Consider the following 144,179-nt stretch of genomic DNA (forward strand, 5'->3'; position numbering starts at 1 on the left):
TATATTTTGATGGCCAATGTGTTATGTATATTTCAATAAAGTTTATTTTATATTGTCATGGTACATGACTTGTGCTATGTGTGTTTCATTTTCTGGATATACTAGTAGTCTTTACAGTCTGGTATAGGTATTGATATTTGCTTTATGATTTGTGTGGAAGCATTATTGTTTGGCGCATGCCAATGGTCTATACTCGTATAGGTATTCATCATGAAGTGGATCTGGCCCTGGTTTAAAAATCCACGACAGGTCCCTGCGTCTCCATCATAGCGGTCAGGAATTGGCAGAGAAATACGAGGATCAACACTACCAGGAGGTGTAGTCTGAAGATCAGTACGGCCAGGAGGTGTAGTTGGATTAACAGCAGCTTGTGCCTCCTGCCGACGTGTGAGAATGTTCAAGGCCTGGAGGAGTTGGTCCTGTCGAGACCGGAGGTCCAGCATATGCGTCCTCATCTCTTGTGACGTCATCTTGGTCTTGGATCGACCAGCCGTGTCCATGGCTTGAGCGTGCGGTCACGTAGGGTTCGTGGACCCACTGGGCCATACCGCCTTGGCGGTATGGCAGCTGGCCAACAGGGCGCAGGTCACAGTCTATAGTTTGTATAGGGTACCTGTGGCAGCTCGGACAGTAACAAGGCAGGCTCGGCTGGGACTAGGCAGCGGGTAGACGTCAGGCATGGAGTAGCAGGACAGGCGTGGAATACAGCACAGCATGACTACAGCACAGCACGGCACTTGACCAGGATAGCACAGGATACAGGATACAGGAACAGGGAACACTGGGAACTGGAAAACACTAGGAGACCATTTGCTTAGACAAACTAGGATACAACAAACCACGCTCAGGCATCGAAGCAAGGAGCTGGGCCCTTCTTATAGTCCAGGGCACTCATGGGTTGATTACACATTAAAGTCCGGTGCGCCCTCTGCCCCTTTAAGAGCGGGTACGAGCGTGCGTGCGCACCCTACGGGACCTGGCCGAGGTGAGTGGAAGTGAGCCCTGCGTCTCCTGAGGAGGAGACTGAGGCCAGTGCTCGCAGACCCATGGCTGCGGCCGTGAGGAGGTGAGTGAACCTGATGGCCCGCAGCCACGGACATGACAAATGTTAATACCTTTACACACCCAACTTCTGGCAAGGTATACAAGATTCAACATATCAGATTTTGTTATTTATGTTCTAATGTGTCCATGTAAACTCCTGTATGTAGGGGAAATGACTACGGAGTGTATAGTTAGACTTAATACCCACAAATCCACGATTTATACTAAGAAAATTGAATTACCGATACCCAGACACTTTTGGGAAGCACAACATAGGGTTAATCAGCTTAGTTTTTGGATTATAGACCATATAACACCTCTTAGAAGATGTGGTGATAGGGAAAAATTACTTAGGCCTTATTTACATGAGCATAGTTCACATCCGTGATTGTCACGCGCGTCGCACGGACCTATGTAAGTCAATGGGGCCGTTCAGACATTCCTTGTTTTTCACGGAGCTGTGTCCGCTGCGTAAAACTGACGAGATGTGCAGCAACTGAAACTACGGATACTGGAAGCCTGTGCTAGCATTTCTTCTGCGGTGTTGCTATCAGTGTGTGAAGAGTGGGAGAAGAGGGTTGCATTGACAATCCAACACAATGGGCAGCACTTTGAACACATTTTATAAGTGGTCAGAAACTTGTAAATAACTCATGAAAGAATAAAGTAACGTTAAAACCAAGCACACCATTGTTTTTCTTGTGAAATTCTCGATAAGTTTGATGTGTCACATGACCCTCTTCCCATTGAAAAAACTAAAGTTGGATACAAAATGTCCGACTTCAAAATGGCCGCCATGGTCAACACCCAGCTTGAAAAGTTTCCCCCCTCCCATATACTAATGTGCCACAAACAGGAAGTTAATAACACCAACCATTCCCATTTTATTTAGGTGTATCCATATAAATGGCCCACCCTGTACAATAAAAAGTCATCAAAAAGTCGCATGTATGCCAAAATGGTACCAATACAAACTACATCCTGTCCCGCAAAAAACAAACCCTTACACAGCTTTTTTGACTGAAAAATGAAAAAGTTATGGCTCTCAGAATATGGTGACACAAAAAATTGTTTATTTTATTAAGAAGTTCTTTTATTGCGCAAACGCTGCAAAATGTAAAAATAACGATATACATATGGTATCGCCGTAATCGTACCGACCTGTAGAATAAAGTATAATGGTCATTTATAGCCCAGGGTGAAAGCCGTAAAAAATAAATAAAAAACATTGTCAGAATTGAATGTTTTTGGTCACCTTGCTTGACGAAAAATGGAATAAAAAGTGATGAAAAAAAAAATCGCATGTACCCCAAAATGGTACCAAAGAAAACTACAGATTGTCCTGCAAAGAATAAGCCCTCACACGGCTCCGGAGGTGAAAAAATAAAAAAAGTTCTGGCTTCCAGAATATAGCGATGCAAAATGTGCAGTGTTCCAAAAGCGGATAAGATCGGGCGCCATTTATTAGTGCGACACTGGCCACATATCTGCAGATTTTTTGTTTATTTACCCCATTATTATACCCTCTTATTATGCCCCTAATGTACTCTACCCAGCCTACATGTACCCTATACATTATAAACTGAAATACCAGCAAAACGCCACAGCTACTACCAAGCTAAATCTGTGCTCCAAAAGCCAAATGGCGCTCCCTCCCTTCTGAGCCCTACAGCATGCCCAAACGGCCGTTTACGTCCACTGATATGGCATCGCCATACCCGGGAGAACCCTGTTAATATTTTATTTGTGGTATTTGTGACACAAACTGGGCACAACATATAGTGCACTAAACTGGCACATCAGTCGAAAATTTTAATTTTCATTTTGCACCATCCGCTGCACATGAAACCTTTCACACACCATGACTTAATAGCATGTCGTGGTGTGGGGGGTGATGTATGGAGCGTCTCACTCACTGAGTCCGTGCCATACGCTGCGGGTGTCAGCTGTGTATTACAGCTGACACACGGGACTAACGGACAGAAACAGCGATCGCGCTGTTACAGGAGCATGTAAAAATTACAATATACTGCAATACATTAGTATTGCAGTGTATTCTACCAGTGATCTAATGATCCCTGGTTCAAGTCTCCTATGGGGACTAATAAAATTTGTAAAAACAAAAGTAAATAGTTATTATTAGTGGAAAAAATTAAATAAATGTTTAAAGTCCAAAAAAACAACCTTTTCACATTTTTCTCTAAAGTAATGTAAAAAAATACACAAAATTGATATCGCTGCGTCCATAAAAGTCCAAACTATTACAATATACCATTATTTAACTCGCACGGTGAACGCAGTGAAAAATATAGAATTTAAAACGGCAAATCCGCTGTTTTTTGGTCACCTTGGCTCTACCAAAAAATTTGATAAAAAGTGCTAAAAAAGTTGTATGTACCAAATAATGGTACGAGTAAAAACTACAGCTCGTCCCGCAAAAAATAAGCCCTCACACCGATCTATTGACAGAAAAATAAAAAAGTTATGGCTCTCGGAAAGCGGAGAGGGAAAAATGTAAAAAGAAAAAGCAAAACATGGATCAGTCCGGAAAGGGTTAATTACTTTCTAATGAAAAAGCATTTGTGACCACATGTGAGGTATAGCCATACTCGGGAGAAATTGCAAATTCTGCAAAAGACGTGTGGGGTCTAAATGCTCACTATACCCCTAGATAGATTCCTTAAAGGAACAGTGTCACCACAATTTTTTTTTTAATATGTTAACCCCTTCCCGACATTTGACGTACATGTACGTCATGGAAAGTACTGACTTCCCGCATCTTGCCGTACATGTACGTCAAACGTTTGGCACCGGCTCAGAAGCTGAGCCGGTCCCATCATCACCGGATCTCAGCTGTATCTTACAGCTGACATCCGACTGTAACGGCGGGGACCGAAATTAGCTTCGATCCCCGCCATTAACCCCTTAAGTGCAGCGCTCAAACGCGATCGCTGCACTTAAGGTGTTTGCAGCTCATCGGAACCCCAGTAATGAAATTGCCGGGGTTCCGGTGGCTGCAATGGCAACCGGAGGCCTAATACTGGCCTCCCGGTCTGCCTAGCACCGAAGCCGGTCAAGATCCGCCCGGCGGCGGAGCCTGATCGGCCTCCGTAGCTGCCGGCAAGATGGCGCCGGGTCAGGAGCTGATCCGGCGTCATCAGCGGTGGAAGTCAGCTGTACTGTACAGCTGACATCCACCTGTAACGGCAGGAACAGGAGCTAGCTCCGATCCCTGCCATTAACCCCTTCGATGCAGCAATCGAAAGCGATTGCTGCATCGTAGCGGTTACAAGCAGATCGCCAGCCCTGACAGGCAATCGGGACTGGCGACTGCTGTTATGGCAACAGGAGACACAATGGTCTCCTGCTCTGCCATTACGGAAGCCGATTTAGGCCCCGCCGGGAGGCGAAGCCCAAACGGCTTGCTGTCAGTGAATGACTGACAGATCTAATACATTGCACTACATAGGTAGTGCAATGTATTAGAAAAAAAAAAATCTGACCGTTGGACCTTCAAGTCCCCTAGTGGGACTTGAGAAAAAGTGTAAAAAAAGTATAAAAAAGTGTAAAAAAAAGTGCAAAAAATAAAAGTTTGAAAACAATAAAAGTTTCAAGTAATCAAATAACACACAATCCCCCTTTTACTCTTATCAAGTCCTTTATTATTGAAAAATAATAATAAACCATATGTATTTGGTATCGCCACGACCGTAACGACCGGAGGTATCAAAATATTATATTATTTATTGCACGCGGTGAACAGCGTAAAAAAAACCCGTAAAAAACGTTACCAGAGTTTCTGTTTTTTAGTCACTTTGCCCTACAAATATTACAATAAAAAGTGATCAAAAAGTCGCACGTATCCAAAAATGGTACCTATAAAAACTATAGCTCGTCCCGCAAAAAACAAGCCCTCATACAACTCCGTCGACAAAAAAATTAAAACGTTATGGTTCTCACAACTTGGCGACAGAAAAAATACATTCTTTTTACAAAAGTAATTTTATTGTGCAAAAAGTTGTAAAACATAAAAAAGTTCTATAAATGAGGTATCGCCGGAATCGTACTGACCCGCAGAATAAAGGTAACATGTAGTTTATAATGCGTGGTGAACTCTGTATAAAAAAAAACCAAAAAAAGCTGTGCCAGAATTGCGTTTTTTGGTTTACCTGGCATCCCAAAAAATAGGATAAAAGGTGATCAAAAAGTCACATGTACCCCAAAATGGTACCAATAATAACTACAGCTCGTCCCGCAACAAACCAGCCCTCATACCGCTACGTCTATGAAAAATAAAATTAGTTATGGCTCCAATAAGTCAGGAAATAAAAAAATATGCAGTTGTGCCCGAGGAGAACATTTCTTCTGTTTCAAGAGGCGATTTATCAAGGACCTAAAATTAGGGAACCAGGAAGGGAGGGCCCAATCATATCCGATGGAAGCGACGGTGCCCGTATTATACCAGGATAATACTTTCCCAGCAAAATTCCCCAAACTACAAAGGCGCGGAGTGTGGACCAAAAGGGGGATAAGAAATGACACCATTTATCAGTGCGACACCGGCCTGTGCAGAAAGGATTGCTTCACAGCGTAACACACATCTATGGATTATTTTTATTTTTTTATACCACCTGACTATGCCCCTTATATACTCCGCCCCGCTTACATGTACCCCCACATTATAAAACACCAGCAATACTCAAACAAATATAGTACCAAGCAAAATCCGCTCTCCAAAAGCCAAATGGTGCTCCCTCGGCCCTGAACCCTACAGCGTGCCCAAACAGCAGTTTCCTTCAACATATATGGCACCGTCATACCCGTGAGAACCCTTTTAACAATTTTTGTGGTGTGTGTCTCCAGCGTCATAAGCTGGGCATGACATATTTGCCACTGAATGGCATATCTAGGGAAAAATATAAATTTTTAATTTGCACCATCCGCAGCGCATTCATTTATGGAAAAGACCTGTGGGGTGAAAATGCTCACTACACCCCTTAATAAATGCCTTGAGGGGTGCAGTTCCATAATGGGGTCACTTATCAGGGGTTTCTTTTTATTATTTCACATCTGAGCCTCTGCAGTTGTGAACCAATACTTTGTAAATCGCCAAATTAGGCCTCCACTCCGCATGGTACTCTTCACTTCTGAGCCCTGTCATATGTCCAGACAAAAGATTAGGGCCACATGTAGGGTGTTTCTAAAACCGGGAAACACCGCATAATAATTAGAGAGCTGTCTTGTTATGGTGGCACAAGCCGGGCACCACATATTGGCATATCTATGGAAAAAAATCCCATTTTCACTCTGCAACATTGAGCGCACACTAATTTCTACAAAACACCTGCAGGGTTAAAATGCTTACTACACCCCTTGGTAAATGCATTGAGGGGTGTAGTTTACAAAATGGGGTCACTTCTGGGGGGTTTCCACTGTTTTGGGCCCACAGGTGCCCAGAAACCAATCCAGCAACATCTGCACTCCAAATGGCGGTCCTTCCCTTCTGAGCCCTGCCGTTTGCCCAAACAGCAGTTTATGACCACATATGGGGTATTGCCGTACTCGGGAGAAATAGCTTTACAAATGTTGGGTTCTTTTTTTCCTTTATTTGTTGAGAAAATGAAAAAATTTGCGCTAAAGCTACGTCTTATTGAAGAAAAAGGACTGTTTTTATTTTCACTGCCTAATTCTAATAAATTCTATGAAACATCTGTGGGGTCAAAATGCTCACTACACCCCTAGATGCATTCTTCAAGAGGTGTAGTTTCCTAAATGGAGTCCCTTTTTGGGCGTTTTCATTGTTTTGTCCCCTCAGGGGCTTTGCAAATGTGACCTGGCCTCCGCAAATCATTCCTGCTAAATGTGATCTCAAAAAGTCAAATAGTGCTCTTTCCCTTCTAAGCCCTGCCGTGTGTCCAAACAGCCGTTTATTACCACATGTGGGGTATTGTTTTACTCGGGAGAAATTGCTTTACAAATTTTGTGGTGCTTTTTCTCCTTTAGTCCTTCTGGAAATGAGAAAAAATTAGCTAAACCTACATTTTCTTTGAAAAAATGTAGATTATTATTTTCAGGGCCTACTTCCAATAATTTCTGCAAAAAAACTGTGGTGTCAAATCGCTCACTATACCCCTAGATAATTTCCTCAATGGGTGTTGTTTCCAAAATGGGGTCACTTGTGGGGGGTTTCCACTGTTTTGTCCCCTCAGGGGCTTTGTAAATGTAACATGGCCTCCGCAAACCATTCCTGCTAAATTTGAGTTCCAAAAGCCAAATGGCGCTCTTTCCCTTCTCAGCCTCGCCGTGTGTCCAAACAGCCGTTTATTACCACATGTGGGGTATTGTTTTACTCGGGAGAAATTTCTTTACAAATTTTATGGTGATTTTTCTCCTTTAGTCCTTGTGGAAATGAAAAAAAATTAGCTAAACCTACATTTTATTTGAAAAAATGTAGATTTTCATTTTCACAGCCTACTTGCAAAAATTTCTGCAAAAAACCTGTGGGGTCAAAATGCTCACTATACCCCTAGATAATTTCCTCAAGGGGTATAGTTTCCAAAATGGGGTCACTTGTTTGGGGTTTTCACTGTTTTGTCCCCTCAGGGGCTTTGTAAATGTGACATGGCCTCCGCAAACCATTCCTGCTAAATGTGAACTCCAAAAGCCAAATGGCGCTCTTTCCCTTCTCAGCCACGCCGTGTCTCCAAACAACCGTTTATTACCACATGTGAGGTATTGTTTTACTCGGGAGAAATTGCTTTACAAATTTTGCGGTGCTTTTTCTCCTTTAGTCCTTGTGGAAATGAGAAAAAAAATCGCTAAACCTACATTTTCTTTGAAGAAATGTTGATTTTAATTTTCACGGCCTACTTCCAATAATTTCTGTAAAAAACCTGTGCGGTGAAAATGCTCACTACACCCCTAGATAATTTCCTTGAGGTGTCTAGTTTCCCAGATGGGGTCACTTTTGGGGGATTTTGACTGTTTTGGCACCGCAAGAGCCCTTCAAACCTGACATGGTGCCTAAAATATATTCTAACAAAAATAAGGCCCCAAAATCCACTAGGTGCTCCTTTGCTTCTGAGGCCGGTGTTTCAGTCCAGTAGCACGCTACGGCCACATGTGGGATATTTCCTAAAACTGCAAAAACTGGGCAACAAATATTGAGTTGCATTTCTCTGGTAAAACCTTCTGTGTTATAAAAAAAATTGTATTAAAAATGTATTTCTGCAGAAAAATATGAAATTTGTAAATTTCACCTCTACTTTGCTTTAATTCCTGTGAAATGTTTAAAGGGTTAAGACATTTTCTAAATGCTGTTTTGAATACTTTGAGGGGTGAAGTTTTTAAAATGGGGTGACTTTTTTGGGGTTTCTAATATATAAGGCCCTCAAAACCACTTCACAACTGAACTGGCCCCTGTAAAAATAGCCTTTTGAAATTTTCTTGAAAATGTGAGAAATTGCTGCTAAAGTTCTAAGCCTTGTGAGGTCATAGAAAAATAAAAGGATGTTCAAAAAACGATGCCAATCTAAAGTAGACATATGGGGGATGTTAATTAGCAACAATTTTGTGTATTATAACTGCCTGTCTTACAAGCAGATACATTTAAATTGAGAAAAATGCTAATTTTTGCAATTTTTCGCTAAATTTTGGTGTTTTTCACAATTAAATACTGAACATATCGAGCAAATTTTGCCAGTAACATAAAGTCCAATGTGTCACGAGAAAACAATCTCAGAATCGCTTGGATAGGTGAAAGCATTCCGGAGTTATTACCACATAAAGTGACACATGTCAGATTTGAAAAATGAGGCTCTGTCAGGAAGGTTAAAAGTGGCTAAAGAGGGAAGGGGTTAAAGATGTTAGTGCTTTATTAAAAACTTTGTATTTATTTGTGTGTTTGTGTGTTACTTTTTCTTATTTTTACACTTTTTCTTCCCTATGGGGGCTGCCATTTTTTTTTCCATTTCTGTATGTGTCGATTAACGACACATACAGAAATGGAATACGGCAGCTCCAGTCCCATAGGGACTGCGAACAGGGCCCGTTCCATCCACTTCAATGTACGCCGTCTGTGTGGGAACGGCGCATGCGCCGCTCCCACACAGTCCAATTTGAAATGCGCGCCGTCCGGCGCCATTTTCCTGTGGACCGGAAGTCGCGGCCGGACAGTAAGATTACTACTTCCGGTCGCGGCTTCCGGACTTGTGCACTTGGACCAGCGGCAGCAGACGGAGCGGACGGGCCGGAGGGAGCCGCGGCGGCAGGAGCAGGTAAGAGATTTCTATGTATGTTCGTGTTTCAGTGTGTTTACTACTGTATGTAAACCTTCTACACTGTGTGTTAGCTCAAAAAATGGCGACACACAGTGTAGGAGGTTAGACCGTTCAATCCCCTCGTTTATCCCGGCACTAGCCAGGATAAAGGAGGGGGGATTCTGAGAGCTCACTAGAGCGAGGGCTTTTTACCCAATTTTGCAGCATAAAGCAATGTGGTTGCTTTACCACATGCAATGCTGCAATTTTGGGAATGGCTCCATCTAGTGACCAGTGCTGGGAAATATTATAAATTAGAATCCAATCTATAATATTTCCTGACTCGTGGAAAAAAAAAAAAAAATCAGAACAATGTTTAATCACCTACACACTAATTGTTTAACAAAAAAAAAAAAAATCATGTTTTGCTGGCAACACATTCCCTTTAAGTGGTGTAGTTTTCCAAATGGGGTTACTTTTCAGGGGGCATCCAATGTTTTGGTCCCTCGGGGGCTTTACAAATTCGACATGACACCCAAAAACTATTTCAACTAAATTTGAGCTCCAAAAGCCAAATAGCGCTCCTTGCCTTCTAAGCCCTGCTGTGGGTCCAAACAGCACTTTATTACCACATATGGCGTATTTACATAATCGGGAGAAATTGTTTTACAAATGTTGGGGTGCTTTTTCTCCTTTATTCCTTGTAAAAATTAAAAATGTCTACGTTTTTTCAGGAAAAAAGTCGATTTTTACCTTTACAGACTAATTCCAATGAATTCAGCAAAACAACTGTTTCCACTATTTTGGTTCCTCCAGTACATTGTAAACACGACACGGCACTGAAAACTATTCCAGCAAAATCAGAAATCCAAAATCCAAATGGCGCCCCTTCCCTTCTGAGCCCTGCTGTGGGTCCAAAACAGCAGTTTATTACCACATATGGGGTATTGCTATAATCGGAAGAAATTGCTTTACATATGTTGGGGTGTTTTTTCTACTTTATTCCTTGTAAAAATTAAAAATGTCTTTCTTTTTTCAGAAAAAAAGTAGATTTTCATCTTCACATACTAATTCAAATAAATTTAGCAAAAAAACTGTGGGTTCAAAATGCTAACTATACCCATAGATAAATTCCTTGAGGGGTGTAGTTTCCAAAATGGGGTCACTTTTGGCTGGTCTTTACTGTTTTGGCACCACAAGACCTATTCAAACCTAACATGGTGCCTAAAATATATTCTAAAAAAAGGAGGCCCCAAAATCCACTAGGTGCTCCTTTGCTTCTGAGGCCTGTGTTTCAGTCCATTACCGCACTAGGGCCACATGTGGGATATTTCTAAAAACTGCAGAATCTGGGCAATAAATATTGAGTTGCATTTCTAGGGTAAAACCGTCTGTGGTACAGAAAAAATGTATTACAAATCAATTTTCAAAAAAAATAAAATATATAATTTGTAAATTTCACCTCTACTTTGCTTTAATTCCTGTAAAACGCCTAAAGAGTTAAAACACTTTCTGAATGCTGTTTTGAATACTTTGAGGGGTGCAGTTTTCAAAATGGGGTGATTTATGGGGACTTTCTAATATATAAGGCCCTCAAAGCCACTTCAGAACTGAACTGGTCCCTGAAAAAATAGGCTTTTGAAATTTTCTTGAAAATATGAGAAATTGCTGCTAAAGTTCTAAGCCTTGTAACGTTCTAGAAAAATAAAAGAATGTTCAAAAAACGATGCAAACATAAAGTAGACATATGGGAAATGTAAACTGGTAAGTATTTTGTGTGGTATTACTATCTGTTTTACAAGTAGATACATTAATATTTCGAAAAATGCTAATTTTTGTTAATTTTCTCTAAATCTTGATGTTTTTTACAAATAAATATTGAATTTATCGACTAAATTTTTTCCCTAACATAAAGAACAATATGTCATGAGAAAACAGTCTCAGAATCACTTGGATAGGTAAAAGCATTCCGGAGTTATTACCACATAAAGTGACACATGTCAGATTTGAAAAATCGGCTTCGTCCTGAAGGCCAAAACAGGCCCAGTCCTGAAGGGGTTAAAGGTGTTTATATGAGATGTATTGTCTTGTGGGGGGGGGGGGGGGGGTGTATGGATTTGTGATCTTCCTTTTCTGTTATCCCTCTTTTTATCCTGTCATTTGAGAATCCGCAGAGTAGTAAGGTGATTTAAGAACATTTGGGTCTTTTTACATGCACTTATTGCACTTTGGTTCTTTACTGATACCTATGCATTGAAGTTTATTAAGGTGGTAATTTTTGTTTTTGCTTTTAATCTCAGAGATCCGTGTATATTACTATACATCCTTGATGTGAAGCTGGATACTCACCCAATCTGAAGAGCATAATAATTGTTTTTTCTATCTTCAAAACATGCGATTAAAATGGGCTACAGTAATTTTTTCAACATTTTGTAACAGTTATTTTTTATGTTTGACTTCACGATCACTATACTTTTGTTTAGGTGAGGTGTATTGGTGGAGTAGGTTTTATGATGCATTGTCCTATTTTAAGTTTTTTTTTTACTGGTGGGCCCCATTAATGTGGCTAGTGTTTGTTGACCCATTAGGGTTAACTGAGCCCTGTGGGATGGCACCATTATAACCACAGGGTGGTATATACATGCTGTGGTCTTTGTGTGTACATCTGGAACATCAATAATCTGCACTGAGTGTGGATTTACTGTTGCCGAGACATTTAAAACCTGGAGTCCTCTCACTATGAGGCCGTTCTATAATATTTTGATATCTCCAGTATTTTGCTCATATGTCTCCTCCATTTAGTGAACTGTTGAAATCCTATAGGGCATTTTTTGGTCATTTCCCTTTTTCTATTCCCTTTATCCACCGTTTAGTGAGCGGCTCTATCTAGTGTACACACTGGTGTTATGAGCATGAATGCGCGGAGGTCCGTGTTCTACTCTACTGCTTTCCCCCTCACTGGTTGTAACCATGGACGCTTGATCGTAGCCCCATGTTTTGACAGGTAGTCGTGAACAATTTTAGTCACATCATTCTTTAGACATGCATAATAACGGACATCAGACGCCGATTATCGACAAAGTATACAACGCAAGTTCGCATGATTGGCTGAGCTCTTCTATTTTTTGGGTGAGTGGCAGCAATTTTACATATATGGGCTGTTTGATTTAAATAATTGATTAACCCTGCTGTGATCTATACTTGAGATTATGTGTTTAACACTCTTTGCTATCTACATTGTATCGCTCTATAATAATTGTTTATTTATAATCACTGTGCTATTGATATCATGATCATATTATGTATTTACACTTAATCGAATTAATGTTTTTGGATATGCTAATGCTGAATTTTTGTCCCTCCCGCTGTGGACTGTATAAAAGGATTAATACACTGTGTATTATTGCTTGACCAAGGCTGCATTGAGCAGCTGAAACGTTGCTTCCCTTGCACATATGGGTGACTAAAAACCAGTTTTTTTGACATATTCTATTTGGAGTTCCTCGATTTGTCTACATTTGAGGGATTCACAAGTCCGATCCCTGGAGGCTGGCAACCAATTGACCTTTGTGAGGTCCAGTTCTGCTGTGCTGCTCTTATCTTCACGTGTGGTCTAAATAAGATTGCTATCAAAAACGAGTACCCCTTGCCGCTTATCTCTGAGCTCTTCGACTGTATTAGTGGAGCCAAGATTTTCACTAAGCTGGATGTCCATGGGGCTTATAACTTGATCCTTATCCGCAAGGGTGAAGAGTGGAAATCCGCATTTAACACCCAAGACGGCCACTATGAATATATTGCGATGCCCTTTGGCTTGTGTAATGCTCCAGCTGTGTTCCAGGAATTATTCCGGGATCTGTTGTATGTCTGTGTGGTGGTTTATCTGGACGACATCGTGATCTACTCACCTGATCTGACAACACACCGGAAGCATGTTCGCCAAGTACTGCCGCTAAATTGGAGAAATACATCTTTAAAAAAAATTCCTTGCCCTTCCTCGGCTGTACTGTCTCTAATCATGGACTCAAAAAGTATATGGAGAAAGTAAAGTCTGTTCTAGATTCAAGTCGCCCTCAAGGTCTTCAAGCTATACAGAGGTTTCTGGGTTTTGCGAACTTCTACTGACAATTTATCCATAACTTTTCCTTGCTTACCGCTCCCATCTCTGCCATCAAGAGAAAGGGAGCAAATGCAAGGAAGTGGCCCCCTTAAGCTGAAACTGCATTTTCAGAGCTTAAAAGGTCCTTCACTTCTGCCTTCGCTCTACACCATCCAGATGTCAGTTCTCGTTGGAGGTTGACGCCCCTTTCATTGGTGCTGGAGCATTCCTCTTCCAAAGAAACTCTTAGGGTATGTGCACACGATGAGAGGCTTTTACGTCTGAAAAGACAGACTGTTTTCAGGAGAAAACAGCTGCCTCGTTTCAGCCGTAATTCCTCCTCCTCGCATTTTGCGAGGCTTCTCTGACAGCCGTAAATTTTGACCTGTGCTTCATTGAGTTCAATGAAGAACGGCTCAAATTACGTCTGAAAGAAGTGTCCTGCACTTCTTTTGACGAGGCTGTATTTTTACGCATCGTCGTTTGACAGCTGTCAAACGACGACGCGTAAATGACAGGTCGTCTGCACAGTACGTCGGCAAACCCATTCAAATGAATGGGCAGATGTTTGCCGACGTATTGTAGCCGAATTTTCAGACGTAAAACGAGGCATAATACGGCTCCAATACATTTGCCCATTCATTTCAATGAGTTTGCCGACGTACTGTGCCGACGAACTGTCATTTACGCGTCGCTGTCAAACGACGACGCGTAAAAAAGACGGCTCGTCAAAAGAAGTGCAGGACACTTCTTGAGACGTAATTTGAGCCGTTTTTCATTGATTCCAAAGAAGAACAGCTCCAAATTACGGCTGTAATTGACGCATCGCAAAAGGCAAGTACGAGCAATTACGTCTGAAATGCAGGAGCTGTTTTCTCCTGAAAACAGCTCCGTAATTTCAGACGTAAATGCAGTTAGCGTGTGCACATACCCTAAAGGAAAAGCTGTCTCCTGTGGCTTTTTCTCTAAACTCTTCTCGGCAGCGGAGAAGAATTATTCTATTGGAGATCCTAAGCTTCTAGCCGTCAAGTTGACCCTAGAAGAGTGGAGGCATCTGTTGGGAAGTTTGGCACACCCAGTTGTCATTTACACAGATCACCAGAACCTTACCTACTTACAGTCGGCACAACGATTAATTAAAATTTCTCTCCTGGGATCACAACTCAAAGTTTGCAGGTCATTCTGGCATTCAGGGATTTCATCACCCGCCACTATTGGTGGCCCATGCTACCCAACAATGTCCAGGACTTTGTCTCCATCTGTACTAAGTGTGCCCAAAACAAAGTTGCTCATTCCAAGCCTGCGGGTCTACTCCAACCTCTGCCGGTTACAGATAGTCCCTGGCAGCATGTTGCAATGGATTTTATTACAGAACTTCCTCCCTCTGCTGGATGCACAACTGTCTGCGTCGTTATAGATCGTTTCTCCAAGATGGCACATTTCATCCCTCTGTCTGGTCTTCATTCAGCTCCTCTGCTGGCAAATCTCTTCATTCAGCATGTCTTTCGTCTGGACGGATTGCCTCTCCACATTGTCTAGTGGCGTACAGTTCACATCCAAATTCTGGAGAGCGCTGTGCAAACGTCTGGACGTAAAACTGGTCTTTTCTTTTGCGTACCACCCACAATCCAATGGCAAAGTCGAACAAATTAATCAAGTGCTCGAGAACTATCTCCGCCATTTTGTTTCAGCTCAACATGACAACTGGGTACAACTCCGTCAATGGGCTGAGTTCGCATATAATAATCATACAAGCGAATCCACTGCTACTTCTCTATTTTTCATAGTTTACAGCCAACATCCTCGTGTGCCTCTTCCTGCGCCTGTTACCTCCGAAGTTCCTGCAGCCAATATTTTCTTTCCTTTCCTTTTTCCAGATCTGGCAACAAACCAAGTCAGCAATCTTGCAGGTGGTGGCGGTGATGAAGAAATACGCTGATAAGAAGAGAAGGCCACCTCCTCAATTTTCCCCTGGAATGAAGGTCTGGTTGTTCTCTAAGAATATCAGCTTAAAGGTTCCTTCCTACACGTTTGCTCCTAGATTTCTTGGCCCTTTTGAAGTCTTACAACAGATCAATCCTGTGTCCTACAAACTATGTCTGCCTGCTACCCTCGATTCCCAACTCCTTCCACGTGTCTCTCCTGAGACATGTAGTTCTCAACCGGTACAGTAAGTCCTCCGACTCCAGCTACCAGCGGTTCTTCAGATGTCTTCGAGGTCAAGGAGATTCTTGACTACAAGAAAGTAGGAGGGAAGACTTTTATTTTGTGGACTGGAAAGGTTTTGGTCCCGAGGAAGGATCCTGAGAACCTGAAGAGAACATTGATGCCCCTGCGCTTATCAAAAAATTCCTTTTATGCTCTGGACCTGAAGAGGGCGTAAGGGGAAGGAAGAAATGTAGTGATGGCGGCCGCGGGTCTCACTGTAGTGGCCGCCAGCTTACTTATCCACATCGCCAGCAACTCCTCGCCCAGGGACGCCGGCGCGCTCTGCTCTCTCCTCCTCCCTCGGCCTATGCCCGTAGGGGGCACGTCCCTGCTTTTATAGGGCCAGCACCCCCACCAGGAATATTGCCCCCAGCCTATCCCAGCATACCTTGGCCAGCAGCTACTCCATTACGGCGGAGTAGCCCAGTGGGTCCATATACCCAGTGGACGTTACATGTAGTACTGGTATGTGACCAATATATGGGAACTGTATGATGATACTATTGGTTGTATTGGTCTTCATGGTAGATTAATATGGTTTTGATATGGAGATATTATTTGGCCCTACTATATTGGTATTATTTGGTAAGTGCATGACATGGTATATTGGGGTATGGTCTGGAGTCTTTTTTTTTGACTGGTCTGATAATTAAATTCACTGAAAGTCTTAACTTTTACAGCTGGGTAAATATCCTTGCTTGAGGGGGGGGGGGGGGTGCTCATTCAAAAATTTGGCACATGTATACTGTCAATTTGGAACATATAAATTGGGGATGAAATACTGGCAACAGTTGTTTTTTTTTTAGTAATGTGAAACAAAATATATATATATATATATATATATATATATATATACGGGACCCCTTTGCTATGTGTGTGTATGTATGTATGTATGTATGTATGTATGTATGTATATATATATATATATATGTACACACATATATACAATATATATATGTCTTAAATAAGTTTTGCTCTGTCTTGTGTGTGTGCTATAGAACAGGTTTCCTTGAACCAATCCACCTTTATTGCTGCTGCTAGGACTGCCCAGGGAAGGATACTATCAGCTTACAGCCTGGGAACGGTGCCAGCAATAATGAAAACCAGGAAATGACTACAACTCTAACCTCTCCCCGACTGCATGACCCATAAAAAGAGAGCAGCTGTTACCTGGAGGATGATGGTTAGAGAAGGAGTAACCCCTCTTATAGCTGAGGGAAGTGTTACATTTGGATTCTTGGTGCAGATGTACAGTTTGTGAACTTTGTGTTTTACAGGCTGGCATTTTTAGCATGACGGCCCATCTGTCACTGGGCGTAAGTTTATAATTAACACTAACTCTAATGAGAATTTCATAGCTCTGCTATTCATCACTGAAATTAAGGTTGAAGGGTTTAACCAGAAATGTTATAGTCTGGGGTAGTTAAAGTGTATAAAATATCCAAGACTAAGGGTATGTTGTCACGCAAACGCAAAATACGTCTGAAATTACGGAGCTGTTTTCAGGCGAAAACAGCTCCTGAATTGTAGACGTTTTTGCAAGTACTCGTGTTTTTTGTGGCGTCTTTTACGGACGTAATTGGAACAGTTTTTCATTGGTGTCAATGAAAAACGGCTCCAAAAACGTCCCAAGAAGTGACATGCACTTCTTTGATGCGGGCGTATTTTTACGCGCCGTCTTTTGACAGCAACGCATAAAATTACACCTCGTCTGAACAGAACATCGTAAAACCCATTGCAAGCAATGGGCAGATGTTTGCAGACGTAATGGAGCCGTCTTTTCAGGCGTAATTCGAGGCGTAAAACGCCTGAATTACGTCTGAAAATTGGCCGTGTGGACATAACATTACTGGTTTCTCAGGATTGGGACATTTCTACAAAGTATATTATGCCAAAATCACGTACATATGCGTTCTGAATTCAATATTTCTGTTTCGTCATAGAAGAAAAAAAACATAATTCAAGACGAGATTGATTCGTCAAACGCCAGACAGCAATTGTGCCCGATGGACCTCATTGACTTATAATTAGTTCTGTTGGGCTCCCTTGTGTGTCCCAGGTTTTGACGGGACACACAATAGCATTGTGCAGCCTAAACTGTTGAGCACCTCATTATGGAAATTCCAATAGTACAGAAAAATACAAAAGAATCCAACATAACAAAATATAGGATCCAGTCGCCCAGCAACCAATGGCCAATTGGCAAGTCAGTGAAATGACAAATCTAATGTCTATTGATTGGGCAACTTAGGTCCCATGCACACGACCATAATTTTCAACCGTAATTACGGAATCCGTAATTACGGAGGAAATTGCGGACCCATTCATTTCTATTGGCCACGGACACCTTTCTGTATATTTACGAACATGTGTCCGGGCAGTAGAAATAAACAGCAAATTATAGCACATGTCCTATTCTTGTCCACAATTGCGGCACGGACTCGCACATAGACGTCTATGGATGCTTCCGCAATTTCAGTCGGATACGGATGTGTATCCGTAGCCGTTGGATCCGTATTTGTGGACAGTTAAAACGCTTACGGTCGTGTGCATGAAGTTTTTGTTATTGCCCAAGCAGGAATAATCTCTGTCATTATCTAAGACAATACCATTGTGCCCATTGGCCACAGCAGTGAGAGTTGTTAGGACAAGTAGGAAAGATAGGATGAAGTGCCGTTACATGGGTGACTCCTCTAATGTCAGCCGACTATTAGCCAAAACCAGGGTTGGCTTAACCCCTTACCGCACCAGGACTCACCGGTATGTCCTAGTGCAGGGGAGAAGTATGGAGCATGCTGCGGGTGTCGGCTGTGTTTTACAGTCACGCTGTTCCTGGCTGTTTAAACCCTCAAATGCTGCGGTCAATCGCAACCGCAGCATCTGAGGCGTTGAAAAGTGGGGGCGGCCCCCTCTGGCAACTTTAAAAAAAAAAACTTTTTCCATTTTTCCATGTAAAAAAAAAAAAGTAAACAAAATTGGTATTGCTGCTTCTGCAAAAGTCTGAACTATTCCAATATAGCGTTATTTAATGTGCACGGTGAACGCCGTAAAAAAATAAAAATGTAAAACGCCAAATTCGCTGTTTTTTGGTCACCTTAGCTCCCAAAAAATATTTAATAAAAAGTGATCAAAACTCATATGTACCAGAAAATGGTACCAACAAAAACTACAGCTCATCCCGCAAAAAGAAGCCCTCACTCCGCTCAATGCACCAAAATATTTTTCTTTTTTTAAAGTAGTAAAATTTTTAAAAAATCTATATAAATTTTATATTGCCGTAATTGTATTGAGCCACAGAATAAAGTCAAGTTGCTGTTTTTACCACACGGTGAAAGACGTAAAATTGGAATCCCAAAAATTTCAGCCCGCAAATATATTTTTTTTCGGCTTCCTAGTACATTATATGGTACTTTAAATGCTACCAATAGAAACTACAACTCCTCCCACAAATAATAAGCTCTCACACCACTCTATTGACGGAAAAATACAAACGTTATGGCTCTTGGAAGGCGGGAAGTGAAAAACGGAAATGAAAAATCAAAAAATGGCTGTGTCTTTAAGGGTTAAAAAAAAATAGAAGCCCTTCCTTTATCCTTTTTTTCCTGTTTATGAATCCACAGGTTTTTATAAAGAAAAAACATAAAAACTACAACAAAACGTAACTGTGTGGAATGTAATGGAAGTAATACGGGTGCTGTATATTTTTTGTAAAAAACAAGTTGATGTAGCTACTTACCTGCTGATGCTGCTGCAGAATCAACTGAAGCCTCTGGTGCCGATGTGTCCTCGCTCGTCTGACACGATGCAGGACCTGTGAGTGACGTCACAGCGTGATCTGGCAGAAGCTGGGCGTTCTGAAGAGAAGTGGATGATACTTCTCGTCAGAACGCCCAGCTAGTAAAAGAAGTAAAAACGCCCCGATGTACGCACATAATACACGCCCACTTGGACTTTTACTTTTAAACACACCCACTTGGACTTTTGCAAGCCTCATTTGCATAACTACAAAAATGGTCATAACTTGGCCAAAAATGCTCGTTTTAAAAAAAAGAAAAACGTTACTGTAATCTACATTGCAGCGCCTAACTGCTGCAATAGCAGATAGGGGTTGCAAAATATGGTGACAGAGCCTCTTTAAGCTTGGCCTCTTTTTAGTACCATTGCCCTATGCCTCACAGTTTTCCTACTTCAAGTCACATTGCTCTCAGTAAGCCTTAGAGTGCCCCCTCTGTCAGGCAGTATCTCAAGCCACAGTGCCGTAGTAAAAAACAGTGGGCCCAGTAAGACACAGTGCTCGCCGTGCAGGTGAAACTGTCCCCATTACCAGCCATATTTCTTTCCCCCAGCATGGACTCCTGCACATCTGCAACAAGAAAAAGTTATAGACAGGGGCGTAGCTATAGGTAGTGCAGAGGTAGCAGTTGCAGCCGAGCCTTGGGGGCCTGAGGGTCCAAAGCCCCATCCGCCACATAAGTATTTTAAATGGCACATGGTAGGTGGGGGGCTCTGTTATAGATTTTGCATTGGGGCACAGGAGCTTCAAGTAACGCCTCTGGGGTTGGGTGCTTTTCCCACATCGCTTAAGGGATCGGTGGGGGTCTCAGTAACCAGTCCCCCACCGATCAAAACTTCTGATATGTCTCTAAGACATATTACATTTTTCTGAAAGTACAGTTAGGCCCCATGCACACAACCGTAATTTTGGTCTGTAATTACAGACAGTAATTGCGGATCAAAATACAGTTCCATTCATTACAGTTCCCGTATATTCATGTGAAGGTGTCGGGGCCGTAGAAAGCATCCGTAAAAAATAGGACATATACTTTATAATGGAAGAACGGCCCACAAATGCGGATGACTGTCCGCGGCTGTCTGTGCCCGTAATCACGGACCGTGATTATGGGCACGGTCGTGCGCATGGGGCCTTAGGGTATGTGCACACGCTAGCTTCCTTTTACGTCTGAAAAGACAGACTGTTTTCAGGAGAAAACAGCTGCGTCATTTCAGACGTAAAAGCTCCTCCTCGCATTATGCGAGGCGTCTTTGACGCCTGTAATCTTGAGCTGTTCTTCATTGACTTCAATGAAAAATGGCTCAAATTACGTTTCAAAGAAGTGCCCTGCACTTCTTTGACGAGGCAGTCATTTGACAGCTGTCAAACGACGACGCGTAAATTACTGGTTGTAGGCACAGTACGTCGGCAAACCCATTCAAATGAATGGGCAGATGTTTGCCGACGTATTGTAGCCGTATTTTCAGGCGTAAATCGAGGCATAATACGCCTCGTTTACGCCTGAAAATAGGTTGTGTGAACCCAGCCTTACTCTTCAAAGCTTCTAATTGACTTCAATGGGAATAAGCACTGCCAGTGCATACAGCGTTTTCTTTTTTTTTACGTGGACGCAATTAAATTCCACATCACATAAAAAAAAAGCCTCATGTCAATTCTTGCTGCGCTTCTTGCTCCGAAAATGTGAGAAATTTCCCCTCTGAAGCCAATGGGAGGCTTTGAAATGCTGCCAAAAATGATTGCTCTTTTGAGTGTATTTACTTGTGTAAACACGCGCAAAATCGGGGGCACAAATTCTTAGGTCAGTACATCTTATAACATAGCCCACAGGTATTTAGATACAGTATTTAAAAATCAGCATAAAAAAGCAGCAAAAAAACATGTCAAAATACGCATGTACAATAAAAACTGGGTAAGAAAAACGTATGCACATTTTACGCGGATCACGCACAAGATTTTTCTTTTCACGCATCACGCATCTCTCCATAGACTATCATCTATGGGGGATGCGTGACATCGCGTCCCGCAGCGCTGAGCACGGATGCACCTCGGACGTGAAAAACTACCGCAGCGCTGGTGTGAATCAGGCCTTACAGAGTTAAAAAGTTGTTGTGAAGTCCTCTAAGAAAACTTATCACGTTTGGATTAAAGGGATTTCCCAGGATTTAGATGCTAAGTGAAATTAATATCATTATACTTCATATGCTGGATGTGTGTTTTATATTTTATTATAGCATTGGCACTGACCAGCATCTGTACACACTTCCTGTGTTCACCTCATCTAGAATCTGGGTGTGGTCCTTCTACACATGCTTCCAGTGACATCATGATATAATTCTAACATTATGACATCATCAGGTCTATAAGTACGTCTCACACCTTGACAAATGTGTCAGTCTTAGTATCGATCTCACTTATTATTAGTATCGATCTCACTTATCTATTAGTATAGATCTCACCAGTTTAACCCCTCAGATGCGGTGCTGAATAGCGTGCACCGCATCTGAGTGGTTTTGGAGAGAGGGAGGGAGCTCCCTCTCATCCCACTGACACCCGGCAATAAGATCACCGAGTGTCTGTGTCTCCGATGGCAGCCGGGGGCCTAATAAAGGCCCCCAGCTCTGCCTGTCGTGAATGCCTGCTAGATCATGCCTCTGGCATGACCTAGCAGATGCCTGTCCGTCTTACACGGACAGCAGTGGCGGATTAAGTAGACTATGGGCCCTGGAATGTTACCCAAACTTGGGCCCCCCTTCTCCCCCGCCGAGCCGTAACAATACCTTTTTGTGCAAGCATTAACAAATGGGTGTTACGATTCCCCTTGTCAAAGGGCTGTTTCCCTACATACTGACAGTCTACAACCATCGCTGACAGTATCACACTGTGCAGGGACACATCCTCCTAACAAGGGGAATGGTAACACACATTTGTCTATCAGTCCTGGACTGCACAAAGACTTTTAGTGAAACACAAGGATTTCCTATAATAAACATGTCAGGAGAGGTGACAGATTCTCTACAAATCTAGTGACTCACATGTGACGACTCCTCAGATTCTGGTAACTTTTTTCCTCTTTTCTTCTCCATCCGGTCCAGACTTCATGACGACTTCTCCCGGCCATGACCCATTTCTGCAGAATTTGCTACTTAGATGTCTTCTGTTGCTCACTTTTCCAACATTTCTACACCTATAAACGAAAATAAAATGATCATGGTGCCACAGACTGTGTCTCTACCTATAATAGCACCAAACACTGCACCCCTGAATATAATTGTGTCTAACACTGTATAGTAAAGCACCACGTGCACAAAGGCCCCTGTATATAGCGTCACACACATCCCCCTGTATATAGCGTCACACACATCCCCCTGTATATAGCGTCACACACATCCCCCTGTATATAGCGTCACACACATCCCCCTGTATATAGCGTCACACACATCCCCCTGTATATAGCGTCACACACATCCCCCTGTATATAGCATCACGCACACACATCCCCCTGTATATAGCGTCACACACATCCCCCTGTATATAGCGTCACACACATCCCCCTGTATATAGCATCACACACATCCCCCTGTATATAGCGTCACACACATCCCCCTGTATATAGCGTCACACACATCCCCCTGTATATAGCGTCACACACATCCCCCTGTATATAGCATCACACACACATCCCCCTGTATATAGCATCACACACACATCCCCCTGTATATAGCATCACACACACATCCCCCTGTATATAGCGTTACACACACATCCCCCTGTATATAGCATCACACACACATCCCCCTGTATATAGCATCACACACACATCCCCCTGTATATAGCATCACACACACACACACACACACACACACAGCCCCTGTATATAGCATCACACACACATCCCCCTGTATATAGCATCACACACACACACACACACAGCCCCTGTATATAGCATCACACACACATCCCCCTGTATATAGCATCACACACACACAGCCCCTGTAGATAGCATCACACACAGCAGTGATGAAGGGAGGGAGTGAGTTATGGAAGAATGAAGGGAGGGATGAACAGATGGAGGGAGTGAATGATGAAGGGATGGGGGTTTGGAAAAGCACTCACCAGCCTGGAGCGTTTTGTAAAAACTTGACTGGTGGGCGGGCCTTCTTCCCTGCAGATATTCTGCTCCTTCACTGTGATAGACGGACCTGATTGGTGGGCGGGGGTCACATGGGCACAACGTCATCAAAGGTCCTTTAGCCTTCAATTCGGAGCACATTTATGTAGAGGTAACGTTCACTATGCCGGCTAAGCCCGCCCCGAATTGTTCTGCCTGCACCTTCTCTCTGCAGTGACAGTTAGCGCTGCATAGTTTTTACGATTATGTGCAGTTCGGGCAGCAATGGGCCCCCTGAGTGCCTCGGGCCCCGGGCGACCGCCCGAAACGCCCATATGATGATCCGCCATTGACGGACAGGCATAATACACTGCAATACAGAAGTATTTCAGTGTATTATAAATGCGATTGGATAATCGCATAGTGAAGTCCCCTATTGGGACTAGTAAAAAAGTGGAAAAAAAAGTTTAATAAAAAGTGAAAAAAAAAGTGAAAAAAAAAATGAAAAACCCACTTTTACCCCTTACAAACTGCTTTATTGTTAACAAACAAAATATATGTATATGGACTACCTCTGCCAGACCCAGTTATAGCCGTGACCAAGCCGCTGAGGCTCCAAGTGGGAGCCCTTCACTCCGAACTTCTGTCGTTCTATGTCCTTCCCAAAGCTGTTAACCCTGTGTTGCTGGGCCTGCCTTGGCTCCGACTGCATGCCCCAGTTCTGGACTGGAATTCTGGAGAGGTTATCCAGTGGGGCCCTGAGTGTCAAGGTCGATGCCTGGTGCGGATTCGTTCGGCTCAGGCTTCTCTGCCTCGAACATTGGCAGGATTGCCGGGTCATTATGCTGCCTTTTCGGACGTCTTCAGCAAGAGGGAGGCGGAGACATTGCCCCCACATCGGGCGTATGACTGCCCTATTGAACTGAACCCTGGTGCATCCCTTCCCCGTGGTAGGGTGCATCCTCTCTCCTTGCCAGAGACTCTGTCCATGTCCTCCTATGTGAAACAGAACTTAGAAAGGGGCTTCATACGAAACTCTTCCTCCCCGGCAGGAGCCGGGTTCTTCCTCGTCAAAAAGAAAGATGTCTCTCTTCGTCCTTGCATCGACTACCGTGGTCTCAACCAGATCACGGCGAAGAATAAATATCCGTTGCCACTGATCTCCGAACTGTTTGATTGTATACGTGGTGCAAATTGTTTTTCTAAACTAGACCTGCGTGGGGCTTACAACCTAGGGATTCGCCGGGGTGACGAATGGAAGACTGCATTTAACACCCGTGATGGACACTATGAGTATCTAGTAATGGCCTTCGGCCTGTTTAATGCCCCCGCGGTCTTCCAGGAGTTTGTGAATGACATTTTCCGTGACCTCCTCTATGTTTGTGTTGTAGTCTACCTTGATGACATCTTGATTTTCTCCCCAGATCCTATGACGCACCAGAGACATATCCGTCAGGTTCTGCTATGGTTAAGGGAGAATCTTCTGTCAAGTTGGAGAAGTGCGTATTTGACAAGGATGCTCTACCCTTCCTGGGCTACATCGTCTCGAATCGTGGTCTCGAGATGGACCCTGAAAAGGTAAAGTCTGTCCTTGAGTGGCCACACCCTCAAGGCTTGAGGGCCATACAGCGCATTTTGGGATTTGCTAATTTTTACAGGCAGTTTATTCTGAACTTCTCCTCACTGACTTCTCCCATCTCTAAACTTACTAAGAAGGGTATGAACGCCAGGGTGTGGACTCCCGAGGCAGAGTCCGCATTCAATAGCCTGAAGAGTGCCTTCACGTCAGCCTCTATCCTCCATCATCATGTCTCTCTGCAGTTCTCGTTGGAGGTGGACGCATCCTCTGTCGGTGCTGGTGCACTCCTGTTCCAGAGAGATCCCAAGGGCAAGTCAAGGGTATGAGGATACTTTTCCAAGCTCTTCTCTTCCGCAGGACGCAACTACTCGATTGGGGATCGGGAGTTACAGGCCATCAAATTGGCTCTGCAGGAGTGGAGACATCTACTAGAGGCCGTAGTTCATCCGATTTTGATTTTTACGGACCACAAGAATCTGACCTACCTCCATACGGCCCAACGGCTGAAGCATCCTCAGGCCAGGTGGTCACTGTTCTTTGCAAGGTTCCAGTTTGAGCTTCATTATCGCCCGGCCGACAAGAATGTGAGGGCCGATGCCTTGTCCAGGTCTTTAGAGACAGAAGACACCATTGAGAGTCCACATAACATTATCGATCCATCTTGCATTGTCTCGGTCAAGCCCCTGCAAATTGGGGACATTCCTCCAGGGAGGACTTTTGTGCGCCTGGCTGATCGTGGAAGAATCCTCCGCTGGGGTCACTCCTCTAGACAGGCAGGTCACGCGGGTTACGTAAGACCTGGGATTTGATTGCTCGTCATTTCTGGTGGCCCTCTCTGCCCAAGGATATTGTGGACTTCGTTTCTTCCTATGCTGTATGTGCAGCCAACAAGGCCACCCACTCCAAAACTGCTGGTCTGCTCCAGCCATTGCCTGTGCCCAATGCTCCCTGGCAGCATATAGCGATGGATTTTATCACGGATCTGTCTCTCTCTGCTGGATGTAGTGCTGTCTGGGTGGTGGTGGACCGATTTTCGAAGATGGCCCACTTCGTTCCTCTCACCGGTCTTCCTTCTGCTCCTCAGTGTGCCAAGTTATTTATCCAACACATCTTCCGCCTGCACGGCTTGCCGCAGCATATTGTGTCTGATTGGGGGGTTCAGTTTACCTCGAGGTTCTGGAGAGCCCTCTGCGGACTTCTTGGCGTGAAGTTGGACTTTTCTTCTGCCTACCATCCTCAGTCTAATGGTCAGGTCGAGAGGATCAACCAGATTTTGGAGAACTACCTACGCCACTTCATCTCCAAGCAGCATGATGACTGGGTGCAGCTGCTCCCATGGGCGGAGTTCTCCTACAATAATCACACCAGCAAGTCTACTAGTAATACACCGTTCTGCATTGTCTACGGCCAGCACCCACAAATTCCTCTCCAGGTGCCTGACACTTCCGAGGTACCTGCAGCTGACTCCACGTTTAGAGACTTTTTGAAGATCTGGCAGCAGACTCGATCCTCCATCCTAATGGCAATGAACCGCATGAAACGGAAGGCTGACACAAGGAGAAGAGAGCTTCCTCGGTTTCTTCCTGGCACTAAGGTCTGGCTGTCATCCAGGAATATCCGACTGAGGGTTCCGTCATGTAAATTTGCCCCCAGGTTCCTTGGACCATTCGAGGTTCTGCAGCAGATCAACCCTGTCGCCTACAAGCTTCGGCTGCCTCCTACCCTCAGGATTCCCAACTCCTTCCATGTCTCCCTCCTGAAACCTGTGATCCTGAACCGCTATTCCAAGACTCCCAGCCCTGCGGTTTCCTCCAGCGGCCCCTGGGACATCTTTGAGGTCAAGGAGATCTTGGACACCAAGAGAGTGAGAGGAAAGACTTTTTATTTGGTGGATTGAAGGGAGTTTGGTCCTGAAGAGAGGTCCTGGGAGCCAGAGGAGAACCTCAATGCCCATACTCTTCTGAAGAAGTTTCTCTCTCGCTCTGGTCCCAAGAAGAGGGGGCGTAAGAGGGGGGATACTGTAATCTCCGTAGCTGCAGGCTGTCAGTTCCAACCTCCCCCTGACAGCCGCAGCCACGAATCGGCAAGCGCTGGCCCCACCCTCCTCCTCAGGAGACGCCAGCGCTCGTGTCCACTCAACTCTGCTGGATCCCGTAGGGTGCGCACGCACGCTCGTGTCCGCTCTTAAAGGGGCAGCGCGCACACCGGACCTCATGGACGAACTTTGACCCGTGAGTACCCTGGACTATAAGAGGGGTCCAGCCCCCTAGTTCTATGCCTGAGCGTGGTTGTGTTCCCTATAGTTTGTCTATGTGATGGCCTCCTAGTGTGTTTCCTGTTCCAGTCTCTGTTCCAGTCCCTGTCCCTGTACCTATATTTGTTTCCAGTTCCTGTTCCTAGCAATCCATACCTTCCTGGTCTAGCACGGAGCTGTGCCAAAGTCGTGCCGTGCTGCATCCACGTCTGACCTGCTTCACCTCGCCTGACGTCCGCCTGCTACCTAAGTCCCAGCCGAGCCTGCCCTGCTGCTTTCTGAGCTGCCACAGGTACCTATAGAACTATAGACAATCACCTGCTCCCTGTTGGCCAGCTGCCTTATCGCCAAGGCGGTACGGCCCAGTGGGTCCACATACCCTCCGTGACAACCATCTATAATAACATCTTCAATAACACCATCTATAATAACATAATCTATAACACCATCTATAATAACATCATCTATAACACTATCTATAATAACATCATCTATAACACCATCATTTATAACCCCATCTATAATACCATCACCTATAATACCATCTATAATAGCATCTTCAAAAACACCATCTATAATAACATAATCTATAGCACCATCTATCATAACATCATCTATAACACCGTCTATAATAACATCATCTATAACACCATTTATAATACCATATTCTATAACACCATGTATAATAACATAATCTATAACATCATCTATAATAACATCATCTATAACACCATCTATAATACCATCATCTATAACACCATCTATAATACCATCACCTATAATACCATCTATAATACCATCATCTATAACACCATCTATAATAACATCTTTGTAATACCCATGGCCGCGGGCCGTCAGGTTTACTCACCCCCTGACGGCCGCAGCCATGGATCAGTGAGCGCTGGCTCGCATCTCCTCCTCAGGAGACGCCAGCGCACACTTCCGCTTCACTCTTCTGTGTCCCGTAGGGTGCGCGCGCACGCTGGTGCCTGGTCTTAAAGAGCCAGCACGCACCTGAATCTGTTATTAAATTAGCCAATGATCCTGGACTATAAGAGGGGCCCTGCCCCTTCCTGCCTTGCCTGAGCTTTGTTGCCATTACCTATGTTCGTCTCTGCAAATGGTTCCTTAAGTGTTTTCCAGTTCCCAGTGTTCCCTTTCCTGCTACCTGTATCCTGGTCCAAGTGCCATATAGAGTTGGAGTCGTGCTGCGCTGAGTACTACGCCTGTCCTGTTACACCACGCCTGGTGTCTGCTTCCTGCCAAAGTCCCATCTGAGCCTGTCTTGCTGCTGTCTGAAGTTACCACAGGTACACCTATTTGAACTATAGACTTTGAGCTGTGTCCTGTTGGCCAGCTGCCATACCGTTAAGGTGGTATGGTCCAGTGGGTCCACGCACCCAACGCGCATCTTCTATAACACCATCTATAATAACATCATCTATAATATCATCGATAATAACAATGTATAACACCATCTATAATAACATCTTCTATAACACCATCTATAATAACATCTTCTATAACACCATCTATAATAACATGTTCTATAACACCATCTATAAAAACATAATCTATAACACCATCTATAATACCATTATCTATAACACCATCTATAACATCTTCTATAATACCATCATCTATAATAACACCACCTATAATAGCATAATCTATAACACCATCTATAATACCATTATCTATAACACCATCTATAACATCTTCTATAATACCATCATCTATAATAATACCATCTATAATAACATCATCTATAACACCATCTATAATACCATAATCTATAACACCATCTATAATAACATCTATAATAACATGTTCTATAATATTATCTATAATAACATAATCTATAACACCATCTATAATAACATATATAATAGAAATTGGAGAAAGTTAATAAATGTAATTGTCATGTCCATGGCCGCGGGCCGTCAGGCTCACTCACCTCCCGACGGCCTCAGCCATGGGTCTGCGAGTGCTGGCCCCAGTTTCCTCCTCAGGAGACGCCAGCGCTCACTTCCGCTTACCTTGGCCAGGTCCCGTGGGTGCGCGCTCTTAAAGGGCCAGCGCGCGCACCAAAGTTTAATGTCTAAATTAGCCCATGAGTACCCTGGACTATAAGAACGGCCCAGCCCCTTCCTCTCATGCCTGAGTGTTGTTGTCATACCCTAAGTTTGTCTAAGCAAATGGTCTCCTAGTGTTTCCCAGTTCCCAGTGTTCCCCGTTCCTGTATCCTGTGCTACCTGGTCAAGTACCGTGCTGGGCTGTAGTCGTCCCGTGCTGTATTCCACGCCTCTCCTGCTACACCATGCCTGACGTCTGCCTACTGCCTAAGTCCCAGCCGAGCCTGCCATTGCTACTGTTCGAGCTGCCACAGGTACACTATACGAACCATAGACTGTGACCTGCTCCCTGTTGGCCACCTGCCATACCGTCAAGGAGGTACGGGCCAGAAGGTCCACGTACCCAACGTGACAGTAATATTTTCATGGTCTGGGTAAGACTCTTCTTTGTGTGGGGGTCACAGTCTGGTCTCTATGGGGTATTTATGTATTTGTCTTTTTTTTTGTGTTTTTGCCTTTTTTAGATGGCCTTTATCTCTTCCATTTTGTTCTACGTTTTTTACTTATTTAAAATGTTACATTCTTTAATAGGATCTGACTATTATAGTGCCTAAAGACCTGAAAATTTAGAAATATTAGAAAACATTTCAGCTTATCTTATTCAAGGTTGCAGTCATGGCTATTTCCATCGCACCAATAGAGTTTGAATAGAGTGGCACTGTGCATGTGATCCCATACCCATCCCTTTAAAACTTGCCTTTTTTAGGCTAGCAGTGAGTTGTTCATCTTTGTTAAAAAAAAAACTTAAACAGCTAGTACTGTATTTTTCAGAATATAAGACACAGTTTTTAGCAAGAATAAATCTTGCTAAAAAGTCCCTGCGTCTTATAGTCGGCAGTCAGGGGACCCGGCAGTCCCGGGCCCCCTGACCACTCCTTAGTTAACCCCTTCCCGACCCGTGATGTGCCGGCACATCATGGAGCGGGGAGGGGATGATGCTGAGCCCGCTCCATACACTGCAGTTGTCCGCTTCTGACACGCTGCACTAACGGCACTACTATGGGAGTTACGGAAACAGCATAGCTCAGCGAGTTTCCGTAACTCATCCATGTATTGCAGTGTATTGTACCAGTGATCTAATGATCGCTGGTTCATGTCCCCTAGGGGAATTAATAAAATGTGTAAAAAAAGTTACATACATTTTCAGGAGTGTAAAAAAAAAATGTGACCATTTTTCCCCAAGCACAATGTAAAAATAAGAAAATAGTAAAACAAATTGGTATCGCTGCATCCTTAAAAGTCCGAAACTATTACAATATAGCATTATTTGACTCAGTGAACAGTGTAAAAAAATAAATAAATTTAAATCTTTTGGTCACCATAGCGCTAAAAAGAATGAAATAAAAAGTGATAAAAAAATGGTGCTAATGAAAACTACAGCTTGTCCCGCAAAAAATAAGCCCTCACACTGCTTAAATAATGGAAAAATATAAGTTATGGCTCTCAGAATGTGGTGAAACTGAACAAGTTATTTTTTTTAACCAATAGTTTTGAAATTGTTTCCTATTTTCTGTTGTCTAAAACCTGGGTGCGTCCTATAGTCAGGTGCGTCTTATAGTCTGAAAAATACGGTAATTGCTTTCTTAAAAATCTTTATATTTTTAGTGAGAAATAATAATAAAAAATATATATATCAAATTCACACCAAAAATTGTTTTTGTCTACTGTTATGTAGTATCTTGCAAGCTCTCATAAGGGTCATTGTGCCGGGGGTAGTTCTCTGGAATTGCTTGCATGGGTGTGCTGAGGATTGTTATTGTTTTTTTTCATTATTATTAGGGTTTATTACCATAGCCATGGCAGTTGTTACAAACAAGGCTGTACTCGGTCTACATATGTGCAGTTTGCCCATGTGTCCTGGCTCCCAACTCGCCATACATCTAGAAATCAGTAAGGCAGAAACAGTAAATTTCCTCTTTTGCCTTCCTTTACGGGTGTCTGACTGTCTCTGACTGCTGAGCACCTATGTCGCTGAACACAAGGAGAGACACAGTGGTAAATGCTCTCCCCGTGTCCAGAGCCGTTGTATGCTGTGGCGCTGAACACAGGGAGAGACACAGGGGGAAACACGCAGTCCCCGTGTCCAGACCTCTTGTATGCTGCGGCGCAGAATGCAGGCAGACACACAAGGGAAAACAGGGAGAGAGCAGGGAGGGCGGGGAGACAGGGGCAGAGCGACGCTTTCTTAAGACGGCAGAGTGGGTCCTCAGTTTGCTGATAGAATGAAGCACCGCTCTGCCTTGCTGGTTGTGTTTCTCAGCACTGAACACTGCAGCCGTTCCCCCTTCCCACAAGCTGGTGTTTAGAAGCCGCTCTCTCCTGTGAGCAGCCCCCCACAAGTTGGTGTTCAGTAGCTGCTCTCTCCAGTGAGCAGCCCCCCACAAGTTGGGGTTTAGTAACCACTCTCTCCTGTGAGTAGCCCCCCACAAGTTGGTGTTTAGTAGCCGCTCTCTTGTGAGCAGCCCCACAGAAGATGGCGTTTAGTAGCCAATGTCTCCTGTAAGCAGACCCCCACAAGTTGGTGTTTAGAAGCCGCTCTCTCCTATAAGCAGCCCCCCCCAAGTTGAGGTTTAGTAGCGCTCTCCTGTGAGCAGCCCCCCCACAAGTTGGTTTTTAGTAGATGCTCTCTCGTGAGCAGCCCCACAGCAGCTGGTGTTTAGTAGCCGCTCTCTACTGGGAGCAACCCCTCAGAAGTTGATATTTAATAGCCGCTCTCACCTGTGAGCAGCTCCACACAAGCTGGTGTTTAGTAGCTCCTCTCTCCTGTGAGCACCCCTCTACAAGCTGGTGTTTAGTAGCTCCTCTCTCCTGTGAGCACCCCTCTACAAGCTGGTGTTTAGTATCCGCTCCTCACCTGTGAGCAGCCCACCAGAAGCTGGTGTTTAGTAGTTGCTCTCTCCTGTGAGCACCCTCCCACAAGCTGATGTTTAGTAGCTGCTCTTTCCTGTGAGCAACCCCCCCCTCCCACAAGTTGGTATTTAGTAGCCACTCTCTCCTGTGAGCTGCTCCCCACAAGCTGGTGTTTAGTAGCTCTTCTGTCCTGTGAGCACCCCCCTACAAGCTGATGTTTAGTATCCGCTCTTCTCCTGTGAGCACCCCCCTACAAGCTGGTGTTTAATAGCCGCTGCTCTCCTGTGAGCAGGGCCGGCGTTGGGTGGGGCAAACTGGGCAATTGCCCAGGGCCCCCATTCTCTTAGGGCCCCCTGGCCACTATAGCTGCCATAGTGGCTGCTACAGGGCCCAAGGCATGAGGGGGCCTGTGCCACCCGGCCTATAACAATTATGGGCCGGGTGGCATGGTCCCCTTCATGGCGGGTGGCGTCGATAGCAATGGAGGGGGGGCCTGGTGCTAGCGACAGCCACATTAAATTGTATCTGCGTCCGTCGCAGGAACGGGGCAAGGTAAGTACAAATTTTTCTTTTTTTGGGAGGCTGTGCGGCACTATATATAAGGGAGGGGAACTGTGTAGCACTACATACAAGGGGAGGGGGAGCTGTGTGGCACTATGTACAAGGAGGGCTGTGTGGCACTATATACAAATGGAGGTGGGAGCTGTGTGGCACTATATACATGGGGGGACTGTGTGGCACTATATACAAGGGGGGACTGTGTGGCACTATATACAAGGGAGGGGGCTGTGTGGCACTATATACAAGGGAGGAGGGGCTGTGTGGCACTTTATACAAGGGGAGCTGTGTGGCACTATATAGAAGGGGGGCTGTGTGGCACTATATACAAGGGGGGCTATATGGCGCTTTATACAAGGAGGGCTGTGTGGCACTATAAACAAGAGGGTGGCTTTGTGGTACCTTCTACTAAAGGGGGGCTGTGTGGCTCTATCTACTAAAGGGGGGTTGTGTGCCACTATCTACTAAGGGGGGCTGTGTGTTGCACTATCTACTAAGGGGGGCTGTATTGCACTACCTACAAGGGGAAGGGCTGTGTGGCGCTATCTACAAGGAGCTGTGTGTGGCACTTTCTACAGACGATGCTGTGGTGCTATATACAGGGGGCACAAAGGGGGCATTATTACTGTGGGGGCACAAAGGGGGCACGGTTACGGTGGGGGCACTTTTAATGTGTCGAGAACTGAGGGATCATTATTACCATCTGGGGCACTGTGGATTACGAGTTTGTTTAGAGGATGGGGTATAAGTGAGGAGGGTTCTGGAAAAGCAAGAAACCAATATGTCTGTGTGTCAAATTCTGCAGAGACGGGTCATGGCTGGAATAATTTGCCACAGTGGTCTGGGCCGGATGGAGAAAAAAAGGGAAAGTGAACGACTAATCAGAGAAGACATTACCTGTGAATTACTGGATATAAATGTGCTGTAATCACTTATATAGTCTGCAGATCTCCTGTATATAACTGGCATCTACCACTATATGGTCACTATATGTTGGTAATATTGGTCTTTGTATAGTTGTTTTTATTCAGTAACAGTATGGGGGTATTATTCAGTCACTATGTGGTTATGGTGTGGAGGTATTATTCAGTAACAGTATGGGGTATTATTCAGTCACTATGTGGTTATGGTGTGGTGGTATTATTTAGTAACGGTATGGGGGTATTATTCAGTCACTATGTAGTTAGGTTGTGGCGGTATTATTCAGTAACAGTATGGGGGTATTATTCAGTCTCTATGTGCTTATGGTGTGGTGGTATTATTCAGTAACAGTATGGGCGTATTATTCAGTCTATGTGTATATGGTGTGGTGGTATTATTCAGTAACAGTATGATGGTATTATTCAGTCACTATATTGTTATAGTGTGACTGTATTATTCAATAACAGTATGGGGGTATTATTCAGTCACTATGTGGTTATGGTTTGGCGGTAATAATCAGTAACAGTATGGCGGTATTATTCAGTCACTATGTGGTTATGGTGTGGAGGTATTATTTGGACCTTATATTGTGTTATTATTGGTAATATTGGTCTCATAATAGTGAGTTGTGTTCAGTAACAGTATGCGGTAATATTTCATCTGGTATAGTGGTATGATTTAATAATTGTATATGTATATAGATAATATTTTTGTGTGAGAGGGGGACATATTCTTTGGGGCTAGCAACACTCCTGGACGCGCTAGAAATCAGTGATGCAGTTCTCTGCACACCGCCTTCTGAATTGACTGCATTATTGATACAGTAATTCAGCATTTTGGGCCCCACTTTTAACTTTGCCCAGGGCCACACTTTATATAAAACCAGCCCTACCTGTGAGCACCCCCCTACAAGCTGGTGTTTAGTAGCCCCTCCTCTACTGTTAACAGCCCCCCACAAGCTGGTGTTTAGTAGCCACTCTCTTCTGTGAGCAGCCCCCCACAAGCCTGTGTTTAGTAGCCGCTTTCTTCTGTGAGCAGCCCCCCCCCACGAGCTGGTATTTAGTAGCCGCTCTCTTCTGTGAGCAGCCCCCCACAAGCTGGTGTTTAGTAGCTGCTCTCTACTGTTAGCAGCCCCCCACAGGCTGGTATTTAGTAGTCACTCTCTTCTGTGAGTAGCTCCCCACAAGCTGGTGTTTAGTACCCGCTCTCTTCTGTGAGCAGCCCCCCACAAGCTGGTGTTTAGTAGCCGCTCTCTACTGTTAGCAGCCCCCCACAGGCTGGTATTTAGTAGCCGCTCTCTTCTGTGAGCACTTGTCAGTTTTTGATGGATGGGCATTGATGATTTTGAAATATAATTGATTGACTTCCAGAGCTCATCTCTATGAACAATGTGTGTGACAATGTTCTGTGAGCTGAGCACATCACTTGAAACCTCCAAAGAAAATGCACAGTCCCTTTTCATGTGTTGAATATCCCTTCCAGAGAATTTTCACTGTTTAACCTCTTCCTTGCAGCAGCCACTTTGACCTTCCTGACAGAGACTCATTTTTCAAATCTAACATGTGTCACTTTAAGTGGTAATAACTTTGGAATGCTGTTACCTATCCAAGCGATTCTGACAGTGTTTTCTCGTGACACATTGGCCTTTATGTTACTGGTAAAATTTGGTCGATACATTTAGTATTTAATTGTGAAAAACAGCAAAATTTAGTGAAAAATTGCAAAAATTAGCATTTTTCAAAATTTAAATGTATCTGCTTGTAAGACAGATAGTTATACCACACAGAATAGTTACTAATTAACATTTCCCATATGTCTACTTTGGATTGGCATCGTTTTTTTGAACATTCTTTTATTTTTCTAGGACATTACAAGGCTTAAAACTTTAGCAGAAATTTCTCACATTTTCAAGAAAATTTCAAAAGGTTATTTTTACAGGGACCAGTTCAGTTGTGAAGTGGCTTTGAAGGGCCCATACAATACAAACCCTCATAAATCCCCCTATATTAAGAACTGCAACCCTCAAAGTATACACAACAGCATTTAGAAAGTTTCTTAACCCTTTAGGAGTTTAACAAGAATTAAAGCAAAGAAGGGGTGAAATTTTCAAATTAAAGTTTTTTTTTTTGCAGAAATTCATTTTTAATCTTTTTTTTTCTGTAAAATAAGTTTTTATCAGAAAAACGCAACTCAATATTTATTGCCCAGATTCTGCAGTTTTTAGAAATATCTCACATGTGGCCCTAGCGTGCTAACGGACTGAAACACAGACCTCTGAAGCAAAGGAGCACTTAGTGGATTTTGGGGCCTTCTTTTTAATAGACTATATTTTAGCCACCATGTCAGGTTTTGAAGAGGTCTTGTGATGCCAAAACAAAGGAAACACGCCAATAAAGACCCTATTTTGTAAACTATACCCCACAAGGAATTAATCTTGGGTTGTAGTGAACATTTTGATCCCACAGGTGTTTCATAGTTTTTATTAGAATTGGGCAGTGAAAATATTTTTTATTTTTTAAAAAAGACATAGATTTAGCTCAAAATGTTTCATTTTGTCAACAAATAAAGGAAAAAAAGAACCACAACATTTGTAAAGCATCTTATCCAGAGTACAGAAATACCCCATATGTGGGCATAAATTGCTGTTTGGGCACATGGCAGGACTCAGAAGGGCCATTTGTCTTTTGCAGCGTAGATTTTGCTGGATTGGTTTCTCGGCACTATGTCGTATTTGCAAAGCCCCTAAGGTGCCAGTACAGTGGAAACTCCCCAAAAGTGACTTCATTTAGGAAACTTCACCCCTTGATGAATTCATCTAGGTGTGTAGTAAGCATTTTGACACCACAGGTGTTCCATAGTTTTTATTAGAATTGGGCAGTGAAAATAAACATTTTTTTTTTTAAAAAGACATAGTTTTAGCACAAAATTTTTACTTTTGTCAACAAATACAGGAGAAAAAGAACCACAACATTTGTAAATCAACTTCTCCAGAGTACGGAAATACCTCATATGTTGTCATAAACTGCTGTTTAGGCACACGGCAGGGCTCAGAAGGGAAGGTGTGCCATTTGGCTTTTGGAGCACAGATGGATTGGTTTCTTGGCACCTTGTCGCTTTTCCAAAGCCTCTGTTGGGACCAAAACAGTCGAAACTCCACAAAAGTGACACCATTTGGAATTTATCTAGAGGTGTAGTCAGCATTTTTACCACACAGGTGTTTAATAGATTTTATTAGAATTGGGCAGTGAAAAGAAAAATGTCATTTTTTTCCAAATAAGACGCAACTTTAGCGCAACATTTTTCATTTTCTCAACGAATAAAGGAGAAAAAGCACCCCAACATTTAAAAAGCAGTTTCTCCTAAGGTGTTTTACAGAAATTAGAGTACACTCGGTGTTGCAGAGTGAAAATGGCAAGTTTTCCATAGATATGTCAATATGTGGTGCCCAGCTTGTGCCACCATGAAAACACAGCTCTCTAATTATTATGCGGTGTTTCCCGGTTTTAGAATCACCCTACATGTGGCCCTAATCTTTTGCCTGGACATTTGACAGGGCTCAGGAGTGAGAGAGTACCATTCGAAATTGAGGCCTAATTTGGCGATTTACAAAGTATTGGTTCACAATTGCAGAGACTCTGATGCGAAATAATAAAAGATACCCCTGAGAAGTCACCCCATTTTGGAAACTACACCCCTCAAGACATTTATTAAGGGGTGTAGGGAGCATTTTCACCCCATAGGTCTTTTCCATAAATGAATGCGCTGCGGATGGTGCAAATTAAAAATTGCAATTTGCAATATATGCCATTTCAGTGGCAAATAAAATAAATGTCATGCCCAGCTTATGCCACTGGAGATACACACTCCAAAAATTGTTAAAAGGGTTCTCCGCGGGTATCGCGATGCCATATATGTGGAAGTAAACTGCTGTTTGGGCACAGTGAAGGGCTCAGAAGGGAGGCAGTGCCATTTGGCTTTTGGAGAGCGGATTTTGCATCATAGTAGTTTTGTTTGGAGTATTACTGGTATTTTAGTTTATAATGTGGGGGTACATGTAAGCTGGACAGAGTACATCAGGGCAAAATTAGATATTATAATAATGGGGTAAAAAAAACAATAAATAATCCATAGATGTGTGTTACGCTGTGAAGCAATCCTTTCTGCACAGGCCGGTGTCGCACTGATAAATGTCCTTTCTTATCCCTGCTTGGTCCACACTCCTCACCTTTGCAGTTTGGGGAATTTTGCTGGGAAAGTGTTGTCCTGGTATAATACGGGTGCCCTCGCTTCCAGCAGATATGTTTGGGCCCTCCCCTTCCTGGTTCCCTAATTTTAGGGCCTTGATAAATCACCTCTTAAAACAGAAGAAATGTTCCCCTCGGGCCGGCACAGCTGCATATTTTTCTTTCCTGACTTATTGGAGCCTTAACTTATTTTATTTTTTCATAGACGTAGTGGTATGAGGGTTGTTTTTTTGCGGGATGAGCTGTAGTTTTATTGTGCCATTTTGGGGTACATGCGACTTTTTTATAATTTTTTATCCTATTTTTTTGAGAGGCAAGGTGATTAAAAAACAGCAATTCTGGCATCGTTTTTTCATTTCTTTTATACAGCGTTCACCATGCTTTATAAATTACATGTTAACTTTATTCTGCGGGTCAGTCTGATTCTGGCGATACCAAATTTATACCACTTTTTTATGTTTTACAACTTTTTGTACAATAAAACTTTTGTTCTGAGAGCCATAACGTTTTCATCGACAGAGCTGTATGAGGGCTTGTTTTTTTGCGATACAAGCTACAGTTTTTATAGGTAAAATCTTTGGATCAGTTTTATTCCAATTTTTAGAAGGCAAGTTAAAAAACAGCATTTCTGGTATTGTTGTGTTTTTTTTACGGCATTCACTGCACGGGATAAATAACTTAATATTTTTATAGTTCAGGCCGGTACGGACGCGGCGATACCAAATATGTATGGTTTATTTTTTTTTAAATATTAAGCGACTTGCTTAAAAAAAATTTTTAGTCCAACTATGGGACTTGAAGGTCTGTCTGATTTATGTTCTACCACATTATACTACCTATGTAGTACAATGTATTAGAACTGTTAGTCGTTCACTGACAGCAGGCCGATTAGGCTCCACCTCGAGGCGGGGCCTAACCGGCTTCCATAATGGCAGACCAGGAGGTCATTGTTAGGCCTCTTGTTGCTATAGCATCCGTTGGCACCCCTGCGATCGCACCGCAGGGCTGAAGATTTGGCTACAAACCAGTAAGGTTCAGCGATCGCTTTTGATCGATTCCGGCATCTTATGTGTTAATGGCAGGGATCGGAGCTGGCTCCAGTCCCTGCCGTTACAGCTGACATCCGCCGCTGATGACGCAGGCTCAGCTTCAAAGCCTGCACCATCTTCCCGTCGGTACCAGAAGCCTTTTAGGCCCCACCTCCAGGCGGGGCCTAGGAGGCTTTCGTACTAGGCAGACTGAGAGGCCAGTGTAAAGCACTAGCTTTCCATTACGTATCCATGTCGGAAAGGGGTTAAGGAAGATTACATTGGCAATGTGTGAGCAGATTTTCTGACACATGAATTCCATCCTCAGCCCCTCCAGCAGGTCTACTGTCGACCACTCTGAGGCCTGTGTTCAGCTCAAAGTCTCCTTGTATGCACCACATATGTTCACACGCTTTAAAAAAAACGTCTGAAAATACGTTTTTTTAAGCAACTTGCGTTCTTTGCGGCGTTTTTTATGGCCATTTTTGGAGCTGTTTTTCTATTGAGTCAATGAAAAACGGCTCCAAAAACGCCTCAAGAAGTGACATGCACTTCTTTTTACAAGGCGTTTTCTACGCACCCGTTTTTAAAAACGGCCACGTAATAAATGCCCCGTGGGAACGGAACACCGTTTTTCCCATTGAAATGGGCAAAAACGGCTGAAAATAGCCCGTGTGAACATACATTGTTTTTTGCATGACACACTGAATACTTCATCTTGGATTTTGTTCTTTTTATCGGCACACCATACATAAAAGGTTGCCTACCCCTGTTCTAGAGCATAGTAAATGGCCAAAATAAAAAGGTGTATGATTCATGGGTTTTTGACCGCATCTGTAATTGTCCAATGAATGGAGTTCTAAACTTGTTCTAAATAAAGCTGTTCAGTAGAAAATACAAAGAATAAATAAAGCTAACGCACAAAATATCTATTCTTTACACTGATGCGGGTTTGCGCTGTTTGGTTTTGCGGTGTAGAACCTTTATATGCAGGCCAGTGGTGGGAGCTGTTTTCTTACCATAGACGCACAGATTATTATTCCTGTCAGTTGGCAGAATTATGTATGGCCACCTCTATAGGGGGGTTACTATTGCGGGGGCATAGGTTGCAGTCTCACCGAGGCTCTGGTAATTGAGGGGGTTTAATGGCAGTTCTGCCATATCAGTGGACAGCAAATGACGTGAATGTGGGGGCCCTGGTATTGATGTTGCACTTGAGCCCAGGAGCTTATGCCTCTGACATCTACTATGGCAAGGTAGGTCAGTGTAGTCACAGACATTTGCACATTACTCTATCTATCTATCTATCTATCTATCTATCTATCTATCTATCTATCTATCTATCTATCTATCTATCTATCTATCTATCTATCTATCTATCATCTATCTATCTATCTATCTATCTCTATCATCTATCTCTATCATCTATCGTGACATACATTTGCAGTCACTTTTGCTCATTACTGTCTATAATTATGAGATGAATGTTAGAGACACATGATTTCTGAGTTTTAGAAGCATACAGTAGTTTGTAAAAGTCAGTGAGAACGTTGAGGGCTGGGAGCCGGCTGGATGCCTTGCTGAAACATGGCACCGTGTGCCTGTTTTGGGCAGTGTTGGGCAGGGCTATTGAAAGTGACAGGGGAGGGGCATGTCGCCGGGGTAGAAGTTGCTCAGCAGGTCACCTCCCTATCTGTTCCTATCTATCCACGGGCTGTATGTCACAAGCAGAGACGCTGCTGGACTGTGGAAGCCTCTGCCTGCCGGGCGCTGACCCCCCATGTGCGAGGCCGGCTACATTGATGGACGTCCCGGTGCTGCTGGCGCTTGTGCTCGGTAAGAAGGGAAACGTGTAATACGAGTGCGGGCTGAGGTGAGGTGAGCACGACAGCTGTGTAATGGGAGGGAGGTGAACTTCTGTACCTAGTGTATATAGTGCCTGGCGGACCGGCCGACTGCAAATATACAGTATAGTGCTGCTACTGCTATATAGGGGACCTGTGGAAGATACTGTCACTATCTACCTATGTAACATCTGTCTGATCTCTATCTATCTATCTATCTATCTATCTATCTATCTATCTATCTATCTATCTATCTATCTATCTATCTATCTATCTATCTATCTATCTCATATCCATCTATCTATCTATCTATGTAATATCTATCTATCTATCTATCTATCTGTCTATCTATCTATCTATCTATCTATCTGTCTGTCTGTCTGTCTGTCTGTCTGTCTGTCTGTCTGTCTGTCTATCTATCTATCTATCTATCTATCTATCTATCTATCTATCTATCCATCCCTATACCGATGATCTATCTATCTATCTATCTATCTATCTATCCCATATCTATCTATCCCATATCTATCTATCTATCTATCTATCTATCTATCTATCTATCTATCTATCTATCTATCTATCTATCTATCTATCTATCTATCTATCTATCTATCTATCTATCTATCTATCTATCCCATATCTATCTATCTATCTATCTATCTATCTATCTATCTATCTATCTATCTATCTATCTATCTATCTATCTATCTATCTATCTATCTATCTATCTATCTATCTATCTATATATCTCTCCTTGTCTGTCTTACACAGCTATATATATATATATATATTCATAGATATGAGATTAATATACCAGAGAGATAGATTGATAGGTATTGGATAGGTAAATACAGTTATAAATAGCTATTAATAAATAGATTGAGATATATATCTATATTTATGCAGTATATATATATAAGATAAATAAATATACATAGATAGATATTCATAGGGATTTATTTAGTGATCGCCATATCACCCTCTAATCTGGGGCAATAAGCAGCTACTTCATAGGTTGTTTTGTGTTCCTCAGATTCAATACTGCAGGTTAATAGGTTAAATATTGTGAACTTTTTTTTAACCTTTCTATGTCGCTAGAAAAAACATAAAACATAGATAGACATATAAATATGAGATCGGGTCACTTCATGACACGGAAAATCCAGCTATCGTGAATAACATGGTTGTATTTTGTTTTAATAAAAGCAATTGCCATCTCTTCATATAAAGGCAGAGTAGAGATGATCCTCACAATAGTGAACTGACATTGGTCTAATTAGGGGCAAAATCATATAGAGCAGGGGCGTAGGTGTAGGGGGTACAGAGGTAGCAGTTGCACCCACTTACTGGTACCTAAGGGGGGGCCAAGGTTCATCTGCCACTCATGAAGACACCAGTATTATAAATGGCACATGGTAGGTGGTGGGTCCTGTTACAGAGTTTGGATCGAGGTCCAGAAGCTTTAATGGATTCTAATCACTGAAGTGACCCCCAATACCCCCCTTCCCTGTTTCTGCACTGCAGTGCTCCAGGCTACTGACTGTTCAGGAATCTGCGTCACTGCTCCCCTCAAGTGAATGAGGCCATGCTGCAGTTCCCTGCACATCCAGTGGCCGCTAGCTCCGCAGCGCAGGGAAAAATTATTTAATCTCAGGATCGGTGGTGGTCCCAGAGGTTGGACCCCACTGTTGAGGAAGTGATAGCATATCACATCAATATGCCATTACTTTCTGTGATGAGAAAACCCCTTTAAATGATACCTCTGATATAAGGCACCCTCTTTTAAAGAGAAAGTGGCCTTATCGTTGCCTATAACAACAAACAGGTCAGCAGGGATCCCGTCAGCCTCCCTGCCTTATTCCCCCTCCAGCTGGTAAAGCTATCATTGCAATCATTTCCGTCAACTGATATGTAAGCAATTCCACGTATATTAGGGTAGGTATTAACCCCTTAATGACCAGGCCATTTTGCGCGTTAATGACCAAGGATTATTTTTTGTTTTTTCACGGTCGCATTCCAAGAGTCGTAACTTCTTTTTTATTCCGTCGGCATAGCCGTATAAGGGCTTGTTTTTTGCGGGACGAGTTGTATTTTGTAATTGTACCATTTTTGGATGCATATAATATATCGATTAACTTTTATTAACTTTATTTTAGGAGAGAATTGAAAATAAGCAGCTATTCCAGCATTGATTTTCACGTTATAAATTTACGCCGTTTACTATGCAGCGTAAATAACATGTTAACTTTATTCTATGGGTCGGCACAATTACGGGGATACCAAATATGTAAGGGTTTTATATGTTTTCCTACGTTGCACAATAAAAACCCTTTTAAAATTTTTTTTACTTATTTTGCAATTTTTTTATTTTTCCGTCAATGTGGCCGTTTGTGGGCTTGATTATTGCAAGCCAAGGTGTAGTTTTCATTAGTACTATTTTGGGGTACATAGGACTCATAGATTAACTTTCATTTAATTTTTTATGGGGGGAATGGGAGAAAAGAGAGAATTTTGCCGTTGTTTTTTGCGTTTTTTTTGGAAGCCGTTCATCCGGCGGTTTAATTAAGGTGTTCATTTTATTGATCAAGTCGTTACGATTACGAGGATACCATATATGTGTATGTGTGATTTGTTTTGACACTTTTACTAAATAAAACGTTTTATTTTATTTTGACTGTAAATTATTTTTTATTTTTTTTCACAAACTTTATTTAACTACTTTACATTTTTTTTTTTAGTCCCACCAGAGGACTTCACTATGCGATCTGCTGATCGCATATATAATGCTTTGGTATACTTAGTATACCAAAGCATTATTGCCTGTCAGTGAAAAACTGACAGGCAATCTATTAGGACGTGCCTCCGGCATTTGCTGAAGGCAGACCTTGGGGGCCTTTGTTAGGCCCCCGGCTACCATCGAAACCCGACCGCGCCCCGCGATTTCTTCGCGGGGGAGCCAATGGGGTGACAGAGGGAGCTCCCTCGCTCTCTTAAACATATTAGATGTCGCTGTCGCTATTGACAGCGGCATTTAATGGGTTAAACTGCCGGAATCGGAGCGTGCTTCGATTCTGTTAGTTGCGGCAGGAGCCAGGCTGTGTATAACAGCCGTTCTCCTGCCGCTGATCGCGTAAGTACACTGGCAGTACCCACGCGATCAGAGGACGGATATATCCGTCCTTCGTCGTAAAGGGGTTAAAGGGGTTATCCGGTGATTGTTTACATGCATGTGACCGCTGAAGGCAATCAGAGCGTTATATATATATATATATATATATATATATATATATATATATATACACACATTTATATTTATATACACATGTAAAACAATTGATACATGAATAATGAAATACATGTATAATGTGATTAATGTATATGTATATAAAGTAGAACATGAAATACATGTATAATGAAAGAATACCATATGTGAAGACAAGTGTTGTCATGCTGATATGTACAGAGAAATATACAGTGTAATCTGTGCACATGTGAACAGCTCATACAAATGTATTCCTGAAATGTGTACAGATTGTTTTCATACTGCTTTTGCTTATACAAGTAATACAGTATTTCAGGGCTTGGGTGTATATTGTTTTGTGCATAATTACCATTCTAGTCATTATCATATATATACATACATATATATATATATATATATATATATATATATATACACACATATACACACACATATATATATATATACTGTAGCAGTTTGGGGAATGTAGATAGGCGAAGAGGCACAGTATTCTTGTTTAATCAGGACTTTAGAAGCTTTATTTCTCTTTCAAGCAGGGAAATCCAATAACCACAACGGTGGCTTATCTCATCAGCATACGCAGAGGTTAGAACAGAAAGAAACGTTTCACGTAACAAAAGGTAAAATTCACACAGTCCAGCCCTTTGCAGGGGTTAGCTCTCACCCCTCTGTATATATCAGGTCTTGGCAGCAGCAGCAGACCAGTCTCCACATTCTTGCTCCCCCCTCTGACCCACACTCCCAGCAGTGTATATATATATATATATATATATATATATATATATATATATATACACACATAATGAAAACTTTGAGACGACCACTTAATCTATCTTCTAGAGGGGTGGACCTCTCAAAAAGTATACATAGCGTGCCGCTCTATTGAAACACTACTCACTATGAAATGTATATAGATATGAGATAATTATGTATAAGGGTGGGTTTATGTCCCTCTTAGGCTGGGCTAACATACACTCCTCAACATTGAAATTGCGACACCATGAAGGAAACGTTTTGGAATTGTGGAAATCACAGAATCGATAGACGTGTTAAAAATATGCAAATGATTACAAAAATGGAAACAAAATATTCAAAACATCTTGATTTATTGAGTATGAGCGCCACGCGCAGAAATACACGCACATACGCGCCTTGGCGTGCGATCAATGAGGTTATTAATGGTTGTCTGAGGAATGTTATACAGCGCTGAATACACTTCGGCACGCAATATTTCAAGATTGGCTGCTGGCAGCCCCCTTGCCGACCAATGACCTCCAAATTCCGGAGGTGGTGCAGGCCATGGTAGCACGTTTAGGCCATGCAGGCTGCTCACAGTAGCACCACCAGCCTTGCGTTGTCCTGTTGAAAAACGGCTCCTGGGATACTTTGGAGAAATAGCCGTACCACTGGTTTCACGATCAAATCAATGTGGACTGAAATGAGTTAGCGTATCTGAAATGAAGACTAGAGGGGTCCGGCTACTGTACATTATGCCACCCCACTTCAGGGTAGTGGGACCGGTGTGATGTTCCCTTGTGAAGACCTCTTCATGGCGTTGCCCACGCGGTCTCCAGACCAATCTCTGTCTATCATTGCGTCCGAGACAAAATCGTCACTCATCACTGAAGAGGATAGACCTCCATTCCAGCCTCCATTGCCATCTTTCTTTGTATCATGATAGTCTTTGAGAGCGGTGGCGTGTGGTTAAAGGACCACCTGTAGCTGGACATCTGTCTCGTAGCCCAATGTTGTGCAAACGCGTTTTCATAGTTTGTGTTGACACTGGTTGCCGCCCTTGGCTTGGGATGTGACGTCAAATTTCACTTGCAGTACAGAATGGATCACTACGCGCCATTCTTCCAATCAGACGATACGTCCGTGCAGAGGTTCGCCTCCCCGCACCTCTTGCTGTCATTTCCATTGTTCTCCCAACCTCTAGGACACGCAACGTTGAAAACTGTGCACATCTTGGCCCAGGCGCATAGAGATCTGCCGGAATGATAAACCAAGGTCTCTAAGTTCAAGGATTCTGTCCCTCTCAGTTTGCGACAAGTGGTGATAACTGGCACTTCGTTGAACAGGAAGCATCGCACAATCATCCCACACCACTTGATCCGATTTTCGAGGTTTCATGTGGCTAAAAAACGTTGCTTTCAATATGGATTTTATGTCCCTCCCACATGCCACAGATTGGAGCGAGGTGCTTGAAAATGTGATCATTTGCAGATCTTAGCGACACCTGTTACTTTGCATAACCTTACGGCTTGTCCTACTTGTTGTTGCAATTTCAACGTTGAGGAGCGTATATCAATTGCGTCTGGCCGGTTGTTTAAGCCTGAGCCGGACACAACTAATGACATTTTTATCCACTGGTCCGTCTTCCAAAACCAGCCTAAGGCCGGATTCACATGAGCGTGTGCGTTTTGCGCGCACAAAAAACGATGCGTTTTGTGCGCGCAAAAGGTGCGTGTTTCATCAGCATATGGTGCGCGGCTGCGTGATTTTCGCGCAGCCAGCAACATGATGACACTGGTTTTATGTTTACAAACAGAAAAGCACGTGGTGCTTTTCTGTTTTCATTCATTGTTTTTACTGCTGTTGCGCGAATCACGCGCGACTCCCGGAAGTGTTTTCGTGTGCCGAGCGCGATTTGCACGCACCCATTGACTTCAATGGGTGCGTGCAGAGCGAAACACGGCCAAATATAGGACATGTCGTGCGTTTCACGCAGCGGACATACGCTGCGTGAAATTCACTGAAAGTCTGAACGGCCCCATTCAGTAACATAGGTCCGTGCGACGTGCGGGAACATCACGGGCGTATAACGGACGTATTATACGTTCGTGTGAATAAGCCCTAAGTCAGACCAAAAAACGCTGCATGCAGCATTTTTCTGCTCGTTGAAGATAGACATCTGGGGTTGCAGATTCATAGGGAAGCATATTCCAAAGTCAATCCTACCCCTATCTTGCCGCTTCTCTTAAAAATTTTGTTCTTCTGCCCTGTCCTGCTTTGCTTTGCCCAATGTACACCATAGCTATTCTCTACTAGGACTGTTACTTGTTCTATTGAGCATTGATAGACTTCTGTTGTACTTGCTTTTGTATGCTTGTATGATTTGTTATGTTATTGATTAATAAAAGCTAAATAGCCGTCATGACAGAAAGGGCTTTTAGTTATACATTGACTTTGTTACTCATTAAAAGCGACACTATTGTACAGTTTATTCATTTTACAACTATTGATGAGCTTCCTGCATGCCGGTGAATGGCTTTGATGTCTTCTCTACGGAATTGTCTCATCTTTAGCTTTTTTGTGTTTTATAAGAGGAATCCTACAAATAGATAATGTTTTGTAACTGTGCACTGAGCTGCAGTAATAATGTGTGCATTAAACCATAGCAATCACATATTGTTTAACTGAAGCTAATTCCTGATTCCCGGCTTCGGTTCATGAAGTTTGTTTTCCACTACCAGACGAAAAGCTTTACCCCCTTCCTGACAGGGCACATTTTAAAATGTTTTCCTTTAGTTGCCTACTATGATTCAAGTGAAAATCTATCCGGCTTGTGTTTCTAAGGGTATGTTCACACGGCCTATTTACGGACGTAATTCGGGCGTTTTTGCCCCGAATTACGTCTGAAAATAGCGCCTCAATAGCGCTAACAAACATCTGCCCATTGAAAGCAATGGGCAGACGTTTGTCTGTTCACACGAGTTTGGCCGAGTTTGGCCGAACCCGGCAAAAAAATTTCCGGTCCGCGACGTCGGGAGACATTCACTGTGCATGGTGATGAAAGAGTAGCACCATGGACAGTGACTTGCGATCCCAAAATACATGAACCTGTAAAAAAACCCGAAGTTCTAACTTACCGATTACTCCTGTCTCCTTCCTGCAGTCCGACCTCCCGGGATGACACTTCAGTTCAAGTGACAGCTCCAGCCAATCACAGGCCAAGCACAGGCTGCAGCCAATCACAGGCTGCAGCGGTCACTTGGACTGCTGCGTCATCCAGGGAGGTGGGGCCCGATGTCAAGAGAGGCGCGTCACCAAGGACGCGTCACCAAGGACGCGTCACCAAGGCAACGGCCGGGAAGTTCTCGGTAAGTAGGAACTTTATCTTTTTTTTTAACAGGTTTTTCGCTGTTGTGTTCGGCATTCACTGTCGAGGGTGATGAAAGATTTAGCTCTTTCAGCACCTTGGACAGTGACGGGCGTCGACAAGCCTCATCTCTATGATGCCGGCTGCGCGAAAATCACGCAGCCGCGCATCAGACACGCATGACACACGCAGCTGTCAAATGGTTTTTGCGCTCGCAAAACGCTGCATTGTTTGCGCGCGCAAAAACGCAACGTTCGTGTGAATCTGCCCTTAATGTGAGGCACATGGAGGTTAAATTCATCACTCCTCGTGCCTGACAATAAGTGAAATAAAACAGTTTTTATTTTATTTTTTTACAGGGTACACATCATAAATGACGCCCAAAAATTGTTGTGCAGGTTATTACGGCCGCGCCAATACCAAATGTGTATATTTTATGTATTGAGACTTATCTTAATATTTATTGTAAAAAAGGTGTATGTGTATTTTTTTTAATTTACTATTACTTTATGTTTTTACTTTATTTTTAAACTTTAATGTACTGGCCTATATCTATAGGCCAGTACATTAGCCTGTGTACGGATAGTAAACAGGCAGTTGTTAGGACATACCTCAGTATGCCCTAACAACAGGAAATATGGTCAGACAGCCCTGGGGTCCTTTAATGGACCCTGGTCTGTCTGCCCATATATGGTATGGCCCTCGATGGCGTCACAGGAATTCCCTGTGACGCGATCCAAAGGGGCATCACCCCCTTATTTACCTCTGAATGCTGCGGTGGCAGTCAGCTTTGATCGCAGCACTTAGGGGAATAACGGCGGAGATGAGAGGTTTCTCTGATCTCCACCGTTATAGAGCGGGGCTGCGGCTGTGTAATACAGCCATTGCCCCGCTCCTGACATTAAGTGCACGTGCGGTCAGCACGAGGTGATGCGGCCGGCGCTGCACTAATAAGCGGCGGTTCAGGCACTGAAGACAGAACATGGGGGTGTTTTGCAGTGCAGTTCGGTCTTCAGTGCCGCCGCTCATTAGTGCAGCGCTGGCTGCATCACATCATGCTGACGGCGCGCACACTTGTCAGGACTCAGGAGCGGGGCAATGACTGTATTACACAGCCGCAGCCCCGCTCTCATACATTCATGTGTTACAATACTGAGCTGTGCGGCCACACAGCTTAGTATCGAAATACATGAAATAACGGTATCGAACCGTTTGGGGGTGCACGTAATCGAAACAGTATCGAAGTTTCGATGCATCGCGCATCCCTACATGCGTGTGCAGTGCAGAACATAAGCAGATGTGCTGTACATCCATGGATAGCAGTTGATATTGTACTTGGGCTATGTTCACACTTGCGTTACTCTTTTTTGTCAGTTTTCTATTGTTTTTTGAAGGTCAGAAGAGTGTAGAATGCTGTGCTACTCTATCCAGTAAGGGAAAAAAAATTATATTTGAATTAAAGGGGTTTTCCAACCTTCTGACAACTGATGACCTATCCACCGGATAGGTCATTAGTATATCATTGGTGAGGATCCGACACCCGGACCCCGCACCGTTAAGCTGCTCCGGATGTTATGGCACATAATGCTATGTATGGAGCCGGAAGCAGTTGGCTCCGTACATAGCATAGTGGCCGTGTTGCAGAACTGCAGGTCTGCTCCTATTCACTTAAATAGGAGCAGAGCTGCAGTACTGCAGCTCGGCCGCTATTCCGTTGCCGGAGTCAACTGCTTCCGGCATGTACGTCCGGTGCGCGGAGGCACCGGACCAGCTGATCTGTGCGGGGTCCGGGTGTCAGAAGGTGGAAAACCCCTTTTAACCTGATCGACCCCAGATCCCTTCTAAAGAAAAAAATTGCTGATCATAATGGATCTGTCATATCTATAATGTATCCTGTAAAAACATGATGCTATTATGCCTAAGGGTTTGTTCCCATCTGCATAAGGGTTTTCCCTTGTTCTGCTCTGTCATAGGAGCAGAGCAACGAAAAAAATGGGAGCCCCGGAAGCGTTGCCCACATTAATGTGTTCCGTCATGGTTCCGCCACAGTGTCCATTGTTTTAGCTGAAAAAAAAATAGCGCAGTATGCAAGATAGCGCTATTATTTACGGTATTTTAGACCGGATCTGTGATGGTGGCTCCTAACGGAGTCTCCGACGCAGGTATGTACAGGGCCTTAAAGGGAACCTTTACATTGCAGTCTGATCTGCAGGCAGCATGTTATAGAGCAGGAGGTACTGAGCAGATTGATGTATAGTTTTGTGGAAAAAGGTCTGTATAAGGCCTCATGCACACGACCGTATTTTTGTCCACCCGTAAATACTGGCGTAAATACGGGTCCTTGGTCACACGTATTCGACCCGTATTGCACCAGTATTTACGTAACCTTGCCCGTAAATACGGGTCCGGTGTCACCCGTATTCCACCCGTATTTACGGGCACGTTTTTGGCTGCAAAATTGCACTGCACTAATCGGCAGCCCTTCTCTCTATCAGTGCAGGATAGAGAGAAGCGGCGGCCCTTTCCATAATAAAAGTAAAAGAAATTCATACTTACCCGGCTGTTGTCTTGGTGACGCGTCCCTCTGTTGACATCCAGTCCGACCTCCCTGGATGACGCGGCAGTCCATGTGACCGCTGCAGCCAGTGATTGTAACGTCATCCCAGGACGCCAGACTGGAGGAAGAAGCAGGGAGTTCTGTGTAAGTATGAACGTTTTTTACAGCTTTATCTATATTGTGATCAGTAGCCACTGTCCAGGGAGCTGAAACAGTTACTGCCGATCGTTTAACTCTTTCAGCACCCTGGACAGTGACTATTTACTGACGTCGCCTAGCAACGCTCCCGTAATTACGGGTGCACACACGTAATTAAGCATACGGGGAGGTACCCGTGGCCAATAGAAGTCTATGGGCCCGTAATTACGGCCCGTAATTACGGGAGTTTTTACGGTCGTGTGCATGGGGCCTAACTTGTATTTATCCATGCTCACTCCTAGCTTTGGAGTTCAGTGGACGTTTCTTCTACAGTGTATGTCAGCCTTCCCTCTACGAGTGGGCATACAAACATACACTACCGTTCAAAAGTTTGGGGTCACCCAGATAATTTTGTGTTTTCCATGAAAACTCACACTTATATTTATCAAATGAGTTGCAAAATGACTAGAAAATATAGTCAAGACATTGACAAGGTTAGAATGAATGATTTTTATTTGAAATAATAATTTTCTCCTTCAAACTTTGCTTTCGTCAAAGAATGCTCCATTTGCAGCAATTACAGCATTGCAGACCTTTGGCATTCTAGCTGTTAATTTGCTGAGGTAACTTCGATTCGTCTGTCCATAACACTTTTTTCCAATCTTCCTCTGCCCAATGTCTGTGTGCTTTTGCCCATATTAATCTTTTCCTTTTATTAGCCAGTCTCAGATATGGCTTTTTCTTTGCCACTCTGCCCTGAAGGCCAGCATCCCGGAGTCGCCTCTTCACTGTAGACGTTGACACTGGTGTTTTGCGGGTACTATTTAATGAAGATGCCAGTTGAGAACCTGTGAGGCGTCTATTTCTCAAACTAGAGACTCTAATGTACTTGTCTTGTTGCTCAGTTGTGCAGCGGGGCCTCCCACTTCTCTTTCTACTCTGGTTAGAGCCTGTGTGTGCTGTCCTCTGAAGGGAGTAGTGCACACCGTTGTAGGAAATCTTCAGTTTCTTGGCAATTTCTCGCATGGAATAGCCTTCATTTCTAAGAACAAGAATAGACTGTCGAGTTTCACATGAAAGCTCTCTTTTTCTAGCCATTTTGAGAGTTTAATCGAACCCACAAATGTAATGCTCCAGATTCTCAACTAGCTCAAAGAAAGGTCAGTTTTATAGCTCCTCTAAACAGCAAAACTGCTTACAGCGGTGCTAACATAATTGCACAAGGGTTTTCAAGTGTTTTTTCTAATCATCCATTAGCCTTCTAACACAGTTAGCAAACACAATGTACCATTAGAACACTGGAGTGATGGTTGCTGGAAATGGGCCTCTATACCCCTATGTAGATATTGCATTAAAAACCAGACGTTTGCAGCTAGAATAGTCATTTAACACATTAACAATGTATAGAGTTTATTTCTGATTAATTTAATGTTATCTTCATTGAAAAAAACTGTGCTTTTCTTTCAAAAATAAGGACATTTCTAAGTGACCCTAAACTTTTGAACGGTAGTGTACCTGTCAATCACTGAGTAGCACTGGACTTCTAAACCGAAGTGTCCGATGTCATGGTGTCCGTCATTTTACCAGGAGGAAAAAAATCGCTGCATGCTGAGCTATGTTTTCTGCCATTTTTGACAGAATCTCCTTACTGAGCTTCCAATGCAGATATGGAGGGAGCCTTAGGGTCAGTTTACACTGAGTTTTTGGGCGCTGATTTTGATGAGGAAACTGCGTCAGAATCAGCACCAATAAACGCCCCAAACTTTCCCACATTTATTTCAATGGGAGGAAGAGGCGTTTTTTTCCCAGGTGGTTTCTGACCGCTCACGGAAAAAAAAGCGGCATGCCCTATCTTGGAGTGGTTTCCGCCTCTGAACCTTTGAAAGAAAACGGTTTTTGCATTTGATTCATTAAAAAAACAAAAAAACAAAAAACAAAACAAAAAAATACTGGCATTTCAAAATCTGCCTCAAAAATCCTGAAGGAATTTTGAGACATATTTTTTCTGCGTGACAAAAAACTCTCTGTGAATACTGCCTTATACTGAATCTTATCCCACTAAACTATTTATCCATCTGCTCAGCGCCTTCTGGCCTATTACATGCCGCCTGAAAATGAACAGTATGTTCAACATGACAGGTTTGCCGTAACTAAAATAAAATAAAATATTTGTAACATTAAAGAAACACACCCGGCAAAACGGATACATTGTGTTATGTCTAGTGCAGGGCCTGAGGGGTCAGTGTATGACACAGGGATTCTTTTTTTGGTGTTCTCTGATTCTCTGCGTCATGCACATCCTTTCATGCTCTTTGCTAGGAATTACACAGTGTAGTATAAATTTTGCCCCATTGAAATAAAGATTCACACACATTGGAAATGGACTGCTAGAGTTTTGATTGGTTGCTTACTTTTTTTTTTTAAAACATATTTTTATTGAATTTTTTCACCACAAAAAAAAACACAAATCATACAGTAATGCATTGCCATAATAATAAACATTACAAAAAATGTATAAATGAACATGTGATAGTGGATGCTTCCCAGCAAACTAGGTTTGATCTTGGAAGTTATTCCCCATGGGCTATCAGCCCTCCTTCATCTCCTCTATCTCCTCTATCCTTCCCTTCCTTTAACCCCACATGTCGGGTATTCCTGTAAACATTGTTACATAACTTTGCATATCTGCCTAACTTACATAACTAAACAATACACAGAACAAATAAGAAATTGGAGCATACATAACAATTGGAGCTTCGTGAAGCAGTTCACCAACTCAGGCAGCTAGTCCGCATGAATAAAGAAATCCCAGTGGATATATATGCTTTACTCCCGTGATATTTTCAGTGCCCCTAAAGTGCCCTTAAGATCTTCAATCAAGTACCATGACGTTCCCGTAAACGGATCTATGATGTCCCTTCGTTCTTCACTGGTGAAATATTTTGTGAGGAAAAGCTTCCATTTCTCAAAGAATTTTTTGCTCTGCGTGTCTTTATTCTGTAATATACCAATGCGGTCTAGATAAAACAGTTTCCTCAACCCCTGGACCACCATGTTCTGAGTCGGTACCTCAGCTACCAGCCAGTTTTGGAGTATGCACCTCTTTGCCACTATCAGTGTGGCATGGGCCATGGGAGCTAAATGTGTCGTTTCTGTCTCTTCTAATTCTCCATCATGTTGTATATGGAATAAGACCTCCATTGGCCCTAAATTCCCATGGAACCTGCCCACCTGCTGCAATAAGGATGTTATCTCCCCCCAGAATGGCTGAATATGTGCACACGCCCAAAGGCCATGATACATGTCTGTCTTTGAGATATTACATCTAGGGCATGACGTTTTCCTATCTGGTTGTGAGGCGGAGGGGGCCAGGGTAAATGCATATATTGCTTGGTGAATGATCTTCAAATGAGTTTCCCTCCAGTTTTCGTTGTGCACGTGTGCCCTGAAATCCACCAGTCCTTTTTCAATATGTTTTTCAATGCCTGGTAAATTAAACAGTTTTTCCCATCTCCCAAAGGCCTGCCCCGGGGACATCTTCACTAGTGTTGGTCTGAGTGTACTATATAATTGGGAAATGGAGTGTCTGTGATTGTCCGTGAACCATGAATCAAACAGGTTGGGGGGGACCTCATCCGCTACATCCGCTAGTTTAGTTTTACAGTGATTAACTATTTGTAAGTACTGTAAGTGCTGATGCCGAACAAAAACATATTTATTCTGGAGCTCCTGCAAGGTTAACCACCTCTTATCCTGCGCGTGGAACATATCCCCCAGAGTCGCTACCCCTTTCTCCCTCCATTCTGACATTAGCTTGTTAGATCTTCCTGCTGCAAACTCTGGGTGCTGCCATAAGGGCATATGTTTTGAAATGCGATAAGAGAGGTTATAGTGTTTGCGCAATACCTTCCAGGCAATGATGGTATCTCGTAGCAGAGATGATTTCTTGACGATCTTTGGGAGACAAGTGAACGTTGTGTGTACCAGAGCCATGAGATCCCAAGGTTTTGCTAGCTGTCTCTCCAGTCTAGTATTGGAGTGGAACTCTGTGTTGTGTTTCAAATCTAGCAGATGTCTACTCAAGCAGGCCAGGTTATAACCCCGAATGTTAGGGAAATTGACCCCTCCTTCCGCCTTCCTCATCATGAGTTTCGTGAGCGCTATTCTTGGTTTCTTCCCCCCCCATATGAATTTGGTAAATGATGAGTTGAGTGTATTGATATCTGAGTGCTTGACCAGAAGTGGGATAGTCTGGAGCGGGTAGAGTAATTTCGCAAATCCTGACATTTTGACCAAACAGCTCCTTCCCATCAGTGATAGAGGTAGACTGTGCCATCTCAGAAGATCTGCTTGGATATCTTGTATAAGGGGGGGATAATTTAGATCATACAGCGAGTTGGGTGCCCGACCCACTTTAATACCCAGATAAGTAATGTTTGACTTAGCCATCTCAACATCCAGGGAGGCTAGGGACCGCCTATATGTTGGGTCCTGCGTTCCCAAATCTAATAACTGGCATTTTAACGTGTTAACTTTGTACCCTGAGTAGCTCCCAAAGTCGTTCAATGCCTGGAAGATACGCGGAACATCTTTAAGGGGGTCTGCGAGAAATAACAAGATGTCATCTGCAAACAACGTTTCCTTGACCTCCATCTCCCCCACCCTTATGCCCGTATATAAATTGGATGACGCCAGATAACGTGCCAGCGGCTCCAAAGCCAGATTGAACAGCAGTGGCGATAGCGGGCACCCCTGTCTTGTACCTTTACATAGACGGAATGGTTTAGACAGAAAGCCTGGTGTGGAGATTCTAGCCTTAGGGTCTTTGTATATGTGGTGTAATAGTATCCTGAATGCCCCCGTTATTTCCATCTTATCCAGGACAGCATCCAGCCAATTCCAACGGACATTGTCAAAAGCTTTCTCCGCGTCAAGTAAAAGTAAAGCCGAATGTTCCCCCGGAAATGGGTTATGCTGTACTCTATCTAGCACTGCCAGAACCGTCCTAATGTTGGTGACCGCCGACCTACCTTTAATAAAACCTACTTGTTCTGGGGCTATGAGGAACGGCATTATATTCGCTAACCTATCAGCTATGATTTTGGAAAGGAGTTTAGCGTCCACGTTTATGAGCGATATGGGTCTGTATGATCCTGGTAGTAGGGGGTCCTTTCCAGGTTTAAGCAATAATTTTACATAAGATGTGTCTGCTGATGGTGGTAACCCCTCCTCTCCCAGAGCATTGTTAAACAAGGAGACCAAAGTCTCCGTAATCTGTTCCCGCATTACTTTAAAAAATTCGCCGGTCAGCCCATCTGGACCAGGCGCCTTACTATTTTTAAGGTTTCTTATTGCCTCATCCACCTCCCCCCTTGTGACCCTGGCATTTAGAAGTTGTAACTGTTCCGCGGAGATGACCGGTAAAGTGACCTTGTCTAACAGTGTGTCTGTCAGCGGAAGGGAAGATGTATCAGAGTACAGCTCCTCATAAAATTTAGCCAAGATGGAATTAATACTAGTTGGATCGCATGTTTCTCGCCCCTTATGATCCCTTAATTTCGCTATGTGCTGCACTGAGCGCTTTCCTCGAGCCATATTGGCCAAAAGTTTACCCGCCTTACTTCCGAACTTATGTAAAGTAGCTTCAAAGTCTCGAGTATATATTGTTTCTTTCTGAGCTGCCCACTCGTCAAAAGAGTGTTTTGCCTGAATCCAGGCCTGTCTGGCATCTAATGTAGGGTGTGCCAAATATGCTGTATAGGTTGCCCTCAGTGCAGCACTAGAAGCATTAAATTTTTGTGTTATTTCCCGTTTTTTGCTGGCAGTATACGCCATTATCCTCCCCCTCAGCACTGCCTTGGCCGTATCCCAGTACAGTGAGGGGTCATCTCTGTGTTCTGAATTCGTCGACGTGTATTCTAACCACCACCCTCTTAGCTGTCTCACAAAGGTGTCATCAGTTGCTAAATGAGCCGGGAATCTCCATATGAAATCTGATCCTCTGGGATATATTTCCTGAAAATCTACTCGTATCGGGGCGTGATCAGAGATCACTAGGTCCCCTATCTCCGCGGCCCTCAGCCTCGGTTGTAGTGTTGGGGATATTAAGAGGTAGTCAATCCTGGACCAGGACTGTTGAGCGTGGGAGTAATGTGTAAATTCCCGGGCATCCGGGTTACCCCTTCTCCAGGGATCTATTAAGTGTATTCTTTCCATCAGAGGTCCCAACACTCGGTCCTGTTTTCTGGGAGCCCCTGTTGGAATGGATCCCGTGCTTTGTGAACTGTGTGTGCGTCTATCCTCCTTGTGATCAGAAACTGAATTAAAGTCACCTCCCACTATTTTGTGCTGAACATTATCTGACATAAGGGCCCTTTCCAAACCATTGAAAAACTCAATATTATCACTATTAGGTCCATATACATTATAAATGCTTAATACCCCACATGGTGTGCTTAGAGTAATATGGAGCAGTCGCCCTTCCTTATCTGCATCAGTATGAATTACCTCATGTACCAGGTTTCTATTTATTAAAATAAGTACCCCCGCTTTACGGCCACAAGCTGAAGAGCCGTATACTTGGCCCACCCACAACTTTTTCATGCGGTGGAAGTCGCTCTCCTCCAAATGTGTCTCCTGAAGAAGAGCGATGTCCGTATGGAGTTTTTTTAAGTGACGGAGTACCATCATTCTCTTGTTAGGGGACCTAAGCCCCTTTACATTCCACGAGGTCAGCTGCATACAGTGGGCGTTCCGAAAAGGTTCACAATTGACTGGTCATAAATATCTAATTCTAGGCAAGCGTGCTTTGCTGCCTTGGTAGCCGCCCGGCGGCGTCTGCTCCAGATTGCTCCCAACATTACAATAACAACATTTACATTCGGTGCCAGAGAATTGGCACAACCTTTAACAACAAAATGCCCATCCAGGAATGTCACCAGCATTTCCTGTGAGACAAACTTTAAATTGGCATACATAACTTCACTTTTTTCTGGTCTGTGACCCCTCCCCCCCTCCCCTTCCCGCCATCTTTTCGTGATATATTGGAACTTCACATTTTAATTTTAAAAGTATCAAAAAATAAGTTGGGCTTCCTATACAACACGGGTACAAGTGCTTATGCCTATTATAGCAGGAATTTTGTCGGCATAATATCCCACCAGAACCAATTGCCACATTAATATATAAGGCACAATCAAATGCGCTCATGGAGCCTCTATGCGATACTTATCAGTCCGGGATGGTTGCAAGCCGGTTTTCTGAGCGTTGTCGATGTGGCATCTTCGACGATTCTGCCCGTTGTTGCTTGGGTGAGGAAGTGGAATTGCGGGCGATATCTGACCATGTACAGTCCCTCGATGAAGAAACTGGTGTACGGGGACCTTCACCTCCTGTATCTTGACTCGCCGTCTCCTCTCCCGATTGTCTAGGGCCCCGAAGTCCAGGGATCTTGTCTACATATAATGCCGCCTCCTCAGGATTGTGGAATACCTTGGTGGCGCCATCCGTCTGCATGATCCTCAAAGTGGCCGGATACTGTAGCTGAAATTTAATTTTGCGTTTGTAGAGGGAAGTGCAAACCCCTCCAAATGCTCTCCGCCGCCTTGTGACTTCTGCCGAATAATCTGCAAACAGGATGACTTTTGCCCCCCTTATATGCAAAGGGGTATTGCGATTCCTGAAAGTGCGCAAAAGTTCCTCTTTGTCATTGTAATCCAAGTACCGCATGATCACCTGGCGCGGTCTGCTTTGCGGCTCTCCTTTGGCGTTGGCGCTCGGACCCGGGGGGCCCACTCTGTGTGCCCTTTCCACTCTGCAAGATCTGGTCAGACCTAGCGCTTCTGGTAACTCCGTCTCGCAGATGCCCTGGAGGAGCTGCGGTCTAATATGCTCAGGCAGTCCCACTATCCTTAAATTGTTTCTTCTGGACCGATTCTCAAGATCTTCTAAGCGGTCTCTGAGTTTTGTGTTATCTCGCATTAGGTCTCTAATGCAGGTATGTGCCCCTGCTGATTCATCCTCCATGAGACCAACCCGCTGCTCCAATTCATCTAGTCGATTGCCATGAGATGTCACCTCATTTTGGAGTTTTTGGAGCGTTGTTGTGACTGTGGCTATTAAGGATTCTCTGATGTCGGGGGCCAGTTGGGTAGCTACCTCAATTGCCAGCTTCCGATAATCAATCTGTGAGTCAGTCATTACCGACGGCGATAGCATTTCCCTCTGAATTTCTGGGCTCTGAGACCGGCTCTGTGAAAGTGGTGGCTGCAGCGGCGCCGCCATCTTGGATGGCCCCTCACCTCGTGTGCTGTGCTCGGCCGGACAGGAGATCTCTCTGCTGCCGCTCCGGAGGAGATATCTCTCCATAAACCTCCCGGTTCTTGTCCCCCACCTCTCCTCCTAATGCCTGGGTGTTTATATCCTGCGGGTGTGTGGCGTAGATGGGTTAGGGGATCAGGGCTTCAGGAGCTCATGCAGCTCCGTCCTCACATCCCAGCGCCGGAACCGGAAGTCTGGTTGCTTACTTTTATTTTAAAAAATGTGACGCTTCGTGGTCACAAAAATTCCACAAGCTGAGGAAGAATGAAAGTATCAATTACAATTAATTACAATTCTGCTATTGAGTGCTATGAATATGACATAAAAAGCTAATTGTTGGCATACACATACACATTGTAAACCCAAATACTGCCCTCTATTTATTCATTCTGTAAGTAAGAGCATATGCTGCAAGCAACTCGTCTTGAATACACACACAGGCATAGAGATCGGTAATCCCTATCAAAAACTGGAATAGAGAGATAGCGAATTATAAAGCAACCGTGTGAACCAATCTGGGAATGATAAGGGCGATGTTTACATCTGCATCAAGGGCTCCAATCAGAGCCGCCATTGAAAGTTCAGTCACGTTTGACAGTAAGAATAGCGAAGCGTGCAGCTGACATTACACTGACCCCGGTTGTATGCTGCCATCTAGGAGCTAAAGCTAGGGGAAAACAGGATAAATGGCAGTCCAGTGCTGTACTATCAGGTCATTTCCTGCTAATTCAGTATTCAAGGTTTTTCTGCCAAATGCCAGATTTTCTTATTTGAGGATTGAAGGAAAAAGTTCAAGTATCTGTTTAGACACACTTAAAAACCATAACATTTTTCACACTTACCTCCGAGACAAGGTATTTTTTTAGCCACTTGAAAATGACGAGATTCTATTATTAGGCAGTGTGAGAACTAAGGTAGGACATATTCATGCTCAGGAATGCACCTGCCTCCCAATACCTGTGGTTACAGGAACACCCTACATTTAGTTCTCAGATTTAGTGTGCCAGTTTGAAACTATTTATAGCCAAGTGTTTATCCTAATAAGTGTGTTTGGTTCAGGCCTACATTAATTACTACCTCATTAAATCCAAGCCTAGATTTCTCAAGCCTGGGAATGTTGATTTACAGCAGGGTACAATTTTCATAGATTATCATCATTATCTTTTGTCATTCATGATTCTGAGTTTATAATTCACAGGCTCATGATCACATAGGCCTATATTTATGTCAGCATGCAGGCAACATAGTCAGAGCTTCAATGACAAACAGAAGCCCAATGTAAAATCGGTAACAGGGCCCCCTACTTACCATGTTCCATTTATAATATTCGTGTCCTTTTATATGGCAGAGGGGCTTCTTGGCCCCTTCAAGTACCAGGGCTAAGGTACAACTGCTAACTCTGCACCCCCTATGGCTGCGCCCCTGATGACGGACCATGTGAAGTGTCCTTCATGGTTGCTTATCAATGCTTCAATGCAGGCTACAGTACAGTTCAAATTGACTTACAACTACAGTGCTTGCTATCCACATTATCTGTAGATAACGCCATACAGCCCCCTCTGTAGATAACGCCATACAGCCCCCTCTGTAGATAACGCCATACAGTCCCCCTGTAGATAACGCCATACAGCGCCCCCTGTAGATAACACCATACAGCCCCCTCTGTAGATAACGCTATACAGCCCCCCCTGTAGACTGTATGGCGTTATCTACAGGGGGGACTGTATGGCATTATCTACAGGGGGGCGCTGTATGGCGTTATCTACAGGGGGACTGTATGGCGTTATCTACAGAGGGGGCTGTATGGCGTTATCTACAGAGGGGGACTGTGTGGCGTTATCTACAGGGGGGACTGTGGTGTTATCTACAGGGGGGACTGTGGCGTTATCTACAGGGGGGACTGTGTGGTGTTATCTACAGGGGGGACTGTGGCGTTATCTACAGGGGGGACTGTGTGGCTTTATCTAAAGGGGGACTGTGTGGCGTTATCTACAGGGGGAACTGTGTGGCGTTATCTACAGGGGGGACTGTGTGGCGTTATCTACAGGGGGGACTGTGTGGTGTTCCCTACAGGGGGGGCGCTGTATGGCGTTCCCTACAGGGGGGGCTGTGTGGCGTTATCTACAGGGGGGACTGTATGGCGTTATCTACAGGGGGACTGTATGGCGTTATCTACAGGGGGACTGTATGGCGTTCTCTACAGAGGGGGCTTTATGGCGCTAACACCATACAGCCCCCACTGTAGAGAACGCCATACAGCCCCCTGTAGGGAACACCATACAGCCCCCCCTGTAGGGAACGCCATACAGCCCCCCTGTAGGGAACGCCATACAGCCCCCCCCTGTAGGGAACGCCATACAGCGCCCCCCCCTGCAGGGAACGCCATACAGCGCCCCCCCTGCATGGAACACCATACAGCGCCCCCCCCTGCAGGGAACGCCATACAGCGCCCCCCCCTGCAGGGAACGCCATACAGCCCCCCCCTGCAGGGAACGCCATACAGCCCCCCCCTGAAGGGAATGCCATACAGCCCCCCCTGCAGGGAATGCCATACAGCGCCCCCCCCCAAAAAAAAATGCAACCTATAGTGTGTCCTACAAATAACATGCATCCCCTATCCACAGGATCGGGGATACATGTGTGATCGCTGGCAGCGATAAGGAGACCGGGGGACTGAAAGTCCCCTGAAGTTCTCCATGACTAACCTCTGACTTCCAGCGTCTGTGTCGGCAGCTCAATAAAAATTAAAGGAGCGCTGGTCGCATGCGCACAAGCGCGACCGGCGCTCCATTAATTTCTACGGAGCTGCCGACACAGACCCCGGAAGTCCGAGGTTTGTGATGGAGAACATTGGGGGACTTTCAATCCCCCGTTCTCCCTATCACTGCCAGCGATCACACATGTATCCCCTCTCCTGTGGAAAGGGGATACATGTCTTTTGTTTAATGGCAGAGCGGGGAGATACCTCCCTGCTCTGCCGTAGTGTTCAGTGGCGTCCCACTGTAGCAGCCATAGCGGCTGCTAGCGGAGCCTGCGGCCATGGTGGGGGCCCGTGCCGGCGGGCGACACGGGCCCCCTCATGCCGCGGCCCCCGTAGCAGTCGCTACGGCTGCTACGGCGGTAGTTACTCCACTGGTCTCTGACCAGATAGAGCTGGGAAAGGGCACATGGCAGGGTTGCCCCCTGTCTCCCTTCTTTTTGCTCTAGTGGTGGAGCCACTAGCAGCAAAACGGAGATCTACTGGGGTTGTAGGATTGAGATACGGATCATTGAAAGAGAAGGTAGCGCTATACGCTGATGACCTCTTACTGTTTTTAGGTGATACTGGAGCATCGCTCTCCTGTGCCGTTCATATTATTACTGTGTTTGGGGGATACTCTGGTTTTTCCATTAATTGGGACAAATCAATGCTCCTTCCTATAGATCCTCTAGTGAATCCCTTGCCGACGGGAGCGTAAATGGTACAGGTTGCCACGCAATTCCGTTATCTGGGTATACAGATTACACGCAGGGTTATGGACTTTGTTTCCTTAAACCTTTTATCCCTACTTGGCAAATTTAAAATGAGGACCGAAGCATGGCGTAAACTACTTTTGAGAGTGGTTTGGAAAGTTAGTTTCATTAAAATGATACTTATGCCCTAATTATTATATATTATACATAATTAACCGGTATGGCTAGCAAACTCAAGATTTCAGAGGGTGGATCAATTATTCCAGGGATACATTTGGGGAGGTGGTGTACCCAGAATAAAATTAGAGACACTACAGCTTCCAATTGATGAAGGTAGTTTGGCAGTTCCCAACCCTAGAGTTTATTTTTTAGCTTCGCAATTGCATCATTTTAAAGGCTGGGGAGTAGGACAACCTGGGGACTCCATTGGGTAAACTGTAGATTCTTTTATTGGGCGAAGAACCCATACTTTTCCTGCTGCAGTCACATAGATTTACTCTTTTGCCTACTTTTATGCCGGCTGTTCTACTCATGCGTAAGGTGTGGTGGAAGTGTCGTGATTTGCAAGATATTGTTGCCATTACCAAGTTGACACCACTATGGCGTAATGCCTGTCTGTGGGACATATACCAACTGCAGGTCTTTGAGCAATGGGAACATTGTGGTATTAGATTTGTGACTCACCTGTCGATCTTTAAGATGTTTCATTCATTGCAGGATGAATTTACATTGCCTCTTTTTTTAATCAGTGCCTGCAATTACGACATGCTCTGGGAGCTCAGGTTTCCTCATTGGAAGTGCAATCCTCAGTTATATTAAATATACTTGAGGGTGAAGGCTCCACGAGGGGACTTATTTCCATTTTATATGGTCAGATTTTGGGATATTTGATTCCATCCACATTGAATTATGCTTGAGAAAGGCTCACACTGAGCTGAAACGTCGCACACGAGTGGAATAAACGGATCATTTTTTTCACAAATTTGGTAGTGCTGCCTCACTTTCCTTTTACACATTGAATTATGGTGCTAACGGTGTTCTTCACATGGAAAAACATATTTATTTGGAAAGGGGGGGGGGCACGAAAGAAGTATGAGGGACAATGGTCAGTATGGCTTGAGACACCTGGTCTTCCCGCTGTAGATCTTCTCCATGACTTTTCTCCTCTGATACAAAGTTCTGTTTAAGGCCTCATGCACACTTCCATCACCGTTTTCTCAGTTGTTTTTGACGGATCCATGTGTCCGTTTTGGTATCCGTGTGGTTTCCGTGTGTACTTAGTGTCCGTTCCGTGTTTCCGATTTAAACGGACGTTGTGCTTCCGTTTCACTTCCGTGTTTCCGTTAAGAAAACGGAAGGTATTGAACTTTATTTGAACTTGTCACATGTCCCAGTCTGTGGACTTTGGCACGCCCTCCCGTTGCTAGGGCAACAGATTTTTATTTTTTTTTATTTTTTTTTACTGTTGATGATCTTTTACTTCTTTTATCTATAAAAATATGGGTATATTGTAAAATCAGGACACACAGCTCAGTATTTTGGGCATGGCATTATTAGATAGTAGTCCATTCCTTTAATTCTGTATTATTGAAACCTGTCAGGGGCCCAGATTATAAAATGTTTGTCTGGATTATGTCATAGAAAAACATAGAAAAGATAGTCTAAAATAAGATTCTTACACAAATTATGCTACAATATTGATATTGTCAGTGGCACTTTGCATAGATGTGTACTGACTGTCAGTAGGGTGCCCACCACTGGTCTTGATACCTTATCCCTAGCACTATACTCTCAGCAGCCAACATTAGTACCCAGCAAAAATAGTGTTTGAAAAAGGCCATATCTTATGCCGAAACACTACATCTTTATTTGCCCTTTTCTTAATAAACGAATACTGCATTTTCAATCAACGGAGTGCTCAAGTTTATCTTTTTATATATGATGCTACTTTCACTTTCATTTTAGGCTGCGTTCACATCTGAGTCAGGGCTCCATTCCGACGTTCTGTAGTTGACTACGGTATTGATTCTGTCAAACGACGGAACCCTTGCACAACTGAGACAAACGGAAACCATTGGCACCGGATCCGTTACCATTGAAATCAATGGTGATGGAAATGGAAACCTATGGTTTCCATTTGTTTCAGTCAGGGCTCCGTTCTGACGGAAAGCTCAGACGGAACGTCGGAACGGAGCCCTGATGCAGATGTGAACGAAGCCTTAATCAGAGGTCTCATAATTGGTTATCTCTCCTCAGTCTATGACTCAGGTTGCCATAAGACTTTCGTTTTCTTACATTTCTGTGTCAGATGCCAGATTACAGCGGTTGGCTCACCATAGACAATGGTGACATTTTGCTAGGATATGCAATTACTGTTCGAATGGCGGGTGTTCAACTGCTGTAAACCCGATGTCCGCTACAATGAAGAAGCAACAGATCTAAGAAAGTCCTGTGCCATCATCTCCTGCCTGCTCAGCTTTCTCTGGGCAGTTACATGAACAGCCATTGACTGTAATGACTGACCATGTAGCCGGCCTGGAAAAAGCGCAGTGAATTTTACTGTATGATGCAGAACTGATTCTTTAAGATATGTATTCTTTTTAACACAAAAACGGAGAAAACAGCAAATCTTGCAACTAATATATAAAGCACGTAGCATTGCTCTACCAAATGCAAGTCTAGGGCTATTATGCTAAATATTTGCTACATCCTAGACATTAGGCGTTGGCTTATAGTCTTGTAACACTGCCAAATAGTCACAAAAATCTAAATTGATGAGTGTGAAAACAAGTGTAACTTCACTGAAGACCCAAAGGGTGTATATACTGGCATCACCTACAGAGCAATATAACATGAGACCATCTTACATGCATACGGTTCAGGGGTGAATTTGCGGTGGGGTTTGATTTTCAAGTTCCTTCAGAGGTAAAGAGATATATTTATTGAAACCAAATCTCAAATTGCAGGTCTACATATGTGACAAATACATCACCATTAAATTAGCTGCTGTCACCTCACAAATTGCTTCTCATAACAAATTGCCTCACTCTCGGCACCTAATCGAATCACATTTTGATATTTTTCTAAATGATTTTAGCTTTTTTTTAATCACGCTTTATAGAAATCCATTGAAGTGTTTTTTATAGGCGCAGATGGTTGGATTTGGCAGCAGAGTGTGGCGCAGAGTAAGTGGGTGTCAATAGATTTTTTATGTTGTTCTTTTTGTTGTAGACCTCATTTACATGAGTCCAAATATTGGCAAAAACGTACATATATATTACCTCATTGTCTGTATTTACTTTGTTTTCTTTCAGACTATTGTCTTGTCAGTATTTGATTTTGATGCCGGGTGACAGGTCACATGACCATTCTTCTGGGTCTAAGTAGATCCAGTACAGTTCGGGATAGTTGACACTTGTCAGGACTGTTTTTTCTGCTGTAAGTAATGTAAAAAAAATTGAAAACAATCCAATCCCCTAAAGGTCTTTTTGACATTTTGTGGGACCCATCATAAAAAAATAAAATAAATAGAAGTATATATAAAAAAAAAGTGTGACTACAAAGATCATTTCTTGCTTTGGAGGACCTGGTATGTTCATGCATTGTACGGACAGTCTATTGATTTCAATGAGAACTGGGTAATAAATATTTCCCCTATTAGACTAGGATCACACACACAGTTGTGATGCAGTTTTTGGCTCAGTTTGTTTAGCCAAAGCCAGAAGAAGATATGAAAGAAGGAAAGGTATAAATAAAAGACTAATGCAGCTAAAAACACTGAGCCAAAAACTGTCACAAAAACTACATCAAAACTGTGTGTGTGATCCTGGCTTTATTGGTGCGGCAGGGGTCTAGAACAGTAGATGCTGGGTTCCACCATACATTACAGCTGTTCACTGGTAGTCCCAAGAGTAGGACACCCTGTCATCAACTTATGGTCAGGGGACTCTTCTAATAAGAGGAGAGGACATCCTCTTTCCGTAGCGTGGAAATCTTCTGAAAAGAGCAGTTCTCGCTCTGGAGGACCATATATGTACTTTGAATACTGTATATAAAGTGTTGCTGCAAAACACATGTGGCCACCCGCAACTTCTCCTGGCAGCTGATCGACCAAATGTGATCTGCTTATTGCTTGAAGTGGGTTACTGTCTATTGAGAAGTGGCAGCACATAGATTTATGTAAGTTCCGTTTAGAATAGATGACTGAAACTGATTTTCAGTTGCAGAAATTTCTGTTGCAAGTAAATCCACTCTTAAAGGGAAGGTGTCATGAATTTTTTTTTTTTATCATATTGCTTTTAATATGATATTAACATACATTTTATTTATTTGTGTTCTCATGTTCTACTTTTTACTGTGTTCTTACTTTTACTTCTCTATGGGGGCTGCCATGTTTTTTTCATCTCTGTATGTGTCGATTAACGACATATTCAGAGATGGAATACAGCACATATAACCCCATAGAGAATGCGAACGGGAGCTGTTCCATTCTCAGAAGCGTACGCCGTATGTGTGGGAACGGCGCATGTGCCGCTCCCACACAGACCAAAACGAAGCTCGTTCGCAGATCAAAATCCGGCACCATTTTCATGTGGACCGGAAGCTGCTGCCGGACAGTCAGATGACGACTTCCGGCCGTGGCTTCCGGCCATATGTTCAGGCGCAAGGAATAGGAGCGTAGACCAGCGGAGGCGGCAGGTAATTTATGTTCGTGTATGTGATGTGTGTATTATGTTCGTGTGTACTGTCTGCTGAGCCATCTATCTAATCCTCCTACACTGTGCAGTCGCTCAGAAAATGGCGGCACACATTGTAGGAGGTTTGAAGATTCAAACCCCTCCTTCTCCTCGCACTAGCCAGAATAAGGGAGGGGGGATTGTGTGAGGACACTAGAGAGAGTGTGTCTACCCCAAATTTGCATTATAAATTAATGAGGTTGCTTTACCACAGTAACCATGCTGCAATTTTAGGAACTGCTCCCTCTAGTGCCCAGCACATGGAAATGTTATAAATTAGAATCTAATTTATAATATTTCCTGACTTGGGAAAAAATGAAAACAATGTGTAATCACTTAAGTAATAATTGTTTAACTGAAAAAGAAAAAAAAAATTCTAGCGACATTCCCTTTAATGATTTTGTAATTTAGTGTCTATTCATCTGGTTACAAGATAGATAACAGTGCCTTGTTGTTAGAGTTGATCCACACCTGTGTTGGAGGTTCCAAAATCCCAGCCAAAAAAGCTTTTTATACAACACTATTATGTCTGGTAAAATGGTGGAAACCATGAAGAAAACCCAACGAAACCCATTAAAGTCAATGGGTTCCATCAGGCGCCGACAGTGTCCGTCACATGATGTGTCCGGCACTTCAGTTATTTTGTTTTTTATGTTCCTATGACGTAACAGAAAATGGAAACAAAGACACAGATGTGAAGACCAGTTACAAGTGGTGCACTGCAAGGTTCAGTTCTAGTTTTAGACCTGTTTCATTTGTTTGTAATTAGACAGATGGTTTGGTTGGAAAATATTAGTTTTTTTGCTGATGATACAAAGGTGTTGAGTAGGGTTATCGTTCCTGGATGTATATGTAGTAGAGAGAATGATTTGGCTGGGCTGTAAAAAAGGACAGTAGAGTGCATCACCAAAGGTATATCCAGAAGAATGAAGATTTTTTTTTTTCAACCATATATAGCTTTAGTCAGACCTTATTTATATAATTGTGTTCCATTCTGGGGACCTCATCTGTAGATATTTATAAGAGAGGATTCAAAAATAGGGTGCAAGGCGTGACCTATAAAACATGCCTAGAACGACTTGAGCTACTATATATTTATATCCTTGAGGAAAGAAGCGAAAGGGCGGACATGTTTGAATCTTTGAATATTCATTCTCTATGGGAGTGCCGGAGATAGCCGAGTGCAGTGTTCGGCTTTTTACAGCGCTGCCATAGAGAATGAATGGAGCGGCAGCGCACGTGAATGACCTGCCGCTCGGTTCAAACTTGTGGTCCGGGCAAATTCGGGCTCCCCGTTCTCATAAACAGTGGGGGTCCGAGCTGTTGGACACTTGTAACCGGAATACCCCTAATTTAACTTTGTAAGGTGGACACTAAGGGTAAGTTCACACGGCCTATTTACGGACGTAATTCGGGCGTTTTTGCCCCGAATTACGTCCGAAAATAGCGCCTCAATAGCGCTGGCAAACATCTGCCCATTGAAAGCAATGGGCAGACGTTTGTCTGTTCACACGAGGCGTAATTTACGCGCCGCTGTCAAAAGACGGCGCGTAAATAGACGCCCGCGTCAAAGAAGTGACCTGTCACTTCTTTGGCCGTAATTGGAGCCGTTATTCATTGACTCCAATGAATAGCAGCGCTAATTACGCCCGTAATTGACGCGGCGTTCAAGCGCCTGCACATGCCGTTACGGCTGAAATTACGGGGATGTTTTCAGGCTGAAACATCCCCGTAATTTCAGCCGTAACGGACGCCCTCGTGTGAACATACCCTAACAAAGGTGAACTCAAAAACAAAGGGGCGTAATCTAATATTTAAGGGGGAAATCTGAGGATTATTATTGAGTATTGTTTCAATGAGTGTAGTAGTACATTGGAAATAACTTTCTGCTGATGCAGTGGCAAAATCAACAGTAAGGGATTTTAAACAAGCCAGACATAGATATCAGTCTGTGGTAAAACAAAGAAGATGCATCAGACACGAATAAAACCACAAAAGAATCAAATACATATAAACATATCCACAAAAAAAATGCATAAGAACAGACTCAATAGAATTCTCTGTAAATATCTACTATCACAATGACGTGTCTTTACAATTTTTAACCCTTTTTTCTGCTGGGACAATTGTCACATTTACGAAATTTAATTTTGTTTTTTGCTAGAACCAGAAAAACAAATGTGTCTTGCTTTTTTAATGGCGTTTTTTCCCCTGAATACTATACTGTAAACCGTGTTGCAAAGAGGAATCTTTGAATGACATGATGTTTTGAATCATGATTTGCAATGTGAAAATACAACACATAAAAAAACACATGTAAAAACGCAGGTACTAAAACACACTATTTTTATAAAAAATTTTAAAAAAACACCACAAAAAACGCTGGAAAAAGCACATGTGCCATAATGCCAGGATCACACACACAGTTTTTTTTATGCAGATTATGGTGCAGTTTTTGGATCAGTGTTTTGAGCCAAAGCTAGAAGTGGATCCAAAAGGAAGGAAATGTATAAAGAAAAGACTGATGCATCTCCTTTCTTTTGTGTCTACTCATGTGTTTAGCTAAAAAAACTGCATTAAAAACTGCATCAAACCTGTGTGTGTAGCCGACCTAGATCCCGCAGGGAATTCCGCCCGAAAGACCGCACCAAATTGTGGGGTCGAATTTCGTCCAGTATCGCCACTGTGGAAAACTGTTGAAAAAAAACCCACACAATATTTATTCCCCTGGCACTGCCATAGTGGGTCGTCCTTCTGTTCTCCGTGGAGCCCAGCCTCCTGTGATGATTCTGCAGCCCATGTGACTGCTGCAGCCTGTTATTGGTCATCTTAGGAGGCCGGGCTCCACAGAGAACAGTCTTTAGAAAAAGCAGCCGCCGCTATGTCATCAACACGAGGTGTGTTAATAATCGACTTTTTTCATACTTACACCCAGCCATTGTCATGACGAAACGTCCCTCTGTTCTCCCTGCAGTCTGGCCTCCTGTAATGATGCTGTAGACCATGTGACCACTGCAGCCTGTGATTGGATGCAGCAGTCACATGGGATGAAACGTCATCCGGGAGGCCGGCCTGGATGGAGAACACAAGAAAGCATTGCTATGACAACGGCCGGGGGTAACTATTAGCTTTTTTAATTAATTTTAAACGAAAAAAATGGTTGTTGTTTTTTTCTCATTTGTGATTTTTTTCACGTAAAAGTCGCAACAATTGGCTATTTGTCGCAGGTTTGTTCCATTGATGGGACGAGACGTAGTTTTCATCGGTACTTTTTCAGGGTTTTTTGGGGGGCAATGGAAAAAAATAGCAATTCCGTCATCGTTTTTTGCATTTGTTTTTTACGGCGTTTTTTTACGGCTTTCACCCTGTGGTTTAAATTAGATGTTAACTCTATTGTTTGGGTCATAACGGTAGCGGCGATACCATATATGTGTACTTTTATTAATTTTTTTACACTTTTACTAATTAAAACCACTTTTTAATGGAAAAAATGTTTTTTTGCTTTTTTTAAATTGTAATCTTTATTGATAATTTGTTTTCAACATTTATTACTTTTTTTTTTTAGTCCCACCAGGAGACTTCACTATGCGATCTTCTGATCGCTTATATAATGCTTTGGTATACTTAGTATACCAAAGCATTATTGCCTGTCAGTGTAAAACTGGCACGGCCTAATAGGCATATAGCCAGGGCAGGCCTGGGGGCCTTTGTTAGGCCCCTGGCTGCCGTGACACCCCATTACCGATTACATTTGTGGGCCGCCGATGGGTGAGAGAGGGAGCTCCCTCACTCTGTAAACAAGTTAAATGCTGCGGTCGCTATTGACCGCAGCATTTAATGGGTTAAATGGCCACAATCGAATTAAACTTTGATCGCTACCGTTGGGGCAGGAGCCCCGGCTGTCATCAGACAGCTGAGCACCCGCTCCTGCCAGCATGGGACACCCTAAGGCCCCTTAGTGACCGCCGTGAAAAGGCGTATTGGTCGTCTCTAAGGGGTTAAGCCCTGCTAGAGGCAGGACATAACAGAAGCAGAAAGAGAGCAGACCTGGGGCCTTCATTGGGCCCCCTGAGCTGCAATGACAACCATCGGCATCCCGCAATCGTGTGCCGTTGGGGGAGCGATGGGCTGCCCCCCTCTTTCTAACGGCATTTGATGCCGCGGTTGTTATTGACCATGGCATCTCAGTGGCTAAATGGCCATAAACAGAGTTCTGACACCCGCATTGTATGGAACAGGCTCAGCCCGTGAGCCCACTTCATACTCCAACCCCTGCACCATGACGTATAGTTTCGTCATGGTGCGTCAACACCAAAATGCTATATTCCTATGTCTTTGCACAAGTCATTTGATAAATATATTTTGCTCTATGTGACTGTAATTTTCTTCCAGGAACGTGCACTACAGCTGTCCTGAGTTTAATCCATGTAACAACGTGGCTGCTGATGAATATTTATTAGGGCCTCCACCCATGTTCAGCCCCCTTGCAATATAAGATTTAGCAGCTGATTGGTCAATTCTGTCACATGACATACTATGCTGAATCTTATTGGTCAAAGCCCTGACTGCAACTCTAGCCTTTAGACTAATTCAAACACAAGCCAACCCTTCAGACTCATTCGCATAGGGAAAGTAACTGAAAATAGACACAGAGGCACAAAAAGTAAAAGATGTCATTTACGTGAATGCACAGAAGAGAAAGTACACTGATTAAAACCCCAATTAATGACAGATGACAGACAACAATAAAAAGTAGATCTGGCATGCATAGCCATTGACCAGAATGTCCTGACAGCACCAGAGTGCCAGAAAATAGAAACAAAGTGATCTGTTGTAATGTTATGACTCCATGGTGAGTTCCTTGTATACATTTGGCTTCATGTGCGTGTATCCACTATGTTCTTTCTTGTTTTCCAGCTGGTAGAATGGATTTTCCATATTTATCACACTGAGTGATTTCTCTTCTGTAAACACAATGTAATATTTGGTAAAGAGAACCTAAATAAATACGTAGCACAGTTATTGAATGATTTCTGCATTGATTTCGTGTTAAAGTCTTTTAACATCTACATCACCAATGTAAAATAGTAACTGCACTCTTAACGGGTTATTCCGGTTTCAGCAAATGTTATTCATTGTATAATGAAACGTTATAAAAATTGTCACTATAATTTCTGTATCAACTCCTCACAGTTTTCAAGATCTCTGTTTGCAGTCATTCAGTAGGATCCTTCATCGTTTACTTGATAAAATCTGTCCTGGTCATGTGATGATCACACCGCTCCCTACATTTATCAGTTATCAGGGTACGGTCTTGTAACGAGCCGTGCACCTGTGTGTCCGTCAAAATACCTGGACAGATTTAGACAATGACTGTTACCCTAAAAAGTGGAGATCTTATACAAAGTATATTGGAAAATTGTATATCTTTTTGTTATACAGGGAATAAGCTTTATTTGCTAAAACTGTAATACCCCTTTAGACATAATAACAATATTTTGCAGAAATTATCACAACCAAATACTGTCTATGACAAGTTGAGGCATTTTATCTAAACATTATGTGTAAAATTGCTTTATTTCAGATTTATCGGAAGGTCAGGACATTGACTAGGTTAATAAAATGAGACTTGTGTTATTCAGAGAGTTCCACTTTTGATTTGCCTGTCCTTAGAACATTAGCCTGAATGGCTTGGGGATAATCCTTCTGTTTTTAGCCAATTTGACGCAAGCATTGATGGTACTCCTATTCTCCTGAATAGCAGTATTTTCTATTCTTTGCAGCACCATGGAAGTGGTCTTGACAGGCCAGCCATTCCTTTGAAAGACTCACTGGCGTTCCAAATCTCCATTTGGCAATAATTTTAGAATTGCTCATGATTGTGGTAAATGCTCATGGTAATGTTCAATGCAATATATAGAGAGATGGCTGTATACAGTACTGTGCAAAAGTTTTAGGCAGTTGTAGAAAAATGCTGCAAAGTAAGAATGCTTTCAAAAATAGATGTACGTTTTTTGTTTGTTTTCTTTACCAATTAACCGCTTCCTGACCGCCCACAGTAAATTCACGTCGGCGCTTGCTGGGCTCTGTGCAGCGCCAACGTGAATTCACGGTGGGTGTTAAAAGCGCGATCCGGGTGTCTCACAGTAGGGCTGACACCCCTGCCTCTGGTCCCGGAGACATGATCGGGACCTAATTGGTTTAGGTCCCGGTCATGTGATAGCAAGGAAAGTTTGTTGTAGCAACGAACTGGAAAGTTTGTTACTATAACAAACAGGAAAGTTTGTTGCTACAACAAACTTTCCCGGGGACCTATTGCGGGTGCTGCAGTCGGTTATAAGGCAGAACTGGGGGCCATACAACAGCCCCCGAGTCTGCCATGCACGGCAGCCTATGAGAACCAGCCAGAGGCCTGTCCTCATAAGCTTCCTGTCAGTGTGACTCTCAGCGTCACACTGACAGTTTATAATACGTTACACTACCTAGGTAGTGTAATGTATTATAGCAGCTATCAGTGCTGCAGGTTTTCAAGTAAAACAAGTAAAAAGTTAAATAAAAAGTAATAAAAATGTTTTATAAAAGTGTAAAAACAAGTTATAAGTTACAAAAACAAAAAATGCTTTTTTTCCTTATAATAAGTCTTTTATTATAGGATAAAAATGAAAATGTTAAAAAAAGTACACATATTTGGTATCACCGCGTTCATAACGACCCAAACTATAAAACTATAATATTATTTTTCCCGCACGGTGAACACCGCAAAAAAGACAATTAAAAAACAATGTCAGAATCACTATTGTTTGGTCATCAACCCTCCCAAAATATAGAATAAAAAGTGATCAAAAAGTCGCATGTACCCTAAAATAGTACCAATGAAAACGACAACCCGTCCCGCAAAAAACAAGCCCTTACACAGCTTTTTGACTGAAAAATAAAAAAGTTACGGCTCTCAGAATATGGTGTCACAAGAAATAAATAATTTTATTGAAAAGTGATTTTATTGCGCAAACACCACAAAACATAAAAAAACTACCGTATATATCGGCGTACAAGACGACTTTTTACACCCTTAAAAAAATGTCAAAAGTGTGGGGTCGTCTTATATGCCGGATATTGTCTTGTACACAGGTTGTGTGTTACCTTGTGAGCCTGCAGTCCGGTACACAGGCTCCCGGGATGCACGGAATCCGCCACGGATCTGAGGGAAGCCGGTATTAGCCGCCAGGGAACATCTCTGTAAGATCCTGTAAGCCTCCGTAGATCTCCCTTTCCTCTCATTCCCTGCCTCTCAGATCTCGCGCGATGAAGCAGCCTATCTGCGCATGCGCGAGTTCAAAGAGACAGAGAGTCCTGGGTCCTGCCGCCGATGGCCATAGTGAAGCGCTCCTGCACGAAATGGCGAGTATATCTTAAATTCTATATTTTAAGGGTAAAAGTTGGGGGTCGTCTTATACGCCCAGTCGTCTTATACGCCGCCATATACGGTATATACATATAGTATCGCCGTAATCGTATCGACCTGCAGAATAAAGTAAAATGTCATTTATATCACACGATAAACACTGTAAAAAAAACAAAAAAACTTTGGCAGAATTTGTCACTTTGCTTGCCAAAAAAATCTAATAAAAAGTGATAAGAAAATCACATGTACCCTAAAATGGTACCAATGAAAACTACAGATTGTTCCGCAACAAATAAGCCCTCAAACAGCTCCGGTAAAGAAAAAATAAAAAAAGTTCTGGCTCTCAGAATATAGCGACAGAAATTGTGCAGTGTCCAAAAGCTGATAAGATCGGGCGCCATACATCAGTGCGACATCGGTCACATATCTGCGGATTATTATTTATTTACCCCATTATTATAACCTCTTATTATGTCCTGATGTACTCCGCACAGCTCACATATGCTCCCACATTATAAGCCGAAATACCAGAAAAACCCCAAACAGAACAGTTACCAAGCAAAATATGCCCTCCAAAAGCCAAATGGCGCCCCCTCCCTTCTGAGCCCCACAGTGTGCCCAAACACCAGCTTACGTCCACATATATGATATTTTATATCCGGGAGAACCCGCTCAACATTGTATGAGGTATTTGTCTTCAGTGGCACAAACTGGGCACAACATATTCTGCATTAAAATGGCATATCAGTTAAAAATTAAAATTTTCACTTTGCACCATCCGCTGTGCATTAACGCCTTCGCGCATCACGACTTAATAGCATGTCATGGTGCGGGGGGTTATATATGGAGCGGGCTCATGCGTTGCGCTCGCTCCATATTCTGCAGGTGTCAGCTGTGTATTACAGCTGACACCCTGGACTAACGGACAGGAACAGCGATCGCGCTGTTACAGGAGCCTGTAAAAATTACATTAGTATTGCAGTGTATTGTACCAGCAACCTAATGATCGCTCGTTACAGTCCCCTAAAGGGACTTTTGGGAGGTTTCCACTGTTTTGGTACCTCAGGGGCTTTGCAAATGTGACATGACACCCGAAAACCATTCCAGCTAAATTGGAGCTCCAAAAGCCAAATATTGTTCCTTCCCTTCTGAGTCCTGCCGTGGGTCCAAACTACAGTTTATTACCACATATGGGTTAATGCTGTAATCAGGACAAATTGAGTTACAAATTCTGGGGTGATTTTTCTCCTTTATTCATTGTAAAAATTAAACATTTCTATGTTTTTTCAGGAAAAAGTAGATTTTCATTTTCACGGCCTAACTCCACTAAATTCAGCAAAAAAACTGTGGGGTCAAAATGCTAACTGTACCCCTAGAAAAATTCCTTGAGGTGTGTAGGCTTAAAAATGGGGTCACTTTTGTGGGGTTTCCACTGTTTTGCTCCCTCCAGGGCGTTGCAAACGCGACATGGCACTGAAAACCAATAAAGCACAATCTGCGCTTCAAAATCCAAATGGCGCTCCTTCCATTCTGAGCTCTGCCGTGGGTCCAAACAGCAGTTTAGTACCACATATGGGGTATTGCCGTAATCTGGAGAAGTAGCTGTACAAGTTTTGGGGTGCTTTTTATTCTTTATTCCTTGCAACTATTATTTTTTTTTATATTTTTTCAGAAAAAAAGTAGATTTTCACTTTCACAGACTAACTCCAATAAATATAGCAAAAGACCTGTGGGGTCAAGATGCTAACTGTGCCCCTAGATAAATTCCTCGAGGGGTGTAGTTTCCAAAACCGTGTCACTTTTGGGGGATTTCCACTGTTTTGGCACTACAAGACCTCTTCAAACCTGACATGGTGCCTAAAATATATTCTAAAAAAAGGAGGCCACAAAATCCACTAGGTGCTCCTTTGCTTCTGAGGCCTGTGTTTCAGTCTATTACCACACTAGAGCCACATGTGGGATATTTGTAGAAAATGCAGAATCTGGGCAATAAATATTGAGTTGCGTTTCTCTGGTAAAACCTTCTGTGTTACAGAAAAAAATGTATTACAAATGAATTTCAGCAAAAAAAATAAAATTTGTCAATTTCCCCTCTACTTTGCTTTAATTCCTGTGAAGCGCCCAAAGGGTTAAGAAACTTTCTGAATGCTGTTTTGAATACTTTGAGGGGTGCAGTTTTTAATATGGGGTGATTTATAGGGTCTATCTAGTACATAAGGCCCTCAAAGCCGCTTCAGAACTGAACTGGTCCCTGTAAAAATAGCCTTTTGAAATTTTCTTGAAAATGTGAGAAATTGCTGCTAAAGTTCTAAGCCTTGTAAAGTCCTAGAAAAATAAAATAACGTTAAAAAAACTATGCAAATATAAAGTAGACATATGGAATATGTGAAACAGTAACTATTTTGTGTGGTATTACTATCTGTTTTATAAGCAGATACATTTCAAATTAGAAAAATCATAATTTTTGCACATTTTCTCAAAATTTTGGTGTTTTTGACAAATAAGCAATGAATTTATTGACCAAATTTTTCCACTAACATAAAGTACAATATGTCACGAGAAAACATTCTCAGAATCGCTTGGATAGGCAAAAGCATTCCTGAGTTATTACCACATAAATTGACACATGTCAGATTTGAAAAAATGGGGCTGGCTCTGAAGGCCAAAATGAGCTCAGTTCTGAAAGGGTTAACAAAATACAAAGTGAATGAATAGAAAATAAATCTAAACCAAATCACAGTGGTTGGCTCCAATCAAAATTTGGCTGCATTCAGTCATCTGAATTTGATTGAATTTGGGAAAATTACTGGCATTTTGATAACTTTGTTTAATCAGTTTTCCGTCATTATTATTCATTAGATTTTGGTCTTTCTTTTGAATTATCTTAATAAACATTAAAGCGACCTTCCGGTCTCAGGACAAAATTATAAATGTGATGGAGTAATAATACCTGGTGCCCTCCAGTTGCCCCGCTATGCCGTGGATCCGTCGTTTTTGGGTCCTCTATGTGTTGTCTTAAAATGGACACAACGCTTTTAGGACTGAGTCTAAGACACTCCCTGTGTTCACAGATTGGATGGAACTTCTTACGTGAGGAGTTCTGGCCAATCCCAGAACAGTGGGAGTGTCTCAGACTCGTAGTCTAAGAAGCACTGTGGCCATTTTGGAACAGCACAGAGGGGACCTTAAAACAGCGGATCCTCAACAGAGGAGGCACAATTGGAAGGCACCAGATAATATTACTCCATATACCCCTATCATATATAAAACGATGTCCCGGGACCGGAGGGTTGCTATAAGCTTGCCAGGTAGCACCCATATGAGTTCATCAGGTTAACCCCTAACAATACGTCTGGCTGCCTAGATAACCACTGTTGTGACCTTCTATATAACTAAGTGCTGTGGTGCATATTGCTACTAGCCCCCTTTTGTAGATTGATGCCTGTTTCTTCCCTCGACTGTATAGGGAATTATTTTGGTGTGAGATAAGGGGAATAACTACAATTATCCCTGCATCTTCACATTTTATTATTTTGTTTAAGAGTATGTTCACACACGGCAGATGTGTTAAAGAAATTTCTGTAACTGTCCAATATGTCTGGAGGGCATTTGCAGAAATCCATGCACATGCTGCAGAAACAACGCCGTTCGCATGTATGGAACAGATTTTAAGTCACAGAAATTTCTGCAACAAATCTGTAATGATACCGGATGTGAATTTCAATTATTGTATTCTGAAGCCATTGAAGTAGGAAAAAAGTGAATGAAAATAATTGAATTGAAATTGTTTCCTTCAATTCTTATTAGCAGTGTATAAGACTTTGTAGGAATATGTTGTATATTTGAACGCATCAACTTTTCTAGCATATTGATGTAATGTTTTTCTTCACACTGGACAGCACAAAATCCTCATGTACAGACAACATAAAATCTTCTTCCCTTCAGGCAGGAGGGTGAGCCCGCAAATCTTATGGGCATTTGATCTAATATGTCATTGGAAAATAGAAGTGTGTGTAGAGACCGATGTACGTATATTCATTTCATGCTCTGGGTGTATTGCAGCTAAAGTCTGGATATTATGACTGCATGGGTGAGATAATCTGATATGATTATGATACATCTGTCTCTGCTGAAAGGACCTAGCTGTGAAGTCTATACTGTCATACTGTAATTACTGTAGAATTATGGACATTCGAGGACATGTAGGAGTTAGTGTATTAGGCACACATCCGATATATCTTTTTGTAACCGACGCATTCATGTAAAGCACTTAAAAATGTGGCTTTTAAAAAAGATTTGTGATCGTAATGGGAGGCTCTGACAACATGAATGTGAGCCAGATGGTAAAACTAGGGTGAGGTGGAATGGACGATGCCAAAATGCGCCCTGTGATACATCAAATGCGACACTGACCATTACTAATGACCGTGACTTTTCACTCTTGTGCCAAAAAAGAGGATTGGAGGGAGTCCAGTGAAAAAAAAAATAAATGTGTGATAACTGTACTAGACGTGGTAAAGAAATATACCGTGAGTAGCTGTAGCGCATAAAGTTAAGACTTTTTGGTTTATTTCCTTGGGGCACAGCAAACTGTTCTTATTTTTGCTATGTATGGCTGCATTGGATCATATAGGTGAGATAGAAATAGGGGGTAGATAATGCTCTTGTGTGTAGAACAGGGCCGGACTGCCCATCGGGCAATTCTGGCAAATGCCAGACAGGCCTGTGTACGCTGTGGGCCGCTTCCTGCTTACCTCTTCCTCTCACTGGGTAGCGCTAGCCTGTCATCATGCCGCTCTGCTGTGTGGTGCACTGGCCTCTGCACCGAGCAAGCAGCCTGCTGCCAAGCCAGTGTTGCTAGCTGTCATAAATCTATTTTTCACGGCCGTGTCTCGGCCCCTCCTCCTCAACCACTGACACGGCTCCTCAGTTCTCCGTCTCTGGTCTAAGCCCCGCCTCCTCGGTAATTGGCCCTGACTCTAACCCTATCACGGTGCAGCTTCTTGCTGCTCTGCGTGAGCATGTATTCCCGGCCTTTTGTCTACAGCGGAGTGGCGGGTTTACTGCTCACACAGAGCTGAGCTGACAAATGAGTGAGTCTAGCATCTTCATAGGAAAGTGTGTCCATCCTCAGTCCTCTCAAGTCTCCACAAGTAGGTAAATAAAGAAAGTAAATATGAAAAAATAATTACTGTGTTATCCTCTTCCCCTCCATATAGGACTATAACTCCCAGCATGCCCAGACACCTGTAGGACTTCAGGACCTGCTGGTAGTTGAGGTTTCCCCCCACAGTTTGCATTAAAGGCGTTGTCTAGTCGTCTAAAAATTTATGGCCTATACATAGGAAAGGCCATCAATACCTGATGGGTCGAGGTCCCACTCCCGGGACCCCCGCCGATCGGCTGTTTTGAAGGGGCTGCAGCGCTCGTACGAGTGCTGCTTCCCCTTCATTTCTACTTGCTCTCTGTGAATCACTGACATGGATGTAGCGGCGATTCACAGTATTACAGCCGCCTTCTCCCATTCGCTTCAATGAGAGAAGGCTGCAATACTGTGAATCGCCGCTAAATTCATGTCAGTGATTCACAGAGAGCAAGTAGAAATGAAGGGGAAGCAGCTGAGCGGGAGTGGGACCTCGACCCATCAGCTATTGATGGCCTTTCCTGAGGATAGCCCATCAATTTTTAGGGACTGGACAACTATATGGTCACTACATGGTGGTAATATTGGTCTTTGTATAGTGGTTTTTATTCAGTAACAGTATGGGGGTATTATTCAGTCACTATGTGGTTATGGTGTGGCGGTATTATCCAGTAACAGTATGGGGGTATTATCCAGTAACAGTATGGTGGTATTATTTAGTCACTGTGGTAATGGTGTGGGGGTATTTTTCAGTAACAGTATGGGGGTATTATTCAGTCACTATGTGGTTAAGGTGTGGCAGTATTATCCAGTAACAGTATGGGGGTATTATCCAGTAACAGTATGGTGGTATTATTTAGTCACTGTGGTAATGGTGTGGGGGTATTTTTCAGTAACAGTATGGGGGTATTATTCAGTCACTATGTGGTTAAGGTGTGGCGGTATTATTCAGTAACAGTATGGGAGTATTATTCAGTCACTATGTGGTTATGGTGTGGCGGTATTATTCAGTCACTATGTGGTTATGGTGTGGTGGTATTATTCAGTCACTGTGGTTATGGTGTGGCGGTATTATTTGGACCTTATAATGTATTATTATTGGTAATATTGGTCTTATTACAGTGAGTTGTGTTCAGTAACAGTATGGGGTTATTAGTCAGTTACTATGTGGTGGTATTATTTGGACCTTATAATGTATTATTATTGGTAATATTGGTCTTATTATAGTGAGTTGTGTTCAGTAACAGTATGGGGTTATTAGTCAGTCACTACATGGTTATGTTGTGGCGGTATTATTCAGTAACAGTATGTAGGTAATATTTCACTAAGATGATGAGGGTCCTGACTGACATTTATCCATGTATTAATGCGTTGATATGACTCCCGAATAAATACAGCTACATCATTCATTAAATTAAATAGTGATGCACTTGGAATCACCACCTTTGTGGTATCTGTCAGCACTAAATTCAGTACATGAGCATAGCACCAGACATGGATTTGGCCTGGTGACTCTGCTGACAACCACGCAGAAAACCCTCTATATTGTCCTTGCATGTTTGCAGCTCCATCTGTAGAATTGGCAATACAATGTTTTATGTTTATTTTGCATGACTGGAGAACTCCTAGGAATTTCCCCGAAGATCGTGGGGGTCTGACTCTTGGCACCCCTGCCGATCAGCTGTTTGAAGGTGCCTTCATTGTTTATCAGGCACAGATCTGTAGTTTTAGTATAGTAGCAGCTGTACCTGGTATTACATCTCAGAGCAGCTCAGTCCCAGTCAAGTCAATCTAAACCTTCTCATAACCTACAAGCTGACAAACATATTTCACATTCATCACATCGCAAGTGGGCCTGTGTTCTATCAAATGCCTGGGCTGAATTTCAGTCCCAGTCCGGCCCTGGTGTAGTATAAAATAGGAGATCTTAGGTCAAAGCAGTGGGATATAGGTTTCAACACGTTTTGAGGTTCAGATAAGATGACTTCAATATACCTGTAAAGGAAAAAATAATAATACCGCAAAAACTGAAGAACAAATGTGTTGTATCCTCTGACCTGGGTTCTCCTAAAATAAAAATAAAAATTCTCTCCTGTGTTCTCCTAAATTGTAGATGAAAGCCCCATTACTAGTTTACATGCTATTCCTATACTGCCACATACTGCGCATATGAGCAGGCCTCATAGCAGAACTCAGAATAGGCTCAAATGTACTACATTTAATAAAAGTTAATGCCCACCATTTTACTTTTAGGGCCAAAATTCTGTGACCATTAATTTTATAATATGTTTGCATAGGAGAGGTCTGTTTTTGTGACTTAATAAATTATATAATTCTGTTTCATGCAACTACCACTAGGGGACTATGGATTTATACAGCTAGTGTTGAACTCAGTGGGAGGTATAAATCTGTATGGAGTGAGCTCCCCTAGTGGTGACTACAGGTATTACCCTTCCACCAGAGGGCCTTAACAGTTGAGTTCAATGGGATGCCATATAATAGACACAAAAAAAAAAGTTGTATTACTATTTATCTATTGATTTTAAGTATATCCTGATGCCTTGTATGACTTTTTTTTTTTCATCTTAAAGGGGTATTCCCTTCCTAAGCATTTATGGCATAGCACAGAACAATGCTTTATAGATGCGGGTCCCATCAAACTTCTAAAAATATATATACAGTGCATTCGGAAAGTCTTTACATTTTTCACATTTTGTTTTGTTATGTTGAGGCCTTGTGCTAAAATAAAATAAAATAAAAAACACGTTTTTCCCCATCATTCTGCACTCAATACCCAATAATGACAAAATGAAAACCGAATTTTAGACATTTTTGCAAATTTATTAAAAATGAAAGATCTAATTTCGCATGGACATAAGTATTCAGACCCTTTGCTATGACACTCTGCTCTGGGGCCTCACAGTTTTCTAGATCTTTGAAACGTTTCTGCACCTTGATTGGAGTCCACCTGTGGTAAATTCATTTGATTGGACATGATCTGGAAAGACACACCCCTGTCTATATAAGGTCTCACATCTGACAATGCATATCAGAGCAAAAACCAAGCCACGAAGAGGAGAGAACTGCCTGTAGAGTTCAGAGACAGGATCGTGTGGAGGAACAAATCCGGAGAAGGGTACAAATACATTTCTGCTGCACTGAAAGTTCCTTAGAGCACATTGGCCTCCATAATTCTTAAATGGAAGAAGTTTGGAACAACCAGGACTCTTCCTAGACCCCACCAAACACATAATTGGGGGAGAAGGGCCATGGTAAGAGAGGTGACCAAAATCCCAATGGTCACTCTGTCTGAGCTCCAAAGATCCTGTGTGGATGGGAGAAACTTCCAGGTCAACCATCACTGCAGCATTCCAGCAATCTGGGCTTTATGGCAGAGTGGCCAGAAAAAAGCAGAGAAGAATGGCAGAAAATCCCCAAATCCAGGTGTGCAAACCTTGTGGCATCATACCCAAGAAGACTGAAGGCTGTTATCACTGCCAAAGGTTCTTCAACTAAGTCCTGGTAAAGCGTCTGAATACTTATATCAATGCAATATTTTAGTTTTTCCTTTTCAATAAATAAACAAAGATTACTAACATTCTGTTTTCACTTTGTCATAATGGGGTATTGAGTGCAGAAAGATGGGGAAAAACTTGATTTTTTTTTTATTTCAGCACAAGGCCTCAACATAACAAAATGTGAAAAAGGTGAAAGGGTCGGAAGACTTTCCTAATGCATTGTAAATTTGGCATTGCTGTAATCGTAATGACTGTAGAATACTGTTAACATGCTATTTATACCCATGGTGAATTACATAGAAGAAACCCGAAAAGGCTGCATTCGGATGGCAAAAATATGCTGCTCCCTTAAAAAGTTATTTGTTTATTTTTTTAAATCTACAAAATGACCCCTTCCCTCCAATAGTGGCTGCCTACTCGGCCTACCCCTTATTCGGCCATGTCCAACACGTACGCAAAGAAGAGGGTTATTTTCTATTGATGAGTAGGTGCATAGACATCTGTCTATAACACTTCTTTTCAGACTTGCTCCTACAAGAAACAATTTAATCCTTGTGGATTGAGGATGAACATTTTTTTGTGGAAATGTGATAGATGTGAGCTATGTTAATATCATCTGTTTTACAAAGGACGCCATGGGTGTAGGCTTAGGGGGGTGGGATTATTTAGATGTAAATGGAAAGGGGAGATTATGTGACATGTAGATACGATTGTCCATCAGTGATTCCAAGGATGTTGTAATATTATTGAATCGTGATACTCTAGTCAGAACCATGTTACTGTCACTAATACATTCGATTTTGGTAATCATTTTCAGAAACTTTTTATTTTACACCTGTTATTTTTGAATGCAGCTCTCGAGCAAAAAAAAATATATTGGGGATTTTTTCCATACATACAACTAGTTATGATATTTTATAGTTGCAGCTTCCCCAATAAAATAATTTGAATTATGTAATGGACAGGAAAGCTAAAGCCATTGTGTGTTAACCTTTTTCACATGCTTGAGGCAATCTTGTTTGCCAAGATAAACATACATTACAATTATCTATTCTTTATAAGGAGTCTCACCCTTTTATATAATATCATTCTTCATTGTTTCTGTTGTAACCTTTAAGAATCAACTTAAAGGGGTATTCCAGTTGTAGCAAAAAATGTTATATAATTTTTTGTATAATTAACCCCTTAATGACACAGCCTGTTTTGGCCTTTTGGACCAGGCCAATTTTTTCAAATATGACATGTGTCACTTTAAGTGGTAATAACTTTGGAATGCTTTTACCTATCCAAGCGATTCTGAGACTGTTTTCTCGTAACACATTGTACTTTAAGTTAATGGTAAAATTTGGTCGATACATTCAGTGTTTACTTGTGAAAAACACCAAAAGTTAGAGAAAATGTGCAAAAATTAGCATTTTTATAAATTTTAATTGATCTGCTTGTAAAACAGATAGTAATACCACACAAAAAGTTACTAGTTAACATTTCCCATATGTCTACTTTATGTTTGCATAATTTTTTGATTGTCCCTTTATTTTTCTAGGACGTTACAAGGCTTAGAACTTTAGAAGCAATTTCTTACATTTTCAAGAAAATTTTGAAGTGGTTTTGAGGGCCTTGTATATTAGAAACCCCAATAAATCACCCTATTTTAAAAAAAACTGAACCCATCAAAATATTCAAAACAGCATTTAGAAAGTTTCTTAACCCTTTAGGCATTTCACAGGAATTAAAGCAAAGTGGAGGTAAAATTTTCAAATTTCATTTTTTTTGCAGAATATCCGTTTAAATCTATATATTTATTTCCCAGATTTTCCAGTTTTAGAAATATCCCAAATGTGGCCTTTGTGTACTAATGGACTGAAGCACAGGCTTCATAACCAATGGAGCACCTAGTGCATTTTGGGGCCTCCTTTTTTTTTAGAATATATTTTAGGCACCATGTCAGGTTTGAAGAGGTCTTGCGGTGCCAAAACAGTGGAAACACCCCCAAAAGACACCAATTGGCAAACTACACCCTTCAACGAATTTATACAGGTTTTTTGCTGAATTTAGTGGAATCAGGCTGTGAAAATGAAAATCTACATTTTTTCCAATAAAACTGTTTGGACACACGGCAGGGTTTAGAAGGGTTTAGTTTAAATGGTTTTTGGATGCCATGTCGCATTTGCAAAGCCCCTGAAGCACCAAAACTGTGTTAACCCCCAAAAGTGACCCCATTTGAGAAACTACACCCCATAAGGAATTTATCGAGTGGTATAGTGAGCATTTTGACCCCACAGTTTTTTTTGCTGAATTTATTGGAATTAGGCAGTGAAAATGAAAATCTAAGTTTTTTCTAATAAAATTTAGATTTAGCTCAGATTTTTCAATTTTCACAATAGATAAAGGAGATATAGAACCCAAACATTTGTAAAGCAAACTCTTCTGAGCACGGCAATACCCCATATGTGGTAATAAACTGCTGTTTGGACACATGGCCAGGGCTTAGAAAGGAAGGCACGCTTTTTGGCTTTTGGAGCTCAAATTTTGCTGGATTTGTTTTCGGGTGCCATGTTGCATTTGCAAAGCCCCTGAGGAACCAAAACAGTATAACCCCCCTAAAAGTGACCCCATTTGGGAAACTACGCCCCTCAAGGAATCTATCTAGGGGTATAGTAAGCTTTTAGACCCCACAGGTCTTCTGCAGAATTTATTGGAATTAGGCTGAGAATGAAAATCTATATTTTTTCCCACTAAATTGTAGAATTTCTTCATTTTGACGAGGAATAAAGGAGAAAAAGCACCACGACATTTTGAAAACAGTTTCTACCAAGTTTGGCAATTCCCCACATGTGGTCATAAACTGCTTTTTGGACACATGGCAGGGCTCAGAAAGGCAGGAGCGCAATTTTGCACGCAGATTTTGCTGGATTGTTTTTGGGCACCATGTCGCATTTGCAAGACCCCTGAGGTACCAGAGTACAGTGGAAGCCCCCAAGAAGTGACCCCATTTTGTAAACTATACCCCACAAGGCATTTATCATTTGCCTGGACATATGACAGGGCTCAGAAGTGAAGAGCAACATGGTATATTTTGGTGATTTTTACAGCATTGCCCCACAATTGCAGGGATCGGAGGTCAAATAGTAAAACAAACCCCCAAGTAATGACTCCTATTTTCTCCGCTCGGTCAGTGAAACGTACGTCTGGACGATCCCAGCAGTAGAAAAAGGGAAAGTACAATTGAGGGAGAGATTAGTTTAATACTTACACAACGTATCTTGATTCTTGTCCCACTTGCACAGCAGAGGCGCCGGGTGAGTGAGCAGACTGTAGCGCTTATGCTGCTCACTCTCCGAGCACTCATGGCTCAACAACTCTGTGAGGCCAAAAGCCGCGATTCCAGCCTGGTCGGCTGACTGCGGCTTATCACTGCTCGGGAGACTGCGGTCCTCTCCCGGTCAGTGTAGCTATGGGCGTACACCAATACCAGTAGTGTCGGCTGTCAGTTAGTTTGCAGGTCTGTACACTGCATTGGTTTGCTACGCAATATCAGAATCTGTGCACTACACTACTCGAATTGAGAGATCTAGGGTACTTTGTGTAATCTGTGCTGCTATTTTTTGCCACACAATACATGTATGTGGCGAGTTATTATAAAATACAATTGGACACTTATAGAACATCATTATCTGCTCGGTCCTTTCAAAGAAAGTGCATTCACAGAACATCACTTGATATTATACTAACTCTCCCTTCTATTCTCATTTGTTCCTTGTATCACACGCAGGTTGATATGTTTAAATCTAGGATGTTACAAATGCAATCTGTATAAAACTTATAAGATTAATATATTATTTTTATATAGTTCAAAATACGCTACAGGGACATTGCACAATTGTTTCTTTCCCATCACTCCTGCGGATATTTTGATTATAATTAAAAATAAAAGGCAATATTACACATTTATTTCTTGCCCTAACTTTTCCCTTCCCCCTCGCTACAATACTCTTGACCCATATTTTGGAAACTATACCCCGTAGGCATGTAGTGCAATGCATTAGAGCTGTCAGTTATTTACTGACAGCAAGTCTACTAGACACCGCTGTACGTGGCAGAACAGGAGGCCACTGTTGGCCTCTGGTTGCCATAGCAATGATCTGCACCCCTGCAATCACATTGCAGCGATCACATCACATCGTTAGCCGGTCGGCAAGAAACCACTAAGATGCCGCGATCGCGTTTGATCTAAGGGGTTAATGGCAGGGATCGGAGCTAGCGATTGGTCCCCGTCCACATTATAGTGACTATCGGCTGTCTGTGACAGCTTATATCACTGTTCCGGCAGCCTCCGGGCACTGGATGTTGTGCAGTGGCCGGTGTTGGATGCAGATGGCTCTGTAGACTGTGTAGTGGCCGTTCTGCAGTACTGCAATTTTGTTCCTATTCACTTGAATAGAAGCAGAGCTGCAGTACTGCAGCACGGTCGCTATACTGTGACCTGAGCCATCTGCTTCCGCCATGGACATCCGATACGTGAAGGCAGCCGCAACAGCTGATCGACGCAGGTTCCAGGTGTCGGACCCTCACCAATCATATACTGATGACCTATCCTGTGGTTAGGTCATCAGTATGAAAAACTGCCCAACGCCAGAACAACCCTTTTAATATGCTCTCTGAAACAATTAATTACAGTTTTTAAGTCATTCAATAGTCATCAAGTGGATACAAATCTGTCCTGGTCATGTAATGACGATATAGGTAGCTTGGCTCTGATAACTGTACTGTAAGGCCTCATTTACACGAACGTTGAATATGTCCGTGTGACGGCCGTTACAACAATGGCCGTCGCACGGATCTATGCAATTCAATGAGCTTATTCATACATAGTGTTTTTCACGCAGCGTGTTTTCGTTGCATGTCCTATTCTTGTGAGTTTTTTGCGGATCACGTGTGCTGTCCGTGATTAACCAGTTCCTTGAAGTGCAGAAAATAAATAAATAAATAAATGTGCACTAAGGGTATGTGCACACGATAGCTGCCTTTTACGTCTGAAATGAAAGACTGTTTTCAGGAGAAAACAGCTGCGTCGTTTCAGACGTAATTGCTCCTCCTCGCATTTTGCGAGGCGTCTTTGACGGCCGTAAATTTGAGCTGTTCTTCATTGAATTCAATGAAAAACGGCTCAAATTACGTCCAAAGAAGTGTCCTGCACTTTTTTGACGAGGCAGTCATTTTACGCGTCGTCGTTTGACAGCTGTCAAACGACGACACGTAAATTACAGGTCGTCGGCACAGTACGTCGGCAAACCCATTCAAATGAATGGGCAGATGTTTGCCGACGTATTGGAGCCGTATTTTCAGGCGTAAATCAAGGCATAATACGCCTCGTTTACGCCTGAAAATAGGTCGTTTGAACCCAGCCTAAGGGCAGATTCAGGGCGGGTTCACACATGGCGGAATTGCACTTAAATTCCGCTGCGGACACTCCGCAGCGTTAATCCGCAGCGGAGCCGTTTCTACATTGACTTTCACTTTAATTTCGCAGTGTTCGTTTACACGATGCGTACAATTCCGCTGCGGAGCATAGGCTGCGGAGCGGAATTTGGTGTCCGCAGCATGCTCTGTCTGTTGCGGAGCAGTGGCGGACTCATGGCGGAATTTCTCCATTGACTTCAATGGAGATTCAAAGTTCCGCAATGAAGTCCGCAGCTGTCATGCACATGTCATGTGTGCTGCGGATGCGTCTTGCTTTTTTTACTTGACATTTCTTCATTCTGGCTGGACCTATGTATTTCTAGGTCTACAGCCAGACTGAGGAAGTCAATGGGGCTCCCGTAATGACGGGAGCGTTGCTAGGAGACGTCAGTAAATAGTCACTGTCCAGGGTGCTGAAAGAGTTAAGCGATCGGCAGTAACTGTTTCTGCACCCGGGACAGTGACTACCGATCCCAATATACATGTATCTGTAAAAAAAAATGAAGTTCGTACTTACCGAGAACTCCCTGTTTCTGTCTCCAGTCCGGCCTCCCAGGATGACGTTTCAGAGTAAGTGACGGCTGCAGCCAATCACAGGCCAAGCACAGGCTGCAGCGGTCACATGGACTGGCGCGTCATCCAGGGAGGTCGGGCTGGATGCCGAAGGAGGGACGCGTCATAAAGACAACGGGCGGTAAGTATGAATTTCTTTTACTTTCACTAGGGAAAGTGCTGTCCCTTCTCTCTATCCTGCACTGATAGGGAGAAGGGAAGCACTTTTCCCGCAGTCCGCAGCAGCTAGTCCGCATCAATTTTCTGCACATTTTGTGCAGATCCGCAGCCGTAATCCGCAACCCGGATTAGGTGCGGCATTGATGCGGACAGTTGCGGAGGAATTCCGCCATGTGTGGTCATGCCCTCAGACGAATTCAAACGCAGCGTTTTGCGCTCGCAAAAACCACTCGACAGCTGCGTGTGTCATCCGTGTATGATGCGCGGCTGTGTGATTTTCGCACAGCCGCCATCATAGAGATGAGGCTAGTCGACGCCCGTCACTGTCCAAGGTGCTGAAAGAGCTAACTGATCGGCAGTAACTCTTTCAGCACCCTCGACAGTGAATGCCGAACACAACATCGAGAAACCTGTTAAAAAAAAAGAAAAAGTTCGTACTTACCGAGAACTTCCCTCCCGGCCGTTGCCTTGGTGACGCGTCCTTGGTGATGCGCCTCTCTTGACATCGGGCCCCACCTCCCTGGATGACGCGGCAGTCCATGTGACCGCTGCAGCCTGTGCTTGGCCTGTGATTGGCTGGAGCTGTCACTTGGACTGAATTGTCATCCCGGGAGGTCAGACTGGAGGAAGAAGCCGGGAGTTATCGGTAAGTCAGAACTTCGTTTTTTTTTACAGGTTCATGTATATTGGGATTGGAAGTCACTGTCCATGGTGCTGAAACAGTTTAACTCTTTCAGCACCCTGGACAGTGACTATCTCCTGACATCGCGTACCGGAAATTTTTTTGCCGGGTTCGGCCAAAACGAGTTCGGCCGAGCCCGGTGAAGTTCGGTTCGGTTGTCCGGGTTCGCTCATCTCAAAGACACTCCGTTTGGATGTTTGGAAACAGAAAAGCACGTGGTGCTTTTCTGTTTACATTCATCCTTTTGACAGCTGGTGCGCTGTTTCAGTCGGTTCGCACGGAAGTGCTTCCGTGCGACCTGCGTGGTTTTCACGCACCTATTGACTTCAATGGGTGCGTGATGCGCGAAATACGCGGAGATATTGAGCATGTCGCGCTTTTTGCGCAGCTGACAAACGCTGCGCAAAAAGCACGGACTGTCTGTACTGCCCCATAGATTTGTATTGGTCTGTGCGTGGCGCGTGAAAACCACGCGGCCCGCACGGACCCAATACACGCTCGTGTGAATCCCCCCTAACACAGTAAGACATGAAAAACATGTCCGTTTTTTCGGACGCAAAATGGAAGCGCTCGTATGAATCTAGCCTAAGGGCTTATTCAGACGAACGTATAATAGGTCCGTGCAACGCGCTTGTTTTTCACGCGCCTCGCACGGACCCATGTTTTGTCTATGGGGCCGTGCAGACTGTCTGAGTTTCACGCAGCGTGTGTCCGGTGCGTAAAACTCACGACATGTCCTATATTTGTGCGTTGTTCGTGCATCACGTACCCATTGAAGTCAATGGGTGCGTGAAAATCACGCGCAGCACACGGGATTCGCGCAACAGCAGTAAAAACTATGATTGAAAACAGAAAAGCACCAAATGCTTTTCTGTTTACAAACATACAAACAGAGTGTCATAATGATGGCGGCTGCGCGAAAATCACACAGCCGCGCATCATATGGTGATGACACGCGGAGCTGTTATGTACCTTTTGCGCGCGCAAAACACACACGCTCGTGTGAATCCGGCCTAAGGGCTTATTTACACGAACGTGATATATGTCGGTGCAACGCGCGTCATTTTCACGCGTGTCGTACGGACCTATATTAGCCTATGGGGCAGTGCAGACTGTCAGTGATTTTTGCGCAGCGTGAGTCTGCTGCGTAAAACTCACGACATGTCCTATATTTCTGTGTTTTTCGCGCATCACGCACCCATTGAAGACAATGGGTGCGTGAAAATCACGTGCGCCACACGGAAGCACTTCCGTGGGATGCGCGTTATTCGCGCAACAGCAGTAAAAGAATGAATGTAAACAGAAAAGCACCACGTGCTTTTCTGTTTACAAACATCCAAACGGAGTGTCATAATGATGGCGGCTGCGTGAAAAATCACGCAGCCACGCATCATATGAACATGACACATGGACCTGTTAAGTGCCTTTTGCGCACGCAAAACGCCGCGTTTTTTGCATGCGCAAAACGCATACGCTCTATGACACAAAGTATAAATGACAATATACTGTAGGTTCTTGAGCCCAGCATAAACTGTTTTAGGGAATGTCTCATGTATTTAATTTTAGTTTTATTAAAGAGGTTGTCCAGGATTACAAATACATGGCTGCTTTCTTAAAAAACAGTGCCACACCTGTGCACAGGTTGTGTGTGGCATTGCAGCTCAGCCCTATTCACTTCAATGGAGCCAAGCTGCAATACCAGACCCACTCCATGGACAAGTGTGGCGCTGTTTCTGAGAAAGCAGACTTGTTTTTCTAATCCTGTAATTAGATATAAGTATGTAGAAGAGAATACATGTGTTTATTCTGTCTTTTAAATATTATACCTATTTGTTTTTTATTTTTATAAACTTCCCTGGGGGAGACCAGTATGTGTGCTTTAAAGAGGCTCTGTCACCAGATTCTCAAATCCCTATCTCCTATTGCATGTGATTGGCGCTGCAATGTAGATAGCAGCTGAAATCAATGAGAGTCAACTAAGAGAAATATCATACATTACTCCAATTTACAATAAGTGAAAGTGTACAGCCCCATCCTTCGTAGACTAGGGAGGAACAGGAGAGATGCATACCGAGCCTTGTGTATATAGCGTGCCTTATTTAGGCCTTCAGCAGTACAATAGAGCTGTCATTAAAGGGAATGTGTCGCTAGAAATTATTATTATTTTTTTTTTAGTTAAACAGTTAGTATATAAGTGATTAAACATTGTTTTAATTTTTAAAAATTTTTCACAAGGCAGGAAATATTATAAATTAGATTCTAATTTATAACATTTCCATGTGTTGGTCACTAGAGGGAGCAATTCCCAAAATTGCAGCATTGCAATGTGGTAAAGCAACCTCATTGCTTTATGCTGCAAATTTGGTGTAGACACACACGCTCTAGTGTGCTCACACAATCCCCCCTCCCTTATCCTGGCTAGTGCCAGGAGAAGGAGGTGGTTGAATCTTCTAATCCTCCTACACTGTGCATTCGCTCAGAAAATGGCGGCACACAGTGTAGGAGGATTAGATACAGTGGTAATCAGACAGTATAACACGAACATAATACACACATCACATACACAAACATAACTTACCTGTTCCTGCCGCCGCTGCTGCCTCCGATCCTACTCCTCGCGTCTTCGCTGCCTGGAACATATGTCCGGAAGCCGTGACCGGAAATAGTCATCTTACTGTCTGGCCGCGGCTTCCGGTCCACATGAAAATGGCGCCGGATGTCGCTCTGCCGAAGACCTTCCTCTTGGACTGTGTGGGAGCGGCACAGACGGACAGACGGCGTACACTATAGTGAATGGAACGGCTCCCGTTCGCATTCTCTATGGGGATGTATGTGCCGTATTCCATCTCTGTATGTGTCGTTAATCGACACATACAGAGATGAAAAAAAAATGGCAGCCCCCATAGTGAAGTAAAAGTAAGAAAAAAGAAAAAAGTAAAACACAAAAGCACAATTAAATAAAATGTATTTTAATAACATACTAAAAGCAAATTTATATAAAAAAAAAATTTTTTCGCGACACCTTCCCTTTAAATCACCCAGCCTCTAATGATAATGAGATCACTTTGATCGCTCTGTACCAGTCCATACAGAAAAGTTAACAAGTGAACTGCAGAAAACACGAACTGTTAGGGTATGTTCACACACAAACTCAAAAATGTCTGAAAATACGGAGCTGTTTTCAAGGGAAAACAGCTCCTGATTTTCAGAAGTTTTTTAAGTCACTCCCGTTTTTTTGCTGTGTTTTTTATGGCTGTTTTTGGAGCTTTTTTCAATAGGGTCTATGAAAAACGGCTCCAAAAACATCCCAAGAAGTGACCTGCACTTCTTTTTCAAAAGGGTCGCACAAAAAAACGGCCCGTCGGAACAGAATGTAGTTTTTCTCATTGAAATCAATGGGCAGATGTTTGGAGGCATTGCGCTTCCGATTTTTCGACCGTTTTTTGGGCATTTACGTGTGAACATACCCTTTGGCTCTATTCACATGACAGGGTACTGGTGTCGGCCGATAAAAACTGATGTTTTGGTCCGTTTTTTTTCTGCCGTTTTGAAACAGTTTTGCATACGTTCCGAGCCATGTTTCCGTTTTTAATGGCAGATTGTGACCCGTTTTGCATCTGTTTTTCACTGTCCGTTTTAAAAATGGATGAATTTCATTTGTACATTTTTTTAGGCCCCCAGTTTGTGCCCCATATATTCAGTGCCATCTGTAGATAATGCCACAGTGCCCTCTGTAGATAATTCCTCATGTAGATAGTGCCACAGCGCCCCCTGTACGTAGTGCCACACAGCCCCCTGTAGGTAGTGCCACACAGCCCCCTTGTAGGTAGTGCCACACAGCCCCCTTGTAGGTAGTGCCACACAGCCCCCTTGTAGGTAGTGCCACACAGTTCTCTTGTAGGTAATGATACACAGCCCCCTTGTAGGTAGTGCCACACACCACTCCCTTGTACGTCGTGCCATACACCACCCTCTTTTAGCTAGTGCTACAACCCCCTCCCTGTACATAGCATCATTCTGGCTCCATCTAGGAGTGGAATCCACAGCCAGAGCGTTGACGACGCTCCTGCCGGGGATTCCTCTCCTGGAGGAGCCCCTGATGTTACTGTCCAGATGTGAATAGTGACGCCAGGTGCTCCTCCAGGAGTGGAATCCCCAGCCAAAGCGTTGTCAATGCTCTGGCCGGGTATTCCGCTTCAGGAGGAGCCCCTGATGTCACTGTCCATATATGGATAGTGATGCCAGGGGCTTCTCCAGGAGCTGAATCCCCGGCCAGAGCTTCGGCAACGCTCTGGGGGGATTCCGCTCCTAAACAGGGGCACCCTCTAGGAGCAGAATCCCTGGCAAGAGCGTCGGCAAAGCTCTGGACAGGGATTCCGCTTCTGGAGGAGCCATGATGACAGCGTAAACACCCGGCGGTTGAGTGGGCCCTTGGACGGGTAGTGGGCACTTGCCCGGGTTTGCCGAGTGCCCTGGCCCCATGTATATAGCCCCCCTTACCAACCTCTACAATTCTTCGATGTCCGACAATACGGGCAAAAGATCTCCTCCTCCTCACATGCACTTCGCACTTTGAAGAGGCAGAAAACACGGCCGTCACTCGGAACACATCAGAATTCTATGGGAGCCGTATGACTGTTAGAATGACGCAAAATAGGGCAAAAAAATCGGCCGTGTGAATAGCCCTATTGGGGTGAACAGTTTTTAATGCAGCCGTGTGACGGCCGTTAAAAAACTTCCGTCACACGGCCAAGTTACCCTGTCGTGTAAATACGGCCTTAGCCTACTGTGTGTGTTCCAGTTGCTAGTGTGACAACTGCAATATTTCAGGATTGTTTCATATGGATAGTCACATAAAACATGAAACATAAAAATATTTTTGTATTAAAAATCTGATTGAAATAATATGTCATTTACTGATGATACATTCTCTTTAAAGTCAATGTACCATTGGAATGCAGAAAAGCGAATATGTGTTCTCTTACGCTAGTTACTTTTCACATGAACATCATATACAGTAAATAATGCTGCCATCTGTCTGTCAGTCTGTATTACTGGCACAGATCTAGGGTTATCACAGGGGTTATTTTTAGAAACTGATTCAGGAAACAGCTGCCAAACTCACTACCTAGCAAGTCCACTAAAATAGAAACCCGTGTGACTTGAGTGGACATCATTTTGTTTTGGTTTCCATGTAAGTAATTTAGTGCCCACGTGTAAACACCTCGCTAGATACAGTCTGATCAGAAACGTCATGTTACACACTACAACTTTAAAGTAAAAGCATGCTGTTACTCATATAAAGTCAGTAGTAGATCAATAGTGTTTACAGAAATATTCTCTCTGAAGCTCTACGTCAGCATTTCTGAAAAATCAAGGGGAATTTTGTTTTGTGTTTTCTTTGCCTTTGTTTCTGTATAACAAAAACAATGAATTCTAAGGCCCTGTTCACACTGAGTTTTTTTGCAGGCAGAAAAAAATCCACCTCAAAATTCCTTGAGGAATTTTGAGGCAGATTTTGACCTGCCTGCGCTTTTTTTGCCACATTTTTCACCCATAGCCATTGAGGACCGCAGTCAAAAAAAGCTGTGAAAAACGGTCGGAAACGCGCGCTTCAGGATTTTTATACCTACAAAACCACAAAAAAGGCCATACTCACTAGGTAGGTGGGTGGGTGAAAACCCGTTCCCATCAGGACGCAGACGGGTCAAAGAATGCTGAAGAAGGAGTGTGCATTAAATAGTGATAGCCCCTCCCACTAGTCTTGAGGGGAGTGGCGGACTAAGTGCTCAAAGGTGTGCGATAATTGTGTGTCAGTGTAGTGCTAGGGTGTGAATGGATGGTAAAAAATAAATATGTATGTATGAAAGTGTCAGAACTGTGTAATAATGTAATAATAATAAATAAATAAATGTGATGAATAGGGGTCAGTGCTGTGAATAGTACATGGGGTGTCAGTACTATGTGTAATACGTGGAGGGATAATGTGCTGGTCGTCAGGCATGGCGTAACTTGCCGAATAACAGCCTATTTGTAACGCCGCTAGTGTTAGCTAAAGCGGGCTGCTCTGCGTTCCAAACCAAACGCCAGCACATCATGCCCTCCCAGCATATAAGACCCGGCTGCGTCCTGAAAAAAAGTGTAGTATACGTAGTAAGAAATATCCATGAAACATGGGGTATTAGTTGTTATTTTGGCCAAAATACGCAAAGCTCGCAACCTAACGTCAAGGGTCCCCAGTGCCTTGCGAGTCCCTAACGCAGAGCAGCCCGCTTTAGCTAACACTAGCGGCGTTACAAATAGGCTGTTATTCGGCAAGTTACGCCATGCCTGACGACCAGCACATTATCCCTCCACGTATTACACATAGTACTGACACCCCATGTACTATTCACAGCACTGACCCCTATTCATCACATTTATTTATTTATTATTATTACATTATTACACAGTTCTGACACTTTCATACATACATATTTATTTTTTACCATACATTCACACCCTAGCACTACACTGACACACAATTATCGCACACCTTTGAGCACTTAGTCCGCCACTCCCCTCAAGACTAGTGGGAGGGGCTATCACTATTTAATGCACACTCCTTCTTCAGCATTCTTTGACCCGTCTGCATCCTGATGGGAACGGGTTTTCACCCACCCACCCACCTACCTAGTGAGTATGGCCTTTTTTGTGGTTTTGTTGATATTTATGTCCCATTTTTTCTGTTTGTGTTTTTAAATTAGGAACGGAAAGTTCTGGTTAGGGACTCGCAAGGCACTGGGGACCCTTGACGTTGGGTTGCGAGCTTTGCGTATTTTGGCCAAAATAACAACTAATACCCCATGTTTCATGGATATTTCTTACCACGTATACTACACTTTTTTTCAGGACGCAGCCGGGTCTTATATGCTGGGAGGGCATGATGTGCTGGCGTTTGGTTTGGAACGCAGAGCAGCCCGCTTTAGCTAACACTAGCGGCGTTACAAATAGGCTGTTATTCGGCAAGTTACGCCATGCCTGACGACCAGCACATTATCCCTCCACGTATTACACATAGTACTGACACCCCATGTACTATTCACAGCACTGACCCCTATTCATCACATTTATTTATTTATTATTATTACATTATTACACAGTTCTGACACTTTCATACATACATATTTATTTTTTACCATCCATTCACACCCTAGCACTACACTGACACTCTTTATCGCACACCTTTGAGCACTTAGTCCGCCACTCCCCTCAAGACTAGTGGGAGGGGCTATCACTATTTAATGCACACTCCTTCTTCAGCATTCTTTGACCCGTCTGCGTCCTGATGGGAACGGGTTTTCACCCACCCACCTACCTAGTGAGTATGGCCTTTTTTGTGGTTTTGTTGATATTTAGGTCCCATTTTTTGTGTTTGTAGTTTTATACCTACCATTGACTTCAATGGGAGGTCAGCGGTGGAAACCGCGGCAAGAGAGGACATGCAGCTTTTTTTTCCACGAGCGGCTAAAATCCGCCCAGGAAGAAGAACTCCTCTGTCCTCTAATGAAATCAATAGGGGAGGGTGATTACGGCCGTTTCGGCTAATTCCAACGTGGTTTCTGCGTCAAAATCAGCGTAAAAAAACTCAGTGTGAACTGTAACAGTCTATGTTTAACCTATTTGTGAAATGAAAAATCCTTCAGTTGGAACTTGAAGTAAAATTCTTTCTTTCTTATTTTCTTTTTTTACAAGGCTGTATCATTTTTCCATGGGTGAGTTCAGATGGAAATTCAACTGCACGACCTGAAACTAGAAGTTTCCCATGCCCCGGCTTAGAAAACTGCTCAGGTAATTTAATAGGACCATATGTTTGACATTTCCTAGAGTCTAAAAGATAATAATATTCAATAAGTCAAGCCCTCGAGGAAACATTTATAAAGCATTCTTTAATGTACATTAAAAATGTGAAAACTGTGAAATATCTTAGTTCTATGCTTAGTAGAGGCGCACACAAAAATCATAGGACCCCAGGACAAAACATAGGACGGCCCAAACCTTTTGGGCAGCTAAGTGCTGCAGTTTGGTGCAGTTTTTCGCCAGGAATTCACTGCTGCACACAGGGTGGATATGCTCCGTGCTTTTATGCAGCCTATCCGCCCCGTGTGAACTCAGCCCAATAGTGAGGTTCTTAGCGCACATTTTGATCAAATTGTGTGAACCCACCTGCCACGTCAAGGCGACTTCACTTATAAGGTTGGTCTCTACGCTGCACATACACCCAGTTCTGGGACAGCCTACATTTACCTAGGGATGGTAGGAAACAGAATTAGACTAAATCAACCAGGGCAGAATGGGAGGAGTGCATGATCAAAAAATTGATGCAGTCACTACCCCCACATCTATGCAATACACAAGAAACAAGAGAGTTTGATCAGCACATTAAAAAAAAAACAAAAAAAACGTGTATACAGGTGAAAGAATGTTTCAATAAAATATTTTTTCTATGTCCTTGTATTTTTTTAAACTTTATTACTACCGCCTTAGTAATGGCTGCTGTCTGATTAACAACGTCCATTACTAAGGTGGGGCTTAATTTTAGCCGGGGGAAAAGGTTAATACTAACCCCCGGGCGGAGCACTGGGGTGGCCTCAGGCTTGTATTACTAGGCTGGCAAAGCCCAAAAACAGTGGGCCTTCCCACCCTGGTAATGCTAGCCTGCTGCTGCTATGTTGTATCTGGCTGGTATTGAAAAATGGGGGGAACCCCACATCGTTTTTTCTAATTATTTATTTTTAAAAAATACAAATATTACGTGGGTTCCCCCCATTTTTGATAACCAGCCGGATACAACACAGCAGCAGCAGGCTAGCATTAGCAGGGTGGGAAGGCCCACTGTTTTTGGGCTTTCCCAGCCTAATAATACCAGCCTGCGGCTGCCCCAGTGCCCGACCATCACTACAGATGGTCGGGTATTGGATTTTACCCGGCTCTTTCCGGCACCCCTGGTGGTGGTGAGTTCCGGGGTAATAATGGAGGGTTAGTGTGAGCCTTTTCACTGGCTAACACTAATCCCCGCCTTGGTAATGGACGCTGTCCATCAGCCAGCAGCCATTACTTACATCCGAACCGAACCTGTAAAAAAAAAGACAAACACAAAAAAAACATTAGTAACAAATGTGGTAGGCTTAGATACAGGGCCCATGTATGATACTGTCTGTTGGACGCTGTATCTAAGCCTACCACATGTTAGGCTTAGATACAGGGCCCCACCAGACAGTAATTTTATACAGTATAAGATTACTGTCTGCTGGGACCCTGTATCTAAGCCTACTATGTTGTAGGCTTAGCTACAGGGCCCATCAGACAGGATCATATGTGGGCCATGTATTTACGCCTATCATGTGATAGGCTTAGAAACAGGGCCCATATGTGATGCTGTCTGTTAGGGCTCATTTACACGAGCGTGTTATACGTCCGTGCAACGCACGTGATTTTCACGCGCGTCGCACGGACCTATATTAGTCTATGGGGCTGTGCAGACAGGTGCGTGATTTTTACGCAGCGTGAGTCTGCTGCGAAAAACTCACGACATGTCCTATATTTGTGCGCTGTTCGCGCATCACGCACACCCATTGAAGTCAATGGGTGCGTGAAAACCACGCATGTCACACGGAAGCACTTCCGTGGGACAAGCGTGATTGGCGCAACAGCAGTGAAAAGGATGAATGAAAACAAAAGCACCACTTTTCTGTTTACAAACATCCAAACGGAGTGTCATAATGATGGCGGCTGCGCGAAAATCTCGCAGCCGCGCATCATACGCTGATGACACACGGAGCTGTTAAGTGCCTTTTGCGCACGCAAAACGCCGCATTTTTTTGCATGCGCAAAACGCACACGCTCGTGTAAATCCAGCCTTAGACCCTGTAACTAAGCCTACCACATAGTAGGCTTAGATACAGGGTCCCAGCATACAGTAATCTTAAACGAAGAGAAGACCTGTATGATGCTGATTGAACAGCGTCATATAGAAAACATTACACCGTCCAGAGTGAAAAGAAAGTTACCTCCTATTTAGCAAGTATAGCCAAATTAGCATATTTAGAAAAATGCTCATAACTTTGCAAATAATAAAAGTTTTTTAAAACGAATCACACTGTAGTTATCAGCAGCATAGCGCCTATTAGGGCATGTTCAGACGTGGTGGAATTTCTCCAGACACTGTCCGCATCAATGGCGCACATAATCCGCGTTGCGGATTCCGTTGCGGATTTGGCTAAAATGTTAGGTAAAATGCTGCGGATTTGTCGTTGCGGATTCAGGTGCACATCACACCCTGCTCTCTTTCAAACATTCCATCCCAGTCTGGGTATAGACCTCGACACACATAGGTCCAGCCTTGATCCTGTGTGTTACGCTAACTATACCCTGCACTGGAGGTGTCCCACAATTCGGGACGGTTATGTATCTGAAAAACAGACAGTGCATATTGAAGTTTGTTTTGTACTTATGAATAATGTTATATATGTTATATGTTTATCTTTGTTATAATGTTTACATACTGCAGATGCTGCTACAAGTAAACTAGTGAAAACATGACAAACATGTAAAGATACTTCCAAGGTTAATAAGAGTGGACACTTCCATATCCATTCGTCTATATCTGTCCATGGTAATAGCTCTATGTTCATGTAATAAGCCTGGAAGGCGAAAATGGAGGTTATATCTTCCTCATCAGAATGATGAAATATCCTGTTCCTGAAAGAAATCCGCAACGCAACATACAGCAAATCCGAAACACACATTACATCTGCGGATTTCATTGCGTAATTTTCAAACCCCATTGAAGTCAATGGGGAAATTCCGCAACAAGTCTGCAACAGACAGTGCATGCTGCGGTCTGAAAATTCCACAGCCTATGTTCCGCAGTGGAGTTTTCCGCAACGTCTGCACGAAGTTAACTGAAAAGGTGTTGAAACCAATGGACAAACTGTCTGCTGCGGATTTCCACTGCAATTCCGCTACGTCTGAACGTGCCCTAAGATTAGTTAGGATTTAGGGAATTAATAAACCAGTGACAGATCCTCTTTTAGGGCAAAGCCACACGTGGCGGAATTGCTCTTGAATTCCGCTGCGGACACTCCGCAGCGTTAATCCGCAGCGGAGCCGTTTCTCCATTGCCTTCCACTTCTTTTTAGTAGGCTTCGTTTAGACGAGGCTGAAAATTCCGCTGCGGAGCATAGGCTGCGGTGCGGAATTTGGTGTCCGCAGCATACAATGGATGTCGTGGACCAGTGGCGGACTGGTTGCGGACTCATTGCGGAAGTTCTCCAATGACTTCAATGGAGATTCTAAATTCCGCAATGAAGTCCGCAGCTGTCATGTACATGTTATGTGTGCTGCGGTTGCGTCTTGCTTTTTTGACATGACATTTCTTCATTCTGGCTGGACCTATGTATTTCTAGGTCTACAGCCAGACTGAGGAAGTCAATGGGGCTCCCGTAATTACGGGAGCGTTGCTAGGAGACGTCAGTAAATAGTCACTGTCCAGGGTGCTGAAAGAGTTAAGCGATCGGCAGTAACTGTTTCTGCACCCTGGACAGTGACTACCGATCCCAATATACAGCAACCTGTCAAAAAAATAGAAGTTCATACTTACCGAGAACTCCCTGCTTCTGTCTCCAGTCCGGCTTCCCAGGATGACGTTTCAGTCTAAGTGACGGCTGCAGCCAATCACAGGCTGCAGCGGTCACATGGACTGCCGCGTCATCCAGGGAGGTCGGGCTGGATGCCGAAAGAGGGACGCGTCACCAAGACAACGGCCGGTAAGTATGAAATTCGTTTACTTTCACTAGGGAAAGTGCTGTCCCTTCTCTCTATCCTGCACTGATAGAGAGAAGGGAAGCACTTTTACCGCAGTACGCAGCAGCTAGTCCGCATCAATTTACTGCACATTTTGGGCAGACCCGCCACAGAATCTGCAACGCAGATTCTGTGCGGCATTGATGCGGACAGTTGCGGAGGAAAACCGCCACGTGTGGGCATGCCCTAAGGGTATGTTCACACAGTGGCCTCCGTTACGGCTGAAATTACGGAGCTGTTTTCAGGAGAAAACAGCACCGTAATTTCAGACGTAATGGCAAGTGCAGGCGTTTTTCGCTGCGTCCATTACAGACGTAATTGGAGCTGTTTTTCCATGGAGTCAATGGAAAATGGCTCCAATTACGTCTCAAGAAGTGACAGGCACTTCTTTGACGCGGGCGTCTTTTTTACGTGCCGTCTTTTGACAGTGGCGCGTAAAAAAAATGACTGTCGGCACAGAACACCGTAAGACCCATTCAAATGAATGGGTAGATGTGTGCGGACACTTTGGAGCCGTATTTTCGGACGTAATTCGAGGCTAAAACGCCCGAATTACGTCCGTAAATAGGGTGTGTGAACCCAGCCTAAGCTATATTATCGCACATATCATAAAGAGACTACTGACGTAGGAAATACATTGAACTGCTTGTTATTGCTGCCGTTTTACTGTTCTTTTTCACCCAGTCATATAAGAAAATATTAGTTTAACAAAAACCCTTAGCCCTTATTTCAAGCGTGTTGTGAAATGATAAAGGAAATGCACATGCTGTTTTCACAGATTGCTAAAGAAAAAACGGATGGCTTGTAAAATAAATAAATAAATCTGGCTTTGCTGTCCATACGATGATGACAGAAGAAAGTGAATGAACTAGGAGTATTAAATATTAAAGTATGCTAAGGGCTTGGTGAAACCCAAACAAGCATGAGAAAATAATATGGGCACAGTTTTCAGGGATTTCCCTGTGACTCACCATTTGATATAATGCCAATAAAAGGGCTTACAAAGCAGCCAGCAGGAAAAAAGTCATCTGACAAAGAGTGCGCCCAAAGGATTGGTGTTTCCCTCAGAAAAAAAAAAAAAATCACCAATAAATAAAGTATAGCTGCCTGTCCATTTTGGAAACCCCTTACGATTAACCGGTCACTTCATAATAAGATGGACGCTTCTGGGAGTGGTGACACCATGCGATCAACGGTTGTTGCCAGGAATATAATTTGCCGGAAAAATTGAATCAGGTTTTCTGGTTTAAGCAAATAAATTGTATTGTTTGTATAATGAAAAGTTATAACATTTTCTAATATACTTTCTTTCTTGTTGTAATTCGATAGGCACCTTCATTTTTTTCCCCCAGGGAATAAAAATCTTTTTATGCACTTTAGTCAATGCTGGTCCTGCGTAGCTGGCGCTGTAAGATTGGCGGGTAACCGCTGTGTGAGGCGCAGCGCCTCACACAGCGGTTACCCGCCAATCTTACAGCGCCAGCCACGCAGGACCAGCATTAACTAAAGTGCCTGAGGAAGGTCAAGGTTTTGACCGAAACGTCGCACTGTCACTGGCTACAAATAAATTTATTTACTTGAATAAATAATTCCATATTGGTGTGCATAGTACTTCTTTTCTCTATTGGATCGGGTTGGGCCCCTACTCATGCACCCACACCATTACCTAGTGCTATCCGAGCCTTGTAACTAAAAATCCCTTTATGTGATGGACAAACTAATACATTTCTTGTTACAAGACAGAGCTCTGATACGCATACTGTAACCAGTCCTGCAACTGTTTGTCCATCACATGACCACGGACAGCATTTTTATCCATTAGAAGTAAACAAGGTTCCTATTGAATGACTGCAAGCAGAGATCTTGAAAAAGGTGAGGTATTAATACAGAAATTATATTGCAGAATTGTAAACCGTTTTACTATACAAAAAATAAGATTTATTTGGAGAAACCGGAATACTATTTTAGGCATTACATAATGCCTTTTAAAATCAGTGAGCATCCAGGGATGATGGGTCCCCTCAGTTACATCAATATGCCATAATATGGCACATGTTTTACCTACAACCCCTTGGCGACATGTCATGTACAGTTGCGTCACTGCCGCCAACGTGTTAGCCCAATACAACATAACCGCACATGATGGTAAAGGCGCATGCTCAGAAGGCGAGCCTGCGCCATCACCTGCGGATGTCAGCTGTATGTTACAGCTGACACTCTGCTCTAATGGCAGGGACTGCAGTAAGCTCCGATCCGCGCCAATTAAACCCTTAAATGCTGCGGTCAATTGCGTCCACAGCATGTAAGGGGTTAAGGTCATGATCACACATGAAGTTTTAATGCAGTGTTTGGCTAAATTTTATGAGCCAAATACAGGGGTGGACACAAAAGAAAGGAGATACATCAGTCTTTTCTTTACACCTTTCCTACCTTTTGGCTTTAACTCCAAAAGCTGATCCAAAAACTACATCAAGACTGGATTCACACATTCAGTTTTTGATGCAGTTTTTTAAGCCAAAGCATGTAAAGGATACAAAACAGAGGAGAAATATAAGGTTACGTTCACATGCAGCATTTGTTCCAGAAATTTCTGCTGTTAAAAAGCGCTTGACACTATTGCTCTCCTTTGTGCATTTTTGTATATGATACTCTTTGTATCTCATTTGTTTAATATATCCTCAATTTCCACCCAAAAACTGTGAAACAAAAAATTTACAATTGTATCGTATTAAGGCAAAGCTGGATGACAACCAACGTTGCCACCACTATATGGTCACCCAACTTTCTACTGAATGGCGTGATACATTCCATTCTCTGGTATTGCTGCATGACTAGACAAGTATGCCCTTCAGGAGTCTGGAAAAGTTGGGAGATGTATTGACAGTTGTATTTGGCTGCCTTTGACGCAGCAATTTTTGTTTTCTTATTGTAGCAAATTTACATTTTCAATATTTGCTCCTGTCACATGTATGCATCCAAACAGTGATTTATTTATACTAGTAACTGCTTCAGTCCGTTCACTACTATAAAAGAACGCTGTCACATGAAATCTTTAAAATGTTTAATGTCCTCATGAGCTAAATGACTTTAACAGCCATCAGGACCCTATACTGAAGAACTATGAAGAGAATCTAAAGAGGATCTGCCCTGGGAGAAGAACCTATCCTTATAATGAAGTGTGTTCTTCCGTGACTCACATGACTACATAATGTAGGAAAGTAGCAACGCCTTACAGAACTGACGTCATTAGCAGAACCATCATTGAAATGTCCAGACATTTCTATGTCCAGGCTGGGTGGTAATCAGCAGCGCGAGATAGAACATTCGACCCCCTTCACACGTAGCAGATTTTCTGTCTTGATTTACGGGCAGAAAATGCACAGCGGAAAACTGTTGCAGGCAATTGGATGAGATTTGCTGAACATTTTCCGCAAAAAATTCGGAGCATGCTGCGGATTCTCAAATCCACAGCATGCTCATTCTATTCTGGATGTTCAGTGCGGATTTCATCTTTTTTAATGTAGAAGAAATTAAATCCACAATGAAATTGAATTCTGTGGAAATGCTGCAGATACGCTGCCCGAAAATCTGTGACCAAAATCCGCTACATGTGGGTACTGAGTCGCGGAGAACATATTACATTATTACATGACGTTGTTCTTGACACATTCTCTTTAATGCCCCCTGCAGATTTAGTTTCATCTGAATGGGGAGGTTTCTGCTCTGTATGGATTTCTGCAGCAAATTCTACTATCTTAGTAGAATTTATAAGAGCACGGCCAGACGTGGCGGAATTGCTGTGGAATTCCGCTGTGGACAGTCCGCAGTGGAATTCTCCAGCGGCCGTTTTTTACATTTGTTTCTATACATTTTTTGGCAAGTTAGTTCAGACGTTGTGGAAAACTCCGCTGCAGACCATAGGCTGCGGTTCGTAATTTTCCCTCCGCAGCATGCACCGACTATTGCGGAGAAGAAGCGGAATTTCACTGCGGATTTCAGCCTTTGCAATGCAAAAACTGAAATCTGTGGCAAGTCTTCTGTGATATCTGCAACATCTGAATTACCTGTCAAATATGCAAATGTTGGTGCAAATTCGTTGTGTAATTGCTCCGAATCTGCACCAACATTTGCAGTGGAAAAATTCTGCAACGTCTGGCCGTGCCCTTAGAACTCTCTAAGGAGTTCTCTGATTATATAAAGGCATTTAGTGCAGATACGTTTTTCCTTATCATGCACAACTCTTTGTGATGTGAAAGGGGGAGCCTCATTGTTCGCTAACAGTACCAGTCACAGCATCCCCATATAGTGCAAGCAACAGATCCTCCATGCAGACAGATCCTCTAAAAGGGCCAGCCACAGTTCCTCCAAACCGTGCCAATCACATTGACCACTTTTTTACCAAATAGTGGCAACCCCAAGATGCCCCCAAAATGCAACGGTTGCTTTATACTTCACTTCTAGTTTTTCCTCTTCACTAAGCACTGCTTGCTCCGCCCTCGTGGTCATATATAAACAACCAGTCAGCGGTAATATGTGATAGATTGCTTCTGCCTGGAGACTGATGTACAGTGCTTCTACAGCTTCTCGAATCTCTGTATAATTCTATTGACGTGTATCATAAGGCTATTAAACCTGCATTGGAGCAACGTGAACTTTCTGTACAAACCTGCGCTATTTGTCACTGCTTTCTAAATGAATAATAATAAACATCTATCCTACTTTCAGGAATTTCTGAGACCGCAAAATGGAGAGGCCATTTTTCCCGATGTCCGAAGTCATATAGACATTACTGTGTAAAGGGGAAGTGCCGTTTTGTAACCGTTTTGAAAGAGCCTGCCTGTGTGTAAGTAGTGTTCTAGCTGCATGAAGGGCTGAGGCCTGGACTTAAAACCTTGCAGGCTTAAATCATACGCAATTTTTATATCACAGCATTGTATATTGTTAAAGCTTTTACAGTTTTAGGCCGATTTAATGGTCCTTGCTTGGGCCGTTTTCAACTCCAAATCTACAGTATGTTGTCAGCAAGAAAATCTTGGTATTCTGACAGAAATTGTGAATTCTGTTAATGGGATAGATGGATTGTTAATGGGATTAATGTGGACTCTGTAAAGGGGTTTTACACTGGACGATTATCGGCCAGACGAGCCTTCATAGAACGCTCGTTGCCGATAATTGCCCTGTGTAAACAGGGAAGCGATCAGCAGATGAACGAGCAAACGCTCAATCATCTTCTGATCGTATCGTTTTAACAAAGTTAAATATTATCGTTGTCGGCAGCACATCTCCCTGTGTATGGGGACGAGCGAACGGAGTAACGACCGCTCGTCCCCATCCATAGCTCCTTGTGACAGGAGCAAACGAGCGCCGATCAATGATGTCTCGTTGATCGGCACTCACGGCACCTGCCAAAATGGGCCGGTGTAATATGGGCTTAACTCCCACTGATAATAAGCAAATGACAGCTATTGTTCCCTGCTACTTATCGTATGTTTAACACTATCTGCATGATAGACATGGTGTCTCTGAGCATGAAACCTGCCTCTACTGTACCAAGAATTCAGGACAAAAGCTTTCTGGCATGTAAATAGGCAGCGCATATGTCTGAATGAAACAGACCTACCCATCTGTAGCCTAAAATGTATGACGGCGTCCTGAGAGAGAAGAGTTGGCTATGTTGAATTTTAACATGCCCTATCCTTTTCTTTGTTATTAGATAAGCGTTCTCGCTGATAACACATGTACGCTTGGCCGAGCTTACGTGTGTATGGGGTAGTCGGCCAACAGCTATCTAACATGTATGGCCAATCTTAGAACAGAGTGTATGTTTCATTATAAATAAGAGTAGTCATTTATTTTCTATTTACTTTTCTAGATGTGAACAAGGCTATACTGGGTCAAGATGTGAAAAGCTGGACCTATTTTACTTGAAAGAAGACAGAGGACAACTTGTTGTGATCGGCCTGATCATTGCTATGGTGGCACTCATCATCATCATCATTTGTATATGCATTTTCTCCCAGTAAGTCATTTGTACTCCAATTCATCAGTTTATTGTTTTTGTTTCTAAGACCCTATTAGGAAATTATATATATATATATATATATATATATATATATATATATATATATATATATATATAATGTTAAAAAAATCTACAAATGAACAGGTTTATTGTTTGTTTGTGGGCCTGCCACATTGAACATGCAGTCCTATCTGCAGCAGGTTATAGAGCAGAAGCAGCTCAGCTCATGTATATATAGTTTTGTGGGAAACTACAAGCCTATGTTCACACTGCCGTCAGAGGCTCTATTGGCAGTCCTGCCAAATATAGGAATGCAGCAGTAGTCTTTATGTCAAATTGAGGACACAACAGTATCAGATATCAGTCGTTGTGAGTTGTAAGTACTATACGAAGGATCCGGTAGAGAGTTGTGTCTTCTGTCATGTCATGAGAGGAAGCCACAATGCAATGTGAACATAGCTTAACTTGTAATTTATTGATGTAAATCCCTGTTTCTACTAGTATGAGTCCAGTGGGCGGTCCTACTCAGTGATTGACAGCTATTGCCTGCCCACACAGAGAGGGCTGTCAGTGAGCATGGATTTCAATCAATAAATACAAGTTATACTATATGATAAGTAATATTTTCTTACAAAAGCATAAATAAATCTGCTTAGCTTCTTCTGATCTATCACAAACTGCTTTCAGATATGGCAGAATATTCAGGGTGACAGGTTCACTTAAAGTTTTTAACCATTTTGTTTACTAACAATAAACTGTTGGAGTATGTGATAAAGAAGTAGTCTTCCACACTCTAAGGGCAGATTCAGACGAACGTTGCGTTTTTGCGCGCGCAAACAACGCGGCGTTTTGCGCGCGCAAAAAACACTTGACAGCTGCGTGTGGCATCCGTGTATGATGCGCGGCTGCGTGATTTTCGCGCAGCCGCCATCATAGAGATGAGGCTAGTCGACGCCCGTCACTGTCCAAGGTGCTGAAAGAGCTAACTGATCGGCAGTAACTCTTTCAGCACCCTCGACAGTGAATGCCGAACACAATATCGAGAAACCTGTTAAAAAAAAAGAAAAAATTCGTACTTACTGAGAACTTCCCTCCCGGCCGTTGCCTTGGTGACGCGTCCTTGGTGACGCGCCTCTCTTGACATCGGGCCCCACCTCCCTGGATGACGCGGCAGTCCATGTGACCGCTGCAGCCTGTGCTTGGCCTGTGATTGGCTGGAGCTGTCACTTGGACTGAATTGTCATCCCGGGAGGTCAGACTGGAGGAAGAAGACGGGAGTTATCGGTAAGTCAGAACTTCGTTTTTTTTTACAGGTTCATGTATATTGGGATTGGAAGTCACTGTCCATGGTGCTGAAACAGTTTAACTCTTTCAGCACCCTGGACAGTGACTATCTTCTGACGTCGCGTACCGGAAAAATTTTTGCCGGGTTCGGCCGAACTTGGTGAAGTTCGGTTCGGTTGTCCGGGTTCGCTCATCTCAAAGACACTCCGTTTGGATGTTTGGAAACAGAAAAGCACGTGGTGCTTTTCTGTTTACATTCATCCTTTTGACAGCTGGTGCGCTGTTTCAGTCGGTTCGCACGGAAGTGCTTCCGTGCGATTTGCGTAGTTTTCACGCACCCATTGACTTCAATGGGTGCGTGATGCGCGAAATACGCGGAGATATTGAGCATGTCGCGCTTTTTGCGCAGCGGACAAACGCTGCGCAAAAAGCACGGACTGTCTGTACTGCCCCATAGACTTGTATTGGTCTGTGCGTGATGCGTGAAAACCACGCGGCCCGCACGGACCCAATACACGTTCGTGTGAATCCCCCCTATGACTGGATTCACACGAGCGTGCCGTTTTTGCGCAGGGAAAAACGTGGCGTTTTGCCTGCGCAAAAGGCACTTAACAGCTCCGTGGGGCATCAGCATATGATGCGCGGCTGCGTGCTTTTCGCGCAGCCGCCATCATTATGACACTCCGCTTGGATGTTTGTAAACAGAAAAGCACGTGGTGCTTTTCTGTTTTCATTCATCCTTTTGACAGCTGTTGCGCGAATCACGCTGTTCGCACGGAATTGCTTCCGTATGGCATGCATGATTTTCACGCACCCATTGACTTCCAAGAACGGACATGTCGTGACTTTTTTTCAGCGGACACACGCTGAGTAAACATCACGGACATGTCTGCACGGCCCCATAAACTAATATAGGTCCGTGCAACGCGCGTGAAAATCACGCGCGTTGCACAAACTTTTTTCCCGTTCGTCTGAATAAAGCCTAAGGTGCTGTTGCACGGACGTTTTTGCACGTTTTTGAAAATCACGCCTGTTGCACGGACGTTTTTCCCGTTCGTCTGAATAAGGCTGGATTCACACGAGCGTGGCGTTTTTGCGCACGCAAAAACGCGGCGTTTTGCGTGCGCAAAAACCACTTACCAGCTCCGTGTGGCAGCAGCATATGATGCGCGGCTGCGTGCTTTTCGCGCAGCCGCCATCATTATGGATTTGGATGTTTGTAAACAGAAAAGCATGTGGTGCTTTTCTGTTTACATTCATCCTTTTGACAGCTGTTGCGCGAATCACGCGCGTCCCACGGATTCGTGTGGCATGCGTGGTTTTCACGCACCCATTGACTTCAATGGGTGCGTGATTCGCGCAAAACGCAGAAAGAACGGACATGTCGTGACTTTTTTTCAGCGGACTCACGCTGAGTAAAAATCACGCACATGTACGCACAGCCCCATAGACTAATATAGGTCCGTGCGACGCGTAATTCCCGTTCGTCTGAATAAAGCCTAAAGCCTAAGGCTTTATTCAGACGAACGGGAAAAACGTCCGTGCAACGCGCGTGATTTTCACGAGCATTGCACGGGCCTATATTAGTCTATGGGGCCGTGCAGACATGTCCGTGATTTTTACTCAGCGTGAGTCCGCTGAAAAAAAGTCACGACATGTCCGTTCTTTGGGTGTCTTTCGTGCATCACGCACCCATTGAAGTCAATGGGTGCGTGAAAAGCACGCATGGAAGCATGGAAGCACTTCCGTGCGAACAGAGTGATTCGCGCAACAGCTGTCAAAAGGATGAATGTAAACAGAAAAGCACCACGTGCTTTTCTGTTTACAAACATCCAAATGGAGTGTCATAATGATGGCGGCTGCGCGATAAGCACGCAGCCGCGCATCATATGCTGATGCCCCACGGAGCTGTTAAGTGCCTTTTGCGCAGGCAAAACTACACATTTTTGCGTGTGCAAAAACGGCACGCTCGTGTGAATCCAGCCTCAGGGCTTAATCAGACGAACGGGATATACGTCCGTGCAACGCGCGTGATTTTCACGCGCGTCGCACGGACCTATATTAGTCTATGGGGCAGTGCAGACAGGTGCGTTATTTGTGCGGATTTCTCGCATCACGCACCCACCCATTGAAGTCAATGAGTGCGTGAAAATCACGCGCACCACACGGAAGCACTTCTGTGGGACACGCGTGATTCGCGCAACAGCTGTAAAACCACGTGCTTTTCTGTTTACAAACATCCAAACCGAGTGTCATAATGATGGCGGCTGCGCGAAAATCACGCAGCCGCGCATCATACGGGGCTGACACACGGAGCTGTTAAGTGCCTTTTGCGCGCGCAAAATGCCCGTTTTTTGCGTGCGCAAAACGCACATGTGAATCCGGCCTTAACCTGGTGAACTGATTGGGAATAGAAGCTGTATACTATAAGATCACGCTGTGTTGCTGGTCAGAGAAGGGGGAGAAGCTGTATGCTGATTGGACAGCGTCATACAGAAAACATGACACCGTCCAGAGTGAAAAGAAAGAGTCACCTCTTTTTTGGCTATTAGAGCCACATCAGCATATTTAGAAAAATGCTCATAACTTTACAACTAATAAATGTTTTAAAAAAAAAATATCACCCTGTAGTTATCAGCATCATAACGCCTATTTGATTAGTTAAGAGATAGGGAATTAATAAACTCGTGACAGATCCTATTATGCCCATACTACTGACAGACTGTAATGCAGAAGGTCCATATTTGCTTCCCTTGTTGGACGTGGAAGATGGTGGTTGGCTAAATGTATATTTGGTATGTGGTTGTGGAAAATACACCATAGTATTCTCTTTTATTTCGTAAGAACAGAGAAAAAGTCTAAAGCCATACATGAGGTGTGGCCCTTTTTATTTGCAGTCTAAAGCCCCAGAAAATCTGTGCCTACAGGCTGCTGAGATGTAAATCGGAGTACCATACAAGTGACATAAGTCTAGTATTTCGTTATACATGTATCAGTACAGTTTTATTGATACTAGTAATGGACTTGGCTGTAAGTGTGGATGTTACCATTCTAAATTGAATAGCTGTTACTATCATTTAAAGAGCATCTGTACTTTAAAAAAACTTTTGATATGTCCGACACATAGACAATTTTATCAGTGGGCTCCAGGTGCTGAGACCCCCTCCATCATGAAACGAAGGGGCAGAAGGGCTCAACTGACTGCTCTGCACCTTCGGATGTGATCGTCGCTTTTTGTTAGGCTTAAAATGGACTCACATAGAACGTCTATGAGCCCGTCTTCAGCCTGACAGAGAGCACTGATCACATCCGAAGGTGCAGAGCAGTCAGCTGAGCGTTTCTGCACCTTCATTTCAGTGACGATGGGGGTCTCAGCACCCGGACCACCTCCGATCAAAACTTCTGATATGTCTCCCATGTTTTTTTGAAAGGCAGATACTTTCTGCTGTTTAAAGGGAAGGTGTCATGATTTTTATTTATTTTTTATCATCTTGCTTTTAATATGATAATAACATAAATTTTATTTATTTATATTCTTGTGTTCTACTTTTTACTTTGTTCTACTTTTTACTTCTCTATGGGGGCTGCCATTTTTTTTTCATCTCTGTATGTGTCGAATAACGACACATACAGAGATGGAATACGGCACATACAACCCCATAGAGAATGCAAACGGGAGCCGCTCCATTCACTGCAGCGTACGCCATCTGTGTGGGAACGGCACATGCGCCGCTCCCACACAGACCAAAACGAAGCTCGTTCGCAGAGCGAAATCCAGCGCCATTTTCTTGTGGACCAGAAGCCGCTGCCGGACAGTAAGATGACGACTTCCGGCCGCAGCTTCCGGCCATATGTTCAAGGAAGCGAAGGAGCAAGGAATAGGCTCGGAGGCGGCAGCAGCGACAGGAGCAGGTAATTTATGTTTGTGTATGTGATGTGTGTATTATGTTCGTGTTATACTGTCTGCTGATCACTGTATCTAATCCTCCTACACTGTGCAGTCGCTCAGAAAATGGCAGCACACAGTGTAGGAGGTTTGAAGATTCAAACCCCTCCTTCTCCTGGCAATAGCTATAATAAGGGAGGGGGGATTGTGTGAGGACACTAGGGAGTGTGTCTACCCCAAATTTGCAGCATAAAGCAATGAGGTTGCTTTACCACATTGACCATGCTGCAATTTTGGGAACTGCTCCCTCTAGTGGCCAGCACATGGAAATGTTATAAATTAGAATCTAATTTATAATATTTCCTGACTAATGAAAAAATTAAAAAAATGAAAACAATGTGTAATCACTTAAATAATAATTGTTTAACTAAAAAAAAAAAAAATTTCTAGCGACACATTCCCTTTAAATATCTGTTAGACTTCCTTCATACACACTTGTCTTGTGGCATTTTTTCTGGCTTGTAAAAAATGCCATGAATTTATCAGAGTGCACTATGTGAATGGAGCTCGGCCACCGCTTTATTGCTACAGAGCTGCCGGAGATCTCACTCGGCTATCCTTGGCACCCTCGTACAAAGTGAATAGAGAGGCCGATCATGTGCAGTCCCGCACCATTCACATAGGGCACTCTGGGACCCGCGTTCTCTTTAGATAGGTGATAAATGATCATTATGAGAAAACCTTTTTATTGGTGGAGCTACGTTTTAATATAATACATTCTTTTAACAGTCACTGCAGAAAAGCACATAGAAGAAAAATGAAAGGAAAGGAGATGGAAAGCCTCAATAATGATCCCACAGTAAAAATAGAAGAAACACATTTTGCCTAAAGGTAAATGGACAGTCTTTATCTTTCCTTCCTTGTTCGAAATGTTTGATTTCAGATTGTCGTAGATAAACCCTATTCAGCTAAATTCTCCTTCCCTTTTTTATTTGCATAGCAAATCTTCCCAGGTACTGCAAAAAGGAGCTAACAAGAGGGAGACTATATCCTTGAAACCGCTAAGATCAGCACAGTGTATTCTAAGTACCTGTGTCTTTTGGAATGGGCTAGACATTTTTGATAGTTCTACTTTAGATACCGTAGCGTATATTGACGTGATGTTTTTTTTTTTGTTTGCACATAAAATACTGTGGTTATCTAAAACCGTGGGTAAAAAACGTGAATGTGTGAATAGACCCTGAATCTACAGGCTGGGACTAGACCTAGACTTTTTTTTGTAGTGAGCGATAAATCGCTGTCCATAGGAATGCATTAAACTACAGATTATTATCTCACTACAAAAAAATCGCTGTGATAAATCGCTGTCAATAGAAATGCATTAAATAGCTTGATAATCTCTTCAGAATCGCTCCTAACAATTGTGGAGCTCTGACATCCCAGCACGTGGCGATTAAGAGTAGATCCCTAGCAAATTTTTTTCAAGCTACTCAATACATTCCTATGGACAGTGATTTATCACAGCGATTTTTTTGCAGTGAGATATTACAGATGTAGCCATCTTTATCTTGACTCTTAACGCATTAAATAGACAGTAGCAAGAAACTTTAACTTGACTTTTTCAATGGCTTTTGTTGTGTGATATCACGCTGAAGCAAGCTGTAGGCTTTAGTCTAATGCATTACTATGGACCAGTGGCATTGCTAGCACCGTGATTTCGGGGCCCAAGCCCTGGACTTTTGGCCTGGTGCTCCGGATCCCCGGGCGACTGCCACATTAGTATAGGGGTCGCAGTGGTTGCAATTGCGACCGGGCCCCGAAGCCTCCGCACCTCATCTATAATCAGTTACAATAGTAACTATGGACTATGTAATAAATAACACAGGCCCTGTTACTATAGTAATAACAATATATATGCTTACCTTCCACAGTCCCGAACGCAGCGGAAGTCCTGATGTTTTCCCGCGTCTTGACGTCACGACGCTGTGCGCAGCACACTGTGCGCCTGCATCACTATTGATTTCAATGATGACGGATCCGGTGCAAATGGTTTCCATTTTCCACTGTTGTGTAAGGGTTCCGTTGTTTTGACGGAATCAATACCGTAGCCGACTGCGCTATTGATTCCGTCAAAATAACGGAACCCATACACAACAGTGACAAACGGAAACCAATGGTAATGCAAACGGAAACCTATGGTTTCCACTTGTTTCGGTTTGGTTTCCGTTCGTGGGTTCTCCTGACGGAAAGGTTGGACGGAACCCATAAATGGAGTCTTGACGCAGATATGAACAAAGCCTAAGTCTACTTTGTGGTAGGCTTAGATACAGGGTCTAACAGACAGTATCACACATGGTGTGATCCTGTCTGCTGGGCCCTGTATCTAAGGCTGGATTCATACGAGCATGTACGGTCTGTAAAGGACAGAACGTATTTAGGTCGCAAGTCCCGGACCGAACACACTGCAGGGAGCCGGGCTCCTAGCATCATAGTTATGTACGACGCTAGGTGCCACTGCCTCTCCGTGGAACTACTGTCCCGTTGTAAAGGATCTGCCAGGCACAACTTCTGTGTATACGCCCATAGGTAATCAGTCTGCACCTGAGTCTATGTCTCTGAGACTGACTCCATCTTCCACCACTCAGGATGGCAGGCTTAGGAGTGGGAGAACCTATCGCAGCCTGGCCAGATGGAGCTAGCTCCCGCCCTCTGTCTATTTATACCTGCCTTTCCTGTTCCTCCTTTGCTTGTGATTCTTCTCGTGTGGTTTCCTGGCCCAGCTACAGCTTCTGACTATTTGATCCTGCTCCATACTGACCCTGGCTTACTGACTACTCTCCTGCTCTGCGTTTGGTACCTCGTACACTCCTGGTTTGACTCGGCTCGTTCACCACTCTTGTTGCTCACGGTGTTGCCGTGGGCAACTGCCCCATTTCCCTTAGCTTTGTGTACCCTCGTCTGTTTGTCTCGTGCACTTACTGAGCGTAGGGACCGCCGCCCAGTTGTACCCCGTCGCCTAGGGCGGGACGTTGCAAGTAGGCAGGGACAGAGTGGCGGGTAGATTAGGGCTCACTTGTCCGTTTCCCTACCCCCATCATTACATAATCACAAGCCCATATACCTAGTCTACCCTGGTCCCTGACACTACTATGGACCCCCTTGAGACCCTGGCCCAGCAAATGCAGGGTCTCTCCCTACAGGTCCAGGCCCTGGCTCAGAGGGTCAACCAGCCTGACGCTACCATGGTAGTGCCCCTCACCTCACCTCTTGAACCCCACCTCAAGTTGCCTGACCGGTTCTCATGGGACCGGAGGACTTTTCTCTCCTTTCGGGAGAGTTGTAGGCTTTACTTTCTCTTAAAGCCTCACTCCTCAGGTTCTGAGAGCCAGCGGGTGGGTATAATTATGTCCCGGCTCCAGGAAGGGCCCCAAGAGTGGGCCTTCTCCTTGGCTCCTGACGCCCCTGAACTTTCCTCCGTTGATCGTTTCTTTTCTGCTCTCGGACTCATTTATGATGAGACTGACAGGACTGCCTTTGCCGAGAGTCAGCTGGTGACCTTACGTCAGGGTAAGAGACCTGTTAAGGAGTATTGTTCTGACTTTAGGAAGTGGTGCGTAACTTCTCGGTGGAATGACCCTGCCTTAAGGTGCCAGTTTAGGTTGGGTCTGTCGAACGCCCTGAAAGACCTGCTATTTAGCTATCCCTCTTCTGACTCCCTAGACCAGGTTATGGCTTTAGCGGTACGACTTGACCGACGTCTCAGGGAACGACAACTTGAATGTTTTTGTGTTTTCCCCTCTGACACCCCCATGATGCCTCCCGAGGTCCCGTTGCTTCGCTCTTTCACGGAAGACTCGGAGGTACCTATGCAACTCGGGGCCTCCGTGTCCCCCCGACAACGTAGAGAGTTCCGCAGGAAGAATGGTCTCTGCTTCAATTGTGGGGATGACAAGCATCAAGTGAACACCTGTCCTAGGCGTAAGAATAAGCAGCCGGAAAACTTCCGCGCCTAAGTGATCATCGGGGAGGTCACTTGGGCGCACAGGTATTTCCCGAAAATATGAAACGTAATAAAATCTTGCTTCCCTTTCAGGTCTCTTTTGGTGGTAGGTCTGCTACCGGCAGTACCTTCGTGGATTCAGGGTCTTCTGCTAATATCATGTCTGTGGAATTTGCTATGTCTCTAGCTATGCCTTTGATTGATTTGCCTAAACCTGTCCCGGTAGTGGGTATTGACTCCACTCCTCTTGCTAATGGTTATTTTACACAGCATACCCCTGTTTTTGAACACCTTGTTGGCTCCATGCATTTGGAGCAGTGCTCTGTACTGTTGATGCAGGGATTATCGTCCGATTTGGTTTTAGGCCTTCCCTGGTTGCAGTTGCATAATCCCACGTTTGACTGGAATACTGGGGATCTTACCAAATGGGGTAATGAATGCTTGACGTCATGTTTTTCTGTTAATTCTATTTCTCCCCCTGAGGAGGTGAACACGCTACCTGAGTTTGTTCAGGACTTCGCTGATGTTTTCTCTAAGGAGGCCTCCAAAGTGTTACCTCCTCATAGAGAATACGATTGCGCTATCGAATTGGTATCAGGAGCTAAGCTCCCTAATGGTAGGATATTTAATCTTTCTTGTCCCGAACGTGAAGCCATGAGAGAGTATATCCAGGAATGCCTGGCCAAGGGTTACATTCGCCCCTCTACTTCTCCGGTAGGTGCTGGCTTCTTCTTCGTAGGGAAGAAGGATGGTGGTCTTAGGCCATGCATTGACTACCGTAACTTGAATAAGGTCACTGTAAGGAACCAGTATCCCCTTCCTTTGATTCCTGATCCCTTTAATCAGGTTCAGGGGGCCCAATGGTTCTCTAAGTTTGATCTACGGGGGGCGTATAACCTTATCCGCATCAGAGGGGGATGAGTGGAAGACTGCGTTTAACACGCCCGAAGGTCATTTCGAATACCTCGTCATGCCCTTTGGGTTGTGTAATGCTCCTGCGGTCTTCCAGAATTTCATAAATGAGATTTTAAGAGATTACCCGGGGGTATTTCTTGTAGTGTACCTTGATGACATACTGGTGTTTTCCAAGGACTTGTCCTCCCACATTGAGCATGTCAGGAAGGTGCTCCTGGTCCTTCGGGAAAACAAACTGTTTGCGAAAACCGAAAAATGTGTGTTTGGGGTACAGGAGATACCATTTTTGGGTCAAAACCTCACTCCTCATGAATTCCGCATGGACCCCGCCAAGGTCCAGGCTGTGGCGGAATGGGTCCAACCTGCCTCCCTGAAGGCGTTACAATGTTTCTTGGTGTTCGCTAATTATTACAGGAGATTTATTGCTAACTTCTCGGTCATCGCTAAGCCTCTTACGGACCTCACTCGCAAAGGTGCTGATCTCCTCCACTGGCCTCCTGAGGCTGTCCAGGCTTTTGAGGTCCTTAAGAAGTGCTTTATCTCGGCCCCGGTGCTGGTACAGCCCAACCAAATGGAGCCATTTATCGTCGAAGTTGACGCATCCGAGGTGGGAGTGGGGGCTGTCTTGTCCCAGGGTACCAGGTCCCTCACCCATGTCCGTCCCTGTGCCTACTTCTCCAGGAAGTTTTCGCCCACTGAGAGTAACTATGATATTGGCAACCGCGAACTCTTAGCCATTAAATGGGCATTTGAAAAGTGGTGCCACTTCCTGGAGGGGGCTAGGCACCAGGTAACGGTCCATACCGACCACAAGAATCTGGTTTTCCTAGAATCTGCCCGGAGGCTAAACCCGAGACAAGCTCGATGGGCGCTATTTTTTACCAGATTACACTTTTTGGTTACCTATAGGGCTGGGTCTAAAAATATTAAGGCCGATGCACTGTCGCGTAGCTTCATGGCCAGCCCTCCTTCGGAGGAAGATCCTGCTTGTATTTTGCCTCCTGGTATAATCATTTATTTTATTGATTCTGATTTAGTCTCTGAAATTGCGGCTGATCAAGGTTCAGCTCCCGGGAACCTTCCTGAGGACAAGCTGTTTGTTCCCCTGCAATTCCGGCTAAGGGAACTTAGGGAAAATCATGACTCCGCACTATCTGGCCATCCAGGCGTCCTGGGTACCAAACACCTCATTGCCAGAAACTATTGGTGGCCTGGGTTGCCTAAAGACGTTAAGGCCTATGTCGCCACTTGTGAGGTTTGTGCTAGGTCCAAGACTCCCAGGTCCCGACCAGCGGGCTTACTACGTTCTTTGCCCATTCCCCAGAGACCTTGGACCCATATCTCCATGGATTTTATCACCGATTTGCCTCCATCTCAAGGCAAGTCGGTGGTGTGGGTTGTAGTAGACCGCTTCAGTAAGATGTGCCACTTTGTGCCCCTCAAGAAACTACCCAATGCCAAGACGTTAGCTACCTTGTTTGTCAAACACATCCTGCGTCTCCATGGGTTCCCTGTCAATATTGTTTCGGACAGAGGGGTACAATTTGTTTCATTGTTTTGGAGAGCCTTCTGTAAAAAGTTGGAGATTGATCTGTCCTTCTCCTCTGCCTTCCATCCTGAAACTAATGGCCAAACTGAGAGGACTAATCAATCTCTAGAACAATATTTAAGGTGTTTTATCTCTGACTGTCAATATGATTGGGTCGCATTCATTCCCCTCGCCGAATTTTCCCTTAATAACTGGGTCAGTAACTCGTCAGGGGTCTCCCCCTTTTTCTGTAATTTTGGGTTTAATCCACGGTTCTCCTCCGTTTCACCTGGTAGTTCCAACAATCCCGAGGTAGAGGTCGTTCATCGGGAACTGTGCACAGTCTGGGCCCGGGTTCAGAAGAACCTAGAGGCGTCCCAGAGCGTACAAAAAACTCAGGCTGATAGAAGACGTTCTGCTAACCCCTTGTTTATGGTCGGGGATCTGGTGTGGTTGTCGTCTAGGAACTTGCGCCTTAAGGTCCCGTCCAAGAAGTTTGCTCCCCGGTTTATTGGGCCGTATAAGGTCATTGAAGTCCTCAATCCTGTCTCCTTCCGACTGGAGTTGCCCCCATCTTTTCGAATACACGACGTGTTTCATGCCTCCCTCCATAAACGCTGCTCCCCGTCCTTGGCTCCCTCGAGGAAACCTCCTGTTCCCGTTCTCACCCCTGAGGGGGTGGAATTCGAGGTGGCCAAGATTGTGGACAGCAAGATGGTCCAAGGCTCCCTCCAGTACCTGGTCCATTGGAGAGGATACGGGCCTAAGGAGAGGACTTGGGTACCCGCCCGGGATGTTCACGCTGGGGTATTGGTCAGGTAATTCCACCTTCGTTTCCCCAATAAACCAGGTTCACTTAGAAAGGGTCCGGTGGCCCCTCATAAAAGGGGGGGTACTGTAAAGGATCTGCCAGGCACAACATCTGTGTATACGCCCATAGGTAATCAGTCTGCACCTGAGTCTATGTCTCTGAGACTGACTCCATCTTCCACCACTCAGGATGGCAGGCTTTGGAGTGGGAGAGCCTATCGCAGCCTGGCCAGACGGAGCTAGCTCCCGCCCTCTGTCTATTTATACCTGCCTTTCCTGTTCCTCCTTTGCTTGTGATTCTTCTCATGTGGTTTCCTGGCCCAGCTACAGCTTCTGACTATTTGATCCTGCTCCATACTGACCCTGGCTTACTGACTACTCTCCTGCTCTGCGTTTGGTACCTCGTACACTCCTGGTTTGACTCGGCTCGTTCACCACTCTTGTTGCTCACGGTGTTGCCGTGGGCAACTGCCCCATTTCCCTTAGCTTGTGTACCCTCGTCTGTTTGTCTCGTGCACTTACTGAGCATAGGGACCGCCGCCCAGTTGTACCCCGTCGCCTAGGGCGGGTCGTTGCAAGTAGGCAGGGACAGAGTGGCGGGTAGATTAGGGCTCACTTGTCCGTTTCCCTACCCCCATCATTACACCCGTACTGAAAACATGATTACAGTATGGGACAGTTGTCCCGCAGCGAGGCAGGGACTCCTAGCGTCGTACATAACTATGATGCTAGAAGCCCGGCTCTCTGCAGTGTGTTCAGTCCGGGACTTGCGGCCGAAATACGTTCTGTCCTTTATGGACCGAACATGCTCATGTGAATCCAGCCTAAGCCTACCACATGTTAGGCTTAGATACATTAACCATGTGTGATCCTATCTGCTGGGCCCTGTATCTAAGCCTACCACATGGTGGGCTTAGATACATGGCCATGTGTTATCCTGTCTGATGGGCCATGTATCTAAGCCTACCACACGTTAGGATTAGATACAGGGCTCCAGCAGACAGTAATCTCATACTGTATAAGATTACTGTCTGCTGGGGCCCTATATCTAAGCCTAACATATGGTAAAGTTTAGATACAGGGTCCAACAGACGGTATCACACATGGACCCTGTTTTTGTGTTTGTGCTTTTTTTGGAGGTTCGGTTGTTGGACTACTTCGGATTCAAGGACTACTTCGATGACAGCTTTTTTTTATTTTCAATAAAATGGTTAACGAGGCTTATGTGGGGGTTTTTTATTTCAATAAAATATTTTTTCTATGTCTTAGTTGGTTTTTAAACTTTATTACTACCGCCTTAGTAATGGCCACTGGCTGATTGCCAGCACCCATTACTAAGGCAGGGCTTAGTGTTAGCCAGTGAAAAGGCAAGCATTAACCCCCATTATTACCCTGGTACCCACCACCACCAGGGGTGCCGGGAAGAGCCGGGTACGATCCAGTACCATCTGTAGTGACGGTCCGCCACCGGGGAGGCCACAGGCTGGTGTTACTAGGCTAGGAAAGCCCAAAAACAGTGGTCCTTCCCACCCTGGTAATGCTAGCCTGCTCCTGTGTTGTATCTGGCTGGTTATAAAAATGGGGGGGGACGACACAATTTTTTTTAAAATAATCATTTGAAAAAATGACATGGGCCCCCCCCCTTCATTTTCCATAACCATCCAGATACAACACAGCAGCAGCAGGCTAGCATTACCAGGGTGGGAAGGACCACTGTTTTTGGGCTTTCCCAGCCTAATAATACCAGCCTGCGGCCGCCCCAGTGCCCGACCATGACTACCGATGTACTGGATCATACCCGGCTCTTCCTGGTACCCCTGGTAGCAGTGAGTACGGAGGTAATATTGGGGGGTTAGTGTTAACCTTTTCACCAGCTAACATTAAGCCCCGCGTTAGTAATGGACACTTCCAATCAGCTAAGGCGGTAGTGATAAAGTTTAAAAAAATACAAAGACATAGAAAAAATATTTTATTGAAATAAAAAACAAGGAGACAACCCTCGTTAACCATTTTATTTAGAATGAGAGAAACGGCCTGTGATTGGCTGCAGCGGTCACATGGGATGAAACGTCATCCCATGAGGCCAGACTGCAGGAAGGAGAGAGTTCTGGGTAAGTATGAGGTTTTTTTCCGGAGTTGCGATTTTTGCAGCGTAATCGTTGCGATCCTCCTGCAAAAGTAGCAACACTTGGTTTTCTGCTGCGGGTTTTTCATCCTCATTGAATTCAATGGGGAAAACCCGCAACAGAAAATCAACAAAAACGCAGCAATTTATTAACGTTTAAGTTGCATTTTTTTTTCAGCAGCGTGGCCAAGAGATTTTCTAAATTTCATCCACTTTGCTGCTACTGTAAATGCTGCGGAATTTCCGCACAGAATTCCGTTGTGGAAGTTCCGCAGCGTTTACGCTACGTGGGAACCCGGCCTAAGAAAGGATTAAGAACAAGGCAGAAAGCCACGCTGAACATGGTGTCGGCATGGTTGTTGGTCGCACCAGGGCCGCTCCGTGTGGCCTTACCCTAATGGAAAGATTTGAACCACTTCTGTGTTTTGCACCCAGTCCTGGTTTTGGCTTACAAATACTGATGCAAAATACTAAACAAAATACTGTTGTGAAAGTAGCCTTAGGCTATGTTCACACATTGCGATTTGTTGCAGATGTTGCTGCAGAATTTTGAGCCAAAGCCAGAAGTGGATCCAGGAGGAAGGAGAAGTATATGTTCTTCCTTTATATTTCCCATTCCTTTTGAAACCACTTGTGGCTCAAAAATCTGCATCATAAAAAATGGAACAAATCACGATGTGTGAACGCAACCTAATAGGACTTACTGGGACCAGTTATCTAAACTGTACTCAGATAAATTACATCAAAGTACCCTCAAGGCTATGATCATAGACTGTTCTGCGCATTAGAAGCACCACGTGAAGACAGTGCGAGTGCCTGAGACATGGTGTCTACCCCCTGGGTAATACATACCATAGGTTGACAACCTAGGGTCTAAATCACGTAACCCTTTTAAAAAAAACTTTTTACTAAATACGTACCCATGTATAATATGAACATGTGCCAGATTAACAACATGTCAGAGTGAGATGATAAGATGATTTTTGATTTACCATTACTAGTTTGTTTTAATAACAGATATTCATGTATTCGCACAGGTTACAATGAAGCTACAACGCCTGCAGGCAGGTTTCATGCTGCTGTTACTAGAAAGAATAAGCTGCACCATTGGGTAATGATGAAGGAAAGGATGGCACGTAGAAAACATTGGGACTATAGTACAAATTATGTATACAATTGTACACCATGCAATGTTTTTTCAGTACGTTCTGCAAGTCTTCTGATGCAGTATTACCAAACCCACTCACCTATGACATAAGAAGAGTACTACAAATACTATGGCAAGTATTTCTATTACAAAATCACTTATATATATCCAATTCTTTTACTTATCCTCCCTCAAAGACTAGAAGACAATTGGAAAATGAAGATGGGACTGTGTATATAGAAAATATTTTATTTTCATAACTTTCAATTATGTTAAGACCAATATAATATTTGTACGTGTGACTAGCAATGTTTAGAAAACACTGAACAAGCTTTGTACATGTTGCTTTTGTATCTATTGAGAAAGGGAGAAATGTAAATGTGGGGTAGAAGAAAACGAAGATGACAAAGGAATAGCTACAGCTGTCCATAGATGGAAAGATTTGCCCCTGCTATCAGGCGCTGGTGATGCCACTGTTGCAAATATTGTTTATGTGCATCGCTGCATACGTATTTTAATATCTACTAGTTGATGTAATGCTACATTTGATTTATATTAGGGCCTGTTCACATCACCGTTCCCGTTCCGTTGAGGAGTTCCGTCGGAGGTTTCTGTCAGGTTAACCCCTCAACAGAAAGGCAAACGGAAACCTAAGCGCTATTGGTTCCATCAAGAACAACGGAACCATGTCACAACGGTGACAGACGGAAACCATTAGCTAGGTTTCCGTCACCATTAAGTTCAATGGTGAGGGAAACAGAAGCTGAGGTTTCCGTTTGCCTTTCCACTGAGGGGTTAACCCGACGAAAACCTCAGACGGAACCCCTCAGCGAAAAGCGACGGTGATGTGAACATAGCCTAATACAACAATTATGCTAAAAGCAGAACAAACTGGTGCCACAGACTTGAGGGAGAGGATGGACTGATGACTGATGTCACATTCCTCTAGCCGCCTCCCCAATCAGACTGTGCTAATGTTACATAGTTACATATTTAGTACGGTTAAAAAAAAGACACATGTCCATCAAGTTCAACCAAGGGATGGGAAAAGGGAAGGGGAATTTTTTTGGGTTCTAGGAAATTATCTAAGCCTTTTTTAAAGCCATCTACTGTCCCTGCTGCGACCAGCTTCTGCGGTAGGCTATTCCATAGATTCACAGTTCTCACAGTAAAGAAGGCTTGTCGCCTCTGCAGGTTGAACCTTTTTTTCTCCAGACGGAGGGAGTGCCCCCTTGTTTTTTGAGGGGGTTTTACATGGAACAGGATTTCACCATATTTTTTGTATGTGCCATTCATATATTTATATAAGTTAATCATGTCCTCCCTTAGTCGTCTCTTTTCAAGGCTAAATAGGTTTAATTCTTTTAATCTTTCCTCATAACTTAGATTCTCCATGCCCCTTATTAGCTTCGTTGCTCTTCTTTGTATTTTTTCCAACTCCAGGGCATCCTTTCTATGAACTGGAGCCCAGAACTGAACTGCATATTCTAGATGAGGCCTCACTAATGCTTTGTAAAGTGGTAATATTACATCCCTGTCCTGCGAGTCCATGCCTCTTTTAATACACGACAATATCCTGCTGGCCTTTGAAGCAGCTGATTGACACTGCATGCTGTTATTTAGTCTATGATCTACAAGTACACCCAGATCCTTCTCAACAAGTGACTTCCCCAGTGTAGCTCCCCCTAGGACATATGCATGCAGATTGCTGGTACCCAGATGCATAACTTTACATTTAACTTACATTTAACTACATTAAACTTAATTTGCCATGTGGATGCCCAAACACTTATTGTGTCCAAATCAGCTTGTAATTTACGAACATCTTCCATAGACTGAACTATATTACATAGCTTGGTGTCATCTGCAAAAATAGAAATAGTGTTATTAATCCCATCCTCTATATCATTAATAAATAAATTGAATAATAGTGGTCCCAGCACTGAACCCTGGGGTACACCACTTATTACCAGGGACCATTCAGAGTAGGAATCATTGACCACAACTCTCTGGATACGGTCCTTGAGCCAATTCTCAATCCAATTACAAACTATACTTTCTAAACCTATAGTCCTTAATTTACCCATTAGACGTCTATGACGGACAGTGTCAAATGCCTTTGCAAAGTCCAAAAACACTATATCCACAGCGGCCCCTCTGTCTAGGCTTCTGCTCACCTCTTCATATAAACAGATCAGGTTAGTTTGACAACTTCTGTCCTTGGTAAAACCGTGCTGGCTGTCACTTGTAATACTATTTATTGTCACATAATTCTGTATATAGTCCCTTAATAGCCCCTCAAACATTTTTCCCACGATTGATGTTAACCTAACTGCTCTATAATTACCCGGGGAAGAGCTAGAGCCCTTTTTGAAAAAAGGCAACACATTTGCCCTGCGCCAGTCCCTTGGCACTATACCAGTCACTACAGAATCTCTGAATATTATGAAGAGGGGGACAGAAATAACTGAACTAAGCTCTTTAAGAACTCTAGGGTGTAACCCAACTGGTCCCGGGGCCTTGTGTACATTTATTTTATTTTATTTAGCTTGGACCATATCTACATTCATCCAATTCAGTAAATAATAAATGTATTAACAGCACTGGCAGCGGCTACATCAGCTGCTCCTTCTTCTGTTGTATATACAGAGCTAAAGAACCCATTTAGTAACTCTGCCTTCTCTTGATCCCCTGTGACCATCTCCCCATAACCACTATTTAGGGGTCTTACGTGTTCAGACCTTGGCATTTTTGCATTTATATACTTGAAGAATTTTTGGGGATTTGTTTTACTTTCCTTGGCCACCTGCCTTTCATTTTGTATTTTGGCTGATTTTGTTACCTTTTTACAGATTTTATTAAGCTCTTTATATTTTACAAAGGCTACAGCTGTACCCTCAGATTTGTATTTTTCAAATGCCCTTTTTTTGTCATATATTGCCCTTTTTACAGAAGGTGTAAGCCATGTGGGGTTTAATTTTAGTTGTTTATACTTGTTAGTGTATAGTGTTAATGTATACTTGTTAGAATTAATGTATAGTAATAGGGTCAGTATAGTCTGTTGAGGTTGTTTAGACTACTGGTACTCCCTATATCCAGTAGAAAGCAGCATGTTAAAGTCATGGTGACATCCTTCGTCTTCATCATTGCTATAGTTGCATTTGCTGCTTGAGTAATTTGTAAATAATTAAAATGTCAGGTCGGGATATACTTATAGGGGACCTTCCATTTTTTATAGTGACCCTCTGACTGGGGGCTGGCTTGAATGATTGTCATTTTGTTCAGATAATTATTACGGTCAGATCAATGGACTATAACTGCCAATAGAAGTATATTAGGAGGTTACTAAAAATGAAATTGTCTACTATTTAGTAAAAAATTTAACTCAGTGCTCACTTTTAACCGACTTTCAGAATTATGCCCATTATTTGGATTCATGGTTATTGCAGTTTTTTTTTTCTTGCTGCCAAAATACGATACTAAAAAGGTCATTTTACAGATAGCTGTGTAAAATATATCACAATATGCGCTCATATATGATATTGATAGGTACACTTTTGTTTGAAATGTATTTATGTAAAGTAGACATGTAATAATATTTAGTAATTTTTTTAGCACTATACAGTACCTTATACGCAGTATATTAACCATTTATTCATAACGCGTATATGGTATGTACTGCCACTTTTACTTTTTTGAGCAGGGTCTTCTGACAGAAAAAAGCATTTAATTTCACCATACTTTGTGTCTGTATTGTTATTACACAAACGTTGTGCTTAGACTTAAGCTCCTATTTTTATAGAGTGTATCCATTCACTGGTTATGGAATGTTATCCTGTTGAATGAAGATTACTTGATCCAATGCCCTAGAAGGGATCCATGAATTCCATTATCCCTGGGGTTGGTCCCTACCCTTACAAGACAGCTTTAAATATAGTTCTACTGTATGGCTGTCAAATAATACTAAAGAAGGATATACACAATATATATATATATATATATATATATATATATATATATATATATATATATATATATATAGTGTATATCCTTCTTTAGTATTACTTGACAGCCATACAGTGGAACTATATAAAGATGTGTGTGTACCGTATATATATATATATATATATATATATATATATATATATATATATATAGTGGCAAGTAAGTGAACCCTTTGGAACTACCTGTATTTCTGCATTGATTATTAATGTGTTCTGATTATTATCTAAGTCACAATTATAGACAAACACAATCTAACTAAATTAATAACACACACAGTTGTACTGTTTATGTATTTTATTGTGTAAACATCCACAGCGCAGGGAGAAAAACTAAGTGTACCCTTGAATTTAACATCCTGTAGACCCTCTTTAGTAGCAATCACCTCCACCAAACATTTCCTGTAGGTGTAAATAAGATTTCCACAACTTTGAGGAGAAATTTTCAGATCACCAATATTTCTGGAATGGTTTGCGTGCACAGCCCTCTTCAGGTCATGCCACAACATCTTAAGGTCCGAACTCTGACTTGGCCATTCCGAAACACAAGTCTTCTTTTTCAACAATTCTTTAGTAGACTTACGTGTGTGCTTTTGGTCATTGTCTTGTTGCATCATCAAACGCCTCTTCAGTTCGAGGTGATGGACTGCTGCCCTTACATTCTCCTGTAAAATGTTTTGCTACACCTTTGAATTCATTGTTTTCTCAATGATTGCAAGTTATCCTGAGGCAGCAAAACAGCCGCAAACCGTGATGCTCCCTCCACCATGCTACACAGTTGGGATGAGGTTTTGCTGTTGGTTTGCAGAATTCTTTTTTGCAGTGTTGGTTAGCGTTGTGCATTTGTGTTAGAAAGTTCACTTTTTGTTGCATTTGTCCATAGAACATTTGCCCTGAAGCATTTTGGAACTTCCAGGTGGTCTCAGGCAAATTTATGACGGGCTGCAATGATTTTGTTTAGACAACAGCAGCTTCTTTCATGGTGTATTTCCATGAACACCATTCGTGTTCAGTGTCCATGCGTCTCTATAAGACGTTTTTCTTCTGAAAATTGTTTACCTCGAGGCATGGGTCACAAACCAACCTTTCTTGAGAATATTTTTTTTTTCAGTAAACAGGCTGTGTTACATATAGTTACATAGTTAGTACGGCTGAAAAAAGACACATGTCCATCAAGTCCAACCAAGGGAAGGGAAAAGGGAAGGAAAAATTTCTACACATAGGAGCTAATATTTTTTTGTTCTAGGAAATTATCTAACCCTTTTTTAAAGCCATCTACTGTCCCTGCTGTGACCAGCTCCTGCGGTAGGCTATTCCATAAATTCACCGTTCTTACTGTAAAGAAGCCTTGTCGCCTCTGCAGCTTGAACCTTTTTTTCTCCAGACGGAGGGAGTGCCCCCTTGTTTTTTGAGGGGGTTTTACAAGGAACAGGATATCACCATATTTTTTGTATGTGCCATTAATATATTTATATAAGTTAATCATGTCCCCCCTTAGTCGTCTTTTTTCAAGGCTAAATAGGTTTAATTCTTTCAATCTTTCCTCATAACTTAAATTCTCCATGCCCCTTATTAGCTTCGTTGCTCTTCTTTGTATTTTTTCCAACTCCAGGGCATCCTTTCTATGAACTGGAGCCCAGAACTGAACTGCATATTCTAGATGAGGCCTCACTAATGCTTTGTAAAGTGGCATTATTACATCCCTGTCCCGCGAGTCCATGCCTCTTTTAATACACGACAATATCCTGCTGGCCTTTGAAGCAGCTGATTGACACTGCATGCTGTTATTTAGTGTACCTCCCCCTAGGACATATGATGCATGCAGGTTGTTGGTACCCAGATGCATAACTTTACATTTATCTACATTAAACTTCATTTGCCAAGTGGACGCCCAAACACTTAGTTTGTTTAAATCTGCCTGCAATTCACAAACATCTTCCATAGTCTGAACTATATTACATAGCTTGGTGTCATCTGCAAAAATAGAAATAGTGCTATTAATCCCATCCTCTATATCATTAATAAATAAGTTGAATAATAGTGGTCCCAGCACTGAACCCTGGGGTACACCACTTATAACCGGTGACCATTCAGAGAAGGAATCATTGACCACAACTCTCTGGATACGGTCCTTGAGCCAATTCTCAATCCAATTACAAACTATATTTTCTAAACCTATAGTCCGTAATTTACCCATTAGGCGTCTATAGGGGACAGTGTCAAATGCCTTTGCAAAGTCCAAAAACACTAAATCCACAGCGGCCCCTCTGTCTAGACTTTTGCTTACCTCTTCATAAAAACAGATTAGGTTAGTTTGACAACTTCTGTCCTTAGTAAAACCATGCTGGCTGTCACTTATAATGCTATTTATTGTCACATAATCCTGTATATAGTCCCTCAATAGCCCCTCAAACATTTTCCCCACGATGGATGTTAAGCTTACTGGTCTATAATTACCCGGGGAAGACCTAGAGCCCTTTTTGAAAATAGGCACCACATTTGCCCTGCGCCAGTCCCTTGGCACTATACCAGTCACTAGAGATTCTCTGAATATTATGAAAAGGGGGACAGAAATAACTGAACTAAGCTCTTTAAGAATTCTAGGGTGTAACCCATCTGGTCCCGGGGCCTTGTGCACATTTATTTAATTTAGCTTGGACCATCTCTACATTCATCCAATTCAGTATATCAGCCGATATATTAACAGCACTGGCACCGGCTACATCAGCTGCTCTTTCTTCAGTTGTATATACAGAGCTAAAGAACCCATTTAGTAACTCTGCCTTCTCTTGATCCCCTGTGATCAACTCCCCATTACCATTATCTAGGGGTCCTACATGTTCAGACCTTGGCTTTTTTGCATTTATATGCTTGAAGAATTTTTTAGGATTTGTTTTACTATCCTTGGCCACCTGCCTTTCATTTTGTATTTTTGCTAATTTTATTACATTTTTACAGATTTTATTAAGCTCTTTATATTTTACAAAGGCTACAGCTGTACCCTCAGATTTGTATTTTTTAAATGCCCTTTTTTTGTCATGTATTGCCCCTTTCACAGAAGGTGTAAGCCATGTGGGGTTTTATTTGAGTCGTTTATACTTATTACCTGTAGGAATAAATTTTGCACTATAATAACTCAAAGTAGATTTGAAAATCTCCCATTTATCATTTGTTCCATTATTTGACATTAGTTCTTCCCAGTCCATATCCTGAATTGCAGCCCTCATCCTGGGGAAATTGGCTTTCTTAAAATTAAATGTTTTTGCCCTCCCAGCCTGCGTTTGTTTTTTACAGTATAGGTAAAATGTAACTATATTGTGATCACTGTTACCGAGGTTTTCACGAACATTGACATTCCCAACAAGATCTGCATTATTAGAAATGACCAGATCCAACAGAGCTTCACCTCTAGTCGGGTCTTCCACAAACTGGCCCATAAAATTTTCCTGCAACAGGTTGAGGAAATGTCTCCCCTTTGCAGTTGAAGCCGAACCATGACACCAATTAATATCCCGGAAATTAAAATCTCCCATTATCACTACAGTACCCGCCTGTGCAGCCCGCTCCATCTGTTTATATAGCTGAACTTCCATCTCCTCAGTTATATTGGGGGGTCTATAGATTACACCAAAAGTAATTTTTTCAGTGTTTACCTCCCTTTCTAGTTCCACCCACAAAGTTTCAACCTCCTCAGTCTTCACCCACTATTGTCTCTTTCACACTCGCCTTCATATCACTTCTCACATACAGACATACACCACCACCTTTCCTATTTGTCCTGTCTTTACGAAAAAGTGTAAAACCCTGTAGATTTACAGCCCAGTCATGTGAAGAATCCAGCCATGTTTCAGCAACACCAACTATATCTATATTTTCTTCCAGTATCAAGGCCTCCAGCTCCCCCATTTTACTTGCTAGACTTCTGGCATTTGTGAAGATACACTTTAACTTGCCTGTCAGTTTTTCACTTTTATTATCAGAAATGTGATTTGACATTAATCGGTCCTTTTTATTTACACTGATGTTTTGTAACGAAAGGATCTCCTTATCTTGTTGTCTAGTCCTCTCCCCACATTCTGTTTCTCCCCCCACCAATATAGTCTGACCCCTCTCTAACCTGGCTACCCCTTTTTTTTCTACATTGACCTCCCTCCTCAGCCCTAGTTTAAATACTCCGCCACCCCAGCTAGAATTCTCTCCCCCAGCACAGCGGACCCCCTTCCATTTAGGTGCAAATCATCTGCAGAATACAGTTTGTACCCCAATGAAAAGTCAGCCCAGTGCTCTAGGAACCCAAATCCTTCTCCTCTACACCAAGACTTCAGCCATGCATTTAACTCCCTGAGGTCCCGCTGTCTTTCCTGTGATGCGCATGGCACAGGCAATATTCCTGAGAATACAACCTTGGAGGTCCTTCCCTTCAGCTTGTAGCCTAGTTCTTTAAAATTATTCTTAAGGCTCCTCCACCTACCATTTATTCTGTCGTTGGTACCGACATGGACCACGACAGCTGGATCATCACCAGCCCCTCCCAGCAATTTGTCCACCCGTTCCACCACATGCCGAACCCTGGCACCAGGGAGACAGCAAACCATTCGGTTGAGGTGGTCTTGGCGACAAATAATTCTATCCGTCTTCCTGATTATAGAATCCCCTACGACTATCAATTGTCTTGGCTTACCTGCATTACCATCCCGCCGACTACTAGCTGGGCTGTTCTCCCGGCTGTTAGGGAGATCAGTATCCACTAGGGCTGCCATTTCTGAGACTGACACCCTCGCATCATCACCCAACTTGGCAATTTTGCCTGGAATGTCAGAAACCGGATCGGCCTTCCTTGTCTTTGACCCCTTTCTACTGCCCCTAACTACATTAACCCAGCTACTTACCTGATCCTGCTCACCCATGTCTTCACCCTCCAGTTGTAACCCACTAACTGCATGCTCTGTGAGCAGCAAGCTCCGTTCAAAATTGTCTATCCTCCTCAGTGTTGCATTCTGCTCCTCCAGATCTCTAATACGAGCTTCCAGGTGAACAATATGCTCACATCTGCCACAGAGATATTCACCCTGGAACTCCGGCTCCAGTCGTGCATACATATGGCAAACTGTGCACTGAAGAAAACCTCCAATCTTGCTGTCCATTATCCCAGTTACAAAAAAACAGCGAACAGGTGTTAACCAAAAAGATAAAGAAGTAGAAGAGCACTTACTTGGGCTTTAACTCCTCTTTTCAACTCCGGTTTTTGGAACTCCACTTAATATACAAACCACTTGCTATTCAAGGCACAGAGCAGGCTCTACAGAGTAGTGAGGCCTGATTTATACCACCTGATTTATACCACCTGTGCCTTTATTTATTGGACAAAAGCACCTGTGAAACCCACACTTCCAATCTCATCTCCTTAAAGAGGCTCTGTTACCACATTATAAGTGCCCTATCTCCTACATAAGGAGATCGGCGCTATAATGAAGGTGACAGCAGTGCTTTTTATTTTAAAAAACGATCTGTTTTCACCACTTTATTAGCGATTTTAGATTTATGCTAATGAGTTGCTTAGTGCCCAAGTGGGCGTGTTTTTACTTTAGACCAAGTGGGCGTTGTACAGAGGAGTGTATGACGCTGACCAATCAGTGACCAATCAGCATCAAGCACTCCTCTCCATTCATTTCCTCAGCACATAGGGATCCTTTTAGATGACTATGTGCTGTCTTATACTAACACATTAACGATACTGAAGTGTTTAGACAGTGAATAGACATTCCACGGGATGTCTATTCACAATCCCTGCACTTCGTTACTGTTTCTGTGGTAATTACAGCAGAGCAAAGCGTAATCCCGCGAGATTACGCTGTAGATGACAGGTTACAACGAGATTACTCTTGATCTGCTGTAACTACAACAGAAACAGTAACGAAGTGCAGAGATTGTGAATAGACATCCCGTGGAATGTCTATTCACTCTCTAAACACTTCAGTATCGTTAATGTGTTAGTATAAGACAGCACATACTGATCTAAAAGGATCCCTATGCGCTGCCTAAATGAATGGAGAGGAGTGCTTGATGCTGATTGGTCACTGATTGGTCAGCGTCATACACTCCTCTGTACAACGCCCACTTGGTCTAAAGTAAAAACACGCCCACTTGGGCACTAAGCAACTCATTAGCATAAATCTAAAATCGCTAATAAAGTGGTGAAAATAGATAGTTTTATTAAATAAAAAGCACTGCTGTCACCTACATTACAGCGCCGATCTCCTTATATAGGAGATAGGGCACATAATGTGGTGACAGAGCCTCTTTAATTGAAACAACTTTTGCTAATTAGCTCTTGTAGAAGTCATTAACACAGAGGTTCACTTACATTTTCTCCATGCACTGTGGATATTTACTCAATGTGCTCAGTAAAAGGAATGAATAGTACAATTGTTTGTTTTGTTAGTTTAGTTAGATTGTGTTTGTAGGTAATTGTGGCTTAGATAACAATCAGTCCACATTATATTAGTAATCAATGCAAAAATCCAGGTAATTTCAAAGAGTTCACTTAATTTTTCTGGCAACTGTATATATATATATATATATATATATATATATATATATATATATATATATACACACACACACATACAGGATTGTAAAGCTTCGCTTTCATAGAAACAAATACATGTACTGCATGTCTGCCTGTGTGTGGCTGTAAAGGTATGTTAGTGCCATGCTGATGGCAGTGTGCAGTGATCTCCCAGCACAGTACTATAAAGGAATTGGATCTTTAGGGCTCATTCAGACGAGCGTATATGTAGTCCGTGTGACGGCCGTTAAAACAACGGCCGTCACACAAACTCATGTATTTCAATGGGGCCGTTCACACGACCGTTGTTTCAACGGAGCATGTGGAGGGTCCGTTAAAAAAATAGGACATGTCCTATTTTACTGCATGTCACGCATCCCCCCCATAGACTCTAGTCTATGGGGAATGCGTGATAACACGCCCCGCACGAGTGCACCTCGGTTAGCTACGCTTGTCTGAATGTAGCCTTAGGGTGAATTCACACACTGCGGATTTGACTACATGTGGACCTGGCCTTAGTATCAGGATAGAGAAGTCAGTCCATCAGTGTAATGCTATGGGGACAACACAGTAGTACAGAATAATTACTTTTTTTTTTTAATTAAATGCACAGGTGTCATTCTTTTATTACAGAAACATTGTCATTTTCAGTGACTGTATGCTTAGTATACTAAAAAGTTGTACAATTTCTAACAAAATATTTTTCCATTAAAATTACATTAGATAGGTTTTGCTTTTCAACTCAAGATCATGTCAAGAACACAGGGTACTGCTAAATAGAATAAACAACATTTTTTTTAGCCCATAGCCCGGAAGGAATATATTATAATTTACTACAAATTGGCGACAGGCAAAAATTCCCTAAAAGTTCACGGCGAGTCATGTTGGGGAGGTTGCTCCTGTTATTTTAACGATATGTTTGCAGTGACACTATACACAAAAACACAAGTGTGGTGGATAGTTTTCAGCAATACTACATTTGAATGGGTGACGGAACGTGAGCACCATATACAGTATCTAGTTGCGCAGCGAGCGTACCTCCAGTGGGTGGCTTACAGAGCATAGTCTCAATTTATCAATGAACGTGAGTAGGGGAGCGACAACGTAAACTGAATAGTCAGGGAGTTTTTCACCAGCGGTTTACTTCAGTGTGTGTGCAGACTATCGGATATTAATTTTTTTCAACCACATTTGGTTATCAGGCTGAACTCTATTTTTGTTCATAATGGGCAAATGTTATTATTACTAAGGCCTCGTTCACATCTGCGTCAGTGTTTCCGCTGTTCTACTTCAGAGGAGCAGAACAACGAAAATACTGGACTTTAAATATTGACTTTAAAGGGTTCCATTGGGTTTCCGCCATTGTGTCCGTCGTTTCACCAGAAACAATAGCGCATCATCGGTCGAATCTGTGACGGAGGCCCCTGATAGGGCCTCCAACGGAGATGTGATCGAGGCCTTAAACATTAGGAGGTTATCTCTCCATGCCTACTCACTTGTAGGTATAAGGTTATATCTGAAACCTGCAATTAGATAAATCTGGAGGAATGATAGACTAGATCCTGTACTTGCTATATTATAGTGTATATAGCAAGATTATTCCAGAGTAAATGGAGATGCAAATACAGTAATAAAAATTTCCATGGAATGCATTACCTGAAAATGACCTGTAGATGGTGCCATCAGCTTTTGCTATCCATGATTTCTGACTACCATAAAAGAGAGTTAGAGGGGTTATTCGAGACTTAAAAATCTGCAGTAGGTCAGGGGATGATATAAAATAATAAATTATCAGGTACTCACCACCTGACAAGCTCACCGCTCCACCGCTGAGACCGTGTTCCCTGCCGCTCTGATCCCGGATCCACTTGCAGCAGTTAAAGGCTATGTACACCTTTCAAAATGTTTTTTTTTTTTTTTTAATAAATCAGTGTGTAATTACTTTTTATAAAACATATTTTTTTCTTTTTGAGATACAGCTGCTTTGTGTCCAGTATACAAAGCAGCTGTATCTAGCGCTGAAACATATATCCGTCAGGTCAGCGGCACTGACAGGTTCAGTGACAGCGGGTCTTGTGTGTCTTTGACACGCAAGATCCTCCTGTTGTCTATCAACATCTAAGTCAAGAGACACACAGGACCCGCTGACCCGATAGATTCAGGTCTCAGTGGTAGATACAGCTTCTGTGTATACAGCATACAAAGCAGCTGTATCTCAAAAAGTAAAAATTTTTTTTAATAAAAAGTTAGTACAAAGTTGCACCAATAACACTGATACACTGTTTTATTTATATATCAATTTATATACCGGTATATACATTTTCAACGGTGTGCATAGCATTTAACCGCCTTTCATCCATCACGTACTGCTGTAGTCGATCACTGGCCTCAGCGGCCATGTGCTGTATAACCCCTTTAATGTCAATAGGAACTATACCAAAGCTAAAAGTTAAAGCAAGTTATAGACCATTATACTCATAGATGCCAACTTTTATTAAATGCTTTTGCAAAGTTTTATTCGTGCAAAAAGACATGACAGCTAGAACCACCCATAGCAGTGCCAACCAAAGTGTCCCCATAACACAGCCAAATTGCTTTTTATTACTGTATCAACTGGAGAGGCCTCATCGCTAATGACAGAATTAATAGTGCCAACCAGAATTATTAAATAAAGATAAAAACACTTACAACAAGAGTGTACCTGCAGATGTTTCCTTCCTTACCTTTCCTTTGGGCTCGAGATATCCTGAGATGTGTGGTGTGGGATGACCAGCCTTGATGAAAAACATGATTTTGCCATACTCTGCCTGGAGTTGTTTATGCAATATGTCTCTATATGTCGCCACTCAGTGGTTGTGATTTGCATTGCAGCCTGTCAAGTGTTTGCTAGCATGTCGCGATCCAACGCAAAGATTGATGGTAGTTTTCGCAGTCAAGATTGTTTGCAAGTAAATAGTGCTGTTTCATGAATTTGTTCAATCAGGGAGGGGGACATAAACTTAACTTGTTCAATCAGGGAGGGGGACATAAACTTAACTTGTTCAATCAGAGAGGGGGACATAAACTTCACTTGTTTATCAGAAAGGGGGACATAAACTTCACTTGATCAATCAGGGAGCGGGACATAAACTTCAGTTGTTCAATCAGAAAGGGGGACATAAACTTCACTTGTTCAATCAGAAAGGGGGACATAAACTTCACTTGATCAATCAGGGAGGGGGACTTAACTTCACTTGTTCAATCAGAAAGGGGGACAAACTTCACTTGTTCAATCAGAAAGGGGGACATAAACTTCACTTGATCAATCAGGGAGGGGGACTTAACTTCACTTGCTTATTCAGCGAGGGGGACATAAACTTCACTTGATCAATCAGGGAGGGGGACTTAACTTCACTTGCTTATTCAGCGAGGGGGACATAAACTTCACTTGATCCGATGATTTTTGCTGTCACATAAAAGATGTGCGCTTACTTGACAGCTGATCTTTGGCCTTTTTACACAGTCTGATGATCGGGAATGTGCATTCCCCCCATCATCGGCCCCTGTAAAAGGACCTTACGCCTTATGCTAGGTATAACTATTAAAGTTTTACATTATATAACATTATATATACATGATAATACATTATAGACCGTATAATTCTGTTATCAGATTTCAATTATTTCATTGGAACCTGCCGACAATCTAAAGTCTCTGGGGTCCACCAATTAGTTTCTCAGCCTCTGCTGTTGTGGAAACCAAGGAACAAACAGGTTGACATTTTACCTGCCTGATCCTTTTATATCCTTCTGAGACAAGCAGTGTGAGAGGGGTCTGGTGGCTGCTTATCTCTCCTCCATATCGAATTATCATGCACATTCAGCCAAATCAAACGTCCATGTTAACGGAAGTGTCATGGCTGATTGCTGTTGTTGAATGGTCGCTTAGCTGTCCTGGTCCCGTTTTAGGGAAGTGGAGCTGTAGACATGAAAACATAACAGACTAAAGTAGAGTAATCAAACAGTCTGTGATTCTAAGTACCTTACAACACCTTGGCCACAAAGGATTTGCCCACTATGGACAGTCTCTATTTGTTATAAGGGTGCCTTCACATTAAAACAGATAACAGGGTGTCCCTCTGTTGAGACACCCGGCAATCAGCTGTAATCTGTGGGGAAACCTCTCAGTAAATGTTCAATTTCCCTGCAGCACCACCACAGGGAAAATTAAGCATTACATAGTGCTCATTCATATAAATGGGTTGTCTACGTAATGCAAGATAGTATAGGTCCCCCAGAGCCAGAGACGCTCTTTGTAACCGCCCTGCACTCTGGTCAAGAGATGAGAACCATTTCAATTCTCTTCCCTTTAATAACACCATTTACATTAATAAAATATGTGACCACAGAATATATAAAAATGTATGTAAATAGGATATTTGCATGTATATGGCTAAAAATAGTTTAGATAGGAATGGACCATGCTCTTGAGAAATATTCTAGAACAGCTAATAGTTACAAGGGGCCGTAGATTGCTTTCTCAGCTATTCAGTCCTCATCACCTTTAAGCATATCCATAGTTTACTATGTTTAGCCATATGTTAATAAATAATGGAATTCTGTAAGTATTACTATTTTAGAAAATACATATATTGTTGAAATATATGAAGGTATATTCTTCAAGCTATTTCTTATGTAGTTATTGTTGTATCGCCTTAAACTATTTTTGTAGATATTTAATAAATGTTTTATTTAAAAAGAGGATTTTGTATTTTCTTTATTTTTAAAGATTTTTGTTTATTTCTGTGTATATCTCTATGCCACTGTTGGAGTCATCTTTTCACTAATACAAGTTGTCGAGGATCAGGGATTTCACCAGCCGGGAGATAAATACGCAGACACCAGGTAGCGTATAATGGAATCTGAGGCAGGACCCGCATTTCCCCTTCTTTATAATGAAAGATATAATGGAATACATTGTGATGACATTTTACGACACTCGGGTCTTGACAACCAATTAAAATAAGTCAAGATAAGTAAAATATGCATACATTACTGCAGGAAAGAAAAGCTGCTAGCGTGCTCTATTGCGCATGTCGACTGATAAAAATTTATCTCAGCTCTACGGCCATACACGTTCTTCCTAACTAAACAAATTCTTCTTAACCCTATAAGCATAGATTAATCTTATAAGTAGAAATACCAGAAAATTATTGTAATTAATCAGTTGCATAGCTAAAGGCTCATGGGCCCTGGTGCAAGAATTTAGCTTGGGGCACCCCCTACCCCTCCCCAACACCACAAGACCCCTGCCGCGCCTATGGTCAGCCGCCTTGCCCAACAGCCCTCCAGTATACTTCCCCCCATAGCTGCCTCCACACAGTATAATGCCCCCCGTAGCTGCCCCCATACAGTATAATGCTCCCTGTAACCCTATACAGTATAATGCTCCCCATAACTGCTCCTATACAGTATAATCCTCCCCGTAGCTGCCCCCCACACAGTATAATGCTCCCATAGCTACCCCCCCACACAGTATAATGCCCCAATACAGTATAATTCCCCCCATAGCAGACCCCATACAGTATAATGCCCCTCATAAATTCCCCCATACAGTATAATGGCCCATAGCAGCTCCATACAGTATAATGCCCCTCATAGCTGACCCCACGCAGTATAATGCCCCCCATAAAGTATAATGCCCCCATAGCGGCCCCATACAGTACACTGCCTCCATAGCTGCCCCATACAGTATAATGAACCCATAAATGCCCTCATACAGTATAATGCCCCCATAGCAGCACCATACAGTATAATGCCCCTCATAGCTGCCCCCACACAGTATAATGCCCTCCTTAGCTGCCCCACACAGTATAATGCCCCCATACAGTATAATGCCCCCTTTAGCTGCCCCCACACAGTATAAATCCCCCATAGCTGTCTCCCTACAGTGTAATGCCCTCATAGCTGCCACCATATCAGCCCCCCCGACAGTATAATGCCCCCATACGGTATAATGTCCCTCATAGCTGCCACCATATCAGCCCCCAGACAGTATAATACCCCTCATAGCTGCCACCATATCAGCCTCCCATACAGTAATGCCCCTCATAGCTGCCACCATATCAGCCCCCCTCCTTATAGAGTATAATTCCTCCATATGTGTATAATAGAAAAATAATAAAGTTACTTACCTATCCCCGTTCCCACGACGGGTGGAGGAGGAGATCCTTCTCCTCCTTTGCCCAGTGTTATGAGTGACTCGGCGCAGACAGGCGCGATGACGTCACAAAATCGCGCCTGTCTGTACCAAGCCGCTAATAGCTCACGGCAGTGAATGCTGGAGGAAGGAGCCGTCAGCTCCTTGCTCCAGGATTAAATTCAACTGGATCTGCGTCCTGAGGACGCAAATACAGTTGGAAGCAGGACCTCGGTGAGTGGTTCGCGACCCCCCCGGAGGTCTTCACACCCTGAGGTATCGGCCAGGACCGGAGCTAGCATCCGATCCGGCCGATTAACCCCTCAGATGCTGCGTTCAATAGAGATTGCAGCATGTGAGGAGTTTTTAGCCACCAGCACCCCAGCAACGTGATCGCTGGGTTGCCGGTGGCTGCAAAGGCGATCGGAGGGCTAATACTTACCTCCCGGCCCGCCAGTAACGGAATCCTCCTATGCCCCATCGTCAGCAGGGCTCAGGAGGCTACCGGTACCATCGGCAAGATGGCGCCGGCTCAGCTTCCGGCTCAGAAGCTGAGCCGGCGTCATCAGCAGTGGGTGTCCGCTGTATGTTACAGCGGACACCCCGATCTATCGCCAGGAACCGGAGCTAGCTCCGATTCCTGGCATTAACTCCTTCGATGCAGCAATCCATTGCGATCGCTGCATCCTAGAGGTTTGTAGCAAATCGGCAGCCTTGCCATGCGATGGCAAGGCTGGCGACTGCTACTATGGCAACAGGAGCCCTAACAATGGACTCCTGTCTGCCATTACGTAAGCTGATTAGGCCCCGCCCAGAGGCGGAGCCTGATCGGCTTGCTGTCAGTGAACAACTGACAGTTCCAATACATTGCACTACATAGGTAGTGCAATGTATTAGAACATCAAACAAACAGTTGGACATTCAAGTCCCCTAGTGGGACTAAAGAAAAGTGTAAAAATAAAAGTTGTAAAACATACAATAAAAGTTTCAAGTAATAAAATAAAACACAATCGCCCTTTTTCCCTTATCAAGTAATTTATTATTGAAAAAAATAATAAACCATACATATTTGGTATCGCTGCGACCGTAACGACCTGAACTATAAAATATTATGTTATTTATCCAGCGCAGTGAACGCCGTAAAAAAAAACAACTCAAAAACACTGCCATAATTACTGTTTTTTTGGTCACTGTCTTCCAAAAATTGAAATAAAAAGTGATCAAAAAGTCGCATGTATCCAAAAATGGTACCTATAAAATCTATACCTCATCTCGCAAAAAAAAAGACCTCCTACTGCTCCATCGACGAAAAAATGTAAAAGTTATGGCTCTCACAACTTTGCGACAGAAAAAATACATTCTCTTTCCAAAAGTAATTTTATTGTGCAAAAAGTTATAAAAAAAGTTCTATAAATTAGGTATCGCTGGAATCGTACTGACCCGCAGAATAAAGGTAACATGTAGTTTATAACGCATGTTGAACGCTGTATAAAAAAAACTTAAAAAACGATGCCAGAATTGCTGTTTTTTTGTCACCTTGCCTCCCAAAAAAAGGATAACAAGTGATCAAAAAGTCGCATGTACCCCAATATGGTACCAATAAAAGCTACAGCTCGTCCCGTAAAAAAAGAGCCCTCATACCACTACGTTTATGAAAAAATTAAATAAGTTAAGGCTCCAATAAGTCAGGAAAGAAAAATATCCAGTTGTGCCGGCCCGAGGGGAACATTTCTTCTGTTTCAAAAGGCGATGTATCAAGGCACTAAAATTAGGGAACCAGGAAGGGGAGGGCCCAAACATATCTGCTGGAAGCGAGGGTGCCCGTATTATACCAGGACAACACTTTCCTAGCAAAATTCACCAAACTGCAAAGGTGCGAAGTGTGGACCAAAAGGGGGATAAGGAAGGACATTTATCAGTGCGACATCGGCCTGTGCAGAAAGGATTGTGTCACAGCGTAACACACATCTATGGATCATTTTATTTATTTTTTTACCTTATTATACCACCTAACTATGCCCCTGATGTACTTGGCCGAGCTCAAATATGCCCCACATTATAAACGGAAACACCAGTGATACTCCAAACAAAACTATTACCAAGCAAATTCCACGCTCTGAAAGCCAAATGGTGCTCCCACCCATCTGAGCCCTACAGTGTGCCAAAACAGCAGTTTACTTCCACATATATGGCATCGCCATACCCGGGAGAATCCTTTTAACAATTTTTGGGTGTGTGTCCCCAGTGGCACAAGCTGGACACGACATATTTGACACTGAATTGGCATATCTAGGGAAAAAATGTAATTTGTACCTTCCGCAGCGCAATCATTTATGGAAAAGACACGTGGGGTGAAAATGCTCACTACACCCCTTCATAAATGCCTTGAAGGGTACAGTTTCCAAAATGGGGTCACTTCTCAGGGGTTTCTTTTATTATTTCACATCAAAGCCTCTGCAATTGTGAACCAATACTTTATATGTCGCCAAATTAGGCCTCAATTTTACATGGTACTCTTTCACTCCTGAGCCCTGTCGAATGTCCAGGCAAAAGATTAGTGCCACATGTAGGGTGATTCTAAAACAGGGAAACACCGCATAATAATTGAGAGCTGTCTTGTTATGGTGGCACAAGCCGGGCACCACATATTGGCGTATCTAAGAAAAAAATTCCCATTTTCACTCTGCAACATCGAGTGCATACTAATTTCTGCAAAACACCTGTGGGGTTAACATGCTCACTACACCCCTAGGTGAATACCTTGAGGGTGTTGTTTCCAAAATGGGGTCACTTCTGGGGAGGATCCACTGTTTTGGTCCCAAAGGGACTTTGCAAATGCAACATAGCGACCAGAAACCAAATGCAGCTCCTTCCCTTCTGAGCCCTGCCATGTGCCCAAACAGCAGTTTATGACCACATGTGGGGTATTGCCGTACTCCAGAGAAGTTGCTTTACAAATGTTGGGGTTCTTTTTTTCCTTTATTTGTTGAGAAAATATAAAATTTGGAGCTAAAGCTACATCTTATTGAAGAAAAAGGATTTTTTTTATTTTCACTGCCCAATTCTAATAAAATCTATGAAACACCTGTGGGGTCAAAATGCTCACTACACCCCTAGATGGATTCCTCAAAGGGTGTAGTTTTCTCAATGGGAGTCCCTTTTTTGGCGTTTTCATTGTTTTGGTCCCTTAGGGGCTTTGCAAATGTGACATGGCCTCCGTAAACCATTCCTGCTAAATTTGAGCTCCAAAAGCCAAATGGCGCTCTTTCCCTTCTAAGCCCTGCCGTGTGTCCAAACAGCCATTTATTACCACATGTGGGGTATTGTTTTACTCGGGAGAAATTGCTTTACAAACGTTGTGGTGCTTTTTCTCCTTTAGTCCTTGTGGAAATTAGAAAAAATTAGCTAAACCTACATATTCTTTGAAAGAATGTAGATTTTCATT

At 43.2% G+C, this 144,179-nt stretch overlaps 1 protein-coding gene across 1 annotated transcript; it reads left to right on the forward strand.

Annotated features, from left to right (window-relative positions):
* The first annotated feature begins 12,344 nt into the window (after nt 1-12,344).
* On the forward strand, nt 12,345-114,352 carry BTC (betacellulin). Its single transcript, XM_075849784.1, has 7 exons — nt 12,345-12,431; nt 15,279-15,566; nt 16,290-16,293; nt 98,162-98,257; nt 106,997-107,114; nt 108,144-108,290; nt 114,253-114,352. Exons 1-7 carry the CDS (start codon nt 12,345-12,347, stop codon nt 114,350-114,352), a joined length of 840 nt encoding a protein of 279 aa, XP_075705899.1.
* The last annotated feature ends 29,827 nt before the right edge of the window (nt 114,353-144,179 follow it).

Source organism: Rhinoderma darwinii, chromosome 1 (genome assembly GCF_050947455.1).
Source record: "Rhinoderma darwinii isolate aRhiDar2 chromosome 1, aRhiDar2.hap1, whole genome shotgun sequence".
Taxonomy (NCBI): domain Eukaryota; kingdom Metazoa; phylum Chordata; class Amphibia; order Anura; family Rhinodermatidae; genus Rhinoderma; species Rhinoderma darwinii.

What these genes read in the sequence shown, in the direction of transcription:
- BTC (XM_075849784.1), top strand. Translation starts at nt 12,345, where the DNA reads ATGCATAATAACGGACATCAGACGCCGATTATCGACAAAGTATACAAC. An exon ending in TGAGCTCTTCTATTTTTTGG is followed by an intron (nt 12,432 to 15,278) that starts GTGAGTGGCAGC and finishes TCCTTTTTCCAG; the next exon opens with ATCTGGCAACAAACCAAGTC. An exon ending in TGTATATGCATTTTCTCCCA is followed by an intron (nt 108,291 to 114,252) that starts GTAAGTCATTTG and finishes TTCTTTTAACAG; the next exon opens with TCACTGCAGAAAAGCACATA.